The 144,179-nt window shown below is 34.1% G+C and overlaps 1 pseudogene; it reads right to left on the reverse strand.

Annotated features, from left to right (window-relative positions):
* Positions 1 to 40,897: 40,897 nt before the first annotated feature.
* Positions 40,898 to 41,577, reverse strand: LOC102968065 (annotated as a pseudogene).
* Positions 41,578 to 144,179: the final 102,602 nt, after the last annotated feature.

Genomic DNA, 144,179 nt, shown 5'->3' on the forward strand with positions numbered 1-144,179 from the left:
ATTGTCTAAGTTAATTCCACACTATTCTTTCACAACATCTTAGGACACCATGGTTGCAGGGCTAGGGGAAGAGTTCTCTGGGACATTTATCTCAGCAATCAATTGATTGTCTGAGCTAGATGTCCCAGAGAAGTGACATACATTTGATGACCAAACTGAGTCAAATAATGACATCTAACCTCAGCACAGAAGTGAAACTGTTGCCAAATATAGGTGCCATGTTTCTCAAATAAAGATGTTTCTCACCAAAGGAAAAAGGTAAATATGTGAGATGATAGGGATGTTAATTAACTTTGAGGGGGCATCTTTTCTATATTTATATATCAAATCATCACATGATACACTTTAAATACCTTACAATTTTATATGTCTCTCTCCTTACCAGGGTAAATGCTTTAAGGAAGTAATATTCTCAGTTTCAAGAGTCTGGCTTTTCACCAGGACGAGATAAGCAGTTTAGGTCACTCCAGGGACTGGAATCTAACCTAGCAGAAGCAAGGATTATTTTGTTGTTGGTTGTACTTCCAAAAAATGTAGCTCGGTATATTAAATAGCTCAGATACTTTAATTGCCTGATGAAAGAATGGCTAAAAGTGAAATATATCTAAATAAAGTATATTCATCAAGGTCTTCCTTAGAAAATGAATTCACTGGGACTTTTATTATTCAAGTAACCGAGGAAAAAAACAGTTTCCAAATAATTCCTTTGCATCCAAAGTTGTTGCTGAAATAGGAAAAAAAATCTCTAATATACAATTCAAACTCACCCATATTTCTGGTGTCAAATACAAAATCTGGGTCCCCTATCTTGCTATCCAAACTTCAGCAATCCATTATTTTTATCATGTTTATGAAGAAAGAAAGAAAAACAAATATTAAAAAAAAAAAAACCTAACCTGTTTTAAATGCATTGCTTCTGTGATGACAGAATACACAAATACGCAGCAAAGTAATACCTTTGAGTCAATCAGGCTCACATTTTATTGTCACCAAAACAACAATAACAAAACCTGCCATCTGTATGAATAAGTATTGCAAAATATTTAAATTATCCCACTTCTGGCATACTCTGAATTCATATACAATTCAGTTTCACATAAATTTGTTACCTGGAAACAAACACGTCTAAAGAAAATGAATTGGTATCTACGGCAGTCAGTGTATTTGAGTATAAATCTCAGAAGGAATTATCATGGAGTAGTTAGTTATGGTGAAAAAAATATGAAAATATTTTAATTCACAGTACTATTATTTAATTCTACGTAAGCTCTCTCAATACAACATTTTGAGTGATTTATAAATTGGTAGTAATTCTATCACTAATAATAATTACGTTTAGGTACACACACACACACACACACACACACACACACACACACACACAAAGCTCTTTCTTTCCTGGATACCTTTCTTTTTTATTTCTACATAGAGCTATAAGGGAAAGTATCATCACAGACTGTGTATAAAATACTTATTTTCTCCAAAGTATATCAAAAAGACCATAGGAAAAATACAAAGAATAGAAATATCTATAAAATAAATATTTATCTCAGGATCCATTTTTATTTTTATGTTATTAGGAAACAAAAGTAATCAAGTCATTTGATTGCCCGTAGTAATATAATTATCCAAGTTTACCAACTTACAGTTTATAAAATGAAGAACTGGAATTAAAACAAATTATCTGTTTGACTCTAAAGTCCATGGTCCTTCCCATCCACCAAAATTATCAGTAAAGTACATTATATTTACATTATTAGAACTTTTTAATATATGAAAGACATGCATGTGTTCACACATATATGTGCATATTAAGATTTTTTTCAAGACTCATGCATTTAAATTAAGATAATCAGGATTCAGTTTGTTCCTTACCGTCATTTTACATGCAGATCTCATTCTCTAGAAGTGAATAAATTCAGTGTGTTGAGATAAACATTTTTTTTAAAGACTTTAAAAAATATTTTCTCCCAAGACCTCTAAAAGTAATACATTTCACTTAAAACTAAGAGATTCTATAGTTGAATGGAATCAGCCAATTATAATACTATAATAATACTATTATGGATACATTAAGTACTGCAAGGTTCTGTGACCCTTCATTAAACATTTGAGATGCTTACTTTAGGTGAATATTGGAAATTACTTGAGTAGCAGAGGTACTCATCTGGATTTAGAAAGCCAGGACCACATTTCAGTTATTACTACATACAGTTATTTATTCCTTTCTAGCTATTGTCTTAAGGATTGGAGAAGTTTGAGAACCCAGGAAATTAGGTATCTAGAGGAACATAATGGATTGGGAAGTATTACAAGCTGTTTAAAAAAAAAAAATTAAATAAACTCAAAATGGATAAAAGACCTGAATGTGAGACAGGAAAACATCAAAACCCTAGAGGAGAAAGCAGGAAACAATCTCTTTGACCTCAGCTGCAGCAATTTCTTATGCAACACATCTCCAAAGGCAAGGGAATTAGAAACAAAAATGAACTATTGGGACATCATGAAGATAAAAACTCCTTCACTGCAAAGGAAACAATCAACAAAACTGAAAGGCAACCAATGGAATGGGAAAAGATATTTGCAAATGACATCAGATAAAGGGCTAGTATCTAAAATCTATAAAGAACTCACCAAATTCCACACCTGAAAAACAAATAATCAAAGTGAAGAAATGGGCAGAAGACATGAATAGACACTTTTCCAAAGAAGACATTCAGATGGCCAACAGACACATGAAATGATGCTCAACGTCACTCCTCATCAGGGAAATACAAATCAAAACCACACTGAGATATCACCTCACACTGGTCAGAGTGGCTAAAATGAGCAAATCAGAAGACTATAGATGCTGGGAGGATGTGGAGAAATGGGAACCCTCTTGCACTGTTGGTGGGAATGCAAACTGGTACAGCTTCTCTGGAAGACAGTGTGGAGGTCCCTCAAAAAATTAAAAATAGACCTACCCTCTGACCCAGCAATAGCACTACTAGGAATTTACACAAAGGATACAGGAGTGGTGATCCATAGGGGCACATGTACCCCAATGTTTATAGCAACACTTTCAATAATAGCCAAATTATGGAAATAATCTAAATGTCCATCAACTGATGAATGGATAAAGAAGACGTGGTTTATATATACAATGGAATACTACGTGTTAATGAGAAAGAATGAAATATGGCCTTTTGTAGCAACGTGGATAGAACTGGAGGGTATTATTCTCAGTAAAATAAGTCAGTCAGAGAAAGACAGGTACCATATATTTTCACTCATATGTGTATCTTGAGAAACTTAACAGAAGATCATGGAGGAGAGGAAGGGAAAAAAAGTTATAAACAGAGAAGGAAGGAAGCAAACCATAAGACACGCTTAAGTACAGAGAACAAACTGAGGGTTGATTGGGGTGGGGGAGGGGGAAAGTGGGTGATGGGCATTGAGGATGGCACTTGTTGGGATGAGCACTGGTTGTTGTATGGAAGCCAATTTGACAATAAATTATATTTTTTAAAAAAGGGAAAAAATAGTCCGATTGAGATATTTTCCAGCTAAGAGACCACCTAAGCAACTATAGAATGTTTTGTATTTTTGTTGTTGTTTTGTATTGACCAGAATCAAACCACACAGTTGTACAAATAATTTGCAAATTTGGAGTATACTTCTGAAAAGGCATGTGATTTGCAAATAGCTCTGTCAGAAAGAACCAGCCCATAGTGGTCTAGGCTGTACTCTCCAGATTGTTCTGTCTTTTTATATGCATATAACAGAAACACTTCTTTGTTCTGTTGTATTCTGTGGAACACTCAGAGCACATATCTCAGTTAAAAAGAAAAATAAATCTTTTTTTAATGTTTATTCATTTTTGAGAGAGAGAGAGAGGTGCTGAGAGAGAGACAGAGCATGATCAGGGCAGGGCAGAGAGAGAGGGAGTCACAGAAACTGAATCTGTCATCACAGAGCCTGATGCGGGGCTCCAACTCATGAACTGTGAGATCATGACCTGAGCCAAAGTCGAATACTCCACCACTGAGCCACCCAAGTGCCCCTGGGAAGCAATACAATCTTTGCCCAAAGGTTTCAAATTGCTCTTATATCACATTCCAGTCATGGTATAAATGGATCCTCCTGGTACCTGTCAAAAATAGAATCAGAGTCCATGGTCAATGTAGTAAGAATTGTCCTAAGTGTAAGTGATCTCTGTCCTTTTTCTGCTGATGTGACCCTTCCCCAATAAAATGCAAACACATAAATATACACTCTTTCTGGGTATGTAGGTACATGTAGTCCAGCTCATCTAGAGAGTCAATAAACCTAATTATTCCTTTGTTAGAGTCATTGGCATTAACAGGAATAGGACACAATACAATTTGATTTACATGTTTCATTATTTATTTAATTATATATTTTATGGAAATTTCTATTTCAAATAAACTAGTTGCATCAAAGGATCTCAAGAGAGTCTTTTACAATAATAAATCTATTTAAAGCCTATTTAGAGCACAATTATCTTTATATTCAACTGAATTCATTTTTAAAAGAGGATTTCAAAATGATAGAATATGAAAAACTTCAGAATGTAGAATAGGCTTATTTCCTATTCTTGTATCCGTTTTTATCAAACTGCAAATATATTATTAATGACCATGTTCTATAGAATGAATTCAAATGTATGCTATGAAATATTCTGCCATGTCTAATTAAAATTACTAACTTTTACTGAGCATTTATTTTGGGTCAGGCAGGAAACATGCAGGACAAAGAAAAACACAACATCTTTCCTCAAAATTGACACTTACAGAAGAGCAATTTGCTAGTCTTATTGTTAGCAAATGTTTTTAAAGTGGAGATTCCAATCAAAAGCTCTTTTACTTCAAAGTCTAATATATCCATAGTATAATTTTTCAAAACGTTGTTGAGCCAAGATGGCAGAACAGGATGGAAGTTTCTTATGTGTCTCATGTCCATGAAATACAGCCAGACCAACAGTAAACCATACAAGCACCTCGAAAACTGATTGGAGGACTAACACAACAATCTGCACAACCTGAACCACAGAATTCAGCAGGTACCTGGCACAGAGAGGTGAACTTGGGGAGACAGAAGCCAGAGGTAGGCAGGGAGCCGCCTTTGCAGGTGGAAAGAGGACGGAGACTGGGGCGGGGGAGAATATGGGAAAAGCACCCCTCCACAAAAGCAGCTGGAGAGAAAGTGGAAAATCAGAAACAGCCACAGGGACTAAACTAAAAAGAGAGAAAGGAGAAAGGAGAGGGTTTAAATCCCATTAAGACTGTAAACAAGGGAAGTGCAAAGTCTGTAACTCCACAGCTCGATACCTGGTGGTGTTCTGGTGGGAAGGGCACATCCCCAGGAACAAAGTGGGGTCCGGGAGGTTCTTAGGCCACACGGGGAAAAGCGGTACCACTGCTGGAAGGACATTTGAAGCCACCTGGTCCGAGAAAACCCCAGAAAATGACCACATTCTCTGGTGCTGGAACAAGGTCATTAAGGGTGAAGCCTGGTGCCAGATGTGTGTTGTGATTTTCCATAATCCCTGGAAAGCTGCTGCTACACTATCTTGCAAACTTTTTCTGGGGTGGGCTGGCAGGTCGCCACAGTCTTGGGGCACCAGTAGCAGCAGGGTCCCGCAAGCATTCCTGGGTGCAGCGGGCATTCAGCCATTGCTAAGTGAGACCCTCCCACAGTGGGGGGGATGGGTCAAAGCCACAGTCCTTCAGAAGTAAGGGGCAGGGGAAAACAGCCATATCTGAGACAAAACTCAGGAGTGAGGTACTGCCTAGGGCTTGGTCACAGACAGTGAAGAAGCGGGGAGTGGACAAAAGCTGAAGACAGAGGACAGGTGTGCGACTGCTGATGGGGGAGAACAGAGTTCTGATACTAGAGACTGGGTAGCTGGGTGATGCCATTTTCACCGCTCCCACGCATGTGCATACACAACTACGAGCTCTGCAACACTCCACCCCAGTAGGCTAGCAGCACCATCTAGTAGAGAACAGAGCCGTTAGCCTGAGGCCCGCCCAACTGGGACAACCTCACTCATCAAGAACACAAGTCTCACCGCCTACTTAGTTTATGGACTATAAAACCCTACAAAGCCTGACTTCCAGGGGAAAACGAAGTAATTTCAGTCCTATTTCAATCTGTTAGCAGGTCCATCTATTCATTTTTTTCTTTTTTTTTTTCTCTTTTACACTATTCTTTTCCTTCAATACAGAAAGAGAAAAAAATAATTTTATTTTCAATTTTTATTAAAAATAATTTTATTTTTTTTACTATATTTTTTACTTTTGTGTAATTTTTTTCAAATTCTATCTTACTTCCATCATTGTATTTTAGTCTACTTCAGTGTACTCACCTTTTCAAATTTTCAAATGATTTCCTTGTTTTTTTTCTTTTTTCTTTTTGTGTCTTTTCTTTTTCTTCAATTCAGAATGTGAAAAATTTCATTTTTACTTTCAATTTCTATTAAAAATATTTTTCTTTAAGTTTTTACTATATTTTTTGCTTTTATGTGAATTTTTTCGAATTCTATTTTATTTCTATCATTTTATTTTAGTCCACTACAGTGTATTCATTTTTTCAAATTTAAATGATTTCTTTTTTTTCTCTTTTTTCTCCTTTTTGTTTCTTTACTTTTTCTTGAATACAGAAAGAGAAAAAAATTTATTTTTATTTTTAACTTTTATTAAAAATATTTTTCTTTAATTTTTTTTCCTACTATGTTCTTTATTTTGTGGAAAGTTTTTCAAATTCTATTTTACTCCTATCATCTAATTTTAGTCTACTTCAGTGTATTTATTTTTTCAAATTTTCAAACAATTTCCTTCCCCCCCCCACTTTTTTTCTCTAATCTGTCAAACCACTTTCACCACCCAGACCAAACACACCTAGGTTCTAGCATCATTTATTCGATTGTGTGTGTGTGTGTGTTTAATTTTTAAATTTTAATATATTTTTTTAATTTTAATACTTTTTTGATTTTAATTTTTCTGCCTGATTAATTCCTTTTCTCCCTTCAAAATTAAAAAACGAAGGAATTCACCCCAAAAGAAAGAGCATGAAGAAACAAAAGCCAGGGATTTAACCAACACAGATACAAGCAAGATGTCTGAACCAGAACTTAGAATCATAATAAAAGAATACTAGCTGGACTCGAAAATAGATTAGAATCCCTTTCTGTAGAGATAAAGGAAGTAAAAACTAGAATGAAATTAAAAACGGTATAACTGAGCTGAAACCACAGATGGGTGCAGCGGCGACAAGGATGAATGAGGCCGAACAGAGAATCAGCAATATAGAGGGCAAGCTTATGGAGAATAATGAAGAAGGAAAAAAGAGGGAGATTAAGGAAAAAGAGCATGATTTAAGAATTAAGAAATCAGTGATCCATTAAAAAGAAACAACATCAGAATCATAGGGGTCCCAGAAGAGGAAGAGAGAGAAATAGGGGTAGAAGCGTTATATAAGCAAATCATAGTAGAAAACTTTCCTAACCTGGGGAAAGACACAGCCATTCAAAATCCAGGAAGCACAGAGGACCCCCATTAGATTCAACAAAAACCGACCATCAACAAGGCATATCATCGTCAAATTCACAAAATACTCAGGCAAGGAGAGAATCACGAAAGCAGCATGGGAAAAAAAGTCCCTAACCTCCAAGTGAAGACAGATCAGGTTTGCAGCAGACCTATCTACAGAAACATGGCAGGCCAGAAAGGAGTGGCAGGGTATATCCAATGTGCTGAATCAGAAAAATATGCGACCAAGAATTCTTTATCCAGCAAGGCTGTCATTCAAAATAGAAGGGGAGATAAAAAGTTTCCCAGACAAACAAAAATTAAAGGAGTTTGTGACCACTAAACCATCCTTGCAAGAAATTTTAACGGGGATTCTCTGAGGGGAGAAAAGATGCAAATAGACACACACACACACACACACACACACACACACACACGCACACCAAAAGCAATACAGATTAGAAAGGAAATAGAGAACATCACCAGAAACTCCAACTCTACAAGAATCATAATGGCAATAAATTCATATCTTCCGGTACTCACTCTAAACGTCAATGGCCTCAATGCTCTAATCAAAAGACATAGGGTAACAGAATGGATAAGAAAACAAGATCCATCTATATGCTTTTTACAAGAGACCCACTTTAGACCTAAAGACACCTTCAGATTGAAAATAAGGGGATGGAGAACCATCTATCATCCTAATGGTTAACAAAAGAAAGCCGGCATAGCCATACTTATATCAGATAATCTAGACATTAAAATAAATACTGTATCAAGAGATGTAGAAGGTCATTATATCATAATGAAGGGGCCTATGCACCAAGAAAACCTAACAGTTGTAAACATTTATGTGTCAAATGTGGCAACACTCAAATATATAAATCAATTGATTACAAACATAAAGAAACTCATCAATAGTAGTACAAAAATAGTAGGAGACTTCAACACACCACTCACAGCAATGGACAGATCATCTAATCAAAAAATCAACAAGGAAACAATGGCTTTGAGTGACACAATGGACCAGATGGGCTTAACAGGTATATTCACAACATTTCATCCTAAAGCAGTGGAATATACATTCTTCTCCAGTGCACATGGAACATTCTCCAGAATAGATCATATACTGGGACACAAATCAGCCCTAAGTAAGTACAAAAAGATCGAGATCATACCACGCCTATTTTCAGACCACAACGCTATGAAACTTGAAATCAAACATGAGAATAAATTTGGAAACGTAACAAATACTTGGAGACTGACTAACATCCTACTAAATAATGAATGGGCTAACCAAGCAGTTAAAGAAGAAATTAAAAATTATATGGAAGTCAATGAAAATGATAACACCACAACCAAAACCTCTGGGATGCAGCAAAGGCGGTCATAAGTGGAAAGGATATAGGATTCCAGGCCTTCCTAAAGAAGGAAGAAAGATCTCAGATACACAACCTAACCTTATGCCTTAAGGAGCTGGAAAAAGAACAGCAAATAAAACCCAAAACCAGGAGAAGACAGGAAATAATAAAGATTAGGGCAGAAATTAGTACTATAGAAATCAAAAAATACAGAACAGACCAATGAAACCAGAAGCTGGTTCTTTGAAAGAATTAACAAAATTGATAAATCACTAGCCAGTTTGATCAAAAAGAAAAAGGAAAGGACCCAAATAAATAAAATCAATAATGAAAGAGGAGAGATCACAACCAACACAGCAGAAATAAAAACAATAATAAGAGAATATTATGAGCAATTACAATTATATGCGAATAAAATGGGCAATCTGGAAGAAATGGACAATTTCCTAGAAACATATATACTAACAAAACTGAAACAGTAAGAAATAGAAAATTTGAACGGACCCATAATCAGTAAGGAAATCGAATTAGTAATGAAAAATATGCCAAAAAACAAGAGTCCAGGGCCACATGGCTTTCCAGGGGAATTCTACCAAACATTTAAGGAAGAGTTAACACCTATTCTCTTGAAGCTGTTCCCAAACATAGAAATGGAAGGAAAACTTACAAACTCTTTCTATGAAGCCAGCATTACCTCGATTCCAAAACCAGACAGAGACCCCACTAAAAAGGAGCACTATAGACCAATTTCCCTGAAAAACATGGATGCAAAACTCTTCAACAAGATATTAGCCAACCAGATCCAACAACATATTAAAAAAATTATTCACCACGACCAAGTGGGATTGACACCTGGGATGCAGGGCTGGTTCAATATCTGCAAAACAATTAATGCGATTCATCACATCAATAAAAGAAAGGTCAAGAACCACATGATCCTCTCAATAGATGCAGAGAAAGCTTTTGTCAAAATACAACATCCTTTCTTGATAAAAACCCTTAAGAAAGTAGGGATAGAAGGAGCATACCTCGAGATCATAAAAGCCACATATGAATGACCCAAGGCTAATATCATCCTCAATGGGGAAAAACTGAGACCTTCCCCCCTAAGGTCAAGAACAAGACAGGGATGTCTACTCTCATCACTGTTATTCAACATAGTAATGGAAGTCTTATTCTCTGCAATCAGACAACACAAAGAAATAAAAGGCATCCAAATCGGCCAGGAAGAGTTCAATCTTTCACTCTTCACAGATGACATGATATTCTATATGGAAAACCCAGAAGATTCCACCAAAAAACTGCTAGAATTGATTCATGAATCAGCAAAGTTGCAGGATATAAAATCAACTCACAGAAATCGGTTGCATTCCTATATACCAACAATGAAGGGACAGAAAGAGAAATCAAGGAATCGATTCCATTTACAGTTGCACAAAAAAACATAAAATACCTAGGAATAAATCAAACCAAAGAGATGAAAAATCTATACACTGAAATCTATAGAAAGCTTATGAAAGAAATTGAAGAAGACACACACACACACACACAAAAAAAAAAAAACGGAAAAAGATTCCATGCTCCTGGATAGGAAGAACAAATATTGTTAAAATGTTGAAACTACCCAAAGCAATCTACATATTCAATGCAATCCCTTTCAAAATAACACCAGCATTCTTCACAGAGCTAGAACAAATAATCCTAAAATTTGTATGGAACCAGAAAAGACCCCAAATAGCCAAAGCAAACTTGAAAAAGAAAACCAAAGCAGGAGACATCACAATCCTAGACTTCAAGCTATACTACAAAGCTGTAATCAAGATAGTATGGTACTGGCACAAGAACAGACATTCAGATCAATGGAACAGGATAGAAAACCCAGAAATGGACTCACAAATGTATGGCTAACTAATCTTTGACAAAGCAGGAAACAACATCCAATGGAGTAAAGACAGTCTCTTCAGCGAGTGGTGCTGGGAAAATTGGACAGCGACGGGCAGAAGAATGAACCTGGACCACTTTCTTACACCATACACAAAAATAAACTCAAAATGAATGAAAGACCTAAAGGTAAGACATGAAGCCATCAAAATCCTCGAGGAGAAAGCAGGCAAAAACCTCTTTGATCTTGGCCGCATCAGCTTCTTACTCAACTTGTCTCCAGAGGCAAGGGAAACAAACAAAAAAATGAACTGTACCTCATCAGAATAAAAAGCTTCTGCACAGCAAAGGAAACAATCAACAAAACTAAAAGGCAACTGACAGAATGGGAGAAGATGTTTGCAAATGACATATCAGATAAAGGGTTGGTATCCACAATCTATAAAGAACTTATTAAACTTGACACACAAAAAACAAATAATCCTGTGAAGAAATGGGGAAAAGACATGAATAGACACTTCTCCAAGGAAGACATCCAGATGGCCAACTGACACATAAAAAAATGCTCAACATCACTCATCATCAGGGAAATATAAATCAAAACCACAATGAGATACCACCTTACACTTGTCAGAATGGCTAACATTAACAACTCAGACAACAACAGATGTTGGCAAGGATACGGAGAAAAAGGACCTCTTTTGCATTGTTGGTGGCAATGCAAGCTGGTGCAGCCACTCTGGAAAACAGTATGGAGTTTCCTCAAAAAACTAAAATTAGAACTACCTTACAACCCACAAATTACTCTACTAGGTGTTTATCCAAGGGATACAAGTGTGCTGTTTCAAAGGGACACATGCAGCCCCATGTTTATAGCAGCACTATCAACAATAGCCAAAGTATGGAAAGAGCCCAAATGTCCATTGATGGATGAATGGATAAAGAAGATGTGGTGTGTGTATATATATATATATATATATATATATACACACACCCACACAATGGAGTATTGCTTGGCAATCAAAAAGAATGAAATCTTGCTTTTTGCAACTACATGGATGGAACTGGAGGGGATTATGCTAAGTGAAATTAGTCAGTCAGAGAAAGACACAAATCATATGACTTCACTCATATGAGGACTTTAAGAGACAAAACAGATGAACATAAGGGAAGGGAAACAAAAATAATATAAAAACAGGGAGGGGGACAAAACAGAAGAAACTCATAAATATGGAGAACAAACTGAGGGTTACGGGAAAGGTAGTGTGTGGGTGGATGGGCTAAATTGGTTAGGGGCAATAAGGAATCTACTCCCGAAATCAATGTTGCAGTATTTGCTAACTAACTTTGATGTAAATTTTTAAAAAATAAAAAGTAAAACAAGTTAATTAAAAAATGTTGAAACTCAAAATTTGAATATTCAATAATATTTAAGGAAAATAAATCTCAGGAAATTTTATAGGCACTATGTATATATGCCGTTGTAAATAATAACAAAATTAGCAGAGATGTACTATGAAAGCAAAAATCTCATTCCCTTAATTTTGGAAAAATGTTTACTTCTTTTGAGTATGGAATTCTAAATATGAATCACTAAATCATCTAATTTGTATCTTGGCTAAGTATTTAGATGATTAATCAAATAAAAAAAGTATCTATGAGCAAAAATTATTTTTTACAACCTCTACTGCTCACCAGATTTTTTAACTTTGTATTTATGTAATTTTTGAAAGAAATCTCAGACAATTTATCAAATAACTTTTACCAGTTCTTTTTGTGTATTTTAAAAGGAACTGTCATTAGATCCTTTCTTCCCCAAATAAAATGTGTAATTTCCTTTAACTTGTGGAGCCAGGACCAATTGTGAAAAATATTCCACACTGAGATCGACCTGATTTGTTTCAATTGCATACCACTTTAAATGATTTATTTTTAAATCCCTGGGCATCCCATTTTGTAAACACCCAAGTGTGTTGTCCCCACAGTCATGCTATGTTGTCCTCCTCCTTATAGTCCCTATATTCTATTAACTTCACTTTCATTCTAAATGATTTATAGGAATCAGGAAAATAAATCACTTTGAGATCTATCACTTAAATTCATTTTCCCAGTGTCAAATAAGTGAGTAGTGATAGAATCTAAGCATTTAACTTCTAGTCACTAATAAATTCAGAAACATGAATACATGGATATGCACATGTGCTCTTGCGCAGGTATCTCAAGAATCTAGAATTCCGTAACACTATGGGAAATTATATAGGGACAACTGTTTATTCACTAAGTGTTAGCTCCTGTTTATCTATTTAAAAATTTTTTAAATGTTTATTTATTGAGAGAGAGAGAGAGAGACAGACTGTGAGTGGGGAAGGGGCAGAGAGACAGGGAGACACAGAATCCAAAGCAGGCTCCAGGCTCTGAGCTGTCAATACAGAGTCTAACGCAGGGCTTGAACCCATGAACCCCAAGATCATGACCTGAGTTGAAGTTGGACACTCAACTGATTGAACCACCCAGATGCCCCTCCTGTTTATCTATTTAAGACTATCTATAGTAATGAAGTGAAAGGCAGATGTTTGGTATTTACAATTCTCCCCCAGCTCCATGATGAAGAACAAATATTTTTTTAACTTCTATACAAAGGTACTAGTTAGCTGAGGTTACTCTAAGAAAGTACCATAGATTGGGTGGCTTACACAGAAATATACTTCTCACAGTTCTGGAAGATGGAAGTCTGAGATCAGGGTGCCAGCATGGTTGAGTTCTGGTGAGACCTTTCTGGTTTTGCAGAAGGCTGCCTCCTAGCTGTATCAGAGGGAGGGAGAGGGTGAGAAGGGGAGAGAGAGAAGAATGGTAAAGGGAGAGGAAAGAGGGAAGGGAGAGGGAGAAGGAGGGGAAGGAGGACAGGGAGAAGGAGGGGAAGGAGGAAAAGAGGGAAAGAAACAAGGACTCTGGTGTGTCTTCTTATGAAAGCACTAATCTCCTGATGAGGGACCCACCCTCATAAGTTTATCTAAATCAAATTACCTCCCAAAGGTCCTACCTCAATACACTAGAGCTTCAACATATGAATTTGTGGGGACACAACTCAGTCCACAAGATCCCTCTATTAAATGCAGCTTTACTCAGTGTCTCTCTGTTTTGCCTACACACATCTAATATTATGAAGCAAGTTATAAATCCTAACTCAATTTTATGCACATTCATTAATTACTTGTTTGATTCAATCAGACCTAAAGAACTTAGTGCAATTCCACCAGACAGTGGAAAATAAAGACTCTCACCTCATGGGGAGAAGCTATCCAGGATTTTGCCTTCATGGCAATGTCTGCATCTGCTCTTGCCTCTCAACACCCAACAATTAGATATTCCAAAATCACCTGGACTCTGCCTTGGCCTTCACACTCAATTCAACCAATTCAGCTTATACCAAGATAAGTGGATGACTAACAAATTAATTGCTTCAATAATTTTTATGCTCTTCTTCTATTCTTTAAACAGGAGATTTTCTTTTTCTTAATTAATTTGTTTTTTAATTTGCAAGTCCTACTCTAATTCTATGACTGGATTCAAAAGCATTACTGTTGGGAACTTTTAATTGTAGAATGCTCTACTAATATTTTGCCTTTCCTATGTGGATAACTATCGTGGAACTTTTTATGACTTTCGGTTACCTTAATTTTCCCCTTCCTTTCCATTCTTCATTTAGATTTGCCCATGATTATATAAGAAATTTCACAATCATCGTCTTTAGTTTCTCAAATTAATCAGTCCTTGCCACTTCTGTTTTCTGATAAATGTTTTTATCTTGAAGCATACATAGTTTTCCTTGATTCTTCATCCTGTCCTTCCCCAAATGAGTGTCTAGAACATAAGTCTGTCAGTTTTTCTCACTTCCTCTAGGTTACACATCCAAAGGTCTTCCAACAAATTTTTAAGCAGCTTTCCAATTTACAATAGAGATAGGAAATATTTGATTCAGCAGAGTCAAACAAATATTATAACTTTCTTATATAGGTAGCTAATTGTGATGAAACAAAAACCAATACTCATATAAATATATGTGCTGGATAAGGTTATTTTAGGGTTTATTTAATTCAAATAGGCTCTAGATATCCAGACTTGTTCCTTTTATTGATTTTCCAAAAAATATTTTTATTGAGTTGATCCTTAAGTGAATTATTTTACTCATTCAATCATCCATTATACTATTTTTTTCTTGACTATTGTGACTGTGTCTTCAGAGTCTGATACTGTGCTGATATGTAATGTTGCACATATATTTTTTCTTGTCTTTAAGCAGGTGTTAGTCTTGTACAGAAGATAGAAAAATAAACACTAGAGTAGAGCTCAATGCATTACCAATTATACTGTTTCAAGTATGAATGGGGTGATTTGGGAGACTACAAAAAACAGGAAGATTATTTTCTTTATAACTTAAAAAAAAGGAGGATCCCCATCACCTATTTAACCCATCCTCTACCCCCTCCCTCTGTTAATCATCATTTTGCTCTCTATATTTAAGAGTCTGTTTCTTGTTTTTCCCCCTATGTTCATTTGTTTTGTTTCTTAAATTCCACATACAAGTGAAATCATATGGTATTTACCTTTGACTGACTTATTTCACTTATCATGATACTCTCTACCTGAGATGGAGATTTTCTCAGGGATTGGATCACACAATTATGGAGACTGAAAAGTGCCAATATCTTCCATCTGTAAGCTAGAGACCCAGGGTACCCAGTGGTATAATTTAGTCTAAGTCAGAAGGCCTGAGAACCAGGGGAGTTGATAGTTTAAACTCCATTCTGAGAGCTGAAGAAAATAATAGATCCAATTCAAGCTGGCAGGAAGGAAGCAAAAAGGAGCAAATTCTTTCTTTCTTTGCCATTTGTTCTAGTTAGGGCTTCAACAGATTGGATGATTCCCATCCACACTGGAGAGGACACTTTACTGAGTCCACCAATTCATATGCTGGTCTCATCCAGAAACATCTTCACAGACACCACCCAGAAATAATGTTTAATCTGGGCAACTTGTGGCCAGTCAGGTTGACATATAAAATCAATTTATCAAAAACATCAGCAATGAAGAAGAATAAAATCTTGCCATTTGAAACAATGTGGATGGAACTAGAGGGTATTATGCTAAGTGAAATAAGTCAGTTAGAGAAAGGCAGAAATATGATTTTACTCATATGTGGAACGTGAAAACCGCAACATATGAATATAGGGGAAGAGAAAGAAAAATAAAAAACAGAGAGAGAGGCAAACCATAAGGGACTCTTAAATGCAAAGAATAAACTGAGAGTTGCTGGAAGGGTAGTGGGAGGGGGAAGGGACTAAATGGGTGATGGACATTAAGGAGGGCAATTGTTGGGATGAGAACTGGGTGTTACCTGTAAGAGACGAATCACTGGGATCTAGTCCTGAAGCCAAGACTACACTGTATGGTAACTAACTTGAAACTAAATTAAAAAAAAAATCATCATCTAATTAGGAAGCTATGAGAGATCAAACTCTGATATACTGCTGATGTGAATGCTAAATTAAACAATGCCTATGAGAGAAACTTAAAAATACCTAGAAAGATTGTATATTGATGTATTTATCTTTTGAAAAATCCCACCAATCAGAATCTGTCAGAAAATACATTTGCAAAATGTGAAATAAAATATGACCAAGAATATCCATTATAGTATTTATAGAAATTTCAAAAGCTTAAAACTAACCCACATTCATTGATATAGGCCTGAATGAATAACTATAATAGCACATCTACTGAATGGGATATGCCATGAAATGGAAAGAAAAATCCTTTATATCTGCCATGTAATAATTTTCAGGATTTTGTTTTATATTAATAAAAAGTAGGGTGAAGAAGAATATATGCATAGTATTCTACCATTTGGCTTTTCCTTTACTTTTACTTTACCTTTCTACCTTTACTTTTTTAAACTAAAGGTAGAACATTTATATACAAATAAGTGCATATATGTTCATTTGCTTTCATTTTTGACAGTAAACATTGACAGTGGGGGAGAAAAGGCTGATAATACAGAATAGGTGGATATGGTAATACAGAACAGAGATGAAAAAGAGTTGTCTGAAAGTATCTCATTATATATTTAGATTTTAAAACATAGTTCAAAAGATATATTCAAAGAGTAAAATTAAAAAAGAAGCACTGGCTAAAATTTATAAACAAACCAAAACAAATAAACCTAATTCTTATCAGTTTTAGGACATATCCAATTTGAATATAATTGTTTCAAGTGATTTTATTTTATTTATTTTATTTTTTATTTTTTAATATATGAAATTTATTGTCAAATTGGTTTCCATACAACACCCAGTGCTCATCCCAAGAGGTGCCCTCCTCAATACCCATCACCCACCCTCCCCTCCTTCCCACCCCCCATCAACCCTCAGTTTGTTCTCAGTTTTTAAGAGTCTCTTATGCTTTGGCTCTATCCCACTCTAACCTCTTTTTTTTTTTTCCTTCCCCTCCCCCATGGGTTTCTGTTATGTTTCTCAGGATCCAAATAAGAGTGAAAACATATGGTATCTGTCTTTCTCTGTATGGCTTATTTCACTTAGCATCACACTCTCCAGTTCCATCCACGTTGCTACAAAAGGCCATATTTCATTTTTTCTCATTGCCACGTAGTATTCCATTGTGTATATAAACGACAATTTCTTTATCCATTCATCAGTTGATGGACATTTAGGCTCTTTCCATAATTTGGCTATTGTTGACAGTGCTGCTATAAAAATTGGGGTACAAGTGCCCCTATGCATCAGTACTCCTGTATCCCTTGGGTAAATTCCTAGCAGTGCTATTGCTGGGTCATAGGGTAGGTCTATTTTTAATTTTCTGAGGAACCTCCACACTGCTTTCCAGAGAGGCTGCACCAATTTGCATTCCCACCAACAGTGCAAGAGGGTTCCCGTTTCTCCACATCCTTGCCAGCATCTATAGTCTCCTGATTTGTTCATTTAGGCCACTCTGACTGGCGTGAGGTGATATCTGAGTGTGGTTTTGATTTGTATTTCCCTGATGAGGAGTGACGTTGAACATCTTTTCATGTGCCTGTTGGCCATCTGGATGTCTTCTTTAGAGAAGTGTCTATTCATGTTTTCTGCCCATTTCTTCACTGGGTTATTTGTTTTTTGGGTGTGGAGTTTGGTGAGCTCTTTATAGATTTTGGATACTAGCCCTTTGTCCGATGTGTCATTTGCAAATATCTTTTCCCATTCCGTTGGTTGCCTTTTAGTTTTGTTGGTTGTTTCCTTTGCTGTGCAGAAGCTTTTTATCTTCATAAGGTCCCAGTAATTCACTTTTGCTTTTAATTCCCTTGCCTTTGGGGATGTGTCAAGTAAGAGATTGCTACGGCTGAGGTCAGAGAGGTCTTTTCCTGCTTTCTCCTCTAAGGTTTTGATGGTTTCCTGTCTCACATTCAGGTCCTTTGTCCATTTTGAGTTTATTTTTGTGAATGGTGTGAGAAAGTGGTCTAGTTTCAACCTTCTGCATGTTGCTGTCCAGTTCTCCAAGACCCTTTGTTAAAGAGACTGTCTTTTTTCCATTGGATGTTCTTTCCTGCTTTGTCAAAGATGAGTTGGCCATACGTTTGTGGGTCTAGTTCTGGGGTTTCTATTCTATTCCATTGGTCTATGTGTCTGTTTTTGTGCCAATACCATGCTGTCTTGATTATTACAGCTTTGTAGTAGAGGCTAAAGTCTGGGATTGTGATGCCTCCTGCTTTGGTCTTCTTCTTCAAAATTACTTTGGCTATTCGGGGCTTTTTGTGGTTCCATAGGAATTTTAGGATTGCTTGTTCTAGTTTCGAGAAGAATGCTGGTGCAATTTTGATTGGGATTGCATTGAATGTGTAGATAGCTTTGGGTAGTATTGACATTTTGACAATATTTATTCTTCCAATCCATGAGCAGGGAATGTCTTTCCATTTCTTTAAATCTTCTTCAATTACCTTCATAAGCTTTCTATAGTTTTCAGCATACAGATCTTTTAAATCTTTGGTTAGGTGTATTCCTAGGTATTTTATGATTCTTGGTGCAATTGTGAATGCGATCAGTTTCTTTATTTGTCTTTCTGTTGCTTCATTGTTAGTGTATAAGAATGCAACTGATTTCTGTACATTGATTTTGTATCCTGAAACTTTGCTGAATTCATGTATCAAAAGTTCTAGCAGACTTTTGGTGGAGTCTATCGGATTTTCCATGTATAATATCATGTCATCTGCAAAAAGCAAGAGCTTGACTTCATCTTTGCCAATTTTGATGCCTTTGATTTCCTTTTGTTGTCTGCTTGCTGATGCTAGAACTTCCAGCACTATGTTAAACAACAGCAGTGAGAGTGGACATCCCTGTCGTGTTCCTGATCTCAGGGAAAAAGCTCTCAGTTTTTGCCCATTGAGGATGATGTTAGCTGTGGGCTTTTCATAAATGGCTTTTATGATCTTTAAGTATGTTCCTTCTATCCCGACTTTCTCAAGGGTTTTTATTAAGAAAGGGTGCTGGATTTTGTCAAAGGCCTTTTCTGCATCTTTTGACAGGATCATATGGTTCTTCTCTTTTTTATTTATTAATGTCATGTATCACGTTGATTTGCGAATGTTGAACCAGCCCAGCATCCCGGGAATGAATCCCACTTGATCATGGTGAATAATTCTTTTTATATGCTGTTGAATTCGATTTGCTAGCATCTTATTGAGAATTTTTGCATCCATATTCATCAGGGATATTGGCCTGTAGTTCTCTTTTTTTACTGGGTCTCTGTCTGGTTTAGGAAATCAGAGTAATACTGGCTTCATAGAATGAGTCTCGAAGTTTTCCTTCCCTTTCTATTTCTTGGAATAGCTTGAGAAGGATAGGTATTATCTCTGCTTTAAACGTCTGGTAGAACTCCCCTGGGAAGCCATCTGGTCCTGGACTCTTATTTGTTGGGAGATTTTTGATAACCGATTCAATTTCTTCGCCGGTTATGGGTCTGTTCAAGCTTTCTATTTCCTCCTGATTGAGTTTTGGAAGAGTGTGGGTGTTTAGGAATTTGTCCATTTCTTCCAGGTTGTCCAATTTGTTGGCATATAATTTTTCATAGTATTCCCTGATAATTGTTTGTATCTCTGAGGGATTGGTTGTAATCATTCCATTTTCATTCATGATTTTATCTATTTGGGTCATCTCCCTTTTCTTTTTGAGAAGCCTGGCTAGAGGTTTGTCAATTTTGTTTATTTTTTCAAAAAAACAACTCTTGGTTTCGTTGATCTGCTCTACCGTTTTTTCAGATTCTATATTGTTTATTTCTGCTCTGATCTTTATTATTTCTCTTCTTCTGCTGGGTTTAGGCTGCCTTTGCTGTTCTGCTTCTATTTCCTTTAGGTGTACTGTTAGATTTTGTATTGGGGATTTTTCTTGTTTCTTGAGATAGGCCTGGATTGCAATGTATTTTCCTCCCAGGACTGCCTTTGCTGCGTCCCAAAGCATTTGGATTGTTGTATTTTCATTTTCATTTGTTTCCATATATTTTTTAATTTCTTCTCTAATTGCCTGGTTGACCCACTCATTCGTTAGTAGGGTGTTCTTTAACCTCCATGCTTTTGGAGGTTTTCCAGACTTTTCCTTGTGGTTGATTTCAAGCTTCATAGCATTGTGGTCTGAAAGTATGCATGGTATAATTTCAATTCTTGTAAACTTATGAAGGGCTGTTTTGTGACCCAGTATATGATCTATCTTGGAGAATGTTCCATGTGCACTCGAGAAGAAAGTATATTCTGTTGCTTTGGGATGCAGAGTTCTAAATATATCTGTCAAGTCCATCTGATCCAATGTATCATTCAGGGCCCTTGTTTCTTTATTGACCGTGTGTCTAGATGATCTATCCACTTCTGTAAGTGGGGTGTTAAAGTCCCCTGCAATGACCACATTCTTATCAATAAGGTTGCTTATGTTTATGAGTAATTGTTTTATATATCTGGGGGCTCGGGTATTTGGCACATAGACATTTATAATAGTTAGCTCTTCCTGGTGGATAGACCCTGTGATTATTATATAATGCCCTTGTTCATCTCTTGTTACAGCCTTTAATTTAAAGTCTAGTTTGTCTGATATAAGTATGGCTACTCCAGCTTTCTTTTGGCTTCCAGTAGCATGATAAATAGTTCTCCATCCCCTCACTCTCAATCCAAAGGTGTCCTCAGATCTAAAATGAGTCTCTTGTAGACAGCAAATAGATGGGTCTTGTTTTTTTTATCCATTCTGATACCCTATGTCTTTTGGTTGGCGCATTTAATCCATTTACATTCAGTGTTATTATAGAAAGATACAGGTTTAGAGTCATTGTGATGTCTGTATGTTTTATGCTTGTAGTGATGTCTCTGGTACTTTGTCTCACAGGATCCCCGTTAGGATCTCTTGTAGGGCTGGTTTCGTGGTGACAAATTCCTTCAGTTTTTGTTTGTTCGGGAAAACCTTTATCGCTCCTTCTATTCTAAATGACAGACTTGCTGGATAAAGGATTCTAGGCTGCATATTTTTTCTGTTTAGCACACTGAAGATATCGTGCCAAGACTTTCTGGCCTGCCAAGTGTCAAAAGAGAGATCAGTCACGAGTCTTATAGGTCTCCCTTTATATGTGAGGGCACGTTTATCCCTCCCTGCTTTCAGAATTTTCTCTTTATCCTTGTATTTTGCCAGTTTCACTATGATATGTCGTGTAGAAGACCAATTCAAGTTACGTCTGAAGGGAGTTCTCTGTGCCTCTTGGATTTCAATGTCTTTTTCCTTCCCCAGTTCAGGGAAGTTCTCAGCTATAATTTCTTCAAGTACCCCTTCAGCACCTTTCCCTCTCTCTTCCTCCTCTGGGATACCAATTATGCGTATATTATTTCTTTTTAGTGTATCACTTAGTTCTCTAATTTTCCCCTCATACTCCTGGATTTTTTTATCTCTCTTTCTCTCAGCTTCCTCTTTTTCCTTAATTTTATCTTCTAGTTCACCTATTCTCTCCTCTGCCTCTTCAATCCGAGCTGTCGTCATTTCCATTTTGTTTTGCATTTCGTTTAAAGTGCTTTTCAGCTCCTCGTGACTGTTCCTTAGTCCCTTGATCTCTGTAGCAAGAGATTCTCTGCTGTCCTCTATACTGTTTTCAAGCCCAGCGATTAATTTTATGACTATTATTCTAAATTCACTTTCTGTTATATTATTTAAATCCTTTTTGATCAGTTCATTAGCTGTTGTTATTTCCTGGAGATTCTTCTGAGGGGAATTCTTCCGTTTGGTCATTTTGGATAGTCCCTGGAGTGGTGAGGACCTGCAGGGCACTTCCCCTGTGCTGTGGTGTATAACTGGAGTTGGTGGGCGGGGCCCCAGTCAGACCTGATGTCTGCCCGCAGCCCACCGCTGGGGCCACAGTCAGACTGGTGTGTGCCTTCTCTTCCCCTCTCCTAGGGGCGGGATTAACTGTGGGGTGGCGTGGCCCGTCTGGGCTACTTGCACACTGCCAGGCTTGTGGTGCTGGGGATCTGGCGTATTAGCTGGGGTGGATAGGCAAGGTGCACGGGGGCAGGAGGGGCAGGCTTAGCTCGATTCTCCTTAGGTGATCCACTTCAGGAGGGGCCCTGTGGCAGCGAGGGAGTCAGATCTGCTGCTGGAGGTTTGGCTCCGCAGGAGCACAGAGTTGGGTGTTTGCGCGGAGCGAGCAAGTTCCCTGGCAGGAACTGGTTCCCTTTGGGATTTTGGCTGGGGGATGGGCGGGGGAGATGGCACTGGGGAGCGCCTTTGTTCCCCACCAAACTGAGCTCTGTCCTCAGGGGGCTCAGCAGCTCTCCCTCCCTTTGTCCTCCAGCCTTCCCGCTTTCCAAGCAGAGCTGTTAACTTATGACCTCCCAGACGCTAAGTCGCACTTGCTGTTGGAACACAGTCCCTCCGGCCCCTCCGCTTTTGGCAGTCAGACTCGGGGGCTCTGCTTGGCCGGCAGGCCGCCCCTCCGCCCTGGCTCCCTCCCACCAGTCCGTGGAGCGGGCACCGCCTCGCCACCCTTCCTACCCTCTTCCGTGGGCCTCTCGTCTGCGCTTGGCTCTGGAGACTCTGTTCTGCTAATCCTCTGGCGGTTTTCTGGGTTATTTAGGCAGGTGTAGGTGGAATCTAAGTGATCAGCAGGACGTGCGGTGAGCCCAGCGTCCTCCTACGCCGCCATCTTTCCTATCCTCCTCAAGTGATTTTAGAACCTAGTATTTTGTATACACATTAGTATTTAGAAGATACTTTTCAGAAAGAAAAAAAAACTGAGAAGAAATCTTAGATTTGATGCAGTAGTCTAATTGTTAATTAGTGTTGGTATTATTTTGTTAAAATGAACTTCAATGTCCATGCATAACTGAGTAATTCAGCATATGGAAATTTTCAAGCTGCAAACTTAGTTAAAATAAGGAATATTTAAATATAAAATAAGCTTAATTTATACATAAGTTTGGTGGCTTTTATTTTGAATATTTTCTTCTTTGTATTTTTATGCTATTAGAATATACACTGTAAAATGCATTTCTATTTCTTTATATTCAGATACGAAAAGTAACTGTTATTTTAATATATTAAAAGACTGATTAATCTAAAACTTTAGATACATGAAATACTCAGAAAACTAAACTGTGTAATATCTTGTTTTACAAATAAAAATGACAAAACTTCACATTAACATATATTTACATAATTTGATTGTATATCATTACTAATATATAACTTAGACACATAAAGCATATTTTCAAAATGTAAACAATTTTGCATTTTTATTATTCAGAGTGTGTATGTGTATAAACTAGTTCATAATAACACTGTGCGGTGATGCAAAGTATGTGTGTGTATGGTGTGTGTGTGTGTGTGTGTGTGTGTGCGCGCGCACATGCATGCATGCATGTATGTCCTTATGAACAGAAAGGATCATTTTATTTTAATCTCCCAATGTTAATTTTGATTTTTCCAAACCTGAATTCTTTGACAGTTTTCTCTTGTTAAATGTGACTTTTTTTCTTTGCTCTAATGTCCTGGCTGTCCTCTGTGGTGATGTAATTCTCTTAGCATTGACAGAAAGCCCCCAAAAATCTTGGTGGAAAGGAAATGCTTTCAGTGATATATAACACTGTAAAATTCAACAACTTGTACTATTGCTCATATGTCTGACATAGCCTGATCAATGGCATGGAAAAATTGGATACCATCATAGATATGCCTTTTCTGACAATTACTTTCTCTTTCAAAATGCAATTTTTTTCTTTATAATTTTCTTTAAATCTTTAAATTATGATTAAACAGAATTACTTAGAATTGGTCATATGTGTAACTGCTATTTTGAATTTGATAAGTTTTTAAATGTATAATTATATTAAAAACTTTTGATAGTCTGCTGTAGATAAATTATGAACTTTACAATATCTCTTAAGTTTTCCTTTTCTTTATTTTACCAATAAAAATGCATATATTTAAAAAAATCATGGAAAATATATATTTTATAAATTAAAATTCAAAAGGTCCCCTGGCCTATCCCTTAACTCTGTTCCATAGAGGGACTTGCTGATACTATTTTTAGACATGTCTTCTGTTATCTACAATAAATAGCATGTACAGTCTATCATTACTGGATAACTCAATTTTAGAATTTACCAATTTATTTTCTATTAATTAGATGGGATTTAGCCATCTTAAACTCCTGTTGTCTTACTCCCATTAAAACCATCTTAAATATCTATTGTCTATCTATCTATCTATCTATCTATCTATTATCTATCTCATTAAATGTATGTTATAAAATGAGATTACATTTTAACAAGATTATCCCTCCATTTGGAAATATATGCATTCTTAAAAATTTTAAAAAATGTTTATCTTTGAGAGAGAGAAAAAGAGAGAGCATGAGCAGGGGAGGGCAGAAAGAGGGAGACACAGAATCCAAAGCAGTATCCAGGCTCTGAGCTGTCTGCACAGAGCCTAATGTGGGGCTTGGACTCACAAACCATGAGATCATGACCTGAGTTGAAGTTGGACACTTAACCAATTGAACTACCCAGGAAATCTGGTAATGTTTTAAAAGTTACATGTATTTTATATAAGTTATAGTAAACATAAAATATAATAAAACTATTTCATATGATTCTCAAAGACTTTTGAAATATAGTTTTCTACTCATCATTTAGCTTAACTACATAATTCTCTTTAAAGCAACTGGCCATTGGTCAGAAGGGAAGATGGCAGTGTAGGAGGACGCTGGGCTCACCTCCTCCTGCTGATCACTTAGATTCCACCCACATCTGCCTAAATAACCCAGAAAACCACCAGAAGACTAGTAGAATGGACTCTCCAGGTCCAAGCATAGACAAGAGGCCCATGGAAGAGGGTAGGAAGGGCGGAGAGACAGTATGTGCTGCATGGACTGGCGGGAGGGAGCCAGGGCAATGGAGGGGCAGCTTGCCAGGCAAGGCAGAGCTCCCAAAATCTGGCTTGCAAAAGCAGAGGGGCCGGACTCCATGAGTTCTGACAGCAAGTGGGACTTAACATCTGGAATGTTAAAAGTGAACAGCTCTGCGCTTGGATGGCAGGGAGGGCCAGAGGACACTGGGAAGGAGAGTTGTTGAGCCCCAGAAGACAGAGCTCAGATTGGTGGGGAACAAAGGTGCTGGCAATCGCCATCTCCCTCTCGCATCCCCCAGCCGAAATCCCAAAGGGAACAAGTTCCCATCACTGAACTTGCTTGCACCCTGCAAACGCCCAACACTGTGCTTCTGTGGATCCATCCCTCCAATGGGTCTGCCTCCCTCCCAGTGCTGCAGGGCCCCTCTTGCAGGGGACCACTGACAGCAAAGTGAACTAAGCCTGCCCCTCCCTCCCCTGTGCACCTTGCTGATCCACCCCGGCTAATACACCAGATCCCATCAAAGCAGCACCACAAGCCTGTCAGTGTGCAAGTAGCCCAGACAGGGGCCACACCACTCCACAGTGAGTCCTGCCCCTGGGAGAGGGGAAGATAAGGTACACACCAGTCTGACTGTGGCCCCATTGGCGGGCTGGGGGCAGATATCAGGTCTGACTGCAGCCCCCCCCCCACCAACACAGGTCATGCCAGACAGCACAGGGGAAGTGCCCTGTAGTTTCGAGCCACCCCAGGGACTACCCAAAATGATGAAATGGAAGAATTCTCCTCAAAAGAAACTCCAGGAAGTAGTGACAGCTAATGAATTGATCAAAAACGATTTAAGCAATATAACAGAACAAGAATTTAGAATAATAGTCATAAAATTAATTGCTGGGCTTGAAAAAAGCATAGAGGACAGCAGAGAATCTATTGCTACAGAGATCAAGGGACTAAGAAATTGTCATGAGGAACTAAATAAATGCTATATATGAGGTGAAAATCAAATGGAAGTGGCCATAGCACAGATTGAAGAGGCAGAGGAGAGAATAGATGAATTAGAAGATAAAATTATGGAAAAAGAGAAAACTGAGAAAAAGAGAGATTGAAAAAATCCAGGAGTTTGAGGGGAGAATTAGAGAACTAAATGATGCAATCAAATGGAACAATATCTGTATCGTAGGAATTCCAGAGAAGAAGAGAGAGAGAAAGGGGCTAAAGGTGTACTTGACCAAATCATAGCTGAGAACTTCCCTGATCTCGGGAAGGAAAAAGGCATTGGAATCCAAAAGGCACAGAGAATTCCCTACAGATGTAACTTGAATCGATCTTCTGCAGGACCTATCATAGTGAAACTGGCAAAATACAAGGATAAAGAGAGAATTATGAAAGCAGCTAGGGGTAAACGGGCCCTAACATACAAAGGTAGACACATAAGGTAGTGGCAGACCTATCTACTGAAACTTGGCAGGCCAGAAAGGAATGGCAGGTAATCTTCAATGTGATGAACAGAAAAAATATGCAGCCAAGAATCCTTTATGCAGCAAGTCTGTCATCCAGAATAGAAGGAGAGATAAACGTTTTCCTAAACAAACAAAAAGTGAAGGAGTTCATCACCACTAAATCAGCCCTACAAGAGATCCTAAGGGGGATTCTGTGAGTGAAATGTTACAAGGACCACAAAGTACCAGAGACACCACTACAAGCATGAAACCTACAGACATCACAATGACTCTAAACCCATATCTTTGAATAATAACATTGACTGTAAATGGACTAAATGCTCCAACCAAAAGACAAGGTATCAAAATGGATAAAACACACACACACACACACACACACACACACACACACACACATAAAAAACAGACTCATCTATTTGCTGCCTATAAGAGACTCATTTTAGATGTGAGGACACCTTCAGATTGAAAGTGAGGGGATGGAGAACTATCTATCATGCTACTGGAAGTCAAAAGAAAGCTGGAGTAGCCATACTTATATCAGACAAACTAGACTTTAAATTAAAGGCCGTAACAAGAGATGAAGAAGGGCATTATATAATAATTACAGGGTCTATCCATTAGGAAGAGCTAACAATTATAAATGTCTATTCACTGAATTTGGAGGCCCAAATATATAAAACAATTACTCACAAACATAAGCAACCTTATTGACAAGAATGTGGTAATTGCAGGGGACGTTAATACTCCACTGACAACAATGGATAGATCATCTAGACACACGGTCAATAAAGAAACAAGGGCCCTGAATGATACATTGGATCAGATGGACTTGACAGATAGATTTAGAACTCTGCATCCCAAACCAACAGAATATACTTTCCTCTTGAGTGCACGTGAAACATTCTCCAAAATAGATCACATACTGGGTCACAAAACAGCCCTTCATAAGTATACGAGAATTGAGATCATACCATGCATACTTTCAGACCACAATGCTATGAAGCTTGAAATCAACCACAAGGAAAAGTCTGGAAAACCTCCAAAAGCATGGAGGTTAAAGAACACCCTACTAAAGAATGAATGGGTTAACCAGGCAATTAGAGAAGAAATTAAAAAATATATGGAAACAAATGAAAATGAAAATACAACAATCCAAAAGCTTTGGGATGCAGCGAAGACAGTCCTGAGAGGAAAATACATCGCAATCCAGGCCTATCTCAAGAAACAAGAAAAATCCCCAATACAAAATCTAACAGCACACCTAAAGGAAATAGAAGCAGAACAGCAAAGACAGCCTAAACCCAGCAGAAGAAGAGAAATAATAAAAATCAGAGCAGAAATAAACAATATAGAATCTGAAAAAACGGTAGAGCAGATCAACGAAACCAAGAGTTGGTTTTTTGAAAAAATAAACAAAATTGACAAACCTCTAGCCAGGCTTCTCAAAAAGAAAAGAGAGATGACCCAAATAGATAAAATCATGAATGAAAATGAAATTATTACAACCAATCCCTCAGAGATACAAGCAATTATCAGGGAATACTATGAAAAATTATATGCAACAAATTGGACAACCTGGAAGAAATGGACAAATTTCTAAACACCCACACGCTTCCAAAACTCAAACAGGAAGAAATAGAAAGCTTGAACAGACCCATAACCAGGGAAGAAATTGAATCGGTTATCAAAAATCTCCCAACAAGTAAGAGTCCAGAACTCCCTAGGGAATTCTACCAGACATTTAAGGCAGAGATAATACCTATCCTTCTCAGGCTGTTCCAAAAAATAGAAAGGGAAGGAAAACTTCCAGACTCATTCTATGAAGCTAGCATTACTTTGATTCCTAAACCAGATAGAGACCCAGTAAAAAAAGAGACTACAGGCCAATATCCCTGATGAATATGGATGCAAAAATTCTCAACAAGACACTAGCAAATCGAATTCAACAGGGTATAAAAAGAATTATTCACCATGATCAAGTGGGATTCATTCCTGGGATGCAGGGCTGGTTCAACATTCGCAAATCAATCAACGTGATACATCACATTAATAAAAGAAAAGAACCATATGATCCTGTTAACCGATGCAGAAAAAGCATTTGACAAAATTCAGCATCCCTTCTTCATAAAAACCCTCAAGAAAGTCAGGATAGAAGGAACATACTTAAACATCATAAAAGCCATTTATGAAAAGCCCACAGCTAATACCATCCTCAACAGGGAAAAACTGAGAGCTTTCCCCCTGAGATCAGGAACACGACAGGGATGTCCACTCTCACCGCTGTTTTTTAACATAGTGTTGGAAGTTCTAGCATCAGCAATCAGACAACAAAAGGAAATCAAAGGCATCAAAATTGGCAAAGATGAAGTCAAGCTTTCACTTTTTGTAGATGACATGATATTATACATGGAAAATCCGATAGACTCCACCAAAAGTCTGCTAGAACTGATACATGAATTCAGCAAAGTTTCAGGATACAAAATCGATGTACAGAAATCAGTTGCATTCTTATAAACTAATAATGAAGCAATAGAAAGACAAATAAAGAAACTGATCCCATTCAAAATTGCACCAAGAATCATAAAATACCTAGGAATACACCTAACCAAAGATTTAAAAGATCTGTATGCTGAAAACTATAGAAAGCTTGCGAAGGAAATTGAAGATGATACAAAGAAATGGGAAAACATTCTGTGCTCATGGATTGGAAGAATAAATATTGTCAAAATGTCAATTCTACCCAAAGCTATCTACACATTCAATGCAATCCCAAACAAAATTGCACCAGCAATCTTCTTGAAGCTAGAACAAACAATCATAAAATTTGTATGGAACCACAAAAGACCCCAAATAGACAAAGTAATATGGAAGAAGACCAAAGTGGGAGGCATCACAAATCGGACTTTAGCTTCTACTACATAGCTATAATCATCAGACAGCATGGTATTGGCACAAAAATAGACACATAAACCAATGGAATAGAGTAGAGGCTCCAGAATTGGACCCACAAAATATGGCCAACTAATCTTTGACAAAGCAGGAAAGACTGCCCAATGGAAAAAAGACAGTCTCTTTAACAAATGGTGCCCGAAGACCTGGACAGCAACATGCAGAAGAATGAAACCAGACCACTTTCTTACATCAATCACAAAATAAACTCAAAATGGATAAAGGACCTGAATGTGAGACAGGAAGCCACCAAAACCCTAGAAGAGAAAGCAGGAAAGAACCTCTCTGACCTCAGCCACAGCAATTTCTTACTCCACACATCCCCAAGGGCAAGAGAATTAAAAGCAAAAATGAACTATTGGGACTTCATGAAGATAAAAAGCTTCTGCACAGAAAAGGAAACAATCAACAAAACTAAAGGCAACCAACGTAATAGGAAAAGATATTCGCAAGTGACATAGTGGACAAAGGGCTAGTATCTAAAATCATTAAGAACTCACCAAACTCCACACCCTAAAAACAAATAATCCAGTGAAGAAATGGGCAGAAAACATGAATAGCAACTTTTCCAAAGAAGACATCCAGATGGCCAACAGGCACATGAAAAGATGCTCAATGTCCCTCCTCATCAGGAAAATACAAATCAAAACCACACTGAGATATCACCTCATGCCGGTTAGAGTGGCTAAAATGAACGAATCAGGAGACTATAGATCCTGGAGAGGATGTGAGAAACCGGAACCCTCTTGCACTGTTGGTGGGAATGCAAACTGGTGCAGCTACCCTGGAAAACAGTGTGGAGCTTCCTCAAGAAATTAAAAATAGGTCTACCCTATGACCCAGCAATAGCACTGCTAGGAATTTACCCAAGAGATACAGGAGTACTGATGCATAGGGGCACTTGTACCCCACTGTTTATAGCAGCACTCTCAACAGTAGCCAAATTATGGAAAGAGCCTAAATGTCCATCAACTGATGAATGAAGAAATTGTGGTTTATATACACAATGGAATACTTCTTGGCAATGAGGAAGAATGAAATATGGCCTTTTGTAGCAACGTGGATGGAAATGGAGAGTGTGATGCTAAGTGAAATAAGTCATACAGAGAAAGACAGGTACCATATGTTTTCACTCTTAAGTGGATACTAAGAAACTTAACAGAAGACAATGGGGGAGGAGAAGGGGAAAAAAAAGTTAGAGAGGGAGAGTGCCAAACAATAAGAGACTCTTAAAAAATGAGAATAAACTGAGGGTTGATGGGGAGTGGGAGGGAGGGGATGGTGGGTGATGGGCACTGAGGAGGGCACCTGTTGGGAGGAGCACTGGGTGTTGTAAGGAAAGCAATTTGACAATAAACTTCATATTAAAAAAATTAACAGTTTGCCATGATAAAAAAATAAAAATAAAATAAATAAAGCAACCGGCCATGTAGAAATTGGTTAAAAACTTTTGACAAGAGAAAATCTCCAGGCAAAATGATTTTACTGACAAAATCTGTGACAGGGCATTCCTTATACATAGATTTATAATCTTCTCACAGACTCACTGTAACCTGCAAAGAGATATTTCTTATCCCTTAATCTTTTCTTGTATGTTCTTAAATTCCAATTTAAATTTATCTTTGTAAATTTTAGAAATTTTATTTTAGCTTTGCATAATTCATTACTGACAAAAATACCATTTAGCATAGTTAGTGTCCTCCTGACAAGATGAAGGTTTGAAGTTTTCACGGCACTCAATTTGGATATAACTTAAATGAAGGTGCTTTTCACTAAAGCATTATTTACATATTTGATTGAACATGTGATTAATGTCTTTTATTATAGGCAGGCACTGGCTTTGATAGAAGCAAGTTAATTGAATAAAAGTGACTACTCAAACACAGCATTGGAAATGCATATGTTTTCACTCTTATGTGGATCCTGAGAAACTTAACAGAAACCCATGGGGGAGGGGAAGGAAAAAAAAAAAAGAGGGTAGAGTGGGAAAGAGCCAATGCATAAGAGACTCTTAAAAACTGAGAACAAACTGAGGGTTCAAGGGGGGGGGGGTTGGGAGGGAGGGTAGGGTAGGTGATGGGTATTGAAGAGGGCATCTTTCGGGATGAGCACTGGGTGTTGTATGGAAACCAATTTCACAATAAATTTCATATATTAAAAAAATAAGGCAATGCAGGTGGCTGAGAAAAAATGAACACATAACAAAATTGTGGGATGCTTCAAAACTAATTTTTAGAGGAAATTGGTAGCTTTGAATGTTTACATTAGAAATAAAGAAGAGTATAAAATCATTTTTCTAAGCTTAAACTTTAGCAAGTTACTAGGAATTCCTTAAGAAGCCTTCTTAGAAAGACCAAACACATCTCGTATTATAGCTCATTAAAGCAGGAAAAAAAAATCACAAAGCCACACCTAGCTGCGAGGCAGGCTAGAGAATTAATACTTTAAACCCAAAGTATGCCTACACTGATTATAGTTGAGATCCCTTGTGAAAAAAGAGAATGAATGTCGGTTAGCAATTTGCAGTCTCTGCCACACAACTAAATACAGAGATAACACCTAAGGGTCTAGGAGTATCCCATTAAGTGACCCTTTCCACAGACATTACATTTTTCTAGAAAGAAATAATATTAGAAAACTGAAACTACAGCATTCTTTGAGGAATGAGTTAGGCCAATCTACAGTCTGAATAAAATGTGAAGGAAAGTAGAACAGGATAATTCTATTTGGTCTTGGTTAAAAATAACTCATTTAATCCACAAATATATGGAAAAATTAACCATATGACAAACACTAGTCACATATTGAGAATACAGAGATAAATAAGACAAACATCTCTACTTATAAGGAAATTATATTCTGAAGAAAAGGCATAAACTAAAGAAAGAAAAAGGAAAAGAAAGGAAAAGAAATGAAATAAAAAAAATAGAATAAAATAATAAAGTAAAATAAAATAAAATAAAATAAAATAAAATAAAATAAAATAAAATAAAATAAAATATCTTGTGTAAGTACCAGGAAGAAAATAAAACAGGGTGGGACAGACTAGTGGGAGAGGCTACTTTATAATGGATGTTTAAGACAATCTTTCTGAGAAGTTGGCATTTGAGTTGAGAATGGGATTAGTTAATGACAGTAATTATATTTTTTTATTTATGTATTTTGAGAGAGAGAGCACAGGTGTGCATGCATGTGTGCAGGTGAGGGGCAGAGAAAGGGAGAGGATCCCAAGCAAGCTCCACACGGTAAGCAGGGAGCCTGTTTTGGGAGCTCAATCTCATGAACCCTGAGATCATGACCAGAGCTGAAATCAAGAGTCAGATGCTTAACTGACTGAGCCACCCAGGAACCCCAGGGAATACTACTGACCAAAATAAAAAAGAGAAGAAAATCCTGCCATATGTGACAACATGAATGGACCTTGAGGAAATTATGCTAAGTGACATAAGTCAGAGACAACCATTGTATGATCTCACGTATACGTGGAATCTAAACAAATAAATAAACTCTTAGAAAAATAGATCAGATTTGGGGTTACCAGAGGCAAGAGTTGAGGGGTTGAGGAAATTGGATATAGGGACTCAAAAGATTTCTAGTTACAAGATAAATACATGTTGGTAGTGTAATATATACATGAGGGCTATAGTCAGCACTGCTCTGTGGTATATTTGTAAGTCACTAAGAGAGTAGATCCTAAAAGTTCTCATCGTAAAGGGAATAATAGGTTTTCAGTAAATATAACCAATATTGTGGTTAAAAACATATAACATGAAATTTACCACCTTAACCATGTTTAAATATACAGTTCATTAGTGTTGAATATATTCATACTCTTTTGCAACAAATTCTGGAAGTTTTCATCTTGGAAAACTGAAACGTTATACCCATTAAACACTAATTTCCCTTCCTTCCCTACCCTCTAGCCCTTGGCAATCACCTTTTAACTTTCAGTTTAAAAGATTCTTGCTACTTTAGATACTTTGTGTTAGTGGAATCATACCATATTTGTTCTTTTGTGACTGGCTTATTTAATTCAGCATAATATCTTCCAGTTCTTTCATGTTGTAGCTTTTGACAGCAATTCCTTATTTACTACAGCTTCATAGTAGTCCGTAATATGTATATGTCACGTTCACTTTATCCATTCATCTGTCAATGGACATTTAGGTTATTTCCTTATCTTGACTATTTTCATTAATGCTGCAATGACTGAGTAAGCACAGATAGCTCTTTGAGATCTTGATTTCAATTACCTGGATATATACTGAGAAGTAGGAGTGTTGAATTATACAGTAGTTCTATTGTAGAAATTGCCACACTCTTTTTCATGACGGCTACAACATTTTACATTCCCATCAATAGTATAAAAACATTCCAACTTTTCTACATACTCACCAACACTTGTTATTTTCTTCTCTTTTTATAGTGGCCATCCTAATGGCAGTTATGTGATACCTCGTGGTTTTCATTTGTATTTCTCTTACAACTAATGATGTTGAGCAACTTTTCATATATTCTTGTATATATTCTTTGGCTACTCATAAACATATTCTTTGGAGGATTGTCTATTCCAGCCCTTGCCCATTTCTTCATTTGGTTATTTGTTTGTTTTTGAGTTGTATGAGTTCCTTATATATTCTAGATATTAACACCTTATCAGATACATGATTTGAGATTATTTCTTCCTATATGGTAGGTTATTTTTTCAGTTTGTTGCTTGCTTCTTCCTCGGTACACAGTAGTTTTTAAGTTTGAGGTACCCCCATTTGTCTACTTTTGCTTTTGTGACCTTAGCTTTTGGGGTCATAGTCAATAAAACATTACCAAATCTAATATCATGGAGTTTTTCCCCATATTTTCTTGTAGAATCTTATAATTTTGGTCTTATGTTTGTCTTTAATCTGTTTTGAGTTGTTTTTGTATATGGTAGAAAGTAAAAGTCCAATTTCATTCTTTTGCTTATGGGTATGTAGTTTTCCCATCACTATTTGCTGAAGAAACTGTCCTTTCCCCATTAGGTAGTGTTGACACCCTTGCAAAAATCATTTGACCACATCTGCAAGAGTGTATTTCTGGGCTCTCTGTTCCATTGATTTACGTGTCCATTTTTATGACAGTTCTATACCATCTTGATTCTTGTTGCTTAGTAGTATGTTTTGAAGTCAAAAAGTGTGAGGCCTCCAACTTCGTTCTTCTTTTTCAAGATTATTTCAGATATATATGTAGATTTTAGGGGGAATTTTTCTATTTCTGAAAAAAAATACATTGAAGTTTTGATAGAGATTGCATTAAATTTGTAGATCACATTGGATAGTATGGACAATTAAATAATATTGAGTTCCAATCCATGAGCATAGGATTTTTACATTTATTTGCATCTCCTTTGATTTCTTTTAGCAATGATTTGCAGTTTTCAGTGTTACACATCTTGTGCCCCTTGATTAAGTTTATTTTTAATATTTTATTATTTTTGATGATACTGTAAATAAGATTGCTTTCTTAATATCTTCTTCAGACCAGTCATTACTAATGTATAGAATCAGAACTGATTTTAACAGTTGTTACAGAATCTTTGCGTTTGTATACATAAGATTTTGTCTTCTTCATGATCATTTATTTCTTTCCAATTTGGACTTTTTTTCTCGGTCTAATTGCTCTGGTTGTCTCCTGAAGTGTTGTGTTCAACAGAAGTGGTGAGAGTAGAGATCCTTATTTATTAACTAAACTGATAACTAAACTTCTGCTTCTGATCTTAGAGGAAAATAATTCAGTACTTTGCCACTGAATCTAATGATTTATGAGTTTTTCATTTATGGCTTTTATTATTTTGAGATAGTTCCCTTTTATCTCTAGTTTGTTGAGAGTTTTTTTATCATTAAAAATGTTGAATTTTGTCAAACGATGTCAATTTGTTCTTCATTCTGTTAACATGGTGTATTACATTGATTTATTTTTATAGGTGAAATCATCCGTGCATTCCAGATTAAAGTAAATGTTTTAATAACATGTTTAAAGAGGATCTTTTACCACTGTAATAATGTGATTTTCTTAATTGCAACTGTATATAAGTCTTAGTCTAAATCTTGCTTCTGATGCAACAGCTTATGTCTGACTTCAGCTATATTCTGATGACTAAGAAATCATTGAACGTGTGTGTGTGTGTGTGTGTGTGTGTTGTGCAATAAATGAGAACAAATACAAAATACTAGTTGAAAAGGTAAACTCTCAAACCATATTCTATGAGTTAAAATTTTAACTCTTCTAAGAAGCTTACTAGTTTTTTGAGGTTGGACAGATTAGTTAGTATGTTTGTACCTCAGTTACCTGAACTATAAAATGTAAACATCAACAATAAGTGTCTCATATAGCCAACAACAAGAATACGTGTAATTTTGGAATTGGCTATTGCATGCAATTTCATTGCTGAAATTAGTGTTAATTTTTAAAATAAATGTTTTTATTTTAGAATAGTTTTATATTTATAGCATAATTATTATGATGATAGTACAAAGAATCCCCACACTCTCCACATCTAGCTTTCCCTATTATTAGAATCCTGTATTATTAGTATGGTACATTTGTCACAACTTAATTAACTAATGAATTAATACTGATACATTTTTTTAAATTAAATTCCAATGTTTTTACTTTTTCTATCCCATAAATCTTAGTTTTACTCAATGTCCACATTCTTTTTCAAGATCCCATCAGGTTACCACATTATATTTAGTCATCAGGTTTCCTTAGGCTACTCTTGACTGTGACAGTTTCTTAACTTCCATTGTTTTTTACCATCTTGACTGCTTTGAGAAATACTGGTGAGGTATTTTTTCTGTAGCCCTCAATTTGAAATTGTCTGGTATTTTTTTTCTCATGATTAGCCTGGAGTTAGGGGTTTTTAGGAGGAAGACCATAGAGTTAAAGTGCTATTTTCATTATATCATATGAAGGGTACATACATACTTTCAGGACGACTTATCACTGTTGACATTAACCCTGTTTCCTGTCTGGGTGGCATTTGTCAGATTTCTCCACAGTGAAGTTACTATTTCTCCCCCTTTTTCTATGCTATCCAGTTTGGAAGAAAGTCACTCTGTGCCACAGCCCACACTTAAGATATTTATGATTCTATCTAATATTCTTTTAAAAGTTTCATTTATTCTGCCTGCAGTATGTTCCTTTTCTTCTTGTTTTGCATTTCATATTGTTTTAATATTTTATTATTTCATTTTATACCTAAATTGGTGGTTATAAACCACTTTACTATTTTATAATGTGCATGCTACAAATCACAGCACTCATCAAAAAATTATATATATTTTCATTATTAGTAATAAAATTTACTATCTTTATGACAATGCAAGGGCCTTTGAAAAACTTTACATATGTTCTTCTATTTCTGTCATATATATAAAATTATGTATGTAAGAGGGGAGTGGGGGTGGCTCAGTTGGTTAAGGATCTGACTCTTGATCTTGTCTCAGGTCATGACCTCACAGTTAGTGAGTTCAAACCCTGCATTAGGCTTCATTCTGGCAATGAAGAGCCTGCTTGGGATTCTCTCTTTACTCTCTCTCTCTGCCTCTGCTCTCCCTCTCTCTCTCAAAATAAATAAACATTAAAAAATAAAAATTGAAAAGAGACATATATACATGCTATATATATATATATATATATATATATATATATACACACACACACATATGTACATATATATATTTAAAACTAGCCAAAGAATTCTCTTAATATTTTTGAATATTGAGAGAAAACAAATTTTGAAAGTACATGGGAAAATCACTGTATAATACCAAAATGCTATATAGATATTTTTAATGTCCTATTAAATTAGGTAACTTGAAAGAAAATAGAAAATAATAATTCATAGTTTACAAACCGGTTGAAAATTTCAAGTTTTTATTGTTCATTACAAGTGCCCTCCTTTTTTTTAATGTTTATTTATTTTTGAGATAGAGAGTTCCAGAGGGGAGGAGCAGGAGAGAGGGAGACAGAGGATCTGAAGCAGGCTCTGTGTTGACAGCAGAGAGCCTGATGTGGGGCTCAAACTCATGAAGTGTAGAATCATGAATTGAGCTGAAGTTGGACATTCAACCAACTGAGCCACCAAAGCACCCCAGTAAATGCCCTCCTTAACCTCTGTCATCCATTTAACCCATCCCCCCACCCACCACATCTCTAGCAACCCTCAGTTTATTCTCTTTAGTTAAGAATCTCTTAATGTTTGCTTCCCTCTCTTCTTTGTTTTCCACTATAGTCATCCATTTTGTTTCTTAAATTCCATGTATAAGTGAAATCATATGGTATTTGTATTTCTCTGACTGACTTATTTCACTTAGTATAATATACTCTAGCTCCATCCACAATGTTGCAAATGGAAAGAGTTCATTTTTCTGGTGGCTGAGTAATATTCCATTTTATGTTTGTGTGTGTGTGTGTGTGTGTGTGTGTGTGTGTGAGATATATATCACTTCTTTTTTATCCATTCATAAGTTTATGGACTTTGGGCTCTTTCCATAATTTGACTACTCTTGATAATGCTGATATAAACATCAGGGTGCATGTATCCCTTTAAATCAGTATTTTTGTATCCTTTGGGTACCTAGTAGTGTAACTGTTGGATCAATGTGTAGTTTTATTTTTAACTTTTTGAAGAATCTCCATACTGTTTTCCAGAGAGGATGCATGAGTTTGCGTTCCCACCAACAGTTTAAGAGGGTTCCCCTTTCTTGGCATTCTTACCAACACCTGTTGTTTTCTTTGATGTTAATTTTAGCCATTCTGACTGGTGTGAAGTCATATCTCATTGTAGTTTCGATTTTTATTTCCCTGAGTTTTTCTTCTACTTAGTTGGCATAGATATTAGACTTTTTTTTTCAAAGAAGCCTTAATTACAAGAATGAAAATGGTGACCCATTTACCACCAGGGATAATGGGTATATAAACAGAAACTTTAGAATAATATATTTCACCATACTCAAAAACTCCTGTGTGAAAGAGTGGATAGTTGTGACTAGGATCAGTTAAATATAATACAATTATTAAGTTATTGATAATACTTCTGTATCTATGGAGGAACTCTCTCAGATATAGACATTTCTTTTTCCAATGATAATTTGTAAGTTTTTTTTTGAGTTTTATTAATATTTTAAGTTGCTTAATTACAGGGTAATTATAAAAAAAGTAGGTAAGTGAGTTACATCTATATTTTTGAACATGCCAAAATGATATTGTTTCATAAAGATAAAGATTAGCTTAAAACTTTTAAGAATTAGTTCAGAAAGATAACTATTAGCTCAGGAAAAAATAAATAAATAAAAGATCAGCTTTAAATTCCATTATTCATGAGTTCAAAATAGTAAAGAGGAAATATATACAGGAAGAAAGAAAGTGTAAACAAGAAAGAAAATGTGTAATTGAAATACTGATTTAAGGGGTGCCTGGGTGGCTCAGTCAGTTAAGCATATGACTCTGACTCAGGTCATGATCTCCCAGTTCTTGAGTGTGAGCCCTGCATCAGACTCTGCGCTGACAGTGCAGAGCCTGCTTGGGATTCTTGTCTCCCTCTCTCTCTGCCTCTCCCCTGCTTACTCTCTATCTCTCTCTCAAAATAAATAAAAATAAAACTTAAAGAAAAGAGGTTTGTTTTTTCTCAGAAAGGAAATTTTAATGTAGTAAGCAAGTTTAGTAAATATCATTGTATTTTCTGTTGGTAATGAAGACCTGATACTTTCAGAAATGTATCAAAAAGAAAAAAAAAGACCAAAAATATTCCTAATAAGAGGCTTCACAAGAAAAATATCAGCCCAAGTTCTATCCTTCTCAATCAGGAGAATTTGTCTCGTACACAAATCAGCAACCTCCCTCCAACACAAAAAAGCACTGCCATTTGCCTTGCAAACAGAACATAAAACATATGCCTTAGTTATTGAACTTGCACGTTAAGCGGAATTAGTGTAGAGCATATTTTAATACATTACTTTAGTACCCACTTGGTCTGGTTTACAATATTTGTTTGTAGATCCAGTTTTTGCATATTCCATAAGTATACTGAACAATAAACCATGTGTTGTCCCATTATTTTTTAAATGTCAGTTCTTGTAGCTCAAGCAAACCGTTAAGATTATAAAGAGCTCTCTTGAAAGAAATTCTCAGATGAAAATACATTAAGGAGAAGCTTAAAGTTAAACAAACCTAGCTCTTTTTCACTAAAATGGTGGGATCAAAGTAGAATGTCAATTCTGAAGAGCAGCTCCATTTGTTTCCCCACGAGAAATGTCCAAACTTTTCTGGACTGAAATAATTTTAAAACTAAGCCAAAAAAATATAGACCTTAAGATACTATGAAACTTGGAATAATGTCAGAGTTTATGGAATGGGAAATAGAATTGTTTTCTTTTTTTCTTTTTAAAGAAACTGTAACTAATACATTTTAAGGGGAAAACAAAACAAACCAAACCAGAACTCTGAATATGGACAGCACTACCCTAGACTCTATGCACAGAACACCATGCAAGAATGAGTTACACGTCAGTAATATCATTATTAGAGTAATTGGCTAGGACTTCTACTTTCAGCTACAGAGCTCCTAAGTCAAAAATGTGTTAAAAAAAAAAGGAGGGGAGGACAAGGAGAAATGGGTGTATGCATGGTTCTATTATAGACATTATATTCAGCAGCATTAAAATAATACCTTCCATAGGGTCCTCCAAATTGGGTAAAACCTATCTTCCACTGTTAAACATGGGAAAGATTAAGAGAGTGGCACAAATTCATTTGTAACTACATTTGCCATATTTGAGTGACAAGCATGTTCAATCTACTGCTGTACATTAAGAATATGTTGTGAATACATATGAATAATTATGAACCTTAATAACTGGAAAAACCATCTGTTTTAAAGCCAAATAGGTAGGATGCTGATCATAACTATATATGACATAATCTATAGAAAGAACGGGTAAGAAAACAATCTTCATTTGTTCAATACTTAGCTTGATGTTGTCCTAAGAAAAACAGTGATAATTCAATGAATGTATCATGCATACAACTAAAAAGTCCCCTTCTTGTTTTAAACTAATTTAAATAACAATCTTCTGTGTCAAATAAATCTTCTATGTACAGGACCAATCTAAATCCTTCCTCCCCTTCAAACACTAGAAATTAACATCCAGGAACATTCTACAACAGAAAGTGCCTTAAGAAAGAGGATTCTGTAGTGTCAGTGATATAACTGACCTGAGGAAGCTGGGGTGCTACTGACACTGATAGGAGCTAGTCAGGCAATGGTGGTTTGATTCTCCTGGGATGTCCTCTAACAATTGCATGATCAGTTCATGCAGTGGTTTGCAGAACCCTGCATAGCCCCCTCCTGTGAGATGCAGAAGATAAAACACGTCGTGGCAGGAGATGGCACCATCCAAATGCATGAAGCTCCCATCAGTACCTAGGAGTTGAACATTGGCAAGCTTAGGCAGGGAAACCTTAAGTTGCTGGTTCACCCTTGTGTTCTTTTGCCTCAAAGGGTGGGGCTTCTCACCTAGAAGTAACAAACCCAGTGCAATGATTTTAGTCCGAAATTTCCTTGTTTTGATAGATTGTATGATGGTCTCAACTCCACCTGCCACTTCTGCCATATTTTCTTGGTTGTTTGTTTCTTCCCAGACAACAATGACCTTTGGTTTAATATTCTCCAGTTCTTCATTCTTTAACCTTCATAAAACATTTCTTATTGTATCTCTGCCAATTCCAAAATTCAGTGCATGAAGTGGGGGGAAAATGCCATATTGTTTATTGCTGCATTAACTGCACCATGGAGTCCCCCACAAGCAATACAACAGGTTCACTGTCTTTACAGTCCAGGACAAATCCGTTGTGCCGAGACATCCATCTGTCATCCCCTTAAATGTCTTCTGCTGTATGTGGAATAGCTTCTGGATTTGAGTCTCCTTGGCTCATTCTACACTCAGGCAGATGGTACATGTGGGCCTTTAATGGTTGAGACATCCGTGGGTGGTGCATCTGTAGCTCACTGGGTCCCAGGGGCCCTGCTCCAATGTGCCTGCCCTTGGGCCAAGCACCAGCCGGAGCTGCTTCTCCTCTCCTCTTGACCATGACAGCAAAGGCAGCTTTTCTTGGATCCTCCTTTTTTTTTGTTTTTGTTTTTGCAAATATGCTTCATTAAATGCTTTAAGTTTGCTTTATTTATTTATTTATTTTTCTATGGTCCAGCTGAATGTTAGTGGGTGTGTTGTAGAGGGTAGATTTAAGGCTTAAGACTCAATTCTTTTATCTGACTTACAGAGATACGCATTAGTATTTGGCCGGGTTGCACAGAGGAGTGCAGACAATTAATCCATTACTAGTCATCATGTTTTACAAGAAAAAGAAACCAGCTATGTATTATAAAAAGGAAAATGTCTCCTTTCATAAACACCCATCTTACCTTTCTCATTAAACCCCAGTTTGTATGCCTTTAAGCAGACTAAGAAATACTCTACAAAGAATTAATTAGCATTAGTTGACTAACTGTAAACACACAATTTGGGTAACCTATTTTGTTGTAGATCCAAGAAGATCAAACAAACAAATAAATAAAAATAAATCAGCTACTATGCCATCTACCAAAGGAGACAGATACGTGAAGACCTGGCAGTAAACACAATTAATGCTGTGAAGCAAAGTAAGTGATGATATACGCAGAGGAAATGTAAGTCAAGGAATAGAGATTTATAGATGTTATTCTCTCTTTTTTTCAAATAAAATTCTTTCTCAAGAAAAACATGAGTTTCAGATGCAATTAGAACATAAGGAAGAAATTGAAACAAATCTGGAAAGGCAGTTTGCTATCAGACAGTGGAAGATCCTGAATGCATATAAATGAGTTTAGATTAGAAAAGATCTAAAAGTTTGGTAAGGAGAGTGGTATGACCAAATATTACAGTATGACCAAATATTTTCTTTTTTAGAAAGAAAAGTGTGGCTGGCATGTGGAATATGGTTTAGAGTGAGTAAAAACAAAAGTGAAAGACTAGTTCTACAAGCTCAGATGAGAGACAGTTGAAACTTGTATCAGGCAGTAGTAATATAAATATTAAAATAAAATAGTGGGAGAAGAGAGAGAGTTAATGAAAAAGAAGCAGAAGGATAGGGCTTATTTACACAGACAGGAGGATCCAAGAAAAGCCAGAGGTTGGAGTGAAAATCAGAAAAGAAGAGAGAAGTAGGTAAGGGGAAAATGGGAAATCACAATTCATACCTCTCTGTTAAGAAACTATTTTTAACCACCTTCAATTTTTTCTGAAACAAATGCTTCCAATTTGTCCTATGGGATGTTTTCACTATATCACACTTAGTTAAAATGTGAGCTTTTAGGGACTACAACATACAACACTGTTTTCAGAAGCTTTAAAGTCTAATAACTAAATTGTTTTCCTGAATTCAGGCTTTTTTTTTTTTTTTCCCTGACCATACCATTAAGCACTACTGTAAAATTGGTTTTGTTATTAGCCTAGGGCTTCTAGTAAGCACTTTTACTTTTCTAAAGGGTGAAAATCACAGACCCTTATGCCCTAAGTAATTGAGATATCAGTATAGCCTTAATTTTATTCATGGAGATTTACATTCAATTTCCATTAACCTTAATAGGAAGCCATTACCTTACTGGCATGGGTTATTGGTAATTCAGAAAAATTCAAGATAGACTTACTTCATGTGATATTTTTGTTGTTGTTGTTACGAATGTCAACAACTTTCCTTTCAAACTAAGTATGCATCATGTTATCTACTCCTAAACAATTCTGCACATGGGCAAAACTAATCATCTTATAGGAAAATTGTAAAAGAGCAGTGAATCCGCTAAGAATGTTAAAGTATCTTTTAAAAATGCTCAGTTCTTATAATTATTTTAAGAAATGTCTAATAATCTGGGAAGTTATCTAAGAGAGATTTTATCCTTGATATCTGAATACAGATTCAAACAGCAAAACAAAACAACACAAAATATCAGCACATGTCAAATATAAAATTAAATACAAAGCTTTGCTGTTAATATTAGGTTTTTAAATGTAACTTATGAATTTGTATAAATTGGGTGATGGAATTATTGAATTCAAATAATTAAGATTGGGGAGCAGGGGACGCCTGGGTGGCTCAGTTGAGTGTCCGACTTTGGCTCAGGTCATGATCTCGAGATTGAGAAGCTCGAGCCCCGCATCAGGCTCTGTGCTGACAGCTTGGAGCCTGGAGACTGCTTTGAATTCTATGTCTCCCTCTCTCTCTGCCCCTCCTCTGCTCATGCTCTTTCTCTCTGTGTCTCAAAAATAAATAAACATTAAAAAAAATAAAAAGATCAGGGAGCAGAAATAAATGAATTTGAATTTAATTTATAGGAGAAATACTAAAATTACAACTTAGAATTAAATATCAAATGATTATATATGAATATATATATGAATTAATAATAGTGTCAGTTCATGTTCATCTACAAATAAAGTGGTTGTAGAAAATCATAACAACAGCAAAACCACAAGAATCACTATGATAACATCACCCTTAAATTCTACTTTGACATTTAAATTTGTGTATTACTTTTTAAAAAAATTTGCCTATTTAAATAGCACTTAGAGTTATGTATTTTCCATGTATTTGGGGCAGAATTCATTATTATGGAATAATCAATAAAAGTATATTTCACCTTTCATCTGTCACATTTTCCATGCAGGAAAATTAGGATATAAGCTAAATTTATCTTTTCCTAGAAAGAGTTAAAAAAAATAATCGTATAATGAATACTAAAATACAATTAGTTGACTATAAGTACAAATCAAATTTCTAAAATTTAAAGCTGTTTTGATGTTATAATAGAAACATATTAAATTGCTTAGGCTGTTGTTTTAACTGTTATTCAAACGCAACTTTATAAAAAGTCAATGAATGGGCCTAATATTCAGCAGTTTGTATGTGAAGTAATCCTGGCTCTGTTAATCTTTCCACTGTTTTTATCTAACCTGTGATTAAAGCAAGAGATAGAGAAACAGAAGGGATTGCAATTTTCTCAGCCAAGTTTTCTTTTTTCTTTCTTTTTTTTTCTCTCCTCTCCTCTCCTCTCCTCTCCTCTCCTCTCCTCTCCTCTTTTCTTCTCTTCTTTCTGAGGGGTAGGACCAGCAGGGGAGGGGCAGGGGTGGGTGGGAAAATAGGATATAAAGTGGACTCTGCACTGACAGCAGAGAACCCATTGTGGTGCTCAAACTCACCAAACCTGAGATCATGACCTGAGCTGAAGTCAGAGGCTTAACCAACTGAGCCACCCAGGTGCCCCAGGGCCCATGCTTTTCAATGTCTATATCATTGGGCATTCACCTCATTAGGGATTTTGTTTACATGTATATCTGACTCAGTAGGTCTGGAGTGAAAGATATAAGACCACCTTTCTATCAGTCTCCTACATAATGCCAATTTTGGTACTTTACTTTGGGTAGCGAGTCCATTTCTTCTAATTTTCCCAAAGAGTAAATAAGCTCAGGGTCACCCTTGATTTCCAAAGATCATAAAACTCAACATGGACAGAACCCAAACTATGTAGTAGTTGTTCTATTAGTGACTTCTCAATATTCTTTATGTTTCTAAATGTTTATTATGTCATTCTCTATGTCACAGAATTTATATTTTAGTTCCATTTAATTCAAAACTAAATGATTGTTAGTAGTACTCTCCAATAAGTAATTTTTAGTAGAAGGGGAACCCTAACTTAGGCAGAATAATGATAACACTTAGGAGAAATGAGAAATTAAACCTAAACCAGGATTGGGAGCAACAGTGACCTGTAATATCAATATAATACCTTATGTGTGTCGGTGGCACAGATGATTTAATATGGAAGTACCACATTGTGTCTTAATTTTGGTATGATGATTCGATTCGATGGACACACACAAAAAATCATTTGAATTTAATCTTTAAACTTTTGTACATATTTCCCCCTTGTGACTTTAGTCAAGCATGCCAAATCATTACAACAGAGTTCCCAACTGGTATAGAGATTTTCTTTAGCATGTATAATGAAGTGCACCGTAGACTGGAGTAAGGTTACAGCTAGGTCTGCCAGATTGCTGTTAAGGCGGAATGAGAAAGCACAGATAGGTGATTTGTATTGATGCAATCTCTAATTTGATTATGTTTCAATCTTTCCAAAAGCTTTTAAAATGTGTCGTGGAATGAAGTTGGATGATTACACATTGTCTTCTACTAATAATAGGTATAAATTCAGCACATCTTAAAAGCCTGCATGAATGTGTCAGTTTACAGGAGTGATATTGAAATTATCTACAGGGATGCATTTCAAGAAGAACACAAACAGTAAGATAAATGGAAATACAACTATTTTTTTTAATAGACTCTTTCTTAGGGAAAATTTCCACTCGTGTCTACAAGCTTTTAAGGAGAACAGAGACCTAGGAGTCAAAAATAGTTGGTGGTCTAAAGTAGCTGGAACTATGTCAGGTTGGTCCATTCATACTCTGGTCAGTCTTTAAGCAATGTTAACTACCTCACAGTGCACAGCATCTACTAAAGCATCTATTTTCACACTTGCATAAAAGACAGGCACATAGCTGACTATAACTAAAAATGAAAAAAAGAAAGAAAGAAAGAAACAAAGAAACAAAGAAAGAAAGAAACAAAGAAAACAGAACAAAACAAAGAAACAAATAAAAACTTGTTTTCACAAGGCCCCTTCTATTTCCCACTTATTCAGCTTAGAGCACTATACTTAATCTAATTCTCCCAATAACACCCAGCTCTGGGTTTTTCCTACTCTCTTCCCCCATGAAAAATAAGAACAACTGTCCTCCATCTTTCCAACTTGATCTCCTGTTAACAGAACAGTCTGTTTCATTGAGTTGGTGATAAACACTTAGACTTGTTTATCAATGACTCATGGATTATGGGATATGCAATTTCAATAATGACACAAAGTGCTGGATTTAGAGAATATGACATATTACTCCATTCATTGACCACATTTATATTGTATATTTAAGATAGTCAACACTCTCTCCCTCTCTCTCTGCTCCTCCTGTGTTCATGCTCTGTCTCTCTCTCTCTCAAAAATAAACATTAAAAAATTAAAAAAAAAAGATAGTCAACACTCTGTGCTTTGCAGGACTACATTACAGAGATATAAATGATATTTCACATTCCTTACAACTTAGACAATAATCATACATGCAGAAATTTCAGGCATCTTAAAAATTCTTTGGGTGTACAATACTGTATGTTTTATTTCGAGATGTTTAGGGACCTATAAATTATAACACATAATTAACTATAAGTTGTGCCTATGTATATGACTGTGTCTATGGAAAAGTAAAAGACAGAGTTATATGAGCCTTTCTTTTAATTCTAGGCATTTTAGTTTTACAACTCTGTATAGAAAAAATGGAAGTACATTCACTATGGACTAGTTCAGAACCAAATGAAACATTAGTAATTTATTCAATCTGAAAAATGTATTTGTAATTACATCTCAAAGATTCATTTTATATTACTAGGATCCAAGACAACCCCAAATGTTACTTTGGTAAGGCAAAACCAATCTAATATCTCAAGTTAGGAAAATTTACTGAGAACTAACAATACAAACATACATATAAGTGCACACATGCACACAGAATCATACATAGGTCTGTGCATATATGCTGTTTTTCTTACTTTACCTCTCTCTTTTCCCAAACATCACATGGGCAAAATGATAAAAACATGTTGGAGCTAATGTACAAGAGCGTTTAGATAATTTAAGAGCAGATAAGAAACTACCTAACAACATAATTTGGCCCTTAAAGCCATTGGTGACATTTCTAAACATCTAATAATTACACAGTTGAACCTCTTTCTAGAGTTCAATGTGAAGTTAAAGCTCACCTGGGGGCTTACTGAAACTTATGCATGGTCAACTCTTAACTTTTCTCTGCCTGGCTAGAAGGAAAGCTGATTTCCACTACTCTATAATCTGACATTTCATCTACAACATTCTTTATATTGGTTTGTCTCACTTAACAGTAGAGTTTATTTGTGTCTATTTCTGTTCCACTTTTGTAACAAACAGATGGAACCATGAAACAGTATGTGTTTGCTTTCTAGTTATATCACAAGAGTTATTCTCAAAAAGATTGTATATATCATGTGGTTATTTTTCCCAAACCCTTCCAATTCAGTAGTTAATTCAAAAAGTCTCTCTGAAGATACATTGCTACTATTTTAATATTTCTTGGCATAACATCTTCCCATTTAGCTGCAAAATTGTATTCTAATTAAATTCTTTTCAAGAAGCTATGCAAATTATTGGCAGACTTCATGCTCCCAGCATGTATCTTTTCTTCCACTGCAAGATTTCAGGAGTTTCATGCACAGTTAATTTACTAGAGACAATATCTTTATGTGTGTGATTCATAATACTGTATTATTTGGGAATATCTCCTTCCTTTAAAAGAAAATCCAGGAAATAGAGACATCTTTCAATTTTCATCTTTTTTCTCTGACTGCCATTTAACTTCATTTGGACGGCCGAATTGAACTTTTAGAAAACTTACTTCTACAGAATGTTTTCATTGATGACTTTGTATCAAAGCCCAAATTTCAAATAGGCACAGATAGTCCTTTCATTCTCTTTGTCACATGGTTGTGTGTGCAGACAGCACAAATTCCTTTTTCTTTATTCTATACCATATATAACACTTTTCTCTTTGAATCTAATTATAGTAATCCTCCTTTTTGTTCCCACCAATGGCCTCTTAACTAATTCTAGGCCATTTTAGAAATTATTTAATTTCTGGCAGGCTAGCCTAATATGAACCAGAATACAATTTATTTAATTCAACTAGGCTTAATGAAATATTAAAATCTAAAAATAATCGAGACAAAAACTCTTAATAAACATTTGTTGAATAAACTTCTCTGCATCTACAATGATAAGACAACATTCACTTGTCAATTTTCCTAAATGGACCTAATGAAATTCATTGCCAATTATAAGAGTAAAGGTGGATTACCCCAGTCAAATTCCTTAATCTCTCTGTGGCTCAGCTTCTTTCCTAGAATATTGGTGTAATATTGGGAAAAAGTAATATTTATTTTATAGAATTATTTTGAAGATTAAATGAAATACATATACAATGAATGGATCAGTGTCTGTCATCTATCATTCAAACAATAACAACCACCACCACCACAATAATAATAGGCTTTCCTAAATAACATGTGTTAGCTTCAGTTAGTTCTTTAGGAAAGTAAAAGATAGAGAAATAGCAGACAGGGGACATGGACCTAGTCAAGTCCAGGAACTCAGAGTAGAAAACACAAAGATCAGAAACAATATTAACATTTTGACAGGTTGAATACAAAATGGAATAAGAACATGAGGTTATAGGCAGGTTTGGAATTTATGTGATGTAGAACTGATAACAAAATGGACAAGGAGAGCAGGAAAAATCACAAGGCTGATGAGAATTGTTCTTTTGACAAACAACATAGGATGCATCAGGGTGGGGATGATAGGAACATTATAAATAACCCAAAAAAACAAATATGCATTAACTGAAGCAATACCAACAAGCCCTTTCAACAAAAAATACCAGTTTCTTTTAGACAGACTGATCAAATTCTTAGCATAATTCAATTGATGGGAAGAAATATAACAAGTCCTTTTTATAAAATATTTTGTTCTATTTCTCACACATCTAGATTTGGTTCCAATCTTTAAACATTTACATTTTTAGAAAGTTATTTTTCTTATCATTTAAGTTAGCTTTGTGTGTAATACACATATTCTGAAATACTCAACTCAGAGTTTTTACAACTAATCCCATTATATTAAAAGAGAATAATAACAACTATGGATTTTGAATATTTATTATGTACCAGCAGCTGGTCTAAACCTGTTCTAATCCATTTACTTTTCATTGCAGTCTGATGGAATACTATTGAGAGATGAGGACAAAGGTAACTTGGTTCCAGAACTCATGAAAACATTAGGATGATCAGTCTGCTTCTTTAGTAAACAAATAATGTGGGAGCATCATGATGACCACAGAGGAGCCATTAGAATATCATTACTGTGGTAAGGCTTCTGAATGAAGTCAAGTAATTTATAGATAGCTGAATTTATTTTTTCTTGGACCTCTTATATGTTTTCACTCTATTAAGTACATATTTTATTTAGGCAATCAAATGAACCAAAAGAGACCAATATGTCTGGGCCTTTTGCAGGGAGAAATGCCCCCTGGCCCTCCCACACTCCTATTACAAGGTAACATACTTTCATATTCAAACATCCTTCCCCTTGGATGGACATTGTTGAAAACTGATTTAAAGGCAATGCTTCCACATGGATGAAAGCTCAGCTGCATGGAATAAGTGAATAAGCTTAGCTTATTCTTGCCCTAGAGAGAGCAAGAGGAGTTGTACTACATTTCAGTGTATCATTCAAAGACAATAAATGTAACACACCTTGTACAGCAGCACTAGTCTGTGGCCAAGACTCAGAGCTGTGACAATGTCTCCTCTCTTCCAATTCTTCACAGTCACTTTCTTCCTCATTGCTAATGCATCAGGAGAGAGAACTTTTCCCCAACTGGTCACTTTCCTACTGAGATCAAGTAAAAGAAATAATGAAATAATAAATATTAAATCAATTTCTTTATCTTAGAGAAAGAAGCTCAATAAATCAAAACAATCCTTTGTCTTTCTGAGACACGTTATTTCAATGCATATTGAAATTTAATCAAATCATTAGGTGGATTTTATTGATCAAAGAGAAGATAATCATTATATTCTATAACAAAATAACCAAGTACAGTCTAACACCTATTTAACCCTTTCATCTAAATGCCATGCTTACATAATGTAAATGGGATTTTAATATATTTTCTGTTAAAAAATGTTTAAATCCTAAAGTGTATCATTTAAAATAAATATGGCCTTTTGTAGAAACGTGGATGGAACTGGAGAGTGTTATGCTAAGTGAAATAAGTCATACAGAGAAAGACAGATACCATATGTTTTCACTATTATGTGGATCCTGAGAAACTTAACAGAAGACAATGGGGGAGGGGAAGGAAAAAAAAAAGGCTAGAGAGGGAGAGAGCCAAAACGTAAGAGACTCTTAAAAACTGAGAACAAACTGAGGGTTGATTGGGGGGTGGAGGGAGAGGTGGATGGGTGATGGGTATCGAGAAGGGCACCTGTTGGGATGAGCACTGGGTGTTGTATAGAAACCAATATGACAATAAATTTCATATTTAAAAAAATATTGTCTTTTTATATGGCATAGTGTCCATTAAGTGTTTTGATCATTTAATATTATTTGTTCCCCACTTAAGTCTCTTATTCCCATTTACTTTCTAAAATACACTGAAATCAAAAGACTATTTTTCCATGGAAAACATACACAAGGAGATTCATCATTATGTAGCAGGAAAACTAGTGGCACAATAAATTATGCTCCCTAATGCTTAATGTTTATATTAAATAAATATTTGTTCTGGATAAAGCCCAATAACATATTTTAAAGTTAAAAAAATCAGAAAATCACAAAAATATGAGTCATCTATAAATAACAAAAAGATTGTGAATAAGAAATAGATGTCTACAACCCCAAATGCTAAGAAAGCCAAATTCTGTCTGTTTTGAAAATCTATTTTTGCTTATTTGTGATATTTTTAGTTTATAAAATTGTCAAAAAATATTTCAATAACAACAAAGGGAGTTTTACAGTTTACAGAGAATAACCTAGAGCTAAATGATATAATTACATGCACCTTACAAATATACCTCTGTTGAGCTCTAGGAAGTAGTATGCATGGTGAAATTAATCTTTGATAAACTGGCAGCCAGAATAGAGTTATTAAAGTGACAATTTTTATTTGTTTGTTTTGGTTTTGTAAATTGCTGAGCAGCTGTGTTCCCATGTGAATGAAATCAGTAGAAAGGATTTCAGAATGCTGGGCAAACAAAAGTGTTCCAGGTGGCTAAATTGTGAATCAAATATTTTCACATTCAAAACAAGAAACCTTGCTCTTATAGTCTATCATTCATATTCTACATGAACATACAAAGAAGCTTCACATTTTGAATATTGCCTCTGATCAGGAAAGGAGTTGGTATTTCAAATTCCTATTAAAGTATTAATTAGCTAATTGAAGAAAATATTATTTGTTAGTAAAGCCATTAGGAAAATAAATGTCATCTGTTAACAAATTTTATAGCATGTTTAAACTAAATTCAATTTGGATGCATCCAATGCTTTTAACTATTAGCAGGACCCAATGTATCAATGTTACTCTCAAGCAATAGAAAAGACTGGATACTCTAAGTACAAAAGAAGAGTAGGTAAAATGCAAAGAGCACATATCAAGAAGAATCTACTATTCAGATAAGAGCTGATGGGGAAAGCCAGTAAGGAAGAGTACATTTAAAACTTGAGTGGCAATCAGGAAAATATAGTTAACAGAGTCACTTATAGCCATACTTAATTTCATGAAAGTATAAGCTGTATGACCATTTCGTTTAGGTGTTACCAATATATTATAGTATTAGTTTTTACTAAATATTCACTCTAAGTATTTTCTCATAATGTATTCATTGGTCCTGTTTAATACAAACATTTATTCTTTGTGTATTTCATTATGATTGTCCAGTTTGTGGATTATTCAAACTATGTGCTTTCTGAAAAGTTAATTTTTAGCCATTTTTACTAATTATTGGACTTCCACCAAAATGCAAGACTAATTACATTCGTATTCTTAATGAATAGAGGCTTTTTCTTCAAAATATATTTTTCTTGATAAATTAAGAAAAATATACATTTTGAAAAGTTAAATTATATTTTCTAAAGTTTTAATATATTTTTGCATTGGTGAAGTAAAATTTAGCTGTGTATGAAAACAGATCAAGATAGTGATATACATTTTAGACTAAGAATTTCAAATTAGATAGTGACACTGATATGATTTTTTTCATTCAAGAATTTTAAAGTCAGTAGTATACAGAGAATACAGACAGTGATTAGGCCAGAATAGTAAATAACTTTGGTGGCATATTTATAAATCTAGGATAACAAAAGAAAAGAAGAACAAAAAGGGAAAGAATGATTATTTTTTTAAAAAATTCAATTTATAGTCCATATAAGGAGATTCGAAGGCTATACTCCTGTTCTCACAAGAGGAAAAGAAAAGCTGAATAAAATGAAAATCAACAACTCTTAAAACCATCAGAGAATTGAGGTGTAACAGGGCAAACCACCTCCCTGGAAAGAAAGGAAGGTACCAAATAATCATAGTTTACCAAAAGCATAAAACCCAAAAGCAGAAGCCTACCACTCAAACCAATACTAGTAGGAACACTTAAACTGTAACTGACAAATTTCTGGAGACTTAGTGTGTGTTAGCTTGAGAGTTAAAAACCTCCAAATGTCTAGTCATAGGACGCCCCACACATTCATGAGTTTTGCCTTTAGGAATCCAATCAGGTTCTCAGGATAATGATCTAGGAAAAATTCCTCAGCCAACCTAGGAGAAAGGAAATACCAAACTCCAGCTCCCTGTAGCCTTCCTAACTCCAAAAAAGCAGATGAAGACAACTGATGAGGGAGATGAGAAGCAAATGGGATGGTCAAAACATATGAACGCAGTCTCACTAAGAGAATGAAATGTAGCCAAAGAATTATAGATTGTTTTTCCTCTCCCCACATTTTACCACATCATTCAGGTCCTTGTATAATATCTAGAAGAACTGCTTTAAAAAGAGTCTCTAGAAAAACTCAAGACACCATGAGAGACTAGGATGTTAGTAGGAATTTAGCTCCTAATACCTACCTCTACAGAAAACAGTGTACATAACCTACCTTCTAGCTAGATAAACATAAAACCTCACACTGCTTACCACACTTTCTTTCACTAGACAATCATGTCAAGCTTTTAAGAAAAAGTCACAAAGCAACCTAAAAGGGACATTTTTAAAAAGTTTGAAGATACAAAGCAATAATCAGAACCAGACTCAGAAGAGATTTTGACATTGGAAGAGATTTTGACATTATCAGATTGGAGTCTTAAAATAACAATGATTAACATGGTAAGAGCTCTAACAAAAACAACAACAAAAAAGTGGACAACATGAGAAATTCAGAAGGGTAATGTAATCATGGAGATGAAAACTCAAAGGAAGAATCAACAGGGTATCATAGAAATCAAAAAGTCTATAATAGAAATGGATACTGCCTTTGAGGGGCTCACTTGTAGACTGGACACAGCCAAGGAAAGAATAAATAGCCTAGAAGATATGCCAGTATGAACTTCCCAGGGGTGCCTTGGTGGCTCAGTCAGTTAAGCATCTGACTCTTGATTTGGCTCAGGTCATGATCTGAAGGTTGTAAGATCGAGCCCTGTGTCAGAGTCCACACTTAGTGTGGAGTCTGCTTAAAATTCTCACTTTCTCTCTCCCTCTGCCCTATTCCCCACTCACACAAACACTCTCTCTAAGAAAATAAAAAATAACCTCCCAAACTGAAAACAAAGAGAAAGATGAATGTTAGAGAGATGGATAGATAGGTGGATAGATAGACAAACAAACAAATAAATAAATGAATGGATAGAGTTTCCAGGAATTGAGGGACAGTTACAAAAGTCTAATATGCATGTACTGAGAATATAATAACATAGGAGAAGAAAGAAAGGAACAAATATTTGACATAAAAATGTCTCATTGTTTTCCTAAATTAATGACAGACACCAAACCACTGACCCAGAAAGTTCCAAAAACACCAAACAGGAAAATCCAAAAAACTTACACCTAGGTGTATTATTTTCAAAACGCAAAAAATCAAAGACAAAGATAAACATCTTTAAAATCTAGGAAGGGGTAGAAAGCTTACTGATAGAGGAACAAGGATAAGAACTACATACAAGTTATCTTCCAAAACCATGCAAATAGGAGAACAGAAAAGTAAAATATTAAAAGTGTTAGAAAAGGAAAACAAACAAAAACACAAAAATTCTGTATTCAGTAAAATTATCCCTCTAAAGTGAAGGAAAAAATACTTTTTCAGACAAACAAAAATTGAAAGAATTTGTTATCAATAGATATATCAAGAAAAAAATATTAAAAAAGGCTATTCTGAGAAAAGAAAATTTTAAGTCAGACTCTTAGATTTACATGAAGAAAGGAAATATGTGAGAGAAGGAATCATTGAAGATAGAATAAAATATTTTTTCATATTCTTAATTGATATAACACAGAATAATTTTTTTCAAATTATAATAGCAAACTGTATTTGATGATTATAGCTTAACATAAGGGAAACGAATGAAAACAATAATACAGGAGAAAGGTGAGAACAAGGAATATAGTTTTAAGGTAGCTTCCTCATTCATGAAGTGTTATTTGAAAGTAGACTTAGATTAGTTATAAATGTGTATTGTAAATTCTAGAAAAAAAACACTAAAAATATCCTAAAGTACAACTGATAGGCTAAAAAAAAAAGAACAGAAAATGCAATTATTTAAAATGCTGAATTAAAATCAGAAAGGCAGAAGGACTTGAAGACAAAAAGAAACAAAGAACAAGGATGATGAATAAAAAACAGTTACATATAGGGTAGACATTAAACCAACTTTACATCAATAATCACTTTATATGTGATTAATGCAAATTAAAAGACAATCCTTGTCATTGGATAAAACCAAAATACTCAACTATATGTTGACTATAAGAAGTCTGCTTTAAAGACACAGATAGAATTAAAAACAAAATGATGAAAAAAGATAAAACATAGTAATATTAATCAAAAGGAGCCAGATTAGCTATATTAATTTCAGACAAAGTTAGCTTTAGACTAAGGAAAAATTATCAGAGATAAAGAGGAGTATTACATAATAATAAAGGGATCAATTCACCAAATATACAAAATGATGTGTATGTACCTGACAACAGAGTGTCAAAATACGTGAAGCAAAAACAAATGAAACCTAAATAAGAAATAGATGAATCCATTTTTGTAGCTGGAGACCTCAACATCCCTTTGTTAGTAATGGATATCCAATAATCATAAAACCAATAAGCTTATAGTTGAAATGACTAGCAACATCAATCATATGAATCTAATTGACATTTATAGAATAATTCATCCAACAACAGAATATACATTCTCTTCAAGCACTCAGGGAAATCACCAAGATAACTACATTCTGGGCCATAAAATTATCTTAACAATTTTAGAAAGAAAAAGAAAATACAAAATATTCTCTTAGACCACAATAGAATTAAACTAGAAATCATTAACAGAAAAATAGCCAGAAGGTCATCTAATACATCGAATAACTCTAGGTCAATTAAGAATTTGAAAAAAAATATTTTAAACTAAATGAAAAAAGTCTATAAAAATGTGAAGAATGTGGATAACACAGTGCTTTGAGGAAAAGTTATAACATTAAGTAAAGACTTTATAAAACAGCAATCTAAGGTTGATAATTTAATCTTCTTCCATAGTAAATTAGACAAGTAAGAGAAAATTACATCCAGAGCAAAAATAAAAATAAAATAAAATAAATAATCAGGTTTCCATGAAATTGAAAATATGAAATTAATATAGAAAAATCAATAACACTAAATGTTGGTTCTATGAAATAATAATAATAAAACTGATAAATATCAAGTCAGACTAATTAAAAAATAAAACAAAAAAATCATACATTACTAATAGCAGAAATGAAAGAGTCTATAGTGATCTCATGAACAAAAAAACATAATAAAGAAATATTATGAAAAAATTTATGCTCACAAATATGAAAACTGACGAAACAGTCCAAGGTCTTCAAATACATAAGCCACAGAAACTCATAAAAGGAGAAACAGATAACCTGAATAAGCCTTTACCTACCAAGAAAGTGATTCAATAATTAATAGCCTTCCAAAGCAGAAAGCACCAGGCTTGGATGGTGTCACGGGGGAAGTCTATGAAACATTTAAGCAAGAAGTCATACTAAGTATACATAATCTTTTTCAGAAATCAGAAGCAGAAAAAAAAATTAACTCATTCTATAAGGCTGGTATTACCCTAAAATTAAACCAGATAAAACAATTACAGAATAGGAGAACTAAATACCAATACATCACATGAACATTCCCAATAAAATATTAGCAGATCAAATGTAACAATTTATAAAGAATTATACAACATGGCCAAATCAACTTAATAAAGAACATCTACCAAAAAATAAAAAAAAAGTCCTACAGTTAACACAATACTTAATGGTGCATATATGCTTTTTTCCAAGACCAAAGACAAGACAAGGATGCTTTTTTCATGCCTTCTATTCAACACTACTGAAAAGTCCTAGCTAACACGATTTTTAAAAAGGATATAAAAAATAAAGATTATAAAGAAACCAATAAAAACTATCTTTAGGTGATATGTTTATGTACAATATCCAAAAGAATAAAATACATATATTCTTGGAGCCAATAAGTGATTATAAAAAGTTTTCAGGGTATATTTTATGTGCAAGTTATATCTTATGTATCTGCAGTTATCTATTGGAAATAGAATATCATTACATATAAATCACAAAGATAAATATTTAGGTAACAATCAGAGTGAAATTATAAAAAGTGAATGAAAGAGGGGTCCCTTAGTGGCTCAGTCGGTTAAGCATCTGACTGTGGCTCAAGTCATGATCTCACGGTTCTTGGTTTCAAGCCCCACGTTGGGCTCTGTGCTGACAGCTCAAAGCCTGGAGCCTGCTTCAGATTCTGTGTCTCTCTCTCTCTCTGCCCCTCCACCAACTCAAACTCTGTCTCTCTCTCTCTCAAAAGCAAATAAACATTAAAAAATTTATAAAGTGAATGAAAAAAAACTAAATAAATGAAGACATAGCTCATGTGTATGGATAGGAGGATAATATCATTAATATGTCATTTCTTCCCAACTTGATTATAGATTCAATGCAATGTCATTCAAAATCCCAGTCACTTATTGGGTAGATATTGGCAATCATAACTATAGTTTATATGGAAAGGCAAAAGACACAGAATGACCAATACCATACTGAAGAGGAAGAAACAAATTTTGAGGACTGGCACTACCTAATTTCAAGACTTAATATAAAGCTACAGTAATCAAGATAGCTTGGTATGGGAGAAAAATAGACAAAAAGATCAATGGAAATGAATAGAGTCTAGAAATAGACCACCACAATTACAGCCAAATGAACTTTGGTAAAAGAGCAAGCAATTTGATGGAGGAAGGATAGTCTTTTCAACAAAATTTGCTGAGACAACCAGGCATGCATAATTTAAAAAAAATAAATTTAGACATAAAACTTTAATCTTTCAGAAGAATTAACTCAAAATGGATCCCAGACCTAAACTGAAATTATAAAACTATAAACTCTTAAAGGGTAACATAAAGGAAAATATAGGTGACATTGGGCTTGAAGATGACTTTTTAGATACAATGCCTAAAATAGCATCTGTGAAAGAAAAAGCTGATACATTGGACTCCATTAAAATTACAAAACTCTTTTATGAAAGTTATTGTCAAGAGAATTAAAAATGGGGTTATAGACTAGTAGAAAATATCTACAAAAATGTACCTAATTAAGGCACTTTTATCCTAAATATACAAAGAATCCTTAAAACTCAAAAAGACAAAAATGATCCAATTATAGTAAGTGGACCAAAGATGTGAACAGACACCTCTTCAGAAAAGATATACAGATAGCAAATAAACATTAAAAAACAAAACAAAACAAAAACTTAGCATCATGTTATTAGGCAATTGCATGTTAAAACAAGATACCACTTCACACTTAACAGAAAAATAAAAGTCAAAAACACTAACAACATCAAATGCTGATGAGGATTTCTAGAACACAAACTATTGTTCGTTGCCAGTGGGATTTCAAAATGGTACAGTCATTTGGAAAACAAGCTGACACTTTCATAAACATTGCTTACATTATGATCCAGATAATGAGCTCCTTTGTATCTATCCAAATGAGATGAAAATTTAATGTCCACACAAAAACATGCACACTTACGTTTATAGCAACTTTATTCACAATTGCCCAAATTTAGAAGAAACCTAGATGTCCTTCAACAGGTTAATGGGTAAATTAACTATTGTATAGCCATACAATGGAATACTATTTAGTTTATAAAAAGATGAGCTATCAAGCCATGGAAAGATATGGAGGATTCTTAAATACATAATAGTTAGTGACAGAAGCCAGTCTGAAAAGACTGTATGATTCCAATTATATTGCCTTCTGGAAAAGGCAAAACTAGAGACAATAACAAGATCAGTGGTTACCAGGGATTTGAGGGAACAGAGAGAGAAGAATGAATAAGTGAAGCAAAGGGGATTCTTAGATATGATACTGTAATGATGAGTATATGACATCATCCATTTTTTTACCCACACAACTATACAACACAGAAAGTAAACCCTAATATAAACTTTGGACTTTAGTTAATAACAGAGTATTAATAATGCTTTTTCAATTTTCTTTGCAATTCTTCAAATACACTACAGTAATTCAAGTTGTTAAAAATATGAAAAATGGTGTGTAGGGGTGGTGGGTAGAGAAAAGGAAGAATATGAGAAGTCTAAACTTTCTACTCAACTTTTTAATAAATGTAAAATATTTATTTTTTTTACATTTTTAATATTTGTTTATTTTTGAGAGACAGAAATAGAGAGAGAGAGAGCAAGCTGGAAGGGGAGAGAAGGAGAGAGAGAAAGAGACACAGAATCCAAAGCAGGCTCCAGGCTCCAAGCTGTCAGCACAGAGCCTGATGTGGGTCTTGAACTCATGAACTGTGAGATCATGACCTGACTAAAGTCGGATGCTAATTCAACTGAGCCACCCAGGTGCCCCAAATTTAAAACATTTCTAAAAATAAAATCTATTGATTAAAAAATGAAACAACTTCAATATCGGTGCACTAATAAGATTTTAAAAATATATCCCATTTACTGAAACATAAGATGTGAATATTTAGGAGGGGGGATTATAGGAGATCACTTTATGAAAGAAAAATTACTAAGTTAAAACTTTCTGAATAATTATTTTTGTTTTTCAGATAAAGTTTTAGGTAAAACACAACCAATTGAATAAAATACAGATTAACCATGTAGTAAAGAGATAATTTTAGGGAAATAGTCCACTTTAAAACAACATTAATAAGAGATTTGTAATAGTTTCTAAAAACTGATTTTCAATAATTTAGTGAATGCTTTATGAATAAGAAATTTAATTGGAATTTTTAAAAGCTTTGTTTTACATTAAATAACAGTTTTAGCTGCTAGAATATTTTACTTGAGAGTGGAATTTCATTGGACTAGTTAATCATTCTTAGTTTTTCTCATTTATCGAATGAGATAGTAATTCATGTTTTATTCATGCCATGTTGTTACTAATTTGAACATATATACAAAATCTTAAAAAGAAGCTCATTTCCTTTGATCACTTAAACACAGTACTTCTGAAATGTCATGTCAAGAAAGTGCGACAGATCTACATCATTTATTCAACAAAGTTATTCAGTATCTACCCAATACCAGGCAATGCAGTAGAAACTGAGGACACATTCAAAAAACGAGGTATGGTTCTAGCCTCAATAAAGCTTAGTATGGAGAGGTAAATGGATGTCAAAGAGTTCTATTACTTTGTATAACATTTCAATGGTAGTAAGCGTTGTAAGGAAGAATTAATTGTAGGGAACAATGAGAGCACACGATAATAGAATTTGTTCTGAGCCCTAATCTTGTGATAATGGAGTCATAATCAGAAGGTTGTAAAATAATTAACAAGATGTAGACAGGAACACAGAACATGATCATCATCAACATCAAATACCCACAAATATACTATGATTAAAAAGAATCAAGAAAAAAACCTAAACACACACACACACGCACATACACACACACACACACACACACACACACACACACACACACACACACAAAGAGATAATGGAAAGGAATCATCAGCCAGATCAACAAAATACAAGGGAGCTCAAAGATAATTATCACTATATATTGGATTTTGTATCCCTTTCTGCTAATTACCTATTTGGAGGAATTATAAAGCTAGATCTCTATCTCCTACCTTGAAACAAAATACGCTCTAGATAATATATAATAGTGAATTAAACTATAAAGGTATTTTTAAAAATTTTGGTGGAAAAGTATCTTGATATGAGAAAATGATATCTAAATATCATAAGAATCAACATTTGATTGTTTTGAATGGATATGTAACAAAAACACCAAAGGAAACTGAATGTCAATGTCACTAGCATTTAAAGAATTTGAGGGGAAGAAAAGTTTGCCAAAAAGGAAGAGTTATCTGGGAAATAACATGACAACTAGGAGAGTATGGTGATAAAAAGCTAAGGGAGGATTATTTATTTCAAGACAAAGGGAGTGGTCAAGAATGTTAATGATGACAATAATTCAAATATTAAAACAAAAATAGAAGGACTGAAGAAATATCCAATAACGTCAGAAACAAAGAGATATTGAGGTGTAGTACAGTTCATGGAATTGGAATATTTTATGTACAGTCATGAAAGAAAAGTTACAAGGTATAAAAATTGACTCGTGTGAAGTATTCACAAATTATGTAGTGAGAAATGAATGTTTAATTGTGAACTTCAGTTCACTTCTTTTGTGGTGAACAATATAAACTTTCTTTTGAAAACTAAATATAGAAGTTATTTTGGACTGCTTTGCTATATAATTCTAATTTCTTTTAAAATTATTGTAATTGTATTTGTTCTGCAAAAAGTCATCAAATATTTCATAAAACAGCATGAAAACATATAGTTATGAAATTTATCTCAAGATGTTATCTGGTTGAAAATTCAAGTGCTAAAATTGTATTTTCTTCATATTTAATATTTAAAACACCCAATTAAACTTTATACATTTCTCTAGAAAATTATATTATGAACTTGAGCATAAATTGATAAATAAATTGGTGGTGGTAGAAAAAATACTTGTGAAGTTCGAAATTTAATTATTTTGAAATTTATCCATTTAGTCAAATCTCTTTTCATTGTTCAATTAGAAGAGAATTTGACAGGGGCACCTGGATGGCTCAGTCAGTTAGGCATCCAACTTCAGCTCAGGTCATGATCTCACAGTTCCTGAGTCGAGCCCCACATTGGGATTTGTGCTGACAGCTCTGAGCCTGGAGCCTGCTTCGGATTCTGTGTCTCTCTCTCTCTCTCTGCACCTTCCCTGCTTGTGCTCTGTCTCTCAAAAATAAACGTTAAAAAAAAAAAAGAGAGAGAATTTGACAGATATAAGTCAGGATTAAGTTGTCTAATTTTAGAAATGTCTCTACAAGATTTTATGAATGTCAAAAATCAATTTTTACTATCTCTCTTCTGAATACTATTTGACTTAGTACATTCTTTTTCCAGTCAGTTCCTTTCAAATTTTAGTGGGAAAACACATTATAAATAACAATCATTTCTTATAGTGTGTTCATAAAAGTCCATTTTTCATAAATCCTTAGGTGGATAGGGAAATATTTTTAAAGAAATTTTACTACAAAATTTGATGAAACAGATGAAATAAGAACTAAGTAAGTATAGAAATACTCCATGTTCATGGATAGAAAGATTCAACACTGTCAAGATATTAGCTCTTCCCACTTTTATCTATAGATTCAATGAAATTCCAAACAAAATATCAGCAAGTTATTTCGTGAATAGAAACAAACTTAGTTCATTGTTTATATGGAGAGGCAAAAAGTCCAGAATAGCTGACACAATATTGAAGGAAAAGAACAATGTGAGAAGACTGACAATACCTAAGTTCAAAACTTACTAGAAAACCTCAATCATCAAGATAGGTAGTACTGGTAAAAGAATAAACAAATAAAATGATGAAACAGAACAGAGAAAGAGGCCCATATAAGTACAATCAGCTGATCTGTTAAAAAAGCTAAAGCAATACAATGGAGAAAAAAAAATAGTTTTTCAACAAGTAATGCTGGAAAATCTGGAAATTCTTGTTAAAAAAAATAAGCCTATACAATCTAGCTGTTCACAAAACTTAAAATGGATCATAGACCTAAATATAAAATGCAAAACTACAAAACTCCTAAATGACAAAGGAGAAAACCTAAATGACCTTGTATTTGGTGATGACTTAATAGATAGAAAATCAAAAACACAATTCATAAAACAATTGATAAGTTAGATTTCATTAAAATAACAAATTTCAGAAAAAAAAACAAATAAGCATAGGACAAAAAAAGAGAGGGAGCCAAACCAAAAACAGACTCTTAATTAAAGAGAGCAAACTGATGGTCACCAGAGGGGAGATGGGAGGGGGGATTGGGTGCAATAGGTGATGGGAATCAAGGAGTGCACTTGTTGTGATGAATACCAGGTGTCTTATGTAAGTGTTGAATCACTAAATTGTGTAACTCAAACTAATATTACACTATATGTTAACTAACTGGAATTAAAAAAAAAACTTTAAAAAATTACAAACTTCTCTATAAAAGACAATAGCAAGAGAAGGAAGAAGACAAGCCATAGACTGGGGAAAAATAATTGTAAATGACATATCTGATAAAGGCCTGTGTCCTAAAAAAATACCAAGAATGCTTAGAATTCAACAGTAAGGACACAAACAACCCCTTTTTAAAATAATTGATCAAAGATCTTAAACAGATACCTCATCAAAGATAGACAGATGGCAAATAAGCATACAAAAAGATTCTCCACTTTATATGTTATCAGGAAAATGCAAATTAAAACAATAATGAGATACAGCTATACATCTTATAGAATTGTGGCCAAAATCCAGTACACTGATAACACAAAATCTCAGCAAGGTTGTGGAAAAACATGAACTCTCATTCATTGCTGGAGAAAAATGGTATGTTTATTTTGGAAAAGTTTGGTGGTTTCTTAGAAAACTGAACATAAAACATACTCTTACCATATGCTCTAGCAATTGTGCTCCTTGGTAATTTCCAAAGGAGTTGAAAACTTAAGTCCATGGAAAAAGCTTGCATATAGATGTTTATAGCAGTTTTATTCATAATTTCTAAAACTTGGAAGCAACCAATATGCCTTTCATATTGGTTAGCGAATTAATAAGCAAACTGTGGTACATCCAGGTAATGAATATTATGCAGTGGTAAAAAGAAACAGACTATTAAGCCAGGAAAAGACATGGAGGAAACTTAACTTCGTATTACTTAATGAAAGACGCTAGTGTGAAAAGGCTACATACATTACATATGGTTGTAATTCCAACCATATGTTTGCTGGAAAAAGCAAAACTATGATGACAGTAACAAGATCAGGGGTTGGGGATAAAGTGGAATGCATAGGCAGAGCACAGAGGAATTTAGAGAATACTCTGTATAATACTCTAATGATGCAAAGATATCAATATACATTTGTACAAAGCCACAGAATGTACAAAATTAACAGTGAACCCTAACATAAACTGATATTTGGGTGATAATGATGTGTACTATGGCGGTGCAGGATGCTGATAGCAGGAGATGCTGTACATGTGTGGGACCACGGAGTACATGGGAAATCTCTGTACTTTCTGCTCAGTATTGCTGTGAACCTAAAACTATTCTAAAAAATGGGCTCTATTAAAAAAAATTATGTTGAGTCATGTTGTATAACAATACTTAGTACCATGGAACTATGCTTTCAAAATATTTGTCTTTTTCAGTCTACTGCATCTTTACCAGAGGAAAAAATTTTCATACCATTTTTAATTTAGAATTCACACCTTTTTGAAAAATGTATCATACCAACTTCTGACAAATATATAGTAAACATTTCTGTTCAGAATTGCCCATTAGCCCAGTGACTTAAAAAATATTTTCGTATAACTCTGAAATTTATCATGATAATAATGAAGTCTAAAGAGATTATATGATTACGTTCTACTTAATATATAATAGAAATATCATTGATTTACAAAGCAAAAACAAGAAGAAAAATTTAGCCAAATAGAGAGTAATAGACAAAATATATAAAGAAGAGTAACAGAGAACAACTGTACCTTTGCAGTCTACTTCCTGCTAGACATGCAAGCAGTGTGTTCCTTCTGAATTGATACTGACATATCAATAGGAGAGGACAGTTTTCAAGTGAAGATTTCTTCAGATTAATGGGACAAACTCCTAGTCTCTTCTATATCTTAAATCTGCGAGTAAATAGTTCTGTTAGCTGAGGTTTAAATCAATCCTAAAATCTTGGGTTTTATATTCTGTCAAGTAACTCAATTTTTGTCTGACTTTCCTAACATCTGTTTCTTCTAGAAAACACATGTAAAGACGTTAAGGTCACCAGAAACAGGGTTCTGTAAAATTGTGAACCAGCGATTTACCTGTATGACATGTGAAAAATAATCATCTGAAATAGAGCCTAAAATACTGTATTAACAAGGAGACAACATATGAAACATAAATTCTAGTTTAGGTGGCATTTCTTTAGGGAATAATTTCTTCTAAATCATATCCCACTTTCTACTTATTTGTCAACTGCGATGTACGGATCAATACACTTTTTTTTTTGTTTTCCAATAGAGTAAAAAAGCCATAGAACTCATTATTAGGATGGGTGAGACCAGAAGTCAATCTTTTTAAATTTTCTCCTCTTAGAAGCCATTGTTCATAAAATAAATAATAATGAATTATGAGGAAGAAGTAATCACTCAAGAATAGTTAGGTACTGTAAGATTTGTGTCTACTCCTCATTGTCCCCGCGTGGAAGCATTCCAACATAAAGCTCCTCATATTAATGAATGGAAAGAAAAATATTTTCATACTTGTAACACACCAATATTTTTAATGCACTAAAAATAATTACTAGGATAAAATTTAAAAGGATATACAAAACACAAGCCCAAATTTATAAATTAATTCAGTAGTCTTCCCAAAAATATTTCTTAACAAATATAACCGGAATAAACATAATATAGGGAAAACTGAAAAAGAAGCAGTAAAAATATACATGTTTTTTATTGAATGTGTACATAACTGTAGAAAGTTAATAAAAAAGAATCATTATCACATCACACCTAGTTTTCATTCTATAATTATAAGTATACATGATTTATGCATTAAAAAGTTTTCTATATAAAACATCTATATGTACACTAGGAAAAGAATGCATACACCAATATTAAAAGTCTTCAATGAGTTAAACTATTTTGCTTTTTCTTGCTTGTTAATTTATCTAGTGTAAGTTGGATTGACAACACAATTCTTAGGGGTATAGTATGTCAAAACTGGTTAATTTTCAAAGTAGAGAAGCCATTTTCACTGAGTTATGCCAATGGAGATAGAAGAATAACTTCAAAGTAATTTTTGCAAATTCAGAATATTTACTTTTAATTTTTATTAAAACTTAAGAGTGATGTTCTCTTTATCACCATCTTGGTTTATTTATTAGCCTTTTCAGAAAAGTAGCCCAGAGCTGTACTAGAAAAAAAAAAAATATATATATATATATAGAAAGTCATACTTCTTATTTATAAAAGTATCTATTAGGTCCAAAGTGCATATCCAATATTTTAGAACAGTAATGTATCTTAAAAATCAACTATTCAAAACTTCTCTTTTTCAAATGAGAACTATCATATAAGCAGTAAATTAAGCATTAAGTGCCTGTGGAAGATTGTTTACAGATAGTGCAACAATTTCTCCCTTTGGCAATGATACGTGCAAATCTCCAATCAACAAGTAGAATCTATTTCTCTCACAACAGATATGGGATGGCCCTGTGATTTGCTTTTACAAGTAGAATAAGGGCAGGTGACTAAGTTTTAAGAAACCTTGCAACTTCTTTTCTTAAGCTCTTAGGAAGCCTCAGCCAACTCATAAAGAAACCTATACTGTCATAGTGGGGAGGCCAGACAGAGATAAATGCCCTGAAGAATAAGAGATGCAAAATCACAAGGAGAGAGAAATTTTAAGTATAACTGACCATGGTACAGAGAGGTCTCAGCATTTCAGCCATCGTAACTGTACGGTCAGACATATAAGGCCATAACACTGCCTCAGTCTCAATGAGATGCAGAGAAAATCCATCTTTATTAAATCCTTCTGAATTCCAGACAATAGGAGGAAATATAATGGCTAATGTTTTAAGACACTACGTTTTAGAATGGATTAAGTCAATGAATTTTGGAGTAATGTGCTATTTAGTAATAAATAACTGAAACTAACGACACCATAAGGTAAGCAATTTAAAGACAGATAAAAGATAACATCTAATTATACGTATATAGTCTAGAGGTGGTTAGTGATAAATTCATACACAATTAGCTTTAAGAATATATAAGCACCACACTGGTGTAAATTCAAAGTGTCACAGGAACAGAAGAAAGTTAGGCAGCTAAGTAATAGATCAGCAAACATTTTACAAAAGGGAGGATAATGAAGCCAAATATCACTCAGGTCTTTAGTTCACTCATCAAATATTTAATGAGTATTACCTGGGCATTTTGACAATATATAGAAGTGAGAAATTTCATGTTTTGTTCACAAAAGAAGTGATATTTTAAAAACTGGATGGAAGCACCCTGTGAAGAAATCGTGGAATATGAATTTAGAGAATTATGAATTTGGAGAATACTTCAGACTTCTGCCTTAGTAAAACAGTAAGGGAAATATTTGAGAACATTAATCCTTGAAGAGATCATTTGAAATGCAGATAATGAAAAAAATAATAAGAAGCACATAATACTCTATAAGTTACAGATTCTGTATCATTTAAAAATAAGTCATGCAAAATCAGAATACTAAGTTTTAATAAATGCATAAAAATAAGTTTACATTTACCTCTCCTAATGCAAAAACATTTGAGCTCCATTATCTAAAAAGTAAGTCATTCAAATTACTAATGTGAAAACAAATAATTGTACAAAATTCCTATTGATATATGAAATTGTAGGATGTTTCTTTGATGGGAAAAGAAGTTTTTAATATGTTTTAAGGTAAAGAAAACTAGACATTATTTTTAAGCATTTTATACTTTAAGATTCATTTTATTTGATTGTTAAACATTCTTTTAAAATATATGGAATATAAAAAAGAATTATTTATTTTTTACTTATGCAAAAACAATTTTCTAATTGGATATAGAAGAATTATGACTCTAAATTTTCTTTTCACAAGTTCATGTACTAAGCAATGGATCAGTCAGGAAAATGCTGTACTCTTAATGTACACATTCGCAATGGTTTTTGACATATAATAAATGAAGTTTGCTTTAGGAAGAATGACATATTGAAATCACTGAAATTGAATTTTTACTCAATATGAGCTTAATTATGAAAAAGAAGTCCTCTAGTTCCTTGCTGGAAAAAATAAACTATTCATCATTTTGCAAATTTTATCAGCTCATAGTTTTACCAAACCAATCCATGTCCTCTTGCATAATATAAAAGTGTAAACATAGCATAAAGTTCTAACAAACTCTAAGATACATACCATCATAGACTTAGACTATACTTGGCTCAACTCATAGCCTTCTCTCTGATGAAAAATATGGAATTACTGGGATTGTACAATCTTTAGAGAAAATCCATTTCATAATCTAAAAGATAACAAAGATAAGGACTTATTTTATTCCATATAATATCTTTCTCTTGTAGTCCCTTTTCATCATTTATATTTAAACATTTTATTATATATATATATTCTCCCTTTTAATATCCATAGTCACATAATCACATTGCACTATACTCCCCTTCCCAGTTTTATTGATGCAATTGACATATAACATTGTGTAAGTTTAAGGTATTTGTGTCAATTTGATATATTTGTATACTGCAAAATGATTACTACCATAGCATTAGCTAACATGTATATCATAATACAAAACTATAATTTCTTTTTTGTAATCAGAATATTTGAGATCTGCTTAACAACTTTCCAGTATATTAAACATTATTGTTATCCATAATCACCAAGTTGTTTATAATATCCCCAGAACTTATTCATCTTACAACTAGAAGTTTGTGACCTTAACAAACATCTCCCCATTTTCCCCCGTCCTAGCACCTGGTAACCACTACTCTACTATTGATTGCTATGAGATTGGCTTTCAAATTCCACATATTAAGTTCGATCATATAGTATTTGTCTTTCTCTGTCTGATTTATTTCACTTAGCATAATGTCCTTAAAATTCTTCCATGTTGTCACAATTGACAGGATTTCCTTCTTTCTCATGGCTAAATAATATTCCATTGTATATACTACCACATCTTCTGTATCAGAACTTACTTTTTGAGCATAGATTGAGTATAGCAACCATTTATATTTGGCTCTTCAACAGCTGAATTATCTTTGGTTCTTCTAATAAAATCGGTCTGGTATAGATTACTCAAAATGGAATGTTCTTATTAAGGACAGAACATCAACTAAAGGTATTTTGAAATATGTTTACAAATAATTAGCACTTCAAATGTACCAGAACAGTAAGTTTAAGTCACTGGCTACCAGAAAAAAAAAATATTAATGATTCAAGCTTGGATGAAGAGTAAACTTTATTCTATATGATTTCTGGTGAAGTACAATGTATTAGAAATACATTTTTATTTCCTTCCTGTATTAGTCATAAATTAGATTGAAGCAATAAACCAGTATTAACCCAATATTCAATACAAATGAAAGGAAGAAAGTATTGATTAAAGGTATCAACAAGCTTTTGGAATATTGAAAGTGTCTAAAGAAGCACCTGAAGTGGAGAAAGCTTAACATTAAGTGGTTTCAAGAGGAAGAAGCAAATCTTTGAAACAGGCAGCACACTGATAAGGCTCAGAATTTCAGGCATCAAGTACCCTGAAAGTGAGAGATGAGGGAATCATTAAAAAATTAGTTGAAAATCTAAAGGCAATTAGCTCCCAAATTCATTCCCACATCTCATGTTATGAGTCAATTATTCCCCCTCCCATACCACACACTACCCCCAATCTTTCCAACAGGAGACAGGGGGATTTATCAAAGTATAAACCATCCAGATGTAGGAATATCATGAATAACAGGACAGGCAAATATGTTTTAGAGAAAACAGAGGTATTAATTAAAAGCCAGCTTACTAAATGAATGGTGGCCAGGCAGCCCCCTTCTGGTGCAAATATCCAAGAACATTGGAATATTCCTCAAAGTGTCATCTCACTTTTTGCCTATGTGACTTTTCATTTCAACATACACGCACACATACACACATACACACACCTTATCACATGTAAAACTGATGGTTTCTTCCTTGGAGAGTCTGAGCAGACAAAGACATCCCTATATTCTGACATTTGTTTACATTTCAATAAAATACTGAGTTTCCATTAGCACACTCAATGAAAAAACCCCACCACTTAATAAGTACACCAATCTACAAAGAGCTTCTAACCAATTACTTAGTGTTTTAGTTTAAGATATGATTGGACTGCTAATCAGCACAGCTAGTTGAGCAAATAACTCAATATAAAAGATAAAGACCTCAATAGGAGAGCAGGGAAAGAGGTGGGAAGAGAGGAAGACAAACATAACAGGAAGAAGTAATGACATGGAAATAAAAGAAATATTTTAAAAATATATATAACATAATCAGATAAGTTGCTACTTACCATGAAACCTGAACAGTATTGTATAATGAAGAAAATGAGAAAATAATAATTATCTCTCAGATATTAAATGTATGACAAAGAGAAAGATGTCAGGACCTAAATTCTAAGAGATTTGTATACTATGAAAGAACAAAGATAAAGGAAATAATAAAAAAAAATGTGTACACCCTACAATAATCACATATTCAACAAATATGAATTCCAGGAACTGAGAATAAAAAACTAGAAGGGAATAAGTCAAATAAGAAAGTTGCTCAGAATTATAAACATAAGCAACCATGTTGAAGTAGATTACTGATTATTCTGCCAATGAACTTTAAAAATACATGCATATAAAGTTGCATTATTATAAACTTTTATAGTAACAGAGAAACTCCCAGAAAGAGAAAGAAATAGGAAAAAAAATGTCAGGGAATAGGAATTGTAATAGCATTCTCAACAGCAAAAGTAGATAAAAAAAGACAGTAAATACACTAGCTTCAAAACTCTGCAGGGAAATCATGTCAAACCTTTCCAAAGCAATATCTCAATTAGGTACAAGGTATTTTTGTTTGTTATTTTCATTTTTTAAAGGTATTTTAAAATATCTATACCTCAAAAATGTTTCTACATGTAGTTTTTCTCCCAACAAAGTGGAAATCAGTGTTTTGCTCAAAATAAAAATAAACTCAACCACAAATAAGCTATGAGATCCAGGATATAAAGAATCTAATAAAAGGAGTGATGAAGAAAATTACCAGGATACCAGGCCAGATCAGAGGACAAAGTATTCCAAGAAAGAGGGCTGAAAGAGTTTGGTAACAATTATTAACTCTAAAAAACAGTAAAAGTAAAAAAATTAAAGAAAATATAAATTAAAGGAAATATAACCCACAGAAGAATATTTTCATAATCACAGTATAAAAATGTTCCAATTGTGTCCAGAAGGCAAGAATATGGGAAGGTAGTAATAGAAGTAATGTTCAAGAAGAAGAATTAGAAGAGGGAAATGTAATTTTCATTGTAAGATTTAGTTTTACAGGGATATTTAGTGATTAATAAAAATAAAAATAATTTCTAATAATGGAAAGTTAGATGTTTAGAATCACCCTCTTGGGTAAAACTGAAATTCTGGAAAATATTTTTAATAGACTTTACTTTTTAGAAGAGTTTTACATTGAGAGCAAAATTGAGTAGAAAGTACAGAGTTCCCATACACCATCTACTTTATTTATTTATTTATTTTTTAACATTTTTTATTTATTTTTGAGACAGAGAGAGACAGAGCATGAACGGGGGAGGAGCAGAGGGAGAGGGAGACACAGAATCGGAAGCAGGCTCCAGGCTCTGAGCCATCAGCACGGAGCCCGGCACGGGGCTGGAACTCACGGACCGTGAGTTCATGACCTGAGCTGAAGTCGGATGCTCAAACGACCGAGCCACCCAGGCACCCCAATGATCTACTTTAAAAATCCTCCTGCTTATACCTTCAGCTAAGAGGCTGAAAAGCTGAGCAGCAGTTTTTAAAAACCCAAGACATTCAGTTCAGGGTCTTACCAAGTAGAAAATAGGGCATGGTGTAAATTCCAAGAATACGGGTGAATCAGAAGTATATTGGGGCACCTGGGTGGTTCAGTCAGTTGAGGGTCCAACTTCAGCCCTGGTCATGATCTGGTAGTTCATGAGTTCGAGCCCTGCTTTGCTCTCTCTGCTGTCTGCATGGAGCATGCTTCAGATCCTCTGTCCCCCACCTCTCTCTGTCTCTCTCCTTTTCACTCTCTCTGTCTCTCTTAAATAAGCTTAAGAAAAAAAAGTATATTGGCCCCCACAAGAACTGTAGTCTAAAATCAAGTCAACTCTATTCTATTTCTTATCTCGTATAATTTTCTTTGTGTTTAAAAAGCCTCTTTAAATTTTTTAAAGGGAATTCTGCTAGCTATAGATCATCTCGACTCTTACTATCTGAAAATGTCTTTATTTTACTTTGAAAGATATTTTAACTAAATATACAATTATGGTTTGATTTCTTTTTCTTTAACCCTTAAAAATTATTTTCACTATTTCTGGTATGCATGGTTTCTAATGAGAAATACAAGGCGTGATTCTCCTGAGGGCTGTACCCAATGTTCTGTATATTGTGAAGCCTCTTCCCTCTGGTAAGAAAGCAAACTATTTCCAGCATGTTTGAACTCAGGGAATTGTTCTGTCTATTCCTGTACCCCAACCCCTATTGGCCAGGATATCTGTTTTAATGGATCATGTAGAATTATATTATACTATTTGATTCCAATTACACAAATGCATGCCATCTGACTTCCTCCTTTCTTTGAAAATTATTCCTATTTCTCTTTATTTTTCTCTTTCTACTTACTTCTTTGTGTGTATTTCTCTCTCTTCCTCTCCCTCCTCCCAGAACAAGTGTTTCCCTAACAATACTCTTTATCCTGACTTAGTAGGTAACCCATCACTCTTGTTTAGGCAAAGGAAGAATGACAAGGCTATCTCTGTAGTGGGCACCATTTGTTGTGTCTATTCAGTCCAGTTGGTATTGTTTTTCTATACATAAGTACATATACAAATAAGTACATATACATATACATAAGTACAAATACCTTGATACTCCATGGTTATAAAACACCAAGCTCTAAGGTGGTGTTTCATAACCATGGTGTATCAAGATATTTGTACATTCAGGGTCAGTAACAGAAGAAATGGTGTTTTTTAGTTAAGTGCAAAGAATTATACATTACACAGACCATGTGAGCTTACAGATGCACTTGTTAAACCAGACATGAAAGTTGTTGAATAAAAGAAAAGAGCAAATGGGGAAATCATAAAATTCAAAAAATATTAAAAACAAAGTATAGGAAAAACCAAAGCTGGAGGCATCAAATTCTGAACTTCAAGCTGTATCATCAAGGCAGTATGGTACTGGCACAAAAACACACACACATGGATCAGTGGAATGGAATAGAGAACCCAGAAATGGACTCACAAATGTATGGCCAAATAATCTTCAACAAGGCAGGAAAGAATATCCAATGGAAAAAGACAGTCTTTTCAACACGTGGTGCTAGGAAAACAGGACGGTGACATGCAGAAGAATTAAACTGGACCACTTTCTTACACTATACACAAAAATAAATTCAAAATGGATGAAAACCCTAAATGTGAGATGGAAAACCATCAAAATCCTACAGGAGACAACAGGCAACAACCTCTTTGATTTTGCCTATAGCAACTTCTTAATAGACATGTCTCCGGAGGCAAGGGAAACAAAAGCAAACATGAACTCATCAAGATAAAAAGCCTCTGCAAAGCGAAGGAAACAATCAACAAAATTAAAAAGCGACCAAAGGAATGGAAGATGGTATTTTCAAATGAAATATCTGATAAAAGGTTAGCATCCAAAGTCTTTTAAAGAACTTATCAAACTCAACACCCAAAAAACAATCCAGTGAAGAAATGGGCAGAAGACATAAATAGACACTTTTCCATAGAAGACATTCAAATAGCTAACAGACACATGAAAAATGCTCAACATCACTCATCATCAGAGAAATATAAATCAAAACCACAATGAGATCCCACCTCACACCTTTCAGTATGACCAAAATTAACAACTTGGGAAACAACAGGTATTGTTGAGGATGCAGGATGGGGGAGAAAGGGGAATACTTTTGCACTGTTGGTGGGAATGCAAACTAGTACAGCCACTCTGGAAAACAGTATGGAGTTTCCTCAAAAATTAAAAATAGAACTACCCCAAGATCCAGAAATTGCACTACTAAGTATTTATCCAAAGGCTACAAAAATGCTGATTCAAAGGGAGCACATGCACCCCAGTGTTTATAGTAGCCTTCTCAACAATAGCCAAATTATGGAAAGAGCTCATGTCCATTGACTGATGAATGGATAAAGAAGAGGAGATGTACACACACACACACACACACACACACACACACACAATGGACTACTACTCAGAGATCAAAAAGAATTAAATCTTGCTATTTGCAACAATGTGGATGGAACAACGCTTATTATTCTAAGTGAAATAAGTCAGAGAAAGACAAATATCATATGATTTCACTCACATGTGGAATTTAAGCCAAACCATAAGAGACTCTTAAAAAACTGAGAATAAACTGAGGGCTGATGGTGGGGGGAGGGAGGGGAAAGTGGGTGATGGGCATTGAGGAGGGCACCTGTTGGGATGAACACTGAGTGTTGTATGGAAACCAATTTGACAATAAATTTCATAATAAAAAATAAAAAATAAAAAAAGAACTAAACAGGCAAAAAAAAACCACAAAAGAAACAAAACAGGTGAACATAGGGAAAGTAAAGGAAAAATAAGATTAAAACAGAAAGGGAGGCAAACTATGAGACTTTTAAATATAGAGAACAAATTGAGGGTTGCTGGAGAGGGGGTGGGGGGGTGGGGAAACTGGGTGATGGGCATTAAGGAGGGCATCTGTTGGGATGAGCACTGGGTGTTATATGCAAGATATGAATCATTGTTTTCTACTCCTGAAACCAATACTACACTATGTGTTAACTAGCTTGAATTTAAATAAATAAATAAATGTTAAAAAAAAATGTTAAACCAAAGTATAGGAAATACATTTTTATACATATATTATCCAGTCGATATATGATGTGCCATCAAGGAAAAAAGGATAAAACTTGCTGTTCTGGAAAACAGTTGAAAATACTACTAAAAATGGCAAGAATAGTGTATTATCTGGATTCTCCTCATTAAGCTTGGTACAACAGAAAATCACTTGTTTAGGGAGAAAATGAGTCTCTATTCATGAAGCAAAATTGGTTATGAGGAGATCAAGGCTAGATATTCCCTGCTTTTCAGAACAAAAATTAGTGAATACTGTAGACCTGAGAAATATTAATGTATGACATTATGAAAATTTATATAGACATTTTGGATTTGCCTGTACTTCCTCTTAGCATATATGTTAACTTTTCTACTGGAGTGTTTTGACAGCCACTAGAATATTTACCAGAACACTGTTTTAATTCTTCCTTTTTTAGAAAACATAAAATATTATGCATAAATGGTAGTTCTAATAAAAATCAAAGTCTGAAAATGTTTTTCATGAAAATCCTTTTGGAAACTTCCTTTGTCTCTACCTCCTTCCAGCTTAAAAGTATATGACCAATTGCTTTTCACAATCCCTCTGAAGCTTTCTGCCCATGGATCCTGCCCCTGCACTTTAATACAAACACCTTTTTGCAATGAAAAAAATTATAAGTAAATAAATAAATAAATAAATAAATAAATAAATAAATAATAAATAAATAAAATCTATTTTACATGGAATGTAAAACTGAATTTCCTAGGAATACATCTCTGAATACAGTAGGCCATTCAAAATTTCAGATTTTACCTTTTCTATTTGATTGCTCACATCAAATTCTAACTACAGATTTTGAGAAATTTTTAATTGAAGTATAGTTGATACAGATTTTGAGAAATTTTTAATTGAAGTATAGTTGATACAATGTATTAGTTTTAGGTATACAACATAGTGATTGACAATTAATGCCTTATGCAAGATTGAGGTTTTTTAAACACAAAAACCTAGGTGCAAATTTTCAATGTTCTTTGTTCAGATTAATCCTGACAGTCATATATTTCATTCTATAAGAAATAAGTACCATAAAAGGAAATAATATAGTATTGTTATCATTTCAAGTTTGCCCTAATTTTTCTTCAGCATAAACTAATTTACTTGATTTTGATTTCTAGAGTAACTAACCTTAGGAACAGTGGTCAGGGATCACCTGCACCAACACTTCACAATAAATTATACCTGGATCCTGCTAAAAGTTTATTACTCCTGTCTAACGTTGTGCAAACGACCCAGCTTGCACAAAAGGTCAGAAAGCATTAGGCCAAATCTGGGTTTTGCACAAACAGAGTGAAATGTAGAATGGCAGAACACCTAACAGAATCAGCTGTGATTCAAGATAACTGATGGGCAAGGGCAAAGTTATCAACTTGCTGAAATTGAACTAGACTAAATCACTTTGCTTTCTCTGAGGCACTGAAAACAGCAAAAAGACTATATAATTCAGCATCCCAAACATGGAAATAAATGGACTGTACGTGAAATTATAACTTTGGACCAAATATGTATAGGCAATAGCCACCATCCTAATCTCACTCTGGTGAATAAAGAAATATCTGAAAACTATGAGTCATGGCAGGAACAAAAAAGAATATACGCTGTAATATTTAACTTCCTACCTAATTTTCCTTTTTTTAAGTCATATACTTTTGCTTTTTGAATCTCCATAAATGTAATCAAGCATTTTAAGTTGGGTTTTTATAGAGTGAAATCTTGAACTATTTGGGTTGTATAGTGGTGAATGGAATTAAAAGAGAAATTTAGCCTACATGTAGAACAAGATGCATTTGCATCAATATATTATTATTATTATTCCTTGGACAGGTATTAGCTCACTGACTTGTATAAAGGATTATTCACTAGAAGTAATTAATTATATGTAGACCAATAGAAGGTTATTAAATGTTGGCTACCCACAAGAGTATTACATCTGTGTTATTAAACATAACTCTTCAGCAGTTGGTATTCTTTCTCCTGGGAATTCATTTATGATTATTAGGTAAGTGTTTATGGCATTAATTTGAATGTTAAAATGACCAAGCTAAACAAAACTAATGCCTGTGTAAGTTCATTAAAATAGTATTTCATAGATTCATTAAAAATAACACAATGAGAGGGGGAGTACAGTAATTTAGCTTCAATCAAAAACAGAATAGTTACTATAAAATTATTGGAAGCTTGCAAAATATGAGTTTATCTAAATTCAAGCACAGTCAGAAATTTTTGTTACTACTAATATAGTAATTATCTCAGAAGGAAGTATGCAACATTTGCTGAAATATATACCTTATTATTAAGAAGTATACTCCCTTCTTGCAGAAAGACAATACAGATATCTCTTGCTAACAAGGCAAAAGAGGTTGTCTTCAGGATGTGTCCTGCTCCTTCTCCTAAATTCCATATCAATAACTACAGATTGGTCATAGGAAAGCCCAGCAAGGCACATATTGAGCCTTATAGAGAAGAAAAGACCTAGACCACAAAGGAAGTTATAAAGATTAACCAGCATGTACTAGCAGGAGCCAAGATAGCCTCTTTGACACTAGAGTTTGAAGACACTTAATCAAGAGGACAACAACACAAAACTAAGAAAGAAGAAGAGGTTTTTTGTTTGTTTGTTTTTGTTTTTCTCCCCTTTCCTTTTCTTCTTTTTCCTTTGTAATTTGAGGCACTCTCTCAGGGCAGAATTTCACAGCCGGGCAAGGACTCTATGGAGTAATGAAAACTCGATGCTAGGTTGGCTTCTACAAGTCTGGAGAAAGCAATGGCTTAGAATGAACAAAACTGAAATGCCTGAAAGTTTGGGTGCAAGTCAAAACAATCAGGGAAGCAGTGATGTTGGTGTGGATATATAACATGTGGACAAGTTTCCACCAGAAGATTTGTTTCAGAGTAAATCCCAGAGTACTCACCAGTTATCAAGCTCTTAAACATGTACTAATGAGAGGTCACCAGTATCATTAAGAAATGTAGCAGTGGCTTTCCACTGCAGACCACAGCTACTGGTAGAAGAGAATGATGGAGAGCTTCATGTGTGATACCAATGGAGACCAAGGGCTCTGAACCAATTGGAATTGGATGGCAGTGCTTCAATTACAACAGCTGAGGGATCACAATGATCATAATGGCCAGTAGGACGGGAGTGCAAGATAAAGAGTTTTGACCTACAGAGAGCTGTAGAGATGATTAGTAAAACCTGGTATTCTTATGGGCAAAACAAATGGGCAGCAAGCAAGTATTTAAAGAGAAAAAATGGATGACCATGAAGCTGAAAGTATTGTCTCAATGAAAAGTTACCATTCATTGGCACCCTACTGAAGCCCTGTTCTATTCTAGTGACTGAAGAAAATAGCCAAGTCCCCAGGACAAAGAACTATGCAATATCACATCATATATATACAGCAATGAATCCCCTTTTCTTTCCTATGGGTGACTACACACAGGATAAAAGGATTACTTTTTGACATGGGGTCTGAGTTGACACTGATACCTGGAGAACTTAACTGTCATTATCGGTTCCTTGTTAGGGTGGAAACCAGTTAAAAAGTAGAACTCTGGCTGAAGTAAAGCAAACTGTTATTACATTGGGTCCACAGAACAACCTGGTGTCATTTCCTGAGCTAATGAATATATAATTTGAGATACTTAGCAGTTAATCTACAATAAAAGCTATCATTGCAGAGAAGGTCAAGTGAAACATCTCTGCTCCCCACAGAGACAGTATAATAAATGAAAATCAATATTGCATCTTGGGAAAATGGAAGACAGTAGTGACACCTTTAAATATCTAAAGGATGTAGTAGTGGTGGTCCCTAGCATATCTTGGTTTAATTTACCAGTATAATCCCTGAAGTAATCAGGTAAAGACCAAAGAATACTTTAAACTATCATAATTTAAACCAAACAATAGTGAGGAGAGCATCTTGTATGCCATTTATGCTACTGTTGGTAAAGATTAATGCAGCTTCTGGAACATGGCATATAACCATTTTTTTAATGAATGTATACTTTTCCTGACAATAATAAAGTGAATTAGTTTAAATTTATATGAAACAGACAATACACACTTCCAATTTTGTCTCATGACTATGTTAAAGTTCTCCAAATCTTTCTTGACATAGTTCAAAGATATCTGGGCCATCTGCCATCCAAAAAAATATCATATTGATTTATTACATGACACTATGATGATCAAGCAGGATAATTAAGAGGTGTCTTACTGCTGAAACACTTGGTTGGTATGTTACACACATTTCAGAGAGTTACAAATAAACCCTAAAAAAATTCAAGGATTATCTGTTTCAGTAAAGGTTTGAATGGACCATTACTCAGGGCAACACAGGAAATCTCCTCCAAAGTGAAAGACAATTTGCTTCATCTTGCATCCTCTTATGCAAATGATGAAGTATAATGGTATTTGGGTCTCTTCAGATTTTGGAGGAAACATATGACACAACTAGAAAGACTGCTCTGGTACATTATTTGGGTACAAGAAATAGGTTGCCCCTATTGAGTGGGGTCTGAAAAAGAAAAGCACACTATACCAGGTTCAGGATCCCCAACCTTGCCACTCTGGACATAAGAACCAGTGAGCCTATGATGACAAAGATGTCAGTGATAGAAATTGGCATCACATGGAGTTTACAGCAAACCCTAGTAGGAGAATCACAACATAGGGGTCTCGAGTTCAGGACAAGTCCCCATCATCTGAGCAGATGATTGCATACTCCTTGCGAAAACCTCTTGGTGTGTTATTGGGCCCTATTAGAATTAAACACTTGACCATAAACTATCAAGTGACTGTGAGTTTGGAACTGTCCATTATGAATGGCATCCCACTGAACACACTAAGGCAGAAATTCTATTTGGCCTAGCAGCATTCAGCTGTAAGTTTGAAATGGTATATCTAGGATGGAGTTCAAGCTAGACCAGAAGCACAAGCAAATTATATTAGCAAGTATCCCAGATGTTCTAGAGGCCACCATAGCTGGACCAGTCCCCATCCTTCAGCTCATACCTACAGATATATGATATATCTCATAAAACCTGTTGGAGGACACCACCAAGTTTGATTTACAGATAGGCTGGTTCATTATGTACATGTAAGTAAAAAATGGATGATGACTGGGGCGCCTGGGTTGCTCAGCTGGCTAAGCATCTGACTTTGGCTCAGGTCTTGATCTCACAGTTCGTGGGTTTGAGCCCCACATTGGGCTCTCTGCTCTCAGCACAGAGCCCACTTCAGATCCTCTGTACTCCTCTCTCTGCCCCTCCCCTGCACTCTATCTATCTCTCTCTCAAAAATAAGTAAACATTAAAAAATGGCTGAGAACTAAATTAGAGAGTACTCACTGATGGCTTTGAAAGAAGTGGTGAAGAGAAATCTTTCCAATAGTCATAGCGGCGGAAAGTTATTTTCACTCACTTTTTGTGAAGGCAAAAGTGGTCCAGGTTTAGAATATATTTGGATTCATAGGCTCATGAACTATGTGGCAACAGTTCTGGGCAACTGAAAGGCAAACATTTGAAAGACCACAAATAAGGAGTTCTGGGGTAGAAAGCATGAGGATGGATATATGGCGGTGAGCACAAAGTACGGCAGTCTTTGAACAATATGTTAACACCCACCAGAAAAACTCCACCATGGAAAAGCCACTAAATAATTTACTAGACAACAAACAAACAAAAACACAAACAAACAACGACAAAAAATACAGAAACAGAAATAAAACTTATTAGTTGATATCAGCCAACATTGTCCAGCGGGCAATCCAAGGATAACATTATAGACACACATATTAAATGTCCACAGTGGCATAGATAAAGATTACGATTAGGCTCACTAGCATGGAAGACTACTTATTGAGAGTGATCTAGATAGTGCCACTCCTGAGTGTCCATCCAACATATCTGTAACAGACACCAATGCCAAGATACCTGTATGACATTATTACTTGTGGAAAGTAATTGGGCACTTGGTGGCAAGCTGACTGACTACATTAGGCTCCTTATGTCCTAAAAGGACTAATTATTTTTTTCTCACAAGAGGGGTCATTTATTCCAGGTGTGTAATAATGCCCACAGGGCTCTAAACAGCCATACTGTCTGAGGGTTTGCCTCGTCCCTGGTTCATACTCATGAAGTCCCACATAACATAGCATCCAAACAGGGATCTACTTGACTTGGAAGGGAGTGAGAAAATAGGCTCATAACCATAGTATTCATTGGTCATATCATATACTACACCAAACAGAAACAGCTGTTCTTTTAGACCCCGAGGATGGCCTTTTCAGGTTCAACTGAAGCATCAAGCACTGAATCAATATTGTGCAAAGATGGAGGTTATTCTCCAAGTTTGAATATACAAACTATATAAGACATCTATATGATACTGTGTCCCCAGAAGAAAGGAATATATGGGTCTAAGATTCAAATGTTTAAAGTAGGACAGCTCTACTGATCATCATTGCCAAAGACCTACTTAGGAAATTTGTGCTTTCCATTCCTGCAACTCCAGGCCCTGCAGTATCAGATGCTCCAAATACCCCAAAAGAAATACTCTTGACAAGTAACAATGATTCCATTTAATTCTAAGTTATGATTACTACCTGAGCACTTTGGACTCTGTGAAAACACAGGTAAGAAATATTTAATTCTGATTGTGTAGAAAAGTCTTTGATATATATTAATTTAAGCCAGGGTTTAGATATTATTTATTATTACTGATATAGTCAAATATGAATGACTACTGGCTTAAAGCCAGTAAAAATGGAGAAAAGAGGAATATCTTTTCTTTCCCTTCAGAAGCTAAGGCTACTATCCTCTGTAGATTGTGTGTGTATGTTAGGGGAGTTGGAGGAGGAATTTCTTAATTTTGAATTATATTATCTGCTGAGAGGCAACCCTGACTGTCTGGTTTATTGATATTTTAAAGACTTAAGTTTTATGCATACATCAATTAATTTAGGTTTTCCATATTAATAGAGACATAAGGAAAACTATTCTAGTAAAATGCTAAGGAATATGCAGGTGTCAATATTTTGCTCTATATCTTTGTGTTATTACAATCTACCACGTTTAAAAGTTTTGTTTGTTTCAACTATATGATACTAATAAAAAAGCATAGGAAAAGTGAGTTGTCAGTCAACAAAAGACATGACTTATTTTCCCACTAATTTCTTATTTTTGATAGGCTCAGCCTTCATTATTTTTGTATTTACACAGAATACAAAAGCCCCTTTAGCCCTCATTGCCTGCAGTGATATTTGGCCTTGGACCAACAGCTACATAATATGTCCAACGTCACATGACTTAATCTATTGTTATCTGGAGGACTCAGTTTAGTGACAAGATAATCGTATGAACTATTCACCAAACTTTGTGCTATGTGATTCCATCCAGAAAGATAACAGTAATACAACAATGCTTGGATTTGTCCAAAATGTCCTACTCAGCTCATCATGGTAAAAATCCATTGCAAGTTAGGAAAGCAGTAAAACTGTATTTATTTTAGCATTATTAATCCAAAAACAAGGCAGAAATGAGTTGGAAGACACAAAATAATGCAGACATTGCAGAATTATTTCACTAATTGTTTTGGCTTCCAATAATGTACTACCGTCACTTCAATTCCCCATCTAAACAGAATGACCTATGGGCGTTGTTATCTTGAGAGAAACATAATTATTTGCTGCACTTGCAGCTTCATGGATTATTAAGATGAATTGGAACTTGTGCGGACTTAGGAAACAGTACTTCATGATTTAACACTTTTGCAAGATTCAGAAAAAACTCAAAGGCAATTCTATCACCTTAGAAGTCTGAGAAAAGAAACATTTTTAGACCAAGGTTAATGAAAGAAGAACCAATTAAATTTAACCAGAGTGCTCAAAGCCACTTGTAAATTATTCTTTGTCTCCACTAGTAGTGAACAATAAGAAAGGAAATAAAACAGCATCTGTATTCCCACAATCCAAGTCAACTTATATACATCATATGCATACTATTATAAGCAAATTATCCTTTCATTCTCATGATTTACATGTAATCATATGCAAGTTTTTTATACAGCTTTCTAAAGTAAATCTAATATGATTAAAAATGATGATTTAGTACACAGCTTTTAAATATCACTTTTTAAAAAATGCTTATTTATTTATTTTGAGAGAGAGAGAGAGAGACAGGGAGAACAAGTGAGGGGCAGGGAGAGAGAGGGAGAGAGAGAGAGAGGGAGAGGGAGAGAGGGAGAGAGGGAGAGAGGGAGAGGGAGAGAGAGAGAGAGAGAGAGAGAGAGAGAGAGAGAATGAGAATCCCAAGCAGTCTCTGCTCTAGCATGGAGGTCAATCTCATGACCATGATCTCACAGTCTATCTCCTTACTATGAAATCATGACTTGAGCTGAGATCAAGACTTGGACACTTAACCAACTAAGCCACCCCAGTCCCCTTTATTGTCTATACTGTATTATTATAAATAATCTTTAATTCAACATTTTGTGATAACTTTTTTCTATATTGGAGGTAACTTCCATATTTTGGAGATATTATTCAAATTAGAGCAAAAAACAAGTTATTGATATATAGCAAGTAACTAGTATCAGAGAATAATTTTACAGCATCTAAATTAATAATTCAAGTGGTTTGGCTCAATACATGTGAACTGGGGTTATACTACAGTCCACCATTGAGATAGCCACACAGTATAATATTGAAGGGAAATTGTCCCAGAAAAAATATGAGATTTTGAGATTTGATTACTCAGATATTTGATAAACTCTTGGTTACTCTACTTTTTGTTAGGAAAGAGGAGGCTAGTAATCCATAGTATACAGTGAAATGAAAGATCACTCAAATAATTATAGGTTTAGGGACACAATACAGGTAGAAAGAAAACCTTTGAGAGATCAAGTGGTTACGGCACTTAGTCACTATGGTGACAAATAAATGGTAACAATTGATGACTACAAAGACTTTTGGATTTGATTTGCTGCTTGCCTCTGACTGCCCTTAAGAGCTTACCTAAGAGAAGAGAGAAAAAAGAAACTTAAAGCCTTGAATTTCCAAAACAAGACTCAAGTAAAGAATCAGAAAGTTTTTGTGGACAAAACCAAAGCAAACCAAACCACCACCACCACCACCACCACCACCACCACCACCACCACAACAACAACAAACGGTTGAAGAGTCAGAGCAGTTGAGACTGTGGATCAAGCCCAGAGCCTGGTGGTAGATTGTAGAGAGGCTAAACCTTTCATTCAAGTGTGCAATCTTACATTATAAGGTAAGTAAGATGTTGATACATAAATGGGGCTTTGCGACCTGGGATGGGGACATTTGGGCAGACTCAGGTGAGGTTGAGATCTTTGACATCCCAAGTTTCTTCGAAAATTGTTGAATATTGGAAGATAAAACAATGCATTGCCCTTCTAAAAGAGACTGGACTTTCTTGCATGAAAATAAATAAACAAATAACCTTTAGTGACCTTCCCTGAGATCATGTAGAGGCATCCCCTGTCAGCAACTATGAAAATCATGACACCAGGTAAGAGCATAAGCCCCTTTCTGGGGGATATTGGTAAGCCAGAGAGAATCAGAGGGAGAGTGTGAAGCTAACACCTGACAGCATCTCCGTCCCCATCAAAATCCCATGTTCCTGCCTCTCTGGTAGATTCTTTAGTGAAGGAATCTCCTTCACATATAGGCTGGGCACTTTTAAAACTGCTGGTTCTGTGCTGGGCTCTGAGGTGAGTGAATCTGTTTCTCAGTTCACTACAGCACTTTGGTTCTCATGGATGAGAGCCCTGATGTTTTTCAGAGTTAGATGTTTTGGGGGCTCCTCTCTCTGTTACAGGTCTTATAAGTAGGGATGCCTGATGTAGGGTACAAATGCTTTGCTCCTCAAAGAAGGGTTCCAGATTTGTGAGAGTCATCCCAATTGCAGGTTGCTGCGTCAGGTGTGAGGTTTTTCATAATATCCCTTCTTAGCCTCTCCTAACCTCCTCCATGTGATCCTTTTCTCTTTTGCTGATATAGGAAAACTGTTCAGCTAGTTTTAAAGTCTTTTTCAGAGGGAGTTGCTCCATATACAACTGTAGATTCAGGATGCCCAGGGAAGGAGGTGAGCTCAGGATCTTCCTAGACCACCATTTGGGACTGCCTCTCTATAAGTGTGTTTTCGATATTTTTTTCTTACTCTTTTTGAGTCCAGCAATGCATTAAAAACTGATTGAACCCAAAATCTAGTGATTATGAAACAAGAAGACCATTCAGGGCACATAGTCTGCCTTACTGTCATATAAGAATGAAGTATTTAAAGGGCACCTGGGTGGCTCAGTCAGTCGAACGTCCAAATCTTAGTTTCAGCTCAGGTCACGATCTCACTGTTTCAGAGTTCATGCCTGTCATCAGGCTCTGCGCTGGCAGCACAGAGCCTGCTTGGGATTCTCTCTCACTCTCTCTCTCTCCCTCTCCTCCACTTGCACTGTCCCTGTCTCTCTCAAAATAAAATAAACTTCAAAAAGAATGAAATATTATTCAGACATATTTTCATGATTAAGATATATACAATTTGCATAAAATGTTAAGGGATAAAGTGGTAAATTTTGCCATATACAGAATATCGAAAATAGAAGTATTTAAAAGACTGGACATGAAAATTAAAAAAAATAACTAAAAGAGAATCATTTATTTAATTTCTTGATCAGGAGTACAATGCACAGGCTTATAATTTAATTTGATTCTAGAGGAAAGATCAGGCAGATAAATTTAATAAAATTTTATGAGAACCTCCCTTGGTAATATCTTGGTCATTTAAATTAGTAAAGGGGTGCCTGGGTGACTGAGACATTTAAACGTGTGACTTTTGATATCAGGTCAGATCATGGTCTCAGGTGGTGAGATTGGCTCCCTGCTAAGCGTGGAGTATGCTTGGGATTCTGTCTCTCCCTGTCTGCCCCTCCCTCATTCATGCTCTTTTTCTTTCAAAATAAATAAATAAACTTTTAAAAATAAATAGGGAAATAAATGCATATATAAATAAATATGGAAAGTGATATTTATAACATATTAATTGCTAAAATTAATGATTATTTCAGTTTCTAATTGCAGTCTCTTCCCGTCTTCATTAGTCCTCAGTCTGGATAACTATCAGTGCCTTATTTCTCCATTGCCTCTTGCAGACTTGAGTGATCTTTTGTACAAGGTAAATATTCCATTGTCCATCTCTGATAAAAATTCAAAATTTTTCCAGTAAATTATAAGTTCACACTTATATAATTATAATTTCATTCATTTATATATTTCATTACACAGTTTCATGAAAATTAACAAACTCAAGTCCGCAACCTTGACCCCAGAGATTACCTAAAATGCAGATTTAATTTCTAATTTATTGAGAAATTAGAGAAAAACGATGTTAATGTCCTTGAGAATGTTCTCTTTGACAAAATTTCTGTTCTTCCTTGCCCTGTTATTTCATATATATTGGCTAATATCAAGTATTCTTACTTAATAAGGCTGACCTTTCTAGTTATGTTCACACTTGAGTCTTCTCCCAACTTGACATGAGTCTCTCTTTATAAATTGTCCTTCCTTAACTCCATTTTAAAGTTCTCTTTCTCTATTGATTGCTTTTCCTGAGTGTACACATGTACTCATCAATCCTAGGAATAGTGTTCCAGAAATATCTTCCCTGTGATAAACTCATTTTTAATATATTGAGATAAGGAATAAAAGAGGAAACAATAGGAAGTTTAACTGCAAAAGCATTCTTCTTAAAAGAAAAATAGAAAAGAATCATATTTAGAGGTATAAATACTACCTGTTAATAAATGAAATAGAAGTCATTTGACTAATATATTTATCAAGAGACATAAATCAACAGAAAATCCACTTTTTAAAATTTATACATATGTATGTATATACAGTAACGTTTTGCAGCACCAATAAACATTTTTAAATATATATATTACAATCAAGTACACACACACACACACTCACACACACACACTCACACACACACACACACACACACACACACACACACACTCTACTACTACTACCACCAAACCAATGTTTCATCTATTTCTCACTCAGTATTTCAGAATGTATTTTTGTACCATTCACCTTGCTATATAATCTCTTTACTAGAGCTATATCAGAGTACACTATTAAGTACATTATAAAAGATTAGAATGTAAATTTCCTTTTGGCACTCTATTTATGTTTACTACTGACTTCAAAGGACATTTAAGAAGTAGAAGAGTTATTTTCCCAAGGGTACAAATGAAACATAATCTTGTCAGCAATTCTCATAGACAAGTGATGCAGAGGCAGTTTTAGCAAGACCTAGTTTCCTTTTAAACAGAAATGATTTGTGCACTTTCTTGAGGCAATGTCTATTTGAAGCAACGTTAACATTGACATCAGTAGCTAGAAAATGACAGGAGAAGACAAATAGTCCTCAGGTATAAAAATCAGCAAATAAGAGTCTTGGCCTTTGGGGAAATGTCAGGATGACCATGAGTGACGACAGATCACAAAAGGGCCACAAAGTAAAACCATTGCTTAAGTAAAGGTCATGCTTCTACAGTGATCCCTGCAGCATTTAAAGAGCAACATTATTAAAACATTATTAAAAAAATATCCAAGTAAAGCAAGAATACTTAGTTGATATTCTCTGGGGCACAGGAAACAGTCTCACAGATAACATGTGTTCGTGTGTGTGTGTGTGTGTGTGTGTGTGTGTGTGTGTGTGTGTATTAAGGACTTATCTTGTGTGCCTCTCCCCACTGAGACCTCATGATGCAAATGATACTTCAAGAAAATAAAGAGGTGGTTGCATTGTAGTCTGTCTCCACACTTTCCTAGTAGTAAACCTGGAAAAGCCTGGAGGTAGACCACAGTATTATTGCTAGAGTGGCACATTCATATATGGTATGGACACACTGGAGCTAGGTAGTCAACGAGGATAAAAAGGACCACAACTGAAAAGTCATCCTTCTGGTTAGCTGAGTTAAAAACGTTGGTGAGCCCTGCAAGTAGTTGTATAAAAGAAATGAAGATAAAAACAGTGTCAACATTTATATAATGACAGTTAACAAAATAAATAAAATATGGAAGAATATAAGAAATATGCGTTTAAATATTGAAGAATTAAAGATCAGTGAGTTTCTCTATTTAATATACATTTGGTAATCCTAGAACATCCTTTAGAATTCACCACTTGCTTCACTTGACTATTATATCTAGTGAATTACCCTTTGTACACATTAACTCTGAGAATCACAGCTAATATTCTAAACAGCCAAAAAGCCTTCCAAAGGTCACAGTTTCTTTTGAATCAGTTCTTATTAACATTTCATGTAATGTAATTAAATTCTAAGTGGCTAATAGTTACAATAAAGGACAAAAGACTGAATAATAGAGCAACATTACTGACACCATTTGGATTCTAAAGGAAATGCCCCAGTGAACCAATATTAATTTATGAGATACTTTTGCATTCCATATTCTTATATGAGGTCACAGTAGGGCAAATAAACAGCTTACATTTACTGCTCATAAATTGGGTTTAGACTTACTTTCTGGAAACAATAAAAATCCTTGTTCTATTTTAACATTATTTATATTTGATCTGCTTGTATATCCTGAGTTATTCAAATTATTTTAACAGTATAGGGAAAAATATATTAGGAAAGAGTAAGCAGAAGTATAAAGAAGATTTTAGAAATCTGTTTGGTTGGACCCAGTGATACATTATAAGTAATGTAATTACTTATACATTATACATTATAAGAAGTAATACATTATAAGAAGTAATACATTATAAGAAGTAATACATTATAACATAATACATTATATTATAATATATATAACATATATATATGTTATATATATATATATATATATATATATATATAAATATATATAACATAATAACATTATAACATAATACATTATAACAGTAATACATTATAAGAAGAGTGAAAAAGAGTCTGGTTTAAATTCAAGACATTAATCATTCAACAAACATTTATTGAATTTATAGTGTGAGCAAAACTCTAATAACACATAGATGGGCAGTTTGCTCACACATGTCTAGTAGGGGAGCAAATTATGTAAATAAGAAACGTGAAATGTGAAAAATACAAAAGCAGGATAAACATTTGATGGAATTTCATACAGTAGTCAATTGCTGAGATAAACCGATACATACTTTTCAGAAAGGTTGAGACTTAATCTGTATCTGGAAGAATGAATAAAACTTTGTCAGATAGAAAAAAAAAGAACATTTCTGATACAGGGAGTAACACTGAACAAAATTTCAAATATTTGAAGTTTTGTGCAAACTCAGGGAAAAAGGAATTGTTCTGTAAGAGGACAAGTTTAAAGTTAAAGCAAGTGAAGTAAATGAGGCCAGAAAATTATGTGAGTCTTTAAAAGTACAAATTGTGAAGCACTTTATCTGATGCCATGGTTTGACACATTGACTTTCAAGTGGTTCAGGATATCTAGAGAAGATGAATCTCTGACATTAGCTCACATATGGCATTTCTTATGATTTTTAGTATGAAGAGTATTCGCTGTCAGCCAAAAATATTTATCAAGTGTCAAATATGGATAGGTCAGAGAACTAGGTGGTGTAAAATAAATATAAATAATGTAGAATTTTTTAATGTTTTAGAGTAACATAAAATGTGTATTGGAAGAAATTCATTTTCAGTCTGCTATGTAGAGACCTTGGAAATTATTCCCATTCTGACAAGAAAAAAATAAATAAAACTGAAGAAATTGGAAATCAATGACTTTTTTTGGCCTTAGGAGAAAATTGAGTTCAAAGGCAAAACACCACCTGGAAACCTAGAAGGAGAAAAGGAGACTGTCTCAGGAGGGTTTTTATTGTGGTTAGGGGGGGCAGCCAGAGTGAGGTTTCCTGGGCACATTCAAGGGTGTGAGTGGTTTGAATCTTTCCACAGTGTAAAAGATGGGGTAACCAGACTTTCTTCTCAGCTTGCTCAAATATAGACCAGAAAGAAAATACCGGGTGAGTCCATAAAAGATGTCAACAAACTTCAAAAAAGTTGTGTCAAGGTCCTTCTTATGTAGATGAATGTAAAACCTCACATTAAAGCCCATTTGCCTCAGTTCCTATTGCAAGATACATCATTTTGAATTTTCAACCAAAAATTACAAGGCATGAGAAAAGCCAAGAAAAAAAGTCTGTAGAAACCAATGACAAAGCAAGAATAATAGTAAGATTTAGATATGGCACAGATTTTGCCACTTTTAAGATTTATAATAACTGTGATAATTATATGTAAATATGGACAACACACACAAATACATGTGTAATAGAAGCAGAGAGATGCATTAGGGAGACTAGTAGCTGGCATTTTTCAAATATATTTGCCATTAATGATTCTTCTAGCTAACACTGGTAAGGTCACTCAAAAATCAGTATGAGTACCCTTTTGAGTTGCTTAAATATAAGAATACAGAATTTATAGACTATTTTAGAAAGAGATTCAAGGATTTGCAGTCTGAAAATCATCAGTGGAAACCAAATTTGTCAATGTAAAGACCTACCTGTAAAAAAACATATTTCCTCTGGTGGGCATAGCTTAAGTGCCAGTATGAATCTTGGTTTTCTATTATAATTGTAATAATAATAATCAATTTATATTTTTTTCAAAAATTTCGATCAGTATTTTCAATAATTAGGGCTTAGACTTTAGCTAATAAATATGTAAATATATTTATCTGAGATCAGAATAGAGAGCATTATTCCATATAAATTAGTAATTAGATATGAAAAAACTAGTATCAATAACTAAAAGCTGAAAATCAATATGCTGAAAGACTAATAATAATGGTGATAACTATATTCAAAATTCTAGCCAATTATATAACCAAAGGTAATTATGTGACTTTTCCATAAAATCCATCTCATAACCTGACATAATATGGCAGTATATATTCAGTTAGTGTGTGAGTACTATTAAGCAATATCTTATCACTAGATAATGCTGTGGAAGATGCGCATCACAAACCTAATTGGCTATGTCACTAATATAGGTCTGTTCTACTCATTTCCAGGGAATTTTGGGGGGGCCTGTCTTTACCTAATAGATATGTGGTTACTTTCAAGTGAACATGTTTAAAGAAAAAGGAAATACCGAAGAATGTTGCAAAATATGTCATGTAATCAGCTCTTGTCTGTATGTGGGTTAGAATATATCTATATGCTCGACGAAAGTTTACAGTCAGGACAGGAAAACATCTCCAAGTCAGATGATGAGTTGACTATATTATTGTTCACCTACATAACAAATAAACTAGGTTGTAGGACCACATGAAGACATATTTTCACTGACAGTGAACACATTTAAAGTAGAATCCTTTTTTATTAGGTGAATATAATTTTTATAACATTTCACTAACAACCTAAGAAACTTTTAACTTTTAGTATAAGCAACTGATGATTAAAAAATAGAATAATACTTATAAAACACATCTCATTGTTTTTATAATGAGAATATATTTTGATACATTAGACATTTTCAATGGGGTGCCTGGGTGGTTCAGTTGGCTAAGTATCTGACTCTTAATTACAGCTCGGGTTATGATCCCCATGTTCCAGACCCATGTCGCGCTCCACGCTGACAGCGCGGAGCATGCTAGGGATTCTCTCTTTCTTTCCATCTCTTTCTGCCCCTTCCCTTCTCTCTTTCTCAAAAATAAATAAAAACTTAAGAAAAATGTCATAACGTAATGTTTACTGAAATAATTTTATATGATGCTAAGTGGTAAAATTTATCATAAACTAAAAAGAAAATACTTTAGATATGTTTTAACTAAAAATTAAGAAATCAGTGAGCTTATCTAAAAGACAATAAGAATTTTAAATTCATTAACATTCATGAATATAGAAATAAAGAGATAGATATAAACCCACCTACCTACCTATATGCATACATATATACATACATGAATATATGGTGTATATTCCAGGTAAGATAAAATGATTATTAGTTTGTTGATGGTATGGCAAATTCTAAATATAATATCCTAAAATTTCATACTGGGAATTCACTCAATAGTCATAGAAATAAAGAGCACAACTGAAAATTGACACTCAGTTCATCATTCATTAGTGAGTTACCCAAATCAGGCAGAAATTAGAGGTGGACTAACATTTGTCAGACAACAGTACTGAGTGAGATTTTTCCCATGAGGGCAGGCCCCTGTCAGTGTTTCAGGTGTTAGCAAGAACTGAGGATGAAATTCAAAGCTTTACTTGCTTGAAAAATGAAAAGTACAAAATTCAGGGAGACCATAACATTTGGGAAATGAGGAGTTCTAGAAAAGAAAGAACCAAAGATCAGTAGCCTTAAATTATGAATGTACACTCTGCTTAAAGTTTGAAGAAAACCTTGAACTCTACATGTAAAGGGCACCCCAAACTTCTTTGAATGTTTAAGATAAAGCTGAAATTTAACTGCTACCCAAGAAAAGGAGTTTACATTTTAAATCTGATTAAATTGTCCGTTAAAAAAAAGAAAGAGACAAACAAAAACCTCTTTTGAGTAATATAGCAGAACCCTAAGTCTTCACAACGAACATCTATAATGTTAATGATACAATCCAATAACATGCAATGGTATGCAACATACAAATGACCATTAAAATCTTACCCCTTCTCAAGAAAAAAAGAAGTGAAGAATTACAACATTAATCAATAAAAATTACCTAGTCAGAAGAAGACAGTGTAGATATATTGATAAGAAATGAAGAGAACATCAGGGATTTCTAGAAAAATATCAAAAGATCTAACAGATATGTATTTAGCTTTCCAGAAGAGGAAAAGAAAAAAAAATACTTCCCAAGTTTGTTGAAAGTAATATATTTACAGATTTAAGAAGATGAACACACACACACAAAAAAAAAAAAAAAAAAGAAGATGAACACATACTAAGCAGAATCGAACTAAAAGAAATCATGCCTAGGCATATCATTATCAAATTGATGAAAACTAAAAATAAGCAGAAAATCTTGAAAGCAACCAGGGAAGTAGGAAGGGAGGGGAACATAATAAATACAGAGTAACAATGACTTAAGTGATTGCTGACTTACTATCGAAAAATGTAGACGTGAGAAGACATCAAAGCAGTGTCTTTATAGTATATAAGGAAAAAGATCAACCCCATAATTCTATATCCATGGTAAAGGTCTTATAGTAAGAATGGCATTATGAAGATATATTCAGAAAAATAAAACAAAGAATGTGTTACTAGCAAGCCTGCACAAAGCAATGCTAAAGGCTGAACAGAAATGATTTCAGTTGCATAATCAAATATACAGAAGGGATAAATAGAATTCGTTTTTATTTTATTTTTTTTTTAGATGGAGAAAATAGGGAAAAGGAGCTGGGAGGGGGCAGGGCAGAGAGACAGAGAGAGACAGAGAGAGACAGAGAGAGAATCTAAAGCAGACTCTATGCTCAACACAGAGCTGGAAACAAGGCTTGATGCGGGACTCAATCTCATGACCGTGGGATCACCATCAGAGCTAAAATCAAGAGTCAAATGTTCAACTAACTGAGCCATCCAGGCGCCTTAGATAAATAACATTCTTAATGTATATTTTTCTCCTAATTCATTTTAAACACTTATGATTGTATTAAAATATAGCATTGATTTGTGGGTTTTATAATTTGTGGATATGATACATATAAGAAATTATAAGATTTCAAATTTTCTTCATTTATGTGATGTTGTACATTATTAAATCTAATTAGAATGAAAAATTTTAGTGATACTATAATCTCTGAGAAATCTCTATAAATAATGCAAAGAACTGTAGCCATAAAGTCAACAGACCTAAGAGAAATAAAAAATTATGTTCTCACAAAGACCTATACATAAACATTCACAGAAGATTTATTTATAATAGCTCCAAACTGGAAACAACCCAAATATCCTTTGACAGTTAAATAAACAAACTGTAGTATTCATAATATGGAATACTACTCACCAATAAAAATAAATAGACACAAAATTGAAATGAATCTCTAGATAATTATATCAAATTAAAAAATTCAATCCTCAAAAGATCACATACTGCAAGGTTCATTTACATACCATTCTCGAAATAACAAATTTATAGAAATAGAGAGAAAAGAACAAGTTAGTGATTGACTGACATGAGTCAGGCACAGGAGGGAAGGAAAAAGGAAGAATATGTGGCTTTAAAAAGTGACAAAAAGAATCTTTAATAATTGAACTGTTCTCTACTTTGCCTGTATCAGTGTCAAGGTCTTAATTTTGAGGTTGTAAGATGTGGCCATTTTGGGAAACCAAATACAGTGTATAAAGCACCCTCTGTCCTACATCTTAAGCTGCACATGAATCTATGTTTATTTTAAAGTAAAGAATTTAGGGGCCCCTGGGTGGCTTAGTCAGTTAAGGGTCCAACATTGGCTAAGGTCATGATCACGGTTCCTGGGTTCGGGGCCCACATCGGAATCTGTGATGACAGCTTAGAGCCTGGACGCTGCTTTAGATTCTGTGTCTCCCCCGCTCTTTGCCCCTCTCCTGCTTGTGTGCTTTTTCTCTTTCTCTCCCTCTCTATCTCAAAAATAAATTTAAAAACTTAAAAAAATAAAGAATTTAATTAAAAACTGTAAAAGTATATGTTTGAAATGGCCAAAAATAAATAAATAAATAAATAAATAAATAAATGGCCAAAAGAAATTTAAATGGGATTGTAAAAACAAAGTCAATTAACTGGAGTGGGTAGAAATGGAGAAAAAGAGAAGTAAGGAACAAGTGACACAAGCAGGATACAAATGACAACATTGCAGACCTGAATCCAACCATATAATTGTAAATAAACTATAAAAGTTATAAAAATTAAACAGTATAAAGTAAAATTGTCTGCATTTGCAGAGATGCATTTTTTTAAATATGGAAAATCTTAAGTAATTCAGAATGTATATACAGGAATAGAAGAGTAGGGTGATAAGGGGAGATAGATTTATGACTTTACAAAGGTTGTATCAAACTATTGTCTAAACTAGTTGTACAAATTACAATTTCGTGGCCAATATATAAAAAAAATATCCTATGTATCTACGTGTTCTCAAAATCTCCGTTATTTTCAAGCTTTTCATTTTTAGCAATTAAATAGTTAAAAATGTTTTATTATAATTTTGATTTGCATTTGCTTAAATCCTAGTGAGGGTCATCAGCTCCTTGTGCTCTTATTAGGCCTATTTTATTTTCTTAGGCAAACATTCTCATCTTTGCTTACTCACTGAAAATGTTGACTCCTATTACCAAGAACAGGATACACTTTTACAGAAATTCTATGTGTACTTGAAAAAATATGTAAAAGTCTATTTAGGTGCATATTCTAATTGCTGATTATTGAATTTGTTAATGCATTTTTCAAGTCTTTTTAGCTCTACTTTCTTTGCTTTAGCTATCATTACAAAGAAAAATGTTAAATTTCCCAATATGAAATTGGATTTGTCTAACTTTCACCTTTGGTTTTAATAATTTGTTCTATATATTTTGTTTTTTGTTTTGTTTTGTTTTTCTGATATATATTTAAAATTGATAGTCCTCCTGTCAAGTTGACCTATCATTATGCAGTAATCCTTTATACTCAATACTTATTTTTGTCCTAAACCAAATACCAGATATTTTGATTATCATTTGTTTGATATATGCTATGAACTGAATTGTGTTTCCACCGAAATTCATATGCTGAAGGGCTAAACCCCAATACGATATTAGAGATGGTGGCTTTGGAAAGTAAGTAAGCCATGAGGGTGGAGTTCTCCTATGATTAGTGTCTCTCTGCTGTGAGGACACAGCAAGAAGGTAGCCATCTGCAAATCTAGAAAAGTGTTCTCAACAGACACCAAATCTCTTGGAACTTTGATCTTGGATTTCCCATCCTTCAGAGCAGTTATGAATAAATATCTGTTATTTAAGCCACCCAGTCTATGGTATTTTGACATGACAGTCCCAGCTGATTAGAGTTTTCTAACCCACTCTCTTTTCCCATTCATTTGTTTTCCCCACATTTGGTTCTCTTTTATCTCTACGGGCCAAGTCAGTGTCTAGGGTACTCCTACCCTGACACATGGCATTCCTACCTCAGCTTACCATAAAATTTGTCCATTTCTAAACTTTCTATGTACCTCTGATATTCTTTGGGCTCCTCTCTCATTTTTGACCTGTTTGTGTGTTTTCTTTTTGTGTTTGTGCAAGTTGGTGTCTCTTTAGATTTCTCCAACATCCCATGATACCAGAAATGTTTCTAAGACTTCATTATTTCTGGTATCTAATTGTGCTGGAACAGGTGTATTCATTCCTCACAGCTCCTAGCTACTCATAAGCCCAGAAGTAGAAGCAATCAATACAACTTGAAAATAATGACATCCATAAAAGTCTTTTATCCTAGCAGAAGTACGAATTAGATGGCACTGAGGTGATGTAATTCTATAATCAACACAAATTATTTTATGTTTTTTTGCTGAGGAAGAGACATGAAGGAGAGGGTAGTAAACTAGGAAAATAAGTGGTAGCACACTTCACAGAGAATAGTACACACATTGACAATTAGATAACAAAATGGAGCTAGTAAGAGAAAGAAGGAATCGATTTGCTGTGTGTCAGGTTCCCAAATGGATGTGCATTTACAGTCACAATATGGGTCTTGACTATTTCAATTCCCAGACATCATGCCTATGTCTGGTTTTCCTGGCCCTTAAGTTGCCAAAGCATCAGCTTAGATTTGTGGCTCTTAGAATCCAATTGCTGTTTCAGAAACTAAGATTTTTCACTTTGTTTCTAGGTCTGTTATGCATTAATATTTTTTTATTAACATTTTTTCCTAGCATTTCTATGTTAGACTTAGAGCAGAATCAACTTTGTCTAAAATATATATGTTATGGTTGTAATATACACGTGTATAATTTTCATAATTATAACCATTTTAAAATCTGGCAAAATACAAAAAAATGATAATCCTAAATTGTCCTCTAATGTGATACATCCAATAACATGCACTAAATTTTTTTAGAGCTGATTTTATATGTGTATATAAAATCACTTAAAAATACTCTGTGGTGTTTTAGATCTGTTTCAGTTTATATCAATTATATTTTGCAATAGGCTTCATAATGAATTTTTTAAAAAATATACACTTTTAAAATCTATGTAGGTTGCTGATTATATATCTAGTTCAGTGTTTTCAAGTTCTTATGGAATTCCTTGGAAACAATCCAGCAAATTTTATTTATCTATTATCCTCTGTGTTGAAAGCTGAACTAAAGTTCTAAGTTTTCCTGTATTCTAACAATAAGTGAATGATTTTAACTTACACACTTTTATTTGTTTTGCTTTAATGTGTCCCACCAATTTTGATTTGAGTTTCTTTTAATTTTTAACTAAATGACTATTTCTCTTTTAATTTACATATGTAGGCAATAAAATTTTTCTTTAAAAGGCAAGATAAATAAATATTTTCAGATCTGTGGGCCATATAGTCTTTGTTGCAACTACTCAACCCTTCCATTATAGCATGAAAGCAACCATAAATAATTCATAAAGAAATGAGTGCGGCCAGACTTGGCCCACTGTGTGCTGTGGACTACAGTTTGCCAATCCCACATTTCAATTAAAAAAAAAAACTCTTAAATATAATCAGCCCAGGGAGGTATAGATATACTACTTTTTAAACTGTTTGCTACCCTGTAGGACAATACCTTTACATATTTATGTACTGACTATTATTTTCCATTTTTTAGAGTTATTTTTGAAGTTATTTTTCTTTCTTTCTTTCTTTTTTAAAATTTGTTGTTAACATTTATTCAGTTTTGAAAGAAAGAGAGAGAGAGAGAGAGAGGGGAGAGAGAGAGAGAGAGAAAGCATGAGTGGGAGAGGAGCAGAGAGAAAGGGAGACACAGAATCTGAAGCAGGCTCCAGGCTCTGAGCTGTCAGCACAGAGTCAGATGCAGGGCTTGAACTCAGGAATGTGAGATTATGAACTGAGCCAAAGTAGGATGCTTAACCAACTGAGCCACCCAGGCACCCCTCAATTATTTTTTCTTATTCTTTAAGAACTTGTAAGATAATTTTTAGAGAAGGCATTCTGAAAACCTCTATGCCTAAAATTATATTTGCTGTACCTTCACACTAACTGATAGTTTAACTGGATATGAAATCTAACCTTGATGTTCTTTTCCTTATAAATGTTGAAAACATTATACAATATTCTTCCTATCTGTATTCTGTTCCTGGGAAGTATGACGTAAATTTTGTTTTTGCTTATACCTATGTTTCTTTCCACCTGTAGTGAGCAGAAAAACCTCTCCTGCACCGGCTAATGGTAACACTCTAATTTCTGGAGCCTATGAATTTATGTTACATGAGCAAAGGTAATTAAAGTTGTAGATGCAGTCAAGGTTGTTAGTCAGCTGACTTTGAGATGGGGAATTATTCTGGATTATGTGATTATTCCTAACATAATCGCATAGTCCTTAAAAAATGGAAAAGAAAAGAGAAGAATGGGCCAGAGTGATAAATTGTGTGAAGGGCTCAAACTGTCAATGCTGGCAACAAAGATGGAAGAAAGTGAGCCACATGTCAAGGAAGGCAGATGGATTCTAGAAAGGCAAAGAAAAGAATAATCCCTAAGAAGTTCCAGAAAGAAACACAGCCTTGCCAACACCTTGATTTTAGCACAGCGAGACTTGTATCAGACTTCTGAACTCTAGTACTATTAGGTAATAAACCTGTATTGTTTTATGCCACTAATTTTGTAAACTGTTACAACAGCAACAGAAAACTAATATATATCCTCCAATGCTTTAGCAATTTCCCTGTCATTGTTTGAGAATTTTATTATAATATTTCTACATGGGTGTTTTCTCTTACATGTCAAATTTGGCAATATATGATCACATTTTATCAATATTTTTGATCATGTGTACTCTGATATGCAAATGTAGTGAGAGAAGAGGGTACAGAAATTTATACTGGATTGACCAAATTCTAGACATCTCTTCTTATCCACTCCATCCAATAGCTGGGATTTTATTACACTATGATATAAATCAGCTTATCACAGGCACACTAGAATGGAGCAGCTGTTTTTCTGTCTTCTCAGTGACTTTCTAATGGTATAATAGGGAAGAGATAAGGGCCCAGGAAAAGAAAATTATACAATAAAATCATGAGTTTTGCCTATGAAAAGGAGGAAAAATGAGTAAAGCAGGGAGAATAAGTGAGGAAAGAACAGCCCAGGCTTAAGAAATGGTTGGAGAAGTTCAAGCTTGATGAATAGACTAGAAGAGATGACTTGGATCCCTCTCTTCTTAATCCAAGAACATAACTTTTCCAGTAAGTCTCATGAATAATTTAATTTACAAAATATAAAATGACGTTTTTAAAATTGTCCTTACAGAGGAGTAAAAAAAGAATGCCAGCATAACTTCTAAATGTGTTTAGAATCAAATTAATGACAAATATATCACTATGCTCATAATCCAAGATAAACCCATCAGTGTTCATGTAGCAATAAATTTTCTTATTTTTGTTACCAATTATTTACAAAGAGTTTTAATAAGTCTGTATTTATAAATTAAAAAATCTCCTTTATTGTTTTTCATTGATTACTTGAACAAACTTGAGATGTCATTTTTAATGTGACGAAATCTCTGGCAGAATGTTTGTGTCACTTGCTGCCATCTCTGGTGCCATATCCCCAAGTGAAATTGATGATGATCCTCATGAACCTGTCAGCTAGATGCACTTGCAATTTAATTCCTTCAATCCTTTATCAGTAATATCCCATTTACAACACGAGACTTGAGATTTAAACAAGCTGCCCTTTCAAAATACTGCATGTTTGACTTCAATATTTTTTCACAGCTACAACTGAATTTCATTAGAATGACAAAAATCATAAAGGTACTGACAATGCACATTAAAATATATAATGGAACAAGCTTATTGTAACAATAGTCCAAACATATTTACCAGTAATATTCTCTTTCCATCCAGTTGTGCTCTAGTCAATACATAACAATATATATTATTTAAAACAGTGGACTGCAAATGTGATGAGAAATGGTGCACCCATTGGCAAAAATGATATAAATATCACCTAATCTGAAATCAGCAATTGTGGGTTTGTTTTTAAAAGCTAGGCACTTTCCTGGTTCATTTTTTTGTTTAATTTAAGGGCTACATGATGCTGTTATAGAAACTGGATGACAAACTGTCATATTTTGAGGAACAGTGATCCTTTGATTATGAAATAGCTATGGCAATAAACACAAAGAACTGAATAGTCAATGAAACTTTAGAGCTCTGTTTTTAAAATTGAGGGCTATGACTGGTTAAGAGACATAAAAACAATTTAATAAATGTTATTAATATTTTTTAAATGAGACATACTAGAAATGCTAAAATATATGCTATACAGATAATTCTTAATGATATTTTTATTATATGTATATGCTTGCTGGTTCATGTAAAATATATTGTCTACTATAGGTTGCAGTAAAAGTGAAGTCACAGATTAGAAGGGTAACATGTTGTTATTTACATTTAATTATCTCATAAATAGGACTCTGGTACGAACTTGTTGTTATCTTTATAATAATAATCAATTGTTGAGCTTCTATTATATTTCAAGACCACTGTTCTAGGCTAAATATACACACTTTAGTCTTACTCAATCCTATAGAGTAGATGACATTATCTTCTATCAGGAAAAAGTTTAAGCTACTTATCTAAGGCCAAAAAGGATAATCACGGACTCTATGAAATAGGTGCACTATGGGTTTTCATTCAACCTATATTAAGAATTACCTATGATATAGGATAAGAAGAAAAATGGAATAATTCGCTCATTATATATACTAAGATGGATACAGAAATGTGTTAGAAATATTTTGGCAAATGACAGCTCAACTGAAAGCAGACTTTGTGAAAAGGGAATTTTATTACTTTATGTGATCAAGAGGGCAGGATTCTTGCTAGAAACAGTGGAAGTAGGCCTGACTTTCTCAAACTCTATTTGCTTCTTTAGGAAGATCTTGATCACTTTCTCTTGTAGATTCTCAGTGTCTTTGGGCTCTATATGACCACTTCTACCTTTGAGCAGCAAGGAATTTTGAGCAAGAGTGGTGAGGAAAGGCTAATCTGCCCTCCGCTCTTATGCTGTATCTGAATGGATGACAGTTTATAATGGGAAAGATTACTAACTCTCATGCAAGGGACATACAGTTGGAGTTGTTTAATAGTATTCTGGGATAATCCATTTTTCCCAATTTCTGTGACTCTTTCTGTATGTTTCTCTTTTTAGGCAGTTCAAACTTTGGCAGGGAGTGATGAATTCAGCTTTTAGCTTTGGTTAATTACACAACTGGTAGTCCTCAGTAGTTTTGGATGTGGAACTAAGAATGTTTCTCCTTTAACCAAAGTGTTCTTCTTGGAATATGCTAGATGCTTTTTTAAGAAGAGTAACCTTAACACTTTAAAACTCTGATTTTTTTTTTCTACACAGAATCTGGTTCAGAATCTCAGAAACAGTTAATGTGATCCAAGATTCACAGAGCTAAAATAATTATTTAGCCAACTGATTTGTAACTATGCTACAAACTGACAAAAACAATTATATAATGCAAAGTTAAATAAAATATATAATTATAACTTATATGATTATATAGTGCAAAATTAAGTAAAAATTAAATAGTAAGCAGGCCTAAAACTGTTCCTAAAATTTTTTTAATATATTCATCATATCAAAGAGTACTGGATCTCTAGCACTTTGTATTCTAATGACACCTTCCATGAGGGATTCACTCAAAGAAGACCCAAAAACTTCAGAGGCAATACTCTGAAAAGGTATCTGACAATTTGCTTGAAGAGAGTTTAAAAACTAGTGAAGAGTGCAGATTTTTCCCAGAGATATTGTATCTAAAAAAACAGTGAAGTCTGTAGATTTTCCCCAAAGATATGATATATAACCCTAGATCTGTTAAATGGACCTTCTTAGCTTGGGCCACCAGAACACGATACCATAGATTGCATGGCCTACACAACAGAAATATATTTATCACAATTTTGGAGCCAGAACTCCAATATCAAGGTGATAGCATGGTCAGTTTCTAGTAAATTGTCTCTTCCTGGTTTACTGAACTTTTGGAGTACTCACTTAGGAGCAAGAGAGAATAAGTTATCTGGTGTCTCTTCTTATGAAGATACTATTCCCACCCTGAGGGCCTCCCTCATGACTTCATCTAAACCTAATTATCTCTCAAAGTTCTTAACTCCAAATACCATCACATTGTGAGGTAGGGCGTCAGCCTGTGGATTTGGGGGATTATTCAGTCTATAGCAGTATCAGTGTCTAATCACTGATTTAGGAGGATATCTGGTTGACTGATGCTGAGTATAATAAAGAGAATCTTGGACTCCCCTTGTTAGAGTTATCGCACTACAGGGCCTATCAAAATGTCTGACACACAGAGAACACTTAAAATATTGAATTTTTGAACACATGAATGAACACCTCAAACCCAACATGCAGTGGCTATCAATTCATATGCTAATTGAAACTGGACTGCCAAAAACTGAGCTTGGCTTTACCATTAACTGACAACATAATCATTAAAAAGTCATTGAACTTCTCTGCTTCAGCTACCACATCTATAAAATGAGAACAATAGTATCTACAAAAGTAAAATTATGTTAAGGATTAAATGATTTAAAGAGTTCCGAGCACACTCTATATGCTGTACAAGTTTTATCTATTTATTATTATTATTATCATTATTATTATTATTGAAATTCAGTTCATCTGTCACATTTGAAGTCATTTCCTCTCCTTCAATGTCCATGGTAATTAATGATCATCTACCCAGTTGCTCAAACCTGAAACCTGCCACATTCCTTTCTCCTGCTCTTTTCATCACTTTTACATATACAAACATTTATTTATTTTTCAGGTTTAAGCTAAGAAACTTTCCTGTTTCCTAACAAAGAGCTACCTCTTCAGAAATTTCCATATTCTTATATTTAGCACCTCATTTAAAGACAATTTAATGAAAAATACTACAGTTTTATTTGAATTCTTCTTGTTTACTTATATTTTATTTATTTTTGGTCTTTAACATAAAAATATAATAAACATAGAATGCTTAGTAAAGATTTGTTGAAGTGATTGAACTAAAAACCAGATTTTGGGAGAAAAATGAATGTGACATATAAAATCACTTTATATAGCAATATAACATTAGTGTATGTGGGGGTAAGGGGATGGAAAACTTTTCCTAAAAAATGAATCCTCATAAAAATTGTCACTTGTTTCAGGGGAGTTTGATATGGTTAACGGTCTATTTAGTTTTATGTGTATAATGGCTATAAGGCTCCCTGAAAAATACTTATCAAATACTGAATTTTTTCAATAGACAGCTCCACAAAGAACTCATCAGCCTCTTTGTCACTTTGACTTCTGGAAGTGGCAAACTGACACTTTCTTTGATTTGGTTAGTTGTTTCTCTCAACCACTCCCCAGGAGGTTAATGAGTTCTGAAATGCTCAAGTGGTAAGAAAGAGAAAACCAAGTAGGGAGTAGGAAAAAGCTTAAAACCAATAGAAGAAAATTAATTTTTGAATGAGTGAATGTAAGCCATATTTAAGAACTATGGCACTATTTTAATCATTTGATACTAGCCCATATATTTTATATAATATATAAAATAAATATAAAATATATTAAAAGTTTAGGAGTTCAAGAGGGCTTTTCCTTTAGTTGAATTACTGATTGTAGAATGGAAAATATATATTTTATATTTATATTATGTATTATATATATTTAAGAACTATTGATTATATTTAAAATATAAAACTATATTCTAAACTATTTTATTCATTGAAATAATGTTTATAAACTATATATAAGAGATAATTTTTTTATGTAACATAGTAAAAATTGAATATGTTCTATCTCTAACAAATGGATAACAAAGAAAAATTAAGCCTTGGCTTTCTCATTGGCAAAATGGAATTACAGAACAACCTGAAAGAAAAGAGTGCGAAATTTAAACAAACCAATATCTATAAAGCCTGTGGTATTTCATACATATGTTGTTTTATAACAATTTTGCCTTTAAGGTACTGATAATGATTTTCTAAGCACCAAAATCCTTAATTAATTTTGGGAAATGAGTCAATCTATCTCTAAATTACTAACCCATTGAAATATATAGTATATATGAATAGGTTATATATAATTAATATATAAAATGTAACATGTGTAATATATAATATATAATAAATATATAATCAAATAATATATAATATATAAATATATAATATAATAACATATAAATATAGTACATATTTTATTATATGTATATATATCATATGTATATGTTTTTTAGATGTTACTCTTTTACAGAAAGTAACAGAATCTTATTAATTTCAACAGTTTGTTGTCATTCCAAATCTGCCTTTATTATATGACTTCTAAATTAGATGGGATTCTTATAATCATTCAGTTGTTTTATACTACATGAGCCATCATGGCTAGTAATTACTCTTGAAGGATTTGGTGCCAGCCAAAATTTTGGTTGGTACGTTAAAAAAAAAAAAAAAATACTTGTCTTGAATGCCTGAACAGTTTGTATCAGCAAGATATTTTGGTAAAAGAAGTCTAAATTCTTCCTTTCCTTTAGTTCTATCTTCTTGTTTTTTTTTTCCCAATTGAAACTAATTCTGTTGAGAATGCTCCAGGTAGAATGCCAATGTTTATGAAATGTGTATTCAAACCCTGTAGTCATAGGTAAATTGCAGTTCTCACATATTGATGCTTGGCTGGTAGATGCCTTCTTTTTAGAAAATACTTTACTCAAGGGATGACTATAATAAAGAAGTCAATGACCTGTAAATTGTAACTAAAATGCTCAACCCGGTCTTGTTGATAAATATTTTTCATTGCAGTCTACAATTCTGTTTAGGCAAAGACTTTAACTTTTGTTATTGTTATTCTTGTTAAGAGTTTGATAGGACCTTTTAAAAAGGTGAACACACAGCATAGAAGGCTTAAGCATTTTTATTTCTTATTCAATAAACACAGAAGTCAACTGACTAAAATAAAAGGAGTAAGGGACAGGGATACACAGGAGGGGGAAAAATAAAATACCTCCAGCTAAAATCTTTTTATGCTAATTAATCTTATTAATTAGATAATGATCAATGGACACAATGGGATGGCTATAGATAGAAATAATACAAATCAAATTTCTTCAGTCTGCTTGTGCATTGTTTTCTTATTTTCCACATTAAACTATTTATGATTGACTCTTCTTACCTTTTAGATAACTTAGTTGCCATCCAAACACCATGGTCTGGGAAGTCATCACTCATCAAAATGTGAGCAGAATTCTTCTCAGTGTTCAGAGATTTATAAAATCAGTACCCATTTTTCTAATAATCAACATATGTCCTCTATCTGTGGGCTATGCCTTTTTACAGACATCAGAAAATAACAAAAATTGTCAATTTGATTTTAGTGGCATTAACGTTATCATTGAAATAATAATTATCGTTTCCTTTTTTTGTTCTTTTTAATTTCTTGGAGCCTTACAAAAAAACAGCATAAACAACATATTAAAGTAAGTGAGAGTAGGGGCTCCTGGGTGGCTCAGTTGCTTAAGTATTGGATTCTTGATTTTTGGCTCAGGCCGTGATTTCATGGTTTGTGTGACCGAGCACCACTTTGGGTTCCGCACTGGCAACACGGAGCCTACTTGGGATTCTCTCTCTCTGCTCCTCCCCTGCTTATGATCTTTCTCTCACTCAAAATAAATAAATAAGTATTAAAAAATAAAGTTAAAATCTAAGGGAGGGGTTCCTGAGTGACTCACTCAGTTGAGTGTCCCAGCTCAGCTCAAGTCATGATCTTAGAGTTTTTGGGTTCAAGTCCAGAGTTGGCTCTGCGCTGTGACTGCAGAGCCTGCTCGGTATTCTCGCTCTCTCCTCCTGCTTCTCTCTCTCTCTGACCCTCCCCGCTCGCACTTTATCTCTCAAAATAAATAAATAAACTTAAAAAAAAAGTAAGATTAAATTGAGACTCTAAGCTTCATTAAACAAATGGTAATCTGTCAGCCATGAAAGGTATCTTAATTGATGCCTAATTGATTTGAAAAGAGAACATTTACAGAACTTATAACATTTCTTCTCATGTAGTCTGTTTCTACCTTTGTCATGAATAATCCAAAATAATAGGTATTTCAAGGGTAATTTATGCTTGAGATAGGAACATCTTAAGAATTCACTTTTGTGTCAAATCTCCCTTTCCTGGCAGCTTTCTAATTTAATTTTCATAAAAAACAAAATTAAAAGCTGTAAATACAGTCTTAAAACATCCTGGGGCATAGTAATGTAACTATGAGTAGGGAAAAATTTGGAAAAAAGGGGATGTTTGTTTTTAACATGTTCTTTTCCTCTATTCCAACTGATTTTTCTCCCTCTTCCCTCCTCTCATCATATTTTATTAAAACACAACTGAGTGCTATCAGATCACGTAGGTCGTCTATTCATATCACTCAGTAAGACCCCTCTATCCTACAAAAATTCCCTGGGAGCCTGATGTCTACTACCAGATATGATTCCCTATTTTCTGCTGATATGCTTATAGTTGTTACTGTGTTAACACATAGTGTAGTATTACCTTTCTTATTTTATTTGATATTAATTGACAAAGTTTTTGTTTGAAATTTTTGAATACTTATATATACACATGTTACAGAATTCAAAAGACATACAGTAGTAAAAAGTAAAAGATAAGATTTTCCCCTTTTCTTTTTCCCCAACCATGCAGTTGTTATATTTATTTCTGGAAATATGACAGAATTGCTTTAAAGTTTCCAAAAATAGTCATATAATTCTCTACGGATTCTACAGCACTGATTAACATGTACAAGAAATATGTGGGCCAGATTCATTTCCACACCTTTAGTTTTTGGAAGTTGTTGATAAACAGCATCATCTTGTCCTCATTATTTCTTTTTATTTTATTTCATTTTTATTTACTTTTTTTTTAGTTTTAAGATTTTTATTTAAATTCCAGTTAGTTACTATACAGTGTAATATTAGTTTCAGGTGTAGAATTTAGTGATTCATCATTTATATACAACACCCAGTGCTCATCACAAAAAGTCCCCTCCTTAATATGCATCACCCCTTTAACCCATCCCCTCCCCTCCCCTCCAGTTACCTCACACCAGTCAGAATGGCTAAAATTAACAACACAAGAAACAAGATGTTGGTGAGGTTTCAGAGAAAGGGGAACCCTCTTACACTGTTGGTTGAAATGCAAACTGGTGCAGCCACTCTAGAAAACAATATGGAGCTTCCTCAAAAACTTAAAAATAGAACTATCCTATGATCCAATGATTATATTACTAGGTATTTACCCAAAGGACACAAAAAATACTGATCTGAAAGGATACATGGACCCAGTGATTACACCAGCATTATCAACAAGAGCCAAACTATGCAGAAGCCCAAAGGTCCATCTACTGATGAATGGATAAAGAAGAGGTGGTTTTATATACATATAAAGCACGGAATATTACTGAGACATAGAAAAGAATGAAACTTGCTATTTGCAATGATGCAGATGGAACTAGAGAGTATTATGCTAAGGGAAATAAGTCAGTCCAAAAAAGACCAATACTATATGATTTCACTCATATGTGGAATTTAAGAAACAAAACAAATGAACATCTGGTGGGGGAAAGAGAGAGGTGGTATTACCCATTTTAGATATCCCTTATCACAAAGGGTAATTGTAGGAATTTTTGTCTGGAAAGTGAGCCTGCAGTACAGAGATCTGGGACAGATTGAGAGGATGCTCCTAATTCCATGTACTTATATTGAGATGTATTTTGGTTTGGGATGACAAGGAAAAGCCCATCTATGAAAATGACAGGTGGCACAGGTTATCTGGAAATTCTGAATAGTAGAGTACAAAGTTAAAAATTTAGGAGTTCAAGTGCGCTTTTCCTTTAATTGAATGACTGACAGCAGAATTAAAAATGTATGTTCAAACTCTAAAATCAATCCACACTGCTTCTTTAAACCAAACCAAAGAATCAACCAAAGAATGTGTTTTCAGGGATTTTTCTCCTGAAAGACCATAAAGTAGAAAACTGGAATTGAACTAATTTCAACACTAATTTTAAAAGTAATGGGACAGGATTGAGCTTTTTCTGATTACTTAAAAATGCTAATAATAACATAATGCCCCTCTTTGGAATGATCTTACCAAACCAATACCCATAGTGACAAATGAAAGAAAGGACAACACAAATTAATGAAGAGTTGGGAGAATTAACTCTTAAGGGAATACCTATTGCATTGTTGAAAATGATGTAATTCATCTTGCAAATTCATATGACAGGAAAAAAAAGAAATAAGAGAATAAGATTTTACTCACAAATACTGAATAATTCATGCAAACATAAACATATTATTGAATAAAGCAGCAATATGTGTATTAATTCAGATTTGACATAAGCTGCCACATTTTTAACATTGCATTTGGCTTTTCCTAAGTATTCTAGACTGTCTGTAACAGTGAATTTACTATGAAAGAATGAAAGATATTTCTGGTTCAGAACACATCTCATTACCCACATGCTGTTCTTCTTATGTGTTTAACCTGTTAATCAAAATACCACCTGGTATATATCATTTGGCTATTAGGAAACATAATTGTTTATGTCTTAGAGTTAAAAAAGGCTTTGTCTTTGAATCAAATGAGGGCACATGCACATATCAGAATAAATAGAAATATCCTATTTTACAATATTTATTTGTAAGACTCTACCATACAACCTACCTTGTTTTAGGGTCTTATTGTAATGCACTTACATATAAATAATAGTATATTGAGACAACTTTTGTTGGGTCATCATGTTCTCTTATTTCTTACGGTTTTTCAAGTATTAAAAAAAATGCTTTTATAGTTGCAGTAAAGCTAAAGGGAAATACACTAGTTTTACACAATGACATTTAGATCAAAATAACAATTAAAATGTCACTGAAAAGATACTATTGATTAAAGTCACACCATTTTGCAAAATAATTAGTGGCAAGAATACTACAATTTCTGGTAAAAGACAAATTATAATTGGGGCACCTGGGTGATTCAGTTGGTTAAGCATCTGACTTAAGCTCAGGTCATGATCTCATGATCTCACTGTTCATGAGTTCAAGTCCTGCAACAGGCTCTCCACTGACAGTGTGGGGTCTGCTTCAGATCCTCTCCCCACACCCCTCTTTATGCCCTTCCCCTGCTCGTGTTCTCTCTCTCTCTCTCTCTGTCTCAAAAATAAATGAACATTAAAAAAGTTTTAAAGACAAATTATAACTATTGGTTTTCTCACATATTAAATACAAATTCACTTTTATTTTTCCCAACTATAAATGGAAAGAAAATAAAATGCTACACTACGTTCCAGAAAAAACTCTTTAATGTTACATCCAAGATCTAACAGATTTCTAAAATGCACTTATTAACAAGTAAACTTTAAACAACTTGAAAGTGAATGCATGATTTCCACCACCAATTCTTGTACTATTGCATAAAGAAGTTGCCTCACACTAACTTTGTTAGAGGGATATATTGTTGTTTTATTTTACATGGGATTTGATACAGAACCTAAAACTACATATAATTTAATGAAAGCGACTATTACCATAAATAACTAAAAGGTTATGTTTGGTGCTTTATATATAGATATAATTATAGATATAGATGTAGATGTAGATTTAGATATAGATATAGATGATATAAATATAGATATATAGATATATACACTCTTGGTGTCTTGAACTTAAGTAGCATTCATAATTTTCTCAACTTTGTAGAGACATGCCACTTAATAGTTTTTTCCTGACTTATATAGTCAGCATCACAGCAATTGGGGACAGCCTACTTTCACATGGTGAATGTACAGTAATGTTTTCTCCTATCATTAATCTCTACACATTCTTTCATTCAAGGGGTTGGGCCATCTTTATTTTATTACAATCACCTTGACTTCACAAGTGGCAAGCAAGCAGTATTTTAAATGATGCTGATAAAATCAGAATTAAAAAAAACCTTGAAAACAGAGATTTTGGACTAAAAGTAGAATATTTATTAAGGGAAACAAGTGAGTAATAGAGTTGTGCAGCTCTAAAGACATTACTTGGCTATACAATTTCTCTCCAGATAGATATGGTTCAATGGGATCTTCTCTGATAATTAACAGGAACAATTATTGCTTGCTTCTCTGAAACTTGTATATTATTTTTCATTAGTTCATGTAACTATCTGATTTCGAAATCAATGCATTTCTATATGGGTTGATTGTCATAAACTCCAGTAGTCTTTCTTGACCCAAATTCTAAAATAACATAGAAATATTTTATATCTGCCAAAGACCTTAGAAACCTAATATTATTTCAACTTGCATAGTATCTGTTTCCTCATAGTGCTGATTCAATATTCTTTACATATATTTATACATTCTTTGCTTACTCTAGTGTATTATAATTTATTTTAACAATTAGGCAGTAAATACCCATTTTCTATCCTCCTCAATTTATCAAACCATTTTTGATTAAATTCAATTTTTCGTTAAAAAAACACTTTCAATGTATTTATCGTGTGTATATCATTTCTGAGTGAAGGCAATACAAGAAATATAATTGTTGGGGGACAGAAACTGTCAACTAAACTCAGAGCATTTATATTTAAATATAGTTTATTTTAAGTAAGTGCTATTCATTAAGCCATTTTAGTCATTGTATGTGAAATACAAAATTTTCCAAAAAAACTGTTTTTCAATTTGCCAAGTAAATTTAGCATTACGTATTTCAAAATGATGTGACATAAAAAATAGAATCATAGAGAAATTGAATAGTTAAAGAGAATTCAAAAGTTGAAAACTTTGCATAAAGTCTGCTATTAGTAGTTATAAAATTTGATTTTAAATATATTGTTGGACATACAGATACCATAGTTAGGTAAAGTCATTATAGATAGAATCAACCAGTATAGAAATCACTGCATATTACTTTCCCTTTGAGTCTGATGGATGTCCAGGTTGAACCATATCTGAATGTCATATACACACATATATATGTTTAAATGTTCATTATAAATATAAATTTTATATATGCATATAACTACTCCTTATATGATAAATCATTATTGATTTAGCAACAATTAATAAGCAATAATTGACTGATTCAAAAAACTATATTTGCAATTCACTATAGTTTTACATAATTTCTGTTCTAACTTTGGAACTTAACACCAAATGTGCAAAATTATAGACTAAAACAAATAGCAATTACACAAGAGATGACTTAACAGCTGTCAGCTTCTGCAAAGAATGGCAGTGCACCAATTCCCTTGGCATTCATGAAGCTGTTACCATGCCTGTTGTTGCCCCTGTCTTTGCTGAGGTTAACAGCAATCATAAGATACTTTTTTGGTTCATTTACTCAGTCTGTTGATTAACATGGATTCAATGCCAGAAAAGTGTTACAGTCAACTGAAATGCCTTTTAGACATCAACATTATCAAGGATGCTCTTCTGGTATTTTTAGTTTCGAGGTATATTTTTTGAACGTTATTTACTACATCAAAGTGATTAATTATAAGACATGTGTTTGTGTGTGTGTGTGTGTGTGTGTGTGTGTGTGTGTGTGTGCATGTGTGTATTTTTCTCTCTGTGTATGTGTATATCTCTGTATGGGTACATATGGCTTTCACAGCAGTAAGCAGTGATACATTTAGTGTTCAGAGTCTCCAAGATTATACTCCCTGTCACCAAAGCCATATGCTCATTGGTATCATCATTCTATGAATGTGTTTGGAAGTACTGAATAATCACTCCATACATTCACATAATGTTGTCAGTTTTAAAAGCCCATTCACATTCACTATGTTGCTTGATAATGGCTTTCATACAACCCAGCAACAAAAGCAAAATGGGAACTGTAACATTTTAAAGGTGAGAAATTGAGGTTCTAGAGGTTATGTGTCCAATATGATATCTGATCAGGTACTTGGATGCCAGATCTGCTAACTGCATGTCCATAGTACTGTTTTTGTTTTTGTTTTTCCTTCATAGAAGCAAATAATCCTTTTCAGATTTGAGTAAGCCATATAACTGATAGCATGCCAAGAGTGGATATGCAAGCATTTTCCCCATTTTCACACTGATTATCTCACTTCTGATTATCCCAATTTGGATTGGTATCACTATGATCAAAGTTTAGGAAATCACGACAATCTGTAGGTCATATTCTGGTTTCCTAAGAATATAAACAGTAACTCACATTTGAGCACATTTAATATTGTGCCTAAAATAAATATTATACCCCTTCATAAGGTTACATTCAGAGAAGAAAAAAAAAATTTAATAGCACATTTTAACCTCCATAAATATCTTCCTAAATTTTTTGTTGTCCTTTTTCTCTCAGAGACTAATTCTATAATTAAATTTCTTAAATTAATTAAGGAAGGAGGCCATCAGACTGAGGTGGCTCTAACGAGGGGGCAAGTTATATAAGCAAACCAATATCTACACCTGTAAATGTCTCAAGGTTATGAAATTGAAACTTAAAGGCAACCAATCACCAAGAGCCAACTAGGCTTTAAGGTGTAGGAGGTCAAAGATTTGCTTTGCTTTGCTTCTACCTTTTCTGTAAAAAAAGGCTCTTCCCCAGCTCCTGTCGGTGGAGTGCTCCTAATCACTTCCTGTTTGGTGCTGCCCACTTAAATAGATTTTTTACTCAAATAAATTCTTAAAAAGTTTGGGGCGCCTGGGTGGCTCAGTCGGTTAAGCCTCCGACTTTGGCTCAGGTCACGATCTCGCGGTCCGTGAGTTTGAGCCCCGCGTGGGGCTCTGGGCTGATGGCTCAGAGCCTGGAGCCTGTTTCCGATTCTGTGTCTCCCTCTCTCTCTGCCCCTCCCCCGTTCATGCTCTGTCTCTCTCTGTCTCAAAAATAAATAAACGTTAAAAAAAAAATTAAAAAAAAAAAGTTTAACATGCCACAGTTTATCTATTACCGAGCTTCTTCCCAAATGCTGTTGCCACACTTATTTCATCAACACCTGGGAGAAGAGAGGACACCTGTGAACTTGGGCTAGCGCTCTGAAAGTCAAAGAGTTCTGATCATTGGATGATAAAAATATAAACAACTCATGAACCAGAAATTCCAATTGTACATTAAAAAAAAGAAGAAGAAGAAGAAAGAAAAGAAAGGGTGCCTGGGTGGCTCAGTCAGTTAAGTGTTTGACTTTTGATTTCAGCTCAGATCATGATCTTGAGGTTTGTGAGTTTGAGCCCACCCCTGCATGGGGCTCTGTCCTGACAGTGAGGAGCCTGCTTGGGATTTTCTCTCTCCCTCTTTCTCTGCTCCCCCACCCTCCCTCGAACCTGTGCTCTCTCTGTCTTTCTCAAAATAAATAAATAAACTTAAAGAAATGAAAAATTAAAAGAATTCTTGCACATGAACGCACCAAGACACATGCATAGATATTGAACACGGGTTTGTTACAATAGCAGAAATCGAGAAAAGTCTGAAATGTCAGTCTAGAGAAATAAGTAACTGCACTTACAATCCTAAAACCACAGTGCTGGATAAATAAAGCATGCTTAATAATCTCACATACAGAAAAAAATCATTAACAAAACTCAAAATGTCAAAAAAATACTGTTTATACACATACCTGTTAACTTTAACATTTGTTAAAGCAGATCCCCAGCATATTGAATACGGAGCCACTGTTCAACAAAAGAGCATAAGGGAAAGTGAAACAGAGAAGTTTATTACTCACAGGTCCTGGAGAAGTTACAGGGGAAGATGAAGGCAGGGTGTAGGCAGAGAAAGCACGGCAGGCAGGACCTGGGACACACACAGGTGTAGTGCTTAAGTTTCTGTGCTTAAGCCAGATTGGTCAGTTCAAACCAGAAAGAGTGGGGTTTTGATAAGCTTCACCAGAGTTTTATCTAAGGCTCTCACAAGTGTGGGGCAGTCATATCAGGAAATTACTTTTACTTAAGACTGCAGGTGGTTATCTAGGGCATGTGCTGGCAGGAGGGGTTCTTATTGGTTAAAGGCTCCTGCAGGCCAGCAGGCCACATAAAATGGATGCCCAAGGCAGCAATATTATGGAATAGTAACTTTCAATAATACCTTAAGTATTAAGGTATATATAAAAAAAAAGAGCACAAAATTCACGAGAATAGTTATCTCTGGGGTAGAAAAAAGAGGCAAAAAAACCCACTAGAGATTTCAAATTTCATCTGCCTTTATGTCTTGTTAAAAAAATAAAGAGCTTTAATCACATGTTAATTATTATTTTTTTCAATTTGGGGTGCCTGGTACATGAGCATTTAATTACTTAGTTATTATACTTAAAAAACAGTAATATTTAGATTACTTCTCTGGGAAATTTTCCTCCTTACTTCATCTACTATGGTAAATTAGAATTTCTTCTAAGGGTGGCTGGGTGGCTCACTTGGTTAAGCATCCAAATTCTGCTCAAGTCATGATCTCACAGTTCGTGGATTCAAGCCCCCAGTTGGGTTCTGTGCTGACAGCTGAGCCTGGAGTCTGCTTCAGATTCTGTGTCTCCCCTTCTCTCTGCCCCTCCCCTTCTCGTGCTCTATCTCTCTCTGTTTTTCAACAATAAATAAATGTTAAAAAAAAAGATTAAGAATTTCTTCTATTGTCTTTTTTCTAATGTAGGAATCAGTTCTTTCAAAAATGAGGAAAATTATTAGCAAAGTGAATATGAAATTCATTAAAAAAATCAATGTGATCCTCACAGAAAGTTTGTGCCTTAGTCCTGTCTTATTTAACTCTACAACAGCATGGCATTTTCAGAGAATTGCAGGATTTTGTAGATTATATTCTAGAAAAGTAAACTCATTGAAAGACTTTGGTAACTTTAAGTATGTATAATAAATCAATATTTTCTATCAGTGAAGGTACTGATGAAAGCTTTCTCAGGTTAATTATGCTTTACATAAATTTTATTTACATAAACAAGTAAAATAACCATTCAAATTACTTTATGGGGAACTTTTTTAATTATGGAAGTATGAGAATACTTTGAGGTATGCATATGATTTGCCTATAAAATAAAAATAAATAACCCATAAAATCATTTAGATTACCATCACATTTGCCAAATTTGAGCTATTAATTAGTTAACTTGCTAAATACTTTTAGAGAAATGACTTTCAGCATTAAATAATTAAATACCACAGAATAAACTGCTCTTATTCAAATATACAGTCATATAGGTAGTAATATAATATATGGCAATATATACAGTAATATAATGACTGAGTTCACCAAATCGTGTGTGTGTAAAGGTTGCATGAAGCAGGTGGGCACTGTGAAGTAGTGACAAGTCAGCGGTGACATAGGGAGCCAAATGGGGCAGGACTACCAGTACGAAAGTATGTGATCTGCGGGATCACTGAGATGCTTTCAAGATCAGGCAGAGAGGAGAAAAGAGATAGGCATTCCTGTTAAGGAACAAGAAACTGCCTCTTCCAGGGATTCAGTAGAGAGAAGGAGCAGTTGGCATGGGACTGGCTGCAGAGGTCAGCCTGAGCAGACACCGTTCTCATTGCTTCTCTGTGAGGTGTGGGTTGAGGCAACATAAAAGGCAACAATAATTGGATCACATGAACAGAAGCAAGAGGATCTTTTCCCTGCTCTTTGGGGTTTATATTTTTTGAAACAGTGTAGTGGTAGGATTTTCAAGTTTTATAAGAAAAAAATATGACCATTATCATATTACATTATCTCCATGAAAAATATTACATAATTAAAATCAGATAATTAACACATTTCCATATATAAATATTGGGTGTTCAAATGGTCAGTATAAAACAAATCTTTGAGTGTATAGATGATATCACCAAACAGGGTGAATATATATATGCTTTTCAGCTTATTGGCACAAATAAATCTAACAACAAGAACATCTGTCCTTGGAATAACTTATGCGTCAGATTCAGATATCAATAAATGCAAGAATAAAACATGAATTTTAACTATTCTACTTAAATGTCCCTCCATCTGGAAAAGATCCAGTGTGATAAAAATAGGGTTATTTCATCTTTGTTTGATATAATCATCTTTGGTTCAGTTTACCACACACAAAATAAAATGAACAATTGAAGCAATTATCTGATAATTCGTGCCCCCCCCCCCTGTTTTTTTGCTTAAATTGAATATCTAGAAAGCTGGACCAATTTTCCACTTTACTTTCAGCATATTGTCAGATCATTAAGAAATATATTACTATGGAGTATAAACTTGCATTTTCATGTTAACTCTGAATGCATCTTTTTTTTTAATGTTTATTTATGAGCAGGGGAGGGGCAGAGAGAGAGGTAGAGAGAATTCCAAGCAGGATCTGTGCTGTCAGTGCAGGGCCCAACATGAGGCTCAATCTCACAAACTGAGAACATGGCTCGAGTCTACGCCAAGATTTGGATGCTTAACCTATGGAACGACCCAGGCACCCCTGAGTACAACTTATGAAGATTATTTTCTAATTATTTTTAATTCCAGTTTTTAAATTATGCTCACATATCTGTAAAAATTCTGGGTGTTTTATTGAATCTTTGAGTATTTAAACATTCTATTTTATTTCACAAAATTGAAAAATCATCAAAGAGCCCAGAAGTCAGAGATCATGACCTGAGCCGAAGTCAGACACTTAATTGACAGAGCCCCCAGGGTGCCCTGTAATTTGTTGTTCTTAATAGGCCTAAGAATCATGTCAACCAAATGTGGAGAATGTTTGTATCTTGTTATGAATGAAGAAAAATGTGCTTTGAAAAATTGCAGATAGAATGCTGACTTGATAATGAGGTTTCATGTTAATGCTAATTTTGATAATGCTATTGTAGGAGAGAGAAGGAGGAAGGAAGAGAGATTTGATCTACACATACTGAATCATTTATGGATAAAAAGCTGACATTTGGGTTTTACTTTGAAATATTCTAGTGAAGGGATTGATCCGCATGGGTATAGAGTTGAAACAAGATAGCCAAAATTTAATAATTATTGTACTAGATCATGTGTACATAGGAGTGTTCATTGCAGACAAGTGTCACGATCATCTCAACTTCATGGGCCAGGAATAGTTATAAATGCTTTTCATATATTAGCATCTATAATCCTCACAAAAACTCTATAAGATAGGTACTACTATTTTCACTATTTTGCACATTCATAAACTGAGGCCCAGAGAAATTAAATATTTGCTCAGATATGTCTCTGCAGATTTTAACAAATATATCACTTCAGATCCTCAGATGGAAAATAGATTATTTTAAAAGTTAGTGTCAAGGGTGGCTGGGTAGCTCAGTTGGTTAAGCCACCAACTCCTGATTTCAACTCAGGTCGTGATCTCACAGTCCTGAGATTGAGGCCCCCTCTTCCCCACCAACCCTGGCATTATGCTTACAGCAGAGATTCTGCTTGGGATTCTTTCTTTCCCTCTCCTTCTGCCCCTTCCCCCTTGAACTTGCCTTCTTTCTTTCAAAATAAATATACATTTTAATTTTTTTTTTATGAACGAATGCCAGTCGACAGCCTCTTTTAGCTTTTTTTTTTAATGTTTATTCACTTTTGATAAACAGAGAGTGAGTGCAGAATGGGCAGAGAGAGGGAGGCACAGAATCTGAAGCACGTTCCAGGTTGTGAGCTGTCAGCACAGAGCCCCAGCTCAAAGCCACAAATGGTCAGATTTAATTCTTTCTCATTGCCAAGTAGTATTCCACTGTATATATAAACTACATCTTCTTTATCCATTTGTCAGTTGATGGACATTTAGGTTCTTTCCATAATTTGGCTATTGCTGAAAGTGCTGATATAAACTTTGGGGTAAAAGTGTCCCTATGCACAAAAACAGACACACAGACCAATGGAATAGAATAGAGACTCCAGAATTGGACCCACAAACGTATGGCCAACTAATCTTTGACAAAGCAGAAAAGAATACCCAATGGAAAAAAGATAGTCTCTTTAACAAATGGTGCTGGGAGAACTGGACAGGAACATGAAGAAGAATGAAACTAGACAACTTTCTTACACCATTCACAAAAATAAACTCAAAATGGATGAAGGACCTGAATGTCAGACAGGAAACCATCAAAACCCTAGAGGAGAAAGCAGGGAAAAAACCTCTCTGACTTCAGTCGCAGCAATTTCTTACTCAACACATCTCCAAAGCAATGGAATTAAAAGCAAAAATGGATAGTAGATGGTAATGAACACATTTTTCAGAGAAAAAAAATGAGTGTGTGTGTGTGTGTGTGTGTGTGTGTGTGTGTGTGTGTGTGTATGTGTGTTAGTCAGATCCCATAGGATTCCATTTCTGCCAGAAAGAATTTAGGCTTCTCAGCTTATATATTGATAATTAGTCAGAGAACAGGATACCTTGATTGAACACATTTTCATGCAATTGGTAATGAGTATCTTCTACAGCAAAGATATGTTGCTGCTACCAAGACCGGTTTGGTGAGCAGTGGGCAATGCTTGCTGTACAAGAAAAGATGACACTACAATTGTTTCAGTGGTGGATGGAGGAACAAAAATGGACTTCTTGTTAGAGGTTAATATTTGATAATAACTCCTTTATACTAACCATTTTAAGCAAGCAGATTAATAAAGTAATAAAATAAAACAAAATAATTATTTAGCAAGAAGAAGTGACTAGAGTTGAGCAAGAGAGATATTACACTCATTATCTTCTGACACATAATGGGATACAATAAGGAGAAAAAAATCTTGAGATATGCTTAGAGGGATAAATATTTTGCTGAAATTAATCCTTGTGCAAGTTCCAATGAAGGATTCAGGTTTCAACATAGAATTAATACTGAAATATCTTCATTTAAATGTCTCTGTAAAATTTACACATGGTAAAGAATTTAATATTAGAAATCATTCAGTAGCATGTGTTCTTTCTGTAAGATGTTATCAATGATTTTTATTAAAATAAATAAAAAAAATTCTTTGATAGTTGCTGCCTTTTTACTAAGTCAGTGATGTTTGTTGAAAGTACTATAGGAATTTATTTCCAGAGAGTGATATTCTTCCAATGATTCTATCGAAAAACATGGCTACCACTCATAAAAATGTTAAGGTGTCTTGGTAATAAATGAATTTTCCCCAAATAACTACAGTAAAATAATAATTTTTAAAAAAGAAAAAAAAAAGAGTGTCATGCACCATATACTGTACAATGGAGTGGAAAGAGAAGAATAAAAGTTAAAATAAGAGATGAAGAGGAAGAGAGTAAAGAAAGATTAAGGAAATAGGAATAAAATGATTCAGAAGGCAGCACACAAGATGAGGGAAAAAAAAGAGAGAAAATGATCAAACAGAGTTAGTACATAATAAGGAAACCCTAGAGCCAGCCAAACCCTGATGATAACACTTTGATATTAAGATATTTATGGGGGGTGAGAGGGAGGGGAGGGTGGGTGATGGGTATTGAGGAGGGCACCTTTTGGGATGAGCACTGGGTGTTGTATGGAAACCAATTTGACAATAAATTTCATATATTGAAAAAAAAGAAAGAAAGAAAGAAAGAAAGAAAGAAAGAAAGAAAGAAAGAAAAAAGAAAAAAAAATTAATGTTTTTATTTAATTTTGTGAGAGAGAGAGAGAGACATAGTGTGACCAGGGGAAGGGCACAGGGAGAGGGAGATGCAGAATCCAAAGCAGGCTCCAGGCTCTAAGCTGTCAGCACAGAGCCTGATGTGGGGCTTGAACTTGTGAACCACAAGATCATGATGTAGGCTGAAGTCAGACACTCAAGTGACTGCTCCACCCTGGTGCCCCAGAAACCCCTATTTCTAAGTGTCTTGTTTTAAGCTCCAATACAGTCTTTCTTAATTTCATACTAAATATATGTATAATGATGAAGAAAGGATAAATACTGAAAATGCCACAGAATTAAAAATAAAGATATCCAATACATAATGTGGTAAAATATATAAATATAAATTATATATATAATTAAATTAAATATAATTTATATATACAATTTATTTAATTTATAAATATAATTAAATAAAATATAATATATATAATTATATATAAATATAAACTATATATAAACTATATATTATATATATAATATATATTGTATATAATATATAAATTAATAAATATAAAATTTAAAATATAAATTTATAAATATAATTAAATAAAAAATAATATATATAATTATATATGTATAAACTATATATATAATGTATATATAATATTATATATATTATATATAATGTATATAATATTATATTATATATATAAATATAATATATAATAATATATATAATAAACTATAATATATAATTATATATATTATAATTATATACATAGTATACTATAATTATATATGATAATAAACTATAATATATATACTATATTATATATTATATATACTATATTATAGTATACTATATAGTATATATAGTATACTATAATATAGTATATATAATATATATATTATATATACTATAAATAATACTATACACTACTATAGTATACTACTATTATAGTATAGTATACTAGTATTATATATAGTATACTACTATACTATATATATACTATATATATACTATATATACACTGTATATAATACTATATATAATATATACTATATATATACTGCTATACTATATATACTATAATATATATACTATATATATACTATATAATATATGCTATATATACTATATAATGTATATATAATATATATAATATATTTTATATTATATATATAATATATATATTTTATATATATATTATATATATAATTAGTTTATGGACAGTGGAACTAGGTTAAAAATATGTTAGTTAAATTATAATGAAGTTTTGGGCACCTGGGTGGCTCAGTCATTTAAGAGTCTGACTTCGGCTTAGGTCATGATCTCATGGTTAGTGAGTTCAAGCCCCACATCAGGCTCTCCACTGTCAGTGCAGAGCCTGGCTGGGATCCTCTGTATGCTCTCTTTCTGCCCTTCCCTCACTTATGCTCTTTTTCTCTTTCTCTGTCTCCTTCTCTCCCTCTCTCTCTTTCTCTCTCTCTCAAAAAATAAACTTTAAAATAAAGAAATAAATTATAATGAGGAGTTTGTGTATGTGTGTTTACTATTCTTTAAAAAACATCAAGAAAATATGTGCTATATCCTCTAAAGTATTTTTTTCACTTTCTAAGTAACTAAATTCTTTATCAATCAGAAAATTGGGAATTTACAATTGTGCTATACAAAGATATTTATTTAAGAAAACAAAAGCAATATCCACCCAAATCTGACCATCTATAGATTTGAAAGCTATAAAACACTGCAGAAGAATGAATCCAGATAAAGGCACATTAAGTATTAATATTTTCCAGCTACTTCCTCTCTCATCTAAGAGTATTAAGAAGTGGGAAGTGAAAATAGGAATATTTCTCACCTTTAGACAACAAAGATAACTAGGTAAATATCACTAAATGAGTTTGTGATGGAATTTACAGAAACCAATTTACCAATTTACTAAAGACGCAGTACCCTAGAAGGTGAATCACACTGTCCTTGGTAGACAGCAAGAGAGCCAAGGACTAGTTATCAAATGCATCTGTTCAAAATCCTTATTTTATTTTATTTTATTTTATTTTATTTTATTTTATTTTATTTTATTTTAATCTATTTTGAGGGGGGGGGGGGAGAGGGAGAGGGAGAATTCCAAGCAGGCACAAAGCTCAGTGCAGACTGTAAGATCATGACCTGAGCTGAAATAAAGGGTCTTATGCTTTTAACCGACTGAGCCACCCAAGTGTCCCATAAACTCCAATTTTACATAGACCTCAATCTCTTTAAGAATAAACTAGAGATTAAAAAGTATGGCAATTAAGTTAAATACTATAGTACGAGTTACAAAATTATCATGTTAAAGACTCAAAAAAGGCATATCAGAGAAAAATTTTTTGCAGCATCTAGAATAAACTTTAAAAAAACTACTTTCTGGGGTGCCTAGGTGGATTGTTTGGTCAAGCACCTGACTCTTGATTTCGGCTCTGGTTGTGATCTCATGGTCGTGAGATCGAGCCCCATGTCAGGCTATATATGCTGTGCATGGAGCCTGCTTAATACTCTCTCTCTCTCCCTCTCCCTCTTTCATGCTCTCTTTCTCAAAAAATAAAAATTAAAAAAAGAAAGAAATTACTTGGTATCATTGAGTAAATTCAATAATCTTGTTATCTATGAAAGAGAAAAAGAATATTGAATAGGGAAAATAGACTGAGAAAAAAAATAGAATTCCCAAAGAAGAAAAGAAAGATGAATTAAATAATGCTTTACGGTGAAATAAAAATGCAAATATTGACAAAACATCTAAAGTAGAGATGATGTAAATCATACTTAAGACTAGGGGACCATTAAAAAATGACATGAATAAAGTAATGAGAAATTTCCCTATGTAAAACAACCCCGGATCTATATTATCTCAACATTGCATATCATACATGTTCAAAATTGTCGGCAAACTAAAATTGTTCTTCTTTGAAATAAAAAGATACATTTTGTTTGTTTTTGTTATCTTTTTGTGATTTCAAAGCAAATATTTCCAAAATCTATAATTAAAGATAAATTGAGCTTCAACATAAATTCTTTTATTATCTCTTCTTTATATGTCAAGAAATAAATGTGAAAGATATTAACTGACTTGGCCAGGGTCATACATCTGATAAATGATGAAGCAACAATATGATACAAACTGACTCATTAAACACTATGCTATACTTCATGAAAGAAAAAGGTAAGAAAAATTAACCACTGCTATCACCACCACCACCACCAATAAGAACAAAAAACAGAAGAGAATATTATGAAAGTTCAAATATGTCTACTATAAAATTAATATGAATTAATTAAAATTACTTTAAAAAACTGAGATAATCAGACAAGCTCAAAATCAACAAAGATGTATTCTTTCTGTAAGTGAGTCACTAAAAGTCTGCATAGAAAAAGTAAAACTACTAGAAATTATGTAAAGATAATAAAAATATCGGCATGCCTGACTGGCTCAGTTGGAAGAGCATGAGACTCTTAATCTTAGGGTCATGAGTTCGAGCCCCACGTTGGATGTAGAGACTACTTTAAAAAAATGCATAAAAATACAACAAAATATAATAAAGGACAATAAAGTTGGTACTAAACAAAGTATTAAAAGGGAGATACAGGGATTTTTTGCTATTTAAAAAATATTTTTTAATGTTTATTTATTTTTGAGAGAGAAAGACAAAGAGCGCATGAGCACAAGTGGGGTAAGGGCAGAGAGCGGTGGAGACACAGAATCTGAAACAGGCTCCAGGCTCTGAGCTGTCAGCACAGAGCCTGACCCTGGGCTCAAACCCATAAACTGCGAGATAATGACCTGAGCTGAAGTCGGAGGCTTAATGGACTAAGCGACCCAGGTGCCCCAAAAGGGACACACAGGTTTAGATCACCACGTATACACCCAGTCAACCAATATTCAGGAAGTGTGTTCAGTACACGTGTTTTGTATTGCAAAATAATATACATATATGTGTGTGTGTGTGTGTGTGTGTGTGTGTGTGTGTGTGTGTGTGTGTATCTCCTCACCATCACCAAAGTAATACTTAAGTGAGACTAATATTAGACAAATTATAAGACAAACCATTTTTATATATACTAGGAAAGAAAACATACTGATATGGTATGAAAGCCATTGCATTTGTTAAGCTTTACATAACTGATGCTCTTACATCAATGCATGTAAAATAAATAACACTAGAAACACCAAGAGATTTTTTTTCTGGAATTTATTTTCTCAATATGAGGATCTGAACGATATTTTTTTAAGGATTCACAGAAAGATAAAAATCTTCCCTTTCTCCATATATCTGTTCTCACACACATTTATGCAAAAAAAAAAAAAAACAACAAGAAATCATCCATATTTTGTTTCTATAGACTCTTCAGTAAAGAATAACAAGAAGCCACACACACTTGCTCAAAGTCAGGTTACTGTCATTATTTAGATTAAGATTTCCAGGGTGCTTGGGTGTCTCAGTTGGTTAAGCATCTGACTCTTGGTTTTGGCTCAGGTCATGAACTATGTCATAGTTTGTGAGGTTTCATGAGTACAAACCTCACTTTGGGTTCTGCACTAAAGCCTATTTGATATTCTCTCTCACTGCCCTTCCCCACCCCTTCTCAACAATGAATGGATAAATTTTTAAAAAATAGATTAAGATTTTCTTATATATTTCAAGTTACAATATATGTTTTCTTTTTCTTGATATTCTATTTAGATATTGTGCAAATTATTAATAATGTAATACATTTATTTATTTTTTCTGTTGTGTTAAAATGTAATTAAAATATCAAGAACTTATATCAAATGTACTTTGACTTTGGAAAAAAAAATCTTCTCCTGAATTTTAAATAATTGCTTTTCTGAGACCCAGAAGCACTAATTCTTTCCTTAGAATAGCATATAAAATGTATGCAAATATGTTTGGACTACTTTCAGTTAAGAATGGGTTATTATTACTGACATGATGGATCCAAATAGAAAGTCAAATTGCGTAGAATATTGGAAACACACTGAAATGTTTCAGCTGCTTGAGCTTTAGTTGATTTATAAGCTACATTATTAGACAGAAATTTCTAGTGTAATATGACACATTTCTGTGACCCATTCTAATAGGAATTAGGGGCAACAGTCTTTCATTGAAAAATTTGGTGGAAGGCTGCTTTCCTCATAGAAAATACAAATCCCAGATATGCATGAAGGCCAGACCCAGACATTGATGGACACTAGACATTAGGATAGCACTGAAATTCCTTCTGCTCAAATTTTTAGGGATTTGTAGATAGAAGAGTTGGGAAAAGTTTAGTACTGCATAGTGCATAACTGTATTTCATCTGCAGCATTAATAGACAGCCTAGCTTTGCTACCTAGTCTAAAATTTTTCAATTTTCAAATATCATCAATACTAATTATATTATTATATAATTATTTTATTATTATTATTATTATTATTATTATTATCATCAGGGTCAATGTAATTTTGTTTTATAACTCTGTTAGAATTCCTTGAACTGTATTAAATAACTACCTCCAAATAAATATTATTTTATCATATTTTGCACAACCAAAGGGAATTAGTCCAACAGTGGCTTTTAGGATCTGTAAAATGATACATAGGACATAGGAAGTATGTAAATCATACTTAATGCATGGAGCTTAAAGAAGACAAGTTTTAACATCTTTGATACCATCAAAAAGGCACTGTTTCATGGGTATAATTCATATCTTGCCCCACCAGGGCTCCTTTCTAGGGTGTGTGATTTGAAGATGGTGGGATTCTCCCAGGTTGCAGGGAAACTCACAGTGAGTTTTCCAAACATTGCTATCATTCTCCTGGCCATGCCATCGAGCCACTGAAACATAATCATTTTATATGGCTGCAAAAAGTTACTTGAGAGTCGCTTTATTTGTATATAAAATCCAGATTCTGGGAAAAGTTTCTTATAACACCAAGTCCATAAGATTGTGTTATCCATAGGTTATATGTCTTGTTTCACTGATTTTTTTATAGGTATGCTTTTCACTTGTTACTATCTCAGAAAATAGGATACACAATGTAATTGATGGAGGCCTACTATAAATGTTGGCTTGGTCTAAAATGGATTTTCTTCCAGATAGAATTTCTTTTGTTTCTCTGTTACCTGGGGGAACTGCTAACCTGAAACCATTTTAAATTAAAATCTTTGCTTAATAATTTTTCAAATATACTGTTAATATGAATCTTGGAAAGATTGTTTTTACTTTACCTGTAACAACCAACTCCAAATTCAAGACATACAGAAACGTTTTCTGATCCTTTCTTGGTGGTACATTTATTTCTTATTATGTTTACTCTGATTATGTCCAGGCTTATCTGTGGGTCTCTAATAGACTCCCTAACTAGGGCAATCTTCTTAAATAATGGAACACATAATGATATGTAACTTTTAACTGATGGAATTTTCATTTGGTTAAATATAGGAATGAAAAATGGAGATCACACCTGCACAGTTATGCTGAGAGTTAATAATAATGATGTATCTGTGAGAATGTACTATAATAATTTCAACATGAGAATTGGGAAATACTGAGGACCTTAGATTGGGAATGGCCACTGGAAAACCAAAAATTAACTCACTTATATATATTGAGCACAAGTTAAATGGATTATAAAAGGCCAACATTATGGAAATTGGTCATTCAATGAAAAGTTAAAGTCTAATGAGGAGCTAATATTGGTGTATCATGAGGAAGCATTATTTATGGATTAATATAAATAATACTTGGTCAAAAAAAGTTTCATAAATGATTCATCATAATTTATAGTTATACATAAGGTCAATTAAATATTGGAATAAGAGTAATTACGAGTCAAAAGAAGGAAACAAATGCCAAATCAGTTGATAGGTCCCATCTGTAGAACAGCTATAATATCTCACCCCCTCTCTTCATCGGAGATATCACTGCAACTATTACCTAGGAAATATTTCTCAAAATGAGTTGATTCTGTATCCTACTACTGTATCTGTGTCTTGAAGATATCCTATCCATCAGCCCTACTCTATCTATATAACCACAAAATATCCTGACTCTGCATCTACCACAGTCATATTTCTCCTTTTGCTACAATAAACTCTTCTGATGACTCTTTGTGAAACAATATTTTCCTCATATTCTTTGATTCTAAAATTATGTATTCTACTCTGCCCTTTTGGATACTTTTTCTGTGTCCTGGGCAAGTAAGCCCCTCAACTCCTTAAATAAATAATTCCAGGTCTGTTTCCTTCTACTCTTTTGTAAACACTCTTTCTAGGTCACCTCACTAAATCCCACAACATATGTACATACATATTTAGTTAACACCTAAATCTGTATTTCCAATTCAAGAATACTCGTGCTCCATACTCACATAAATTTGTTTGTCTATCTTCTGGACATGTCTATTTGATATCAGACATAGACTGCTTCCTTTTGCAATTCATCATTCATACAACAAAGTCTAACTTATTCATTTTCAATGTTGAAACTAATGTAACATGTGTCAGGTATACTTCAATAAAAAAAGTTTCAATGTAAATATAATTTTCTCAGAGGAGTGTTACCCACCACCTTTCACTATAAATTCATAACATCCTTATATCTCTTTTCATTGTACTTCACCATAAATTCCATGAAGAGAAAGAACTATGACCATTTTGTTCACTATCAAACCTAGAAAAATATGTCTAGCATAGATATTGTCACATACTAGTCAGTATATAATTGTTAAATAAAGTAATTTCCCTCCACTGCAAAATGATTCAGATCTAAAAACTATAAGCTCTGTGCAATTTTTAAACATATAATCTATATCAAGGATCATTAAACAGCAGCCCACTGGACTGATGCCCCATGGACTATTTGCCGATGGCCCATAAGTTGAGAATTTTTTTTGTTGTTGTTTTTGGGTTTTATTTTTAATTTTTAAATGTTTTTTTTTAAAGAAGTAAAAAAAAAAGAATATGCAGCGGAGACCATGGCCTACAAAATCTAAAATGTTTATCATCTGGCCCCTTACAAAAAATTGTATAGACTTGTGATCTATGCATATGATGCCCCCTTGTCCACAACCTGTGCAGTTGTACATGATTGTTTTGAAAGAAGTAATTACTCTTGGGTACTTGAAACTTTCAGAATACAAGTTCGTGAGTCATTCAAAGGACTAGCACGTAGGTTGTTTCTTTTACCATTTGAGTTGGCCTTATCTCTAGACCAAACCAATAGCAAATAAGCAAACAAAAATCTGGAAGAAACAACAAATTCTAAAAAAAAAAAAAAAAAAAAAAAAAGTAAAACCATTGGTTTAGTCTAGGCCAGTTCTCAATCCTTAACCTCATTAGTCTGGTCAGTTGTGAGGGACAATGTATATCTGGTGTTCTTTAAAGACAAATAGAAGAAATTCTCTTGACATTCAATGAAAGCACAGCATGAAACTGTTTTCTTACTGTTGTCACACAACTGGCCCTGATTATTCCAGAGAAAAATGAAAAATAACATCACAAAAATAAGATCCATATTTTTTTTCAAATTGCTATTGTGTAGTTGTGGTCTTTTTTTAATGTACTGAAAGTTAGAAATAACAGGTCTGTAGAACTCTTAAATGCAAATAGCAACTTTAAAAAGCACTATGGTAAGCTGTCCCCGTGATATATAAGCTGACTATAACCTGAATATACCAAAATCATATTCTGTTTCTACACAGAATGACAATGTGAACTCCCTAGAAACCACATAGCATAAATTTCATTTTTAAGAAGAAACTAGGATAATGAGAAATTCACTAGGAAAGAAATAAGAGACAAAAAAATTCAATCTTCTATTGCATCAATATGAAAAAAAGATAGGCCGACAACTTTGTGCTTTCCCTTTTAAATGAGAATAAAAAAAAGGACAAAATAGATAGAATAAAAACAGTGTCAATCCCAATTATTGTCATATGTTTGGGTATACATAGAAGATCTATGTGTGCTTTGAGGTTGTTGTGACTGGGTTTTACAAAAATGATTTACAAATAGGTTTGCTTCCTTAAACAAGCTACAGGTATGCTATTTAAATAAGAAATTGAAATAGACCACAGTAAAAGTGTTATATATTATACTTTCCCAACAGTCTTAGTATAAAAACATGCATGTGAACATTTAGTCTCTTAATTCAAAATTATATAAGTATAAAGTTTGGGATCTTTCATATTGAAGGAGAAAGGGTATGATAATACAGTAATAAGTGTTTGTAAGAGATATGCAATGATAGGAATCTCATAATAGAATAAGAATAATGTCTAATAAAACAGGTTTTAGTTATAATATCCACTTCACATTTATTTGGATATAGATCAAATAAGTAGAGAACAAGTGTTAGAATCTAGGAAAGTATAATAGCATGATTTTTCTTATACAGAATTAATTTTATTTTGAAGGACAATTGAAAAATGAAGTGTACATCTGTGATCTATACTTTTCTTAAATGCTTGCAGGAAATTAAATAAAAGGAAACAGCAACTAGACTGGACATCAGGAGAGCCAGTTTCCCTGTTTACTACCAACCAGCTATGTGACCTAAGTAAGTCACCCAAAGAAATTACTATTCATGGAGCATTTATGATGTACAGGATGCTTTACAACTGCCATGAATTTTTTACAGTAGCTTTATGAAACAGAAACACCCAATGTTACTTATGAGACACAGATTCATTAAGTACCCAAGGTCACTTTGTAGGTAAATGGTAAAGCCATGATTTGAACTAGAGTCTGTCTAAATTTATCCAGGTCATATTTTTTGCGAGATTAGCATACTGAGCTATATGATATGCTTTATTCCTTCTAACTCTATTGATTTATATATTATTTCCCTACTATGGTGGGTATATCTCTTCCTTAAATCTATTCACACCTCTGAGATCTCCTCTTTGCATCTCTTCTGGTCACTAATCTTTTTCCATTTATTCCTACATATAATGAATTAACATTTCTCAATGCTCTTTTCTTGGCTTTCTTTTATTCCAATGATGTAAATCCTATTGTTGGGTTTTGTCTATTTTTATTTCATAGTAATCCACGCACATGGCAATAATCATATTGTATAAAATGACATTGCTATTTCATCCACAATATTATCCCAAATAAAAAGAAATCAAAATGTTCTATGAATGAAAAATGTTATAGTTTTTTCAACATTTCTTCATATCTTAACACCAAGAGTCAGATTTTTAAAATAAACTATTGTTGCCAAGTATCTCTATAACTTGAAATTATATGTAGATGTATGTACATATAAGTGTTTGCTCTTAACAGAAATGATTCCTTGTTCTGGCTAGTACATTAAAAAAAGTTATATCTGGTTCTGATTATAATTAATTCTACTCCTAAAACAGTATTATTTCTGGAGTGTTTTCTTTATACTGACAAAACTTGTTCCTAAATGACTGCTTTATCACATTACGTTTTGGATTATACATACATGTGTCAAGAAGTTTGGATGTTGTATCAGTTTTACTGGACAAAGTTTTATGAAATTATCTACTTAAATTTATACAAGACCACCACACTGCTGTTGCTAAAACTTCCATCTGGATGTAAGAATACCTAGGAAGATGAAGTATTAAAAAACAAACAATTCAGCAATCTAACATCTGTCAATAAACCTTCTAGAAAATATAATGTGATAGGTCATGACAACATTTTTTTTTTATTTTTTTTAACGCTTATTTATTTTTGAGACAGAGAGAGACAGAGCATGAACAGGGGAGGGACAGAGAGAGAGGGAGACACAGAATCTGAAGCAGGCTCCAGGCTCTGAGCTGTCAGCCCAGAGCCCGACGTGGGGTTCAAACTCACGGATCGTGAGATCATGACCTGAGCCGAAGTCGGACACTTAACCGACTGAGCCACCCAGGCACCCCGATGGTTTTCAATTTCTTGCACATGTCACACCTTACTATGAAACAGTCAAAACCTCGATTTGTCGAATTTAATGGCACTTTACTAGAAAAACAACCAAGCAGGGTCTACCTTATCTAGATTGATTTATAATGTTATTCTAACCAAAAATCAAATTAAATTAGCTGTAAATCTTATTTGATTTTATTTGTCTAAAATTCTGAGATAAGAGGAGTGTCTGGGTGGCTCAATCGCTTAAAGCCTCCAACTCTTGATTTTGGCTCAGGTCATGATCTCAAGGTTCATGGTTCGAGCCCCAGGGCAGGCTCTGTGCTCACAGTGTAGAGACTGCTTGGGATTCTCTCTCTCTCCCTCTGTCCCTCCCCCTCATGCTCTCTCTCTCTCTCTTTCTCTCTCTCTCTCTCTCAAAATAAATAAATTTAAAAGAAAAAAGAAAAACAAGCAAGCAAACAAAAAGGCTAGAAATGTTTTGACTATAGAAATCAATTGGCACATTTTAATCAGAAAGGTGAAGCTCACATCTCTTTAATGGAAGGAGTAGTCAGTTGACAGACTGTGAAAACATGAGTTTACTTGTGAAATTCCTGTTCTTTTCCAAAAAAATATTTTATTGAGATTTATTTTACATACCATTTATCTATTTCAAATGCACAATTCAATTATTTTTAGTGACTTTACTAAGTGGTGATATCATCACAATTAATCAGTTTTATAACCTTTTCACTCCACCAATAAGATACTTCAGTCATTTATCATGAATCCTCATTATCACCCCCAGCACCCAGCGACCACTGATCTTTCCATCTTTATGCATTTGTTTTTTCTGGATATTTCATGTAAATTGAATTTCATGTAAATTGAATCATTACATATGTTGCATCATGGGTCTGGCTTCTTTTACTTAGCATAATGTTTATGGTAAGCAAAATAATGGCCCCACAGAGGTCTGCACTTTCATTCCAAGAATCCGTGAATGTTTCCTTACATGGAAGAAGGCTTCACTGGTGGATTTAAAGGTGTGAATCTTGAGAGGAAATCACTCTGTATTATTCAGGTAGATCCAATCAGACACCTGGGTCTTTAAAAATGGAGAAACTTTCCCCACTCTGATCAGAGAGGGAGGTGTGACTATTGAAAACTAGTCAAGAGAGATGCAAGGAGACTGGCCTTGAGATGGTTGAGATAGATAAAGGGGTGATGAGACAAGAAATTCAGGCAGCCTTTAGAAGTTGGAAAAGGCAAAGCAACAGATTTTCCACAAACCTCAAGAAGGAACCATTCCTGCCAGTATCTTGATTTTAGCTCAGGGAGACTCATGTCAAACTTCTAAACTGCAAAATTACAAGATATAGTTCTGTTATTTTGTGTTAAATTTGTGGTGATTTTTAGTGTAGAAAACTAATACAGTGTTTTTGAGGTTCATTCATGGCATAACCATGTATCAGTAATGAGCTCATTTTTATTGCTATATAGTATTCCATTGCATGGAGTGAGGTGCCAGATGATCTCCCAAAATAACTTACCAGCAATGTATTAGAGTTCTCCTTCTCTACATCCTTGCCAACATTTGTTATTGTTTGTTCTTATTTAATAAAGCAATTCTAATGGTAATGAAATGGCATCTCACTCTGTTTTTAATTTGTATTTCTTTAATGACTAATAATTTTGAACATCTTTTCATGTGCTTATTAGCCATTTGTATATCTTCCTTGGTAAAAGGTCTCTTCATTTCTTTTGCCTATTTTTTTTCTTTTGTATTCTTTATTCTTTATTTTTAAGAACTAAGAGTTTTGTCGTATTGTTGTTGTTGCTGTTTTTTTAATTTATTTTTTAATGTTTATTTATTTTTGAGACAGAGAGAGACAGAGCATGAATGGGGGAGGGTCAGGGAGAGGGAGACACAGATTCTGAAACAGGCTCCAGGCTCTGAGCTGTCAGCACAGAGCCCGAAGCAGGGCTCGAACTCACGGACTGTGAGATCATGACCTGAGCCGAAGTCCGACGCCTAACCGACTGAGCCACCCAGGTGCCCTGAATTGTTGTTTGTAAATTCTGGACATAGTCTTTTATCTGATAAATATTTCCTCTGATTAAAAAAAAAAAAAAAACAATTGTTTTATGTTTATTTACTTATTTTTAGAGAAAATGAGAGTGAAAACAGGGGAGGGGCAGAGAGAAAGAGAATCCCAAACAGGCTGTGCATTGCCAGTGCGGAACCCGATGTAGGACTCGAATTCACAAACCTCGAGATCATGACCTTAGCCAAAACCAAGAATCAGACACATAACTGACTGAGTCACACAGGTACCTCCTTAAAAAAATCCTTAATGGTGACTCTGAAGTGCAAAACTTTTAAAATGTAATGAAAATGAATTTACTTTTTTACTTATTTTATATGTTTATGGACCATGCTGAGAAATCTTCGCCTAATCCAAAGGTTCAAAGATTGGTTCCCATAATTTCTTCTATTTTTTTTTTCAGCTCTTGCATGCACATACAATCTATTTCATTTTGTGTGTGTTGTGAGTTAAGGGCCCAAATTCCTCTTTGTTCAGCAGGATGGCCAATTATTCCAAAACTATTTGTTGAACAGACTATCCTGTCCCACAATGAACTGCCATGGCAACTCTGTCAAGAATCAATTGACCTTACAGAACTGACCCTCTCTCTCTCTCTCCACACATACATATATATATATATATTTTTTAAATATATATTATTTAATATGTATTATTTCTAGAATCTCTAGAATATCTCTAGAATATCTCTAGAATCTCTAGAATGTCTCTAGAATCTCTAGAATATATTTAATATATATTATTTATTTAATATATATTATTTCTAGAATCTCAATTCTGTCCCATTGACCTGTCTGTCTAGCCATATGTCAGTATCCCAGTGCCTTGATATCTGTTGCTTTGGGTAGGTTTTGAAATCAGAAAATGTAAGTTCTTTATTTTATTAGTTTACAAAACAAAATTGTTTGAAATGTTCTAGGTCTCTTGCATTCTAAATAAATTTCATGGTCTTCGTGTTAATAACTGCAAAAAAGTCTGATGCAATTTTGATAAGGATTGCATTAAATATATAGATAAATTATGAGAAAACTGCCATCTAAACAATATATTATCTTCCATTTCACTAAGCATGAAATGTCTGCCATTTATCCTTTCAAAATGTTGTTCAATAAAGTTTTATAATTTTCAATGTGTAAGCTCTGCACTCGTTTTGTTAAATTTATTACTATGAATTTTATACTATTTTGTGTTTTGTGAATGGAATACATCCAATTTCATTTTTGCTTATTCATTTCTCATACAGAAATATAATTTGTTTTTGCATGTGTATATCGTATCCTGCAACACTGATGTACTTATTTATTAATTCTAATAGTTTTTCTATGGATCTCTTAGTTTTTCTACATTCAGGATTGTGTTATCTGTAAATAAAAATTTTGTTCTTCTTTCTAATATGAATGACTTTTACTTCTCATGCCTGGTTGAACTGGTTAGAACTTAGTTGAATATAAGATATGAGAGCAGACATTCTTGACTTGATTCCAATTTTAAGTGAAAAGCATTCATTCTTTCACCATTAAATATTATATTTGTTATACGCTTTTTATAGATACCTTTAATAAGGTTGAGAAAGTTCCATTCTATTCCAAGTTTGCTAAGAGTTTTTACCATGACTGATTGTGGAATTTTGTCAAATTGAAGTGATCATATTTTTACTTTCATTTTCTATTAATAGCACATATTATATTAATTATTTTTTAAAATTACTTTTAGGTAACTACCCAACCTTGCATTTAATAGATAAATTCTACCTGGGCATGATATCTAATTTTTTATATGTTATTACATTTTATTTGCTAATATTTTTAAGGATTTTTGAATGCATGTAATCATATGGGATATTATTCTGTAACTCTCCTTTCTTGAGATGAGTTTGTCTGGCTTTGGTGTCAAAGGGATACCAGTTGTGTAGACTGTGTTGGAAAGTATTTCATCCTCCTTTGCTTTTTCTGGAATAGTTTGTGGAGTACCAATATTATTTAATCTTTAAATGTTAATACAATTTAACAGTAAGCCATTTGGATTTGGACTTTTTATAGGAAGATTTTTAATTACCACTTTAACTTTTAAATAAATTGTTATATATCTACTGAAACTTTTTATTTATTCCTGACTCAGTTTTCTTAATTAGTGACTTTGTAGAAACTTGTCCATTTTATCTAAGTTGGATAATTTGTTAGCATAAATTTGTTCATAGTGCTCTTTTATAATTCTTTAGAAATCAGAGGGTCAGTAATGATGTCTCCTTTTTGAATCAAAATTTCATGATTGTGTTGTCCCCCTCCCTCCCCACTTTAGTCTGTCTGAAGATTTGTCAATATTGTTGCTTTACTTGTTTTTTTTCTTCCAAATTTGACTACAATTATTCATTTGGAACACAATAGGCTCTGACTCTAAAGGTCTGGAGACAATGTGATATTATGGGGGTAGAGCAAGAAAATAATTGATTTCCCCTTCTAAGTGCACTGATGAGGCAACAACTCTATCCAAGCAAAGGAAAAATGAACAAATAAATAAAAAGCATTTCAACAAGCAACTGAAGAGAGGGCACTTTTCTGGCAAAGCAACAGAGTTTTGTTGTGGTTTGTTTTATAAGATCTATGGATTTGATATAGACAAAGTCCTATGACTGCCTTCATACATTTCCATTTAAATTCTCCAGTTGTCTCTCATTCCAGGAGAATGACTAGACTTTCACATAAGAAACCTACTGATTAAGCCTTATAGTTTGGCAAAATTCAGACTCAAACTGTCCATTTGGAATTGAATTCAAGTGATCAGGTTATAAAGATAGAAATAATTTAACATATCCTAGAGTGGTCATAGTCTATGCCCTGAGCCAAAGACAGATATCTGATCTTTTCATACTCTTACTTTAATCTTCCCAGTGATATTAGAAGCGATATCTGCATACAGTATTTTGCATATTATTTTTGCTAATGTAGAACATCAGACTACTTGTCTCCTAAGACATTGATTTTTAGGGGATTTTTATTTCAGTAGTTTAGAGACAATTCAAAATTTCCTTCTCATTCTCATGGTTTGCTAATTTTCCCTTCTTTATTAAAAGCTTAATTTTTATTTTCTTTTTAATTCCAAGTAGGCCAGATAGTTTAGGATGCCATTTATTTTATGGAAATCCTGTTGCCTTTAAATAACTAGTACAAAAATATCCAGGGTTGGGGCACCTGGGTGGCTCAGTCTGTTAAGTGTCTGACTCTTGACTTCGGCTCAAGTCATGATCCTGAAGTTCGTTAGATCGAGCCCCATGGCGGGTTCTGTGCTGAGAGCATGGAGCCTGCTTGGGATTCTGTCTCTCCCTCTCTTTCTGCCCTTCCTATGCTTGCACGTGTGCATGTGCTCTCTTTCTCTCTCTCTCTCAATAAATAAATAAACATTAAAAAAATGTGTAGTCAAACCGGATTGTTCTGAGCATCTCATTTTGAATACTAGCTCAATAGGTAAGTCAAATATTTTTTAAATGGTTCAAATGTTTAATTGCATGATAATTTATCTACTATAATAATCAGACATCTTTACCATTGTTTGTTATATACTATATCTCATTAATTATCTCATTCATCTTAATTTTAACAAGTATTGCTGCAAGTAAGAGGCTAAATATGAAATGTGAGTTGAATTTCTAGTCTGAAATGCCAGGATTTTCCTAATCTAGCTGGAGGGCTTTCAATACCTATTTGACAGGTATTATTTATCAAGCCAACCAAACACCAAAAGGGGAAAATATCTTTAGATGAGATCTCTGATGATAAATATCATAAGTTCACCCTTAATTCCTTCCTCTATAGCATCTACCACTGCTGTGTAATGAGATGTATATTGTTATTATATCAAACATTAGCAGAACTGGGAGAAAATAGGGAATACTGTTTCTATCCACAGTGGAAGTTATAGGCAGCATATTTCATGGAAAATTAGTCCTCAGAATTAGGTTTAAAGTACAGTATTTCTTGTTTTCATGGAGTTGTTATATGTGCCCAAACCAATAAAACCTACATTATTTTCTAAGTAAAAACTATCTTTCTTTAGCATCATGTTACTCTGGTGACATCATGTGTGTCACGACTATTGGTCATGGCTCTTAAAATGGTAAGAATTAGGGGAAAATCCTTAATAATACTTTTTTTCATATATTCAAACAGAAATTTTCAATCCCAGTACTTGTTTTTAGACCACCTATAGTGTGTCTATCAAGGAGTTTTCCTTGTTCCTTTGTTTTGTTTGTTTTATTCCCTCCATCCTAGTCTATTTCCCTAACTTTACATTTAGAGAAAAGAGAGTAATTTGCAATTGTAAATTAATATATCGTGCTATAAGATATTCTTAATATGGTTAAACAGTATTAATTAGCCAAGTTACCATTTTATTGAAGTCAGAATAAAATCTACATTGGCCAGTAAAAATAAATGAACTATGAATTCTAAGGATCATTTGACTCGAATATCTTTCCATAACATGCCCTGAGAAGGATGTGGGATGAGAGTAGTATAATGTCTGGTTGTGAGTGTCCAGAGATGTAACTCAGACAGTAATTATGTGGAATTGTGCTTTGGAGCCCGATATGGGTAGAGTGCAAAACAGACATATCATCTGCTACTGCCTGCCTGTCTGATCTAAAGAAAAACCTTATGACTTCATCGAATTATACATTTCTCAAAAGATGACTTTACCAACTATTTTTTACATGGTTATATTATGCCAGACTAGCTTTTCCTTGATCCTTCAGTTTCATAAAATTTCCATGTGAAAATAAATTATCTGAGTTAACTATATTTAGGTCAAAGATATGTCTAATTAATGTAAGCCAAATAACTAATCATATGGTTTATATAAACAGATCTTGGATATATAACTTCAAGATATTGTACATGGAATTTTATTTTCCTACACACAACCTGTGTGTATACACATGTAGGTCATTCTCTAACAGTTGAAAATAAAAAATCATTACACTTTCCATAGTACCAAAGGGAAAAGAAGTATTATTTCATACTTTCATTTGAATCCCCCTACTTATTAAACGTATGCATCTAAGTAAAGCAGTTCCCAAGGTGGATCTGAAATGGACTTCAAGTGATAGTCAACAGGAAAATGTGATCCAATCAGTGTAGCACCCATATTTGTCACATCTTTCCTAGTACTCCAGATGAATTTCACCCGCCAGCACCCACATGTCTGTGCATGAGATTTCCCCCCTTTACTAGAGACAGTCACGCTGAGCTCTTAAGAGTACTTGTGACACATGCAACATGCCAGAGAATAAATATCCACCCAGGAAAATTCCTCAACCAGTGAACCTCTGCACTTGGTGTATAATTACCCCAGCTCTCTCATACCTCACATAGGATATTTCTGAAGTGTGTTATGCACCCCTTCACAAAGTTTCCCAGGAGAATTATTTTCTAGTCATCCACTGTGCTAGCTGTCTTAAAGTATGAACCTTATTGTCCTCCTTTTCCTCTATGTTTCACTTCCCCCTCTTCCCTACTAATGTTATGCAAGCTTCCCAATATACTACTTGCATCAATACTGGTTTCACGATCTAATTAAGGGAGAATGCAGCCTTAGACAGTTGGTATTAGATGAGATAAATAAGATGGGATGCACATGGATTATAGTAAACTACAATGTGTGTCTTGTGTTGGACGGTTTATCACTACTCAGGCCCATCTCATTGCAACCATGAGAGAAAACAGGACCAGTATTCCTCTATGGCAATGATAACCAGTATGCCTGGTCTTGGAAGATAAATTGGTCATCTAAAATTTTACCTAAAATTTCTTGTTTTGTTAGTTTGTTTAACATTGACAAGTAATGAAATTTTATTTAAATGTACATAGCTATTAAAAAATACATCAAACTAAATGGCTAATATGCAGCCAAACTAATCTGTTTTGAATGATACTCTAGCTCCATTGAGCCTACCTTGTTTAGCTTCAGAGAGCTCATTTGCTCTGGGCCACTATTAAAATTGGTATGCTTTAAATTAAGCTGATAAATTAGTATAGCAATACTTTCAATTGTTGTATATTCTCCTTCCAGAATTCAAAATCTCCCATAAATACCTGCCTTTTTTTCTTACTGGTAAAGGTTAAAAAGTACAATAATGTATCTTTTACTTTGGAATGAATACCCTGGATTCCAGGATATTCCAGATCATTGGAACCTTTATAACTTCACCAATGTGGTTATTTCTGAATATCTACATATTTCCCTCCCATTCTCTGGTAAGCATATATCTGTGTTCATCAGGTTTGATTAACATAATGTCATCAATATAGTGGACCAGTATGGTGCTCTGGGGAATGTTATCATAGTCTTGACAGTTTTGACCAAAAACTAGTCCCCCAAAAGCTCAGTTACAAAGAAAGAAAATTCACAGTTTTTATATTTATATTTATGTATAATATGTATACACCATGAGTAAAAATCAAAGTTCTGTTATCAAAGATGAAGAACTGTAGACAACTAAACTCTTTGCTATAGACAAATTTTTTTGTATACTTAACATAGATATAAATTTTTAACATATTTGAAAATCATGAATTTTCTTTTAACAGGTTTTGAAGGATTAGTTTTTGGCCAAAATTACCTACATTTATTTTATGCAAAGTTTCAATTCACCACACATAATGCTCTAAATCTGCGGTTCAATGGTGACAAAAATTCTATTAATATACACACTGGTAGAGTTGTGACAAAATGCTTCCATTGTGTGGTAGGAAGAACCCTTGGAATCAGAGAACAGATACTGTTAGGTGTTTGATTTTGAATACCATTACAGCCTTCAGTCAGCTTCAGGAACTGTATAATGAGATAATAATGTTTTCTGTAGGGGTGAACAAAAATGTATAAAGAATGAAAACCTGATTTTTAATTGAGAAATCTTAATAGACCTGATATAATACGGTAGCTGTATTGGGCAATCCTCAGGTCAGGTTTGGGATCCCGAACAAATATGATTCCTATCAAGAGTTCTTTGCTTAGTCACCTGATTCTCCCTGAAGTTAATCGAAGCCTCTATGCTTTAAACAGGAAGTTGACTGATGCAAAAGAGTGGTTTGAATTTAGGAGTGCATGCCACTTTCAAAGTTTAAGAATGTCAAAGAATGTCTTTAGCTCTATACTGTTGAAAGGATTTACCATGTACTGGCTTCTTCCCGAAATTCGTTTCTACTGTTGATGCTCATGATGGTGATGTTGATAAGAAACAGTAATAGCAAATTTTACTCAATGCTTGCTATGTTCAATGCACTATTCTGTGCATTTTGTATGTTTTAATACATTTACTTTCATAAAATATGTAAAAGGTAACATCATTAGTCTAATTTTACAGATGTGGAAACTGAGGCATAGAGTTTCTTATGGAGTTTGCATAAGTTTATATACTTAGGTAGTGACTAAGCAGACTTTCAACCCAGAGTGGCTCTGCACTAAAGCTACACCAAAATATTGCCCCAGGAAAGCAGCACGCAGGTGCCTCACAAATCGAAAAAAATTCCGATGACTCTCTTCCCAAGGCAACTTGCATCTATGGAAAATTGTTTCCCCATAGACCTATCTAGGTTACTGCCTGAGATGGAGGTAGTACTCTTCATAGACAAGAAAAGGAAGAACTTATTTCCTGGAGAGAGAGAGAGGCTTCTAGAAAAATCTAGTCCTCAGGTTATCCAACCTGAGAGGGATAATGAACATTTAAATATTTCCCCCCTCTTACTCTTTTTCTTCCCCGAGAGGTGTAGGGCTCAGTATTAAATCTGGATTTTGCTTTAATATATCTCAGTGAGATTGTGTTCTCTATGTAATGTCCCACTTATCTAAAGGGAAGGGAAAACATGTTTCAGTTCTACTTTTGGAGCTGAAATGCTATCTCTTAATCACTCTAGCGTCATTTTCTTTTTAAACGTCATCACTATTGACATCTTGGTCTGGATGATTCTGTACTGTGGAGGCTGTTGTGTGCATTGCAGTATATTTAGCAGCACCCCGGCCTCTACCCACAAGATGACAGTAGCATCTCCCCAGTTATGCCAACAAAAAAGTGTCCTATAGTTTGCAAAATCACCTCAGTTGAGAACATTTAGACTTCAGCACTTTAGTTCAAAAATAAAATAAAGATTGATAATGAGATCGATTTGACTGCAGTGAGAAGAGTGTTTAATGTGATCATTTAAGGAATTGTTCCTTAGAAAACAAAGTTAATCAATAAGGCTTTTTTTTTTTCTAAATTATGTTACAAAATTTCTGTATACCTCACCTAAGTGTAAGCCAAATATCAAACTTGTCCTCTATATTGTATATTGATGACTACAAGGCCTATACCCTTACCTTGTATAGGTCTAAGAGTCACATAAACCATATAGTAGATTTACTTCAGCTTCATGACATAGCATATAGCAAGATAATGAAATAAACCAAGGCTGGGAATTAATGAAACAGTGCAACAAGTTGAGGAGGCATTACAAATCCAGGCAGTCCTCAGAAGTTAGGGGTTTTTAGAGTATTAAGTCAAAGTCAAAATGAGCTAAAAGCCACACATCATGATGCAGCAATAGGTTAAAGTCAGTCAAGCTGTCAGTGACTTAAAAGCAACATTGTATCTGGGTGGCTCAGTCGTTAACCTTCAGACTTTGGCTCAGGTCATGATCTCGCAGTTTGTGACTTCGAGCCCTGCATCGGGCTCTGTGCTGACAGCTCAGAGTCTGGAGCCTGCTTCGGATTCTGTCTCTCTCTCTCTCTCTGCCCCTCCCCCGCTCATGCTCTGTGTCTCTCTCTGTCAAAAATAAATAAACATTAAAAAAATTAATAAGAAAAAGCTACAAAGAATTCTTTAAGCTTTTATTCAGGGAGAAGGGTACAAAATTTCTTCCATTTTTATGAACAAAATGTATAATATGCTGTAAAAATCCAAAGTAAATTGTTAATTGGCACTTGACTGACAACTGATTAGTAAGTTTTAACAAGAGCAAAATCTTAAATCAGTTTTAATTCACTTTCTCAATTTAAAACTATTACGTTCTTGGGGCGCCTGGGTGGCTCAGTGGGTTGAGCATCCGACTTCGGCTCAGGTCATGATCTCACGGTTTGTGGGTTCAAGCCCTACATCGAGCTCTGAACTGACAGCTCAGAGCTTGGAGCTGCTTCGGATTCTGTGTCTCCCTCTCTCTCTGCCCCTCCCCTGCTCCCACTCCGTCTCTCTCTCTCTCAAAAATAAAGAAACACTAAAAAAAAAATTAAAAAAAAAACATTGTATCTAGAGATAAGTATACCTCAAGTCAGAGAGTAGCCCTTTCTCACAAATGCAGGCTTTCGAGGCCAGACACAATAATTGATTTCCTAGGGAAGACTACCATATAGTGTGGTTCATTTAATGGGTGTTAAAAACTAAGAGTTGAAAAGAAGAAATATTTTAATATATATACTTCCATAAAAACAAAAGAAGAACGTGGTGAAATATGTACCTCATTACTAGAGAAAGTTCGAATAGAAATATAATAGTATTCTTTAAAAATGTACACAATGAAGTTCAGAGAAATTAAATGACCTATCTGTGTGCTTATAGCTACTAAGAAAAATAGAAGTCCAATTTCTTAATTACTTGGCTATCTGTTCCAATGTTTACTACTTTTTTTAGACTAATAAAACACCTCTGATTTCCACTGTTTTAGAAACACAGGTTTTTGTAGCATATTAAACAGACAAAAAAGTCAACCACCAATCACATCCCTGTGGCTACTGAGAAGGCAATACATTCTACCAATGAATAAAAACTGACAGAAAGATTAGGTACAGTGTTTAAAAACACACTTTTCCTCAACGTTAGACATTTTGTTTGGCTAATTAGAGAAATTACTCCAATTATAAATATTTCTTCATTGGTACAAATAACTGTAGTATCATTTGCACATTCCTATCCTTAGCATCTTTCCAAGCATATTAGAGGATAAAATGTCTCTTTTGCATTATCTATGTTTTCATAAACCTTTTAAATATATATATATTATATTTTATATATTATATACTATATTTTATTTATATATATTATTTCAAGCTAAACTTTTCAACTTAAAAACATATTTTCTTGGAAGAAAAAAAATAGCTATTGATTACATATGCATATAATTCTCTATAAATATCTCCAAAAACATAAAGAAGGAAACATGTAAATAAATACATAGCATATGTAAAATAAATGTCTCTCATGCAAGAAATACCACTAAGATAGTGGTTTTTCTCTGTGTGGGGGATCTCTCTCTTTTTCTCTTATTAATAAGATTAATCAGATAAGTCTTATTAACTTTTTCTCTCCTGATTAAACTTGATAATGAAGACATTTGTTTTATCTTTTTAAGGATTACAATTGATGCAGATAGCTCAGCTGACCCTAAACATGCACTTTGTAGTCCATTGCATTGGAGGATTGTTTACAGAATGCTAATCACATTAAGAAATCTGCCTTCAGGGGCGCCTGGGTGGCTCAGTCGGTTGAGCGTCCGACTTCGGCTCAGGTCATGATCTCTCGGTCAGTGAGTTCGAGCCCCGTGTCGGGCTCTGTGCTGACAGCTCAGAGCCTGGAGCCTGTTTCAGATTCTGTGTCTCCCTCTCTCTGACCCTCCCCTGTTCATGCTCTGTCTCTCACTGTCTCAAAAATAAATAAAACGTTAAAAAAAAAATTTAAAAAAAAATCTGCCTTCAGCTTCTGTTTACCTGAGTCTTCCAGACAAGCATACATTTTGAAGTAACATATTTTGTCATAAATTAACAGTTTAGGGCTGTATAACAGGTACTCCCAAGACAGAAATGACTGTGACTAACTCTGGCATTTCGGAAGCAACAAGTCTCGTCTGTTATCAGCATGTTATCTGTTATCTGTTATGGTCGGCTGTGGAAACTGAGAATCAGTGTGTGCTAAATTAAAATAGAACTTCCGGGGGCGCCTGGGTGGCTCAGTCTGTTTCAGATTCTGTGTCTCCTTCTCTCTGACCTTCCCCCATTCATGCTCTGTCTCTCTCTGTCTCAAAAATAAATAAACATTAAAAAAAATAATAGAACTTCTGACTTTTTAAATATTAAAAAAGAAAAGCTCAAGACCCAAAACATAGAGTTACTAAATTAGCAGTGAAAAGAATTAGCTGCCCAGGTGAGCTTAATGTTCATGATACTCATGGAAACTTCTTCCCAAGTGTTAAGGATTTTTAGCTGATCTACATTTCATCCCCAACACCTAACGCCATCAAGGGGCCCTCAAAATGCTTTAGTTTCAAGCAGTCACACCAAATTGTAATATAATACAGAACCAATCTAGAAATAGGATTTTTAGATTCTATTGTGAGTCAGTGTGCATTCTGTCATTAGCAAATTATGCGCTGCATTTCTACTGTGGATTATATCATTCTAGAAAGGCTCATCAAGATCGAGGAAATCATCAACACTAGAAAAATATAGACCTTGACTACATGTTAAAACTATGGTACCAAAATGATTAGAGAAAA

The sequence above is a fragment of the Panthera tigris genome, chromosome A1 (assembly GCF_018350195.1).
Source record: "Panthera tigris isolate Pti1 chromosome A1, P.tigris_Pti1_mat1.1, whole genome shotgun sequence".
Taxonomy (NCBI): Eukaryota; Metazoa; Chordata; class Mammalia; order Carnivora; family Felidae; genus Panthera; species Panthera tigris.